This window comes from Hesperophylax consimilis, chromosome 9 (genome assembly GCF_061612785.1).
Source record: "Hesperophylax consimilis isolate HC1 chromosome 9, BYU_Hcon_1.0, whole genome shotgun sequence".
In the NCBI taxonomy this organism is placed as follows: Eukaryota; Metazoa; Arthropoda; class Insecta; order Trichoptera; family Limnephilidae; genus Hesperophylax; species Hesperophylax consimilis.
This window is the reverse complement of record NC_142844.1, coordinates 36,202,416-36,320,918: the sequence shown is the minus strand read 5'-3', so window position 1 is coordinate 36,320,918 and position 118,503 is coordinate 36,202,416. Positions and strand designations below refer to the sequence as shown.

The following is a 118,503-nucleotide window of genomic DNA, read 5'->3' as shown; positions in this document are numbered from 1 at the left end:
AGCAGTATAATGCACCCAAATAATTCACAGCAATAAAGTCATTAGTAAATAATTAAGAACTCATTACCATTTACTGAGGGGAAAACATAGATTGGTTTAACCAACAATAGATCATGTCATCGGTTTAACCAGTAATAAATCAATGTATGCACCTTCAAAATTTACATTTGAAATAGTATAAATACGTCGTCTCAATGTGGACTAACCACAGTTTGAAAATGGCCTTGTAAGCCGAAACAGCTGTCACAATAATAAAAAACTAAAACACTTGCAGAACTTAATAATAATATTATCAAATTTAATCTAAATTAAATTTATAAAAAAAAAGTATGTAAGGTGTTTGCCTGTAAATCATTTTTGAGGTGATGTACCAGAGTGTTTTTGGCATAGATTTTCTGTATACTTGGAACGTCAAACTGTTCTTTTTTTCTGTTGTTGAGGTCCTTATGAGAACTTTTAGTATGATCTTTATGATGCAGTTACCTTCAGTTGTTTAACGTGTTTTGATGCTGCTGAGCCCCATCCTATTATTCCATATTCAAATTAAGAGTGGCTTAAAGCAAAATATACCTAAAAATATCATTATGACAAAGTATATTATAATAAAAAATAATATTAAACTTTTTCCCACTTTAATTTTATTGACCGTAACCGGTTTCAGCTCGTTAAAGCCATCTTCAGACTGGTCAAAGGTGGTGAACTAACTAGGTATGAAAATAAGAAAATATCGATTTAAAAACAAAAAAGTGTTCTGTTCTTCCTCATTATGCCCATCACTAGCTCTGACACATGATTCTCTATGAATCCACAATCTTCGTGTTTGAGAATCTATGCACAATTATAAGACAGTTCGTGAATTTTACGGTAAAATTTTTCGCCAATGAATTTCGTCAGGAGACCGGTTATTGAGGTTATTGCATTTTGTGCGCCGAAGACAATCAGACGGTCGCTGTGCATTTCTGCTAACAAGATGGCTCCAATTAAGGTATTTATTACTGATTATGTAAATATACAGAAAATAGGGAGACGGTCAATTCACACCTTTAACCAAAACCACTGTGTATCAGTTAGATAACAATGAGAAGTAAGTATTTCAGTTTCCGAAAATGGGAAATAATATTAACAATTTCGTAAAAAAAAACGGGTAATTTGACGTCTTTTCTTCACGCCATGTTTTGATAAACTTGTCGAATTCGGCTGCATGAAAAAAAATACAAATAGCATTTAGTTTTAACTTAATTACTACAGTAAATAACTATATATGTGGTGGGAGATGGTAAAAATGTTTTAAAGTTCCATTTTTTCTAAATCAAATTCAAGTTGGAAGGTTAGGAAATACACCTAAATTATTAATATTATCCAAACTAAACCCTAAAAACCTATTTTGTCCATTTGCGACTAATACCCCCGATATAGTTTGTTTCCATTAGATATTTAAGTTAAAATCAAGTGTTGTTTTTATTAAAGAGCCTTTGCATGCAGCGGAATTCGACAAGTTTGCAATTGGTTTTTAGACTAGTTTAAAAAAAAAAATTTATGTTTTAATGAAAGTATTTTTAAAACAAAATGTGTACGTTACCCAAACAAGTTTACTTGTTAGCCTGAGTTTTGCAAAATGGAAAATTGCTTATCTTATTTTAGTTACTTCTAGTTGACCGTGAATGAATTATTGATTGATCTTTGGTATTATTGATTTTTCAACTTGCGTGATAAGTACTTAGCTAAAAATGTAATTTAGATTGTTCTAATATCCTCCTATTGTAAGTTACTAACTCCCCTTTCAACGCAGCTTTTCAATGCTTACTGCGATTTAAAGCCAATTAATTCACCTATATTTCATTGTTTATCCCATGTTTGTAGGTTTCATAAATTTAAAAAAAAAGTAAACAAATCATAACACATTAATGCGATGCACTACGTAGTAAAGCAAAATCATGTGTTTTTGGTTTGAAAATTTGGTCGCCTAGAAATGTTTCAGATGCTTTAAATAAATACCGCGAGTATAATACATCTTGACCTTTGAAATAATCGAGTGTTTTTTTACATAAGTCTTTTTATAAGCCCAGAAAAAAAAAATTTATAAGGCCCATGAAAACTGCTTTAAAGTTCAAAATTTCCTACTTACGAACCTATTTTTGGTTATGGTTTTATTGTATAATGTGGCAGATTAAGTTATTTATAAAATGATCGAAAAACATTTAAATATTTATGCCTGAACATCCACAAAATAAAATAAAAGGCACTTTTTGGCCATGTTTTTTTCTTGCCTAAATCAAAACAGCTGGATGGTGTGAAACGGGAATTTAAGCCTTATCGCCATCTACGTAAGGAGTGTTATTGATGGCGGCTCGATTCAAAATATTACACGACGTATGGCATCGCCTTAATTTTATATGTTTGATTACAAAATCATCAAAAATTGTATTTATTACTGGATACTTAGAACATATTATTAAATTAAGACATGTTCCCGTTATTATTCTCACTTATTAAATTTTAGAAAATACTTACCAAAACTGTTAAAATTCGTGCACAGTTTTTTTTTACAGTGATATTATATTTTTCAATTGAAAATAACAGACTGAAAATTGTCCCAGAATAATAAAAATTGTATCTGTTTCTTTGTTATGCATTACTCTAACTGAATTAGTATTTAATACTGCACAAATTATGTATTTATAGCTCATGTTGTACAAATATATAAATTAAAACACTCAGCACTCACAACACAAACCAAAATCTATCTGATATCTCCTAATAAAAACACATTTTCTCAATTTTTTAATTCCAGGGTTTTAAAATAAATTTTACTGAACAGAGCATTCAATAACAAATACATTGATATATAACATATCAATGAATTTTAGTAAAATAAACATCCACAGGATTTTCAAAGTCACCTACATCAACCAGCATGGAATAAATTATTCTACCTACACTGTCATTTGCAGGACAGGAGAATTACTGAATCAAGCTAGCGAGCTAAGATCTTAGTTTTTTTCGATAATTTCAAACTAAATTGGCAAAAACCGTCTACCTAAATTTAGGCAGCCATGGCTCAAGGCCTAGAGCGATGAGACCTAAATATAGGTAACCATCGTTTGAGTGGCTAAGGGTTTAAAGCTTATTTTAATAATACTACCTATACTTGCATCATTGAGAATGGTGCAATATACCAGTCAAACACAGCGATTATTCTCAAGTTGCAATCTACCTGGTCTTTCTTCATTGTACCTCCGGATTGCAGTGGGATGTTTTAGTATTTGGTGCTTCCGGTAATGTACTTAAAGTGGTGTAGTTTTCTTCTTTTTATGTTTAGTAAAATCATTAATACCCCAGGGCGGTTGCGCCTATAGGTATATTGAAAAAGCTTGTGGTTTGATTTGTGGGAATTTGAACAGTTTTCACTAATTTTGTTACTGTACAGAAAAATATCAAATCAAAAGAATGATTTGATTTTCATTTTGTATATTATCAAGTTTTCTGATTTGCACAATGTTTTTATTTTTCCCTCGTCTAACGAATGCATGTTGTGTGAAAGTATCTTTTATTTTCTTTAACCTCTGGAAAACCGTCCATGCACCACTGAAAAGTATTTTTTCCCCGCCGACAAACCGTTCATACTTTGCCGGCATTGGAATTTCGCCCTAGCTGGAATTTTTTGATATGCAATTTAAACCTATATGCTATGAGAAAGTGCATAAAATTTTTAACAGAATCGCTTACACTTGAAATAATTTAGAGTTCATTTTTGTTATTTCCCTCAAAAAGAGTCTGGTGTTCCAAAGGTTAAAAAATATTATTACAAATTACTTTCGTAAAGTTTCCAAATATCGTCCTATTTTAGGGGTTTACTTTTCTAATCCTTATTACTTGTTATAGTTACCACGAGCGTGTCAGTACTATTTTCTCTATTGACTTTATAGATTAACATTATTTACATATATACAATGAATTTTGTGGTACAGAATACCACATCCGTGGAACCATGTTTACATGTGATACCTAAACACTTAAATTGTTTAAATAAATTTTATGTTCATTCATTATCAGTTGATTATACATAGTATTTCATTTGATTATTTATTACGTGTCACCAATTCCAAAGTAAATGGAGAGGTTACTGACTATTTCAATAAAGGTCACATTATTGGAATTTAGAACAGAAAACAAATAGCTTTCGTGAATGATAATGTATGAGTATCATTGTAATCGGAATAATTTATTTATTACAAAATAATACGAGATTTCAAATTATAATATTATGCCAAGTAAATATATATATTTTTAATTGACTATTTTAAACAATTTAAGTAATTTGGCAGTTATTGTTGTTTTTTCACATACAAAAATATTTAGCCATGGAAGAATATTTATTTCCTCTTACAAAAATTCACCTTTTTTTTACCTAATCTTCATTAAAATTTTTAATTTTCGAAAAAAGTTATTTATCTTTTCTACTTCTAAATTCGTGTAAAATCAATCACTCCCGAAGTTAGTGCCTTTGCCCTCTAACACCCTGTATCGTAACGTCATTGATTATGCCCATCCTCTTGAATTCCTAATGCCAATTACACATCTGCAAAGTAATATCCACATCTGCTTTCGTTATCTCTGTTTCTTACTACCTCACTATAAAATAATCAAAACACTACAAAAAATATCTAATAAAATCATGATATTGAATCTTATTATGTAGATCATTGACTTATACATAAAAAAATTACATTTGTGTAGGTAGTTGGTAAAAAACAATAGTTGGATATCTTTGTTGATGTTGGTCAATATTTTAATGCTGCCTCATTGTTGGTGCCAAGTACCTGCGATAATGAACCTAAATACATAATATTATAGCTGCATGTAAAAAAAATATTACTTGTCCTTCAAACCAAACAACATGCCATTCACAGAATAATTAAAGTAAAGCTGATGCAATAATAACAACTAATTTTACATCATGTTTTGTTATTTAGGTGTAGGTCTATGTTTACATTTATTTACAACTTCTTTTTTTTTATTTTAATTTCTGTTATTTTTATCGACCTGGGGGCCTACTCTGTATCTTTCGGGTTAACCAACCAGTAAGTTTGTGGTTTAACCTTTCCTTGCCGGCGCTGAACTTGGTGAACATTGCCTCTAATTAATAAAATATCTCTCTAAGTATACTAAACACAGAGTTCAAATTTTAGGTATTCCTCCGCATTACATTTATGTATTGCATTAAGTACTTACAATATATAAATATTTACTGAGTGTATAGCGACAGAGGACGAGGAATTATTGAATACCGTAAGGGAAGGGTTAATACGGAATTGTGACGTGGCTAAACCGGCTGCAGGAAAGTTACAGAGTAGGCCCCCTGTATAAGATATTTAACCCCCACCATACGGGCAATAGCCTAGTCTCTTGTAAGTTTCAAATTTAGGTGTATATTACCTGTAATAAATTGTATGCTGATAACTCAATCAGAGTGAAAGACTTAAACACTCCCATGAGTAATTATTGTTATCAATCCTGTCGGCACCACTTGTGATGTTATCAACTATTGCTTGCTTTACATTACTAGATTAGTAAATACAAAAGCCGATCGTAAAATTAATTCATCAGGAACAAGTTTTAAGTTTAAATGAGAAAAATAACAAAGTAAAAAAACTTACTTACGAAACTTGGGTGGCTCCTTCATGGATGATGTTGCACTTCACGGACTCACACACATGTCTGCAGATGCCAATACATATATATGTAGCCAGTAAACTCTATTGCCGATTTCTGTTTTACCCTCACGCATTTAGCTTGTCGTCAAGTGATGACAAAGCTGTTGATTTTTTTCTAAAATCCTAGTGGCAAGAATTTAAACTTCATTGATCAATAAGAATGCTCTATTTAATTAGCCATATCTCTGAACCAATCATAAATTCAGAATGTAATTCCTGTTCCACAATTCTATTTAGTCCCATCACTGCTTGCATAAGAGGCAAATTCGAAGGAAAAACAAAACAGAGCAATTTTTCAAGTTGTTATGTTTAATAATACAGAAAAATTATCAGTGGCCTATACCCGACTCTTCGTAATTCTTGACTTTTTCTGTGCAAACATTTTTTTAGTTCTGCACAATATACTTTGTTTTAGGAAGGAGACAAAATCCCCAGCGTGGACCTGTACGAGGACTCACCAGCCAACAAGGTGAACATCGCAGATCTGTGCAGCGGAAAGAAGGTAGTGCTGTTCGCCGTGCCCGGAGCCTTCACGCCCGGCTGCTCTAAGACGCACGTCCCCGGCTATGTCAAGGACGCCGAAAAGCTCAAGAAGGAGGGAGTGGCCGAGATCCTCTGTATCTCCGTCAATGACCCCTACGTCATGGCTGCCTGGGGCAAGGACCAAAACTCTGTTGGAAAGGTAATGATTAATTATTCCCGTATCCTACTTGTCATCTTTTGCTATATTTCTGTAAACCTCCACAATTATTAAGACATTGACAGACACTTGCTGAAAAACGACGATGCAGGGCCGGCCCTGAAACCAAACCAGCGCCTGGCGCTAGTAAAAAGCTCAAGGGCACTGTATTAGGTTTTATCACTCCTTGGCAAGGCGGGAATTAATTGGAGTGCTCCAATTGTGTTTGTACAGGGCTGGCTCTGGTCACATGATATGAGTATTTTGTGAAATTGATCAAATCAGTAATAAAAAGAAAAGATATGTGTTCGCATTTTGACACAAATAGACAGGCTACATATGTATTACTACATACAATACATACATCACTTCCGTGCCTATTATGTCATGTAACATCTCCTCTAAAATGACATCAATAGATTTTTTGTTAGTGAATGTGTTAATATTAGATTCGTTAGCTTAGTTCAATTGTGGCTCCTACTTTTCTCTTGAAAAAGCACAAACAGGCGTGCCAGCTGGCATCCAAAATGAATTACTTAGTAATTTAATGCCACTAAAATAAATTGGTTATTTCTGTTTTCACCAGAAAAATGCTTAATTTCCACCCACCACTTTATTCTCAATTTATGATTAGTACTGTTTAAATTTACAGTTCAACAATAAAATGTAAAGAGAAACAAAAAAATTTCCTTACAATATCAACATGTATTTACTACGATTTTGGAATAATAATAATTTATATTATGTTCAGAAGTGAGGTTATTTTTGACTCCCGAACTTCACATTTTCGCATAATATGTTTGATTGGGGTGATTTTTCATAAAAACGGCGCTGTACAAATTATCCTATTATTATATATTTCAACAATACAAATGGGTTTAATTCCTCTGCTAGCTAAATCCTCCATGCACAAACAACGTTTTCCGTTAATAATGATGGTAATAGTAGTTTTGAAATGTTGTTGGGTTATTCGTAACCCGGGAATGTTTAACCTTTTACTGTGGTGACATCATTATTTATTCCAAAGCCATCAGAGAAGCTGCCTAGATCAAATAAAGTAATTAGTAATAAAATATTTTTGGGGCAATATTTAGTCCAAGCCATTCTGAACTCATTCTTCATACATTTCCTTTTACATAAGGATTAAAATGACTTAAAAAAATATCATCAATTTTTATATGGAGGTCACTGGTGTCCCATCCACACGTATAATATATTGACGGTTAAAAAAACATACTTTGGAACATGGTGTAGTATCATCTCCTTTCGGAAAGTACAACTAATTTCTGAACACTGTTAGAAAATGTGCCCCTGGACTATAGCCCGTTTTTAAAGCTACATTGTTTGAACACAATTACTCATTTACTATTAAACTTATTGTGAAATCAGATATGAGCACATCAGCAGAATGTTGCCTGCTCATTAAACAATAATAATAATTAAACAATTGCAGTACCCTCCTTTTTTTTCAACATTTTTTTGTATTTACATTTTTACTGTGGGGCAGTGGCGGCTCGTGACTTTTGGGTTACTAGAGTGCTAATATTACAAAAAATGGCTTAATTGATGTTGTTGTAGCTGAAAAAGATTTTTTATTTTTTTTAGAAAAATTGATTTTTTGTATGAAGATTTTGAGGAATTCCGTGAGGCGCACGGCTATACTGAAATTTCCTGAAAATATTCATACAAAAAATCGATTTTAGAAAAAAAATAAAAAATCGTTTTCAGCTGTAACAACATCAGAAATGCCATTTTTTATAATATTACCACTCTAGTACACCCAAAAGTCACGAGCCGCCACTGCTGTGGGGAAGAACATTTTTAATTCCTTCTAAGAATCTAGGCTTGTTAAAAGAAATTGCCACTTGACAATGAAGGTTGAAACGCACTAGAGTTTCACTTCACTTAGTAATCGCACTACAACTGCAGTGTGTGTGACTCATTAGCTAGCTCTGTTAGTGTTGAACAATTTGGACGACTCTGACCAAGATATTATCATTGTGCATTTCCTTTATGAGGAGGCCGAAAGAAAGGGCACTATTAATAAACGGGAAGCATGAAAGCTTGGAGGAACAAAGACCTTTTTTAATATGTCATAGAATCAATAATTACTTACTTAAGTCCCGCAGTTGCGGGAATATTTCCGACACATGTGTAAGGTATCAACGACTCGTCAATAACATTTTAGCTAATATAAATTCCTGCTGTCCAATGCACACACATCGGGACCCCAAATGCGAACTGTCTGGTGATGTATAGTGCACTATACCAAGCTAGCCCCAAATGCACTGCGCATCAAAATATTCTCCCAGAGGTAACTCTGCCACACAGCACTGCGCGGTTAAGCACCGCTCTGGTGGGCATTGTTTCGTACAAAAGAATGAAAATAATATTTCGTGTGGATGCGTCGTGCCGTGCAGTGCAACAGCGGTCTAGGGTGGCTCAACCGATGAATAAAAAGGTGCAGTAAACAATAATATCATGTTCTAATATGTTTGTGTTTTGGGAATTACAGATCCGCATGTTGGCTGATCCTCTGGGGAATTTCACCAAAGCTGTGGAGCTGTCCGTGGAGCTGCCCCCACTGGGAGGTCTCCGCTCCAAGAGGTACTCCATGATCCTGGAGAACGGAGTGGTCAAGACCTTAAACGTGGAGCCTGATGGCACAGGACTGTCCTGCTCTCTCGCTGACAAATTGAAGATCTAAATATCACTACTCTAGTTTTAGATTATATTGTTATGTATACGTTTAATTACTTTTAGTAACATTTGGTGCACATTTATCCAGTTACTGTAATAAGTTATATAGTTGATATAATATGTTTATTTAGAAGAAAAACGTAAACTCATTTTAAAGTTTTGCCTGTTTCTTACTCAGCTCTTGTAAACTAGAGAAAATATTACCCAACTGCCCAAAGTTTATAGCTAGCTTGCTCTACATTTTATTTACTGATAGCTGACGTGTACCCAGCGTTGCTCAGAGACTTTTCTCTACTTTATATTAATATAATATAGAAATTCTCTAAATGATGGCGAAAACCCTATAAAAGTCCGTTGCGTAGTTTAGAAGAACTAAGCGCATAGACAGATGGCTTTGTTTTATACATTTTAGAGATTTCTTAATTTTAAGATACTAAATAATTAAAGAAATATACTTAGTCATAGTAAATTTTTCTATTTCCTCACTATATTTTTTTAATAATATCGGGTATTCAGTGTATTATAAAATTATACTATTTGTTACAATCCACTTCTTGTTTTTACTCAAACCTTTACATTTATTAACCCATTGACCTCCGAATTGGCTCTCTGAATTAATTTTGTACCAAAAGTTTTTAATTTTCAGTGGTGGGTTAAATCTAATATTAAAAAAAAATTACTTTATTTGCGTTATGTAAAAATATATTTTGATTTTAAATAATAATAATATGAGTAAATATGGATATAAAATTTTTATTTATGTACAAAAAAAAGTTGACCATCCGTCAATCTTATTGGCTTAATTTTTTATAATCATTTCGAAAAGATTAAATTTTGTATGATATTTGGTTGTATTGGAGTCCAGAACCACTTGCCATTTTGAAAAATTATGATGGCGTTGATCGCTAAAAAAACTTTATTTTTAAATACCAGAGAAAATCTTTACCAATGTATTATTGCCAACACTATGAATTGAATGCTCCATTATCTACAGAGCGATTGGCATTGAAAATTTGAAACACAGATGTCCCTTGCACGTCTGTTTTTCATTTTTAAGTTGACATACTTTAGGCCTGCCACGCTTGGCATGGTTGAGTGACAGCGATACACCCCCACCAGGCCGGCGGGGTTGCGGGTCCAATGGGTTAAAAAGATAATATTAACCCTTCAGGCTAATTTGTTCACTTTTGGGAACAACTCATGTAGTCTCATAGAAATCGTTGTATCTCCCTTACTGGCATGGTGAGAAATATGATCTAAATGGTGTTAGAAAGAGAAAACAACACTCTAGAACAGTGATACTCAACCTTTTTCTTCTGGGGGCCACATTCATATGTTTGTAAAGCTACGCGGGCCGCAACACTATACTGGTCAGTGTTGCCAACGGTGTGAGCTTGATTCCCCCTTTTATCATTCGAAATCCATGGGGGGGGGGGGTTGTTAGAGAATTTCTGTACAACATAATAATTCCCCACAAAAAAAATTCAAAATGAGTGCTCCCCACGAAATATTTCAAATCCATGGGGGGGGGGTTGTTACAGAACTTCGCTGAAAAAAAAATCCGCACAGCCAAAAGCATCATATGTAATTCCCCACAACAATTTTTCGAAATCCATGGGGGGGGGGGGGGGTAGCTACGGAATTCCGTTTTCGAAAATTTCTGGCCGCAAAAAATATTATATCAAATAGAATAGATATGTAAAGATAGGTTTTTGTTATGTTTAGTAGCCTAGATGGCGATACATCGCCTTCGTTGGTAGTAACAAGTAACACTGGTAACCATTTAACTTTGGAACTGTCAAAAATTTATGTGTTGCCACGAGCAAAATTATTTGCGCGCATATTTGTCTGTCAAATCTTTGTTTTTTAGAGATAGATCCAAGCTTGTGCAGTTATGGTGTGCAGTAGCAACACTCTTATACCATATTATATTATATAGATAGTATATTATACTTATACTATCCTCTTCGGGTTTCAATGTCTGTACGTCAAAGTCGCAATTAATCTCAACTTAACGTGATATAGAATGCCAGATTTTGTAAATCATGTTCCTGATATTAAATGTATTGAGGGCCGCACAAAATAGTTCGGCGGGCCGCATGCGGCCCGCGGGCCGCAGGTTGAGTATGACTGCTCTAGAATATTTGTCACTCTAGAATATTATGCAATTCTAGAAGTTAACCACAGAAGAATTAAAATGTGCTTCTTTATGAAACCAAAGATTCCAAACTCATTTTGAAAAAAAAAATTATTAAACTTTGTGAATTTTTTATTTATTGTGAAAAAATAGCGCGTGTTGCTTTACGCTGTTTAAAAAAAAAAAAACTATAATGAGTAATAACAAAACAATATTTTTGTTCATCCTTATCTTCATATAATTGTTGACTGTTATAACGTAGTTGATTCACTGATATACCGAGAAAATAATTTTGTTAACACATCTTCTGAATACATGAATGGGTCGTTGGGTTTGAAAAAATAGTCATTCAAGAACAGATACATATTTTTATGGCACTCCCTGTGTAAGATTGTTGGCTATGTGAACCATTGCTGTCCATCGGGCACAATGTAAAATTGTCATAAAATCTGCGACAGTCGTGTGAAATTTGAGCTTTGCAAATTCGTTCCCTTTTTACGTCTTCTTTTGTATTACAACCAATTTTGTTTTTAAAACCAATAAATATGTTCATACATGTACCTAACTACGAGTACCTACAACCTTGTGGGGGTTAATTTATGATAGTGATGACTAGACATCGGATTATATGCACTAACAAAGTGCCAAAATATGCACTAAAAAAGGCCGAAATATGCACTAAAAACTCTTGATTTGCCCAAAATATGCACAATGCAAAATCAAAAAACCATTTATATTTTTATATATTTTAATTAAAGACCGTACAAAAACAGCGAAATATTCTTAAAATTATGCATAGTTTTTGTGACAATATACAACTAAGTATTTTTCTAAATTTTCGAGCTCAAATTTGTGACGTTTGTCACCCAGTATTAATTTGTACGCCGAAAACGACCTCTCTACGTCAACTGACGTCATTGGACAAAATTTAAAATTTGGCGCCATTTCTGGAGATATCTGTTTAGGCTGGGTATGACCTGTGCCGTTGATGTAGGCATTAATGTTCTTCATATCTTCAAGACTCGGGTTTTTAAGCAAAATAGAGTCTAACTTTTTACGAATCTTTTCTGATATTGAATTAGGAAGGGCGTTGGAGAGTTCGATCATTGTTTCCAGTATTTCTATTGCTTTAATTGGAGGATTTTTTTTGTTTCCAATTTTTTTATGGTATTTGGTAACTTGTGGAAATGTGTTGAGATGAGGGTGATATTCTGTTTAATGGATGCGTCTTCAAATGCTAGCTTGCTTGAATGAATTTCAATGGCCTCAGAACTGTCAAATTGCCCAACTACTTGTTTTACGGCCTCAAAATTTTCAGCATAGAATAATACTGCCTTTAGCCAAGTACCCCATCGAGTAATTATGGGTTCTGGCGGCAATGCTAGATTTGGCAATTGCTCTTTATACGACTGCTCACGCGACGGAGAGGAAATCAATTTATTAACATTCCCATACTCTTGCCGTATCTCTTCTGCAAGGCGATGAAACCCGTGAGCTAAGCAGGTAATGTGTAGTAAATTTGGATAAAAAGGCTTGGCCAGCTTTCACCATGTATGGTGCAGCATCAGAAACAAACATGCAGATTTTTTCATCAGATGATACCCCCCGCTATTAAACGAAATATGCACGATTTGGGAAAAAAGGCTGAAATATGCATTGACGTCGTAATTAGAGAGTTATATGCATTTGAATATGCAAATATGCAAATGCATATAATCCGATGTCTAGTGATGACCAACTTTTTCAGCCCGAGACCTACAAGCGGATTTTTTTTTGTTTTCGTTGAGGGGGAGGGCGAAGGGGTTGACAGAGATATTCAAGAATTAAGTTTTCTATTGATTTTTTTGAATTTTGCTATGCAAACCGGATCTTCAAATTTGGTTCTATTTAGGAAATGCGGCATAAATTAACCAATACCCTACAAATAAATGTTCTCAGCCAGGGTTTTTCCAAGAATTACCCCAAACATTTAGATTTTTCTCTATAGCCAAGTGGGCCATATGAAATTGACATGCGGGTTGTGCGTCACTGGTTTGTGATGAGAACATTTTACAGTATTAAACCGATACAATCTCACAAGCTTGTTATGTGTGACAAATGCGATTTTACAAGCGGTAGGTACAGTACGCACAAAGAGATAATAAGATAGACAATTTTGTGATATTTGTCTTGGAAGCCTAGAACCTTGGAAGTTGTAATGCGTTGATTGTTTTGAAGAAGAAATTGAGAAGCATGAAAGCGAAATCTTTAAAACAATCATTGGTAGTAAATTTGAGTAATGAAAAAGTACTTTTCTAATAATTTATATTTACAGTAATATCTACTCGTATTTTGAAAATATACTGTACGTTTGCGAATATATTGAGTAGAGGCAGGTAGGAAGGTACATACAACATATAAAAAACTTATTTTAGAAAAAATGATTAACGGCTATAAGGAAAAAATTTAGCGTTCGTTATAACCAAGTTTAACTGTAGATAAAAACACTTGCGTATTCGAATTCAAGGTTGTGTCAAAATTCAAAGCAGTCAGTGAAAAACTTTCGGAGATTCAATATTTTAAACAAACAAACATTTTTATGTAGGGTAAACCACCCTATCATTGGCACTCCACCAATTTATTGGCATGCTCTAGTTTTTTAAGATTTGTAGCCAGATCTTATATTTTTTAGTAGAAATTAAATAGTAGTATCATTTATTACTCAACTGGCAACACACGTTTTAATTTTTTTCAAACATGGCGGCGCATTTACCATCTGTTTGACAAGCCGGAACCTGTGCGACAAAAACATTCAAAATATTCGTTTTTTACTAAGGTAAGAGCTATCGTAATCTTTTAAAAATTGCAAATCTATTTTGTTTTTCTTATACCTAATCATTTTGTTTTATTATTGAATATATGAACTCCCTTTTTAAAACATTATTTTATAATTTAACCGCCAACTTTTAGTTATTTGTGGGGTGCCAACATTTGGTGTGCGTAAAATCGGTTTATCCATTTTATTGGCACACATGCCAATAAAAGGGCATTTAAAATAATTTGAGTTTATTAAAAATTATACCTTGTTTGTCTCAAAATTGAGTTTAAATTGCATTGAAAATATTTTCTAACGTTTTGGACACACCAATCCAAAAGTTGGCCCACTGCCAATAAAATCCATTTATTGGCACGGGTGTCAAACATTGGGTAAAAACGTGCCAATAAAAATATTGTCTTTTCAGCCACTTTCAAAATGAAGCCTAGTCAGAAGAAGTCTAGAGAAAAAAATAGTAAAAAATGTTTTAAACGGAAAATTTATACCTACAAAAAGCTCTCCACGAAATATCAAAAGGCATGAGCAAAAAACTTGCTGCAAAAACCTTCAGCGTACCACGGTCTACTATACAATTCAGATTGAAACATCCTGATCATCGCTCTAAGCCCGGTCCGTCCACAATTTTAACTGACGAAGAAGAACAGCTTTTTGTTGACTGGATAAAAATCAGTAGCAAAAAAGGGTTTCCAAAGAGGAAAGAAGATTTGATAAAGAGTGTTTCAGACTTTATCAATAAATCGGGGAGAGCCAGCAGTTTTAAGAATGGTTAGAAGTGGTATTGTTTTTAGCTAGACATCCAACAGTTACATTTCGAACACCAGAAGCCGTAACAGCTGCCAGCTCCACAGTCTCTGCATCTGATGTAAGAGGCCACAGAGAGATGGCCACAAATGGCACTTGACGTATGCTACCAGTGAATTATGTACTAATTTAGGTATAATTCTCATAGCGTTATACCCTAACTGCACTAGGCTTCTTCAACCTGCAGACGTCGCCGCATTTCAACCATTCAAAACACAATGGCAGAAAACTGTCCAAATCCATCTCAAGCGTTGACGAAAGATGTTTCACAAGATGTTGAGGAAATAGTCCAATGCTCTGAATTAAATTATTTTATAGAAGATACATCAACCCTACAAGAACCTATTCCAGAAACAGTTAGCCAACAACCATACAATCATCTTTCACCCACTCAACAAGCATTCAATCAGCCAGAATCCATAGAGCAAGTATCCTCCCAAAAAGCCTCTACTTCCTTACAGCATGCTTCGATCTTACAGCCATCATTCACTTACGTACCAAGCAACAAACAACCATCCACACAACAAACATTTGTTCAACAAACATCTATCTACGAAGCGTCCGTTAGCAGTCAGCAGCAATCATCAATATATTCAACTCCCCAAAAACCGTCTATCAGGGTAACTGGAGATGTCAAAATAGGTGCAGATCAAAATAATTTTATGCAACTGAAAGTACCACTGGTTAAGAAAGATAATATATTAAAATTACAAGATATTTTGGTACTTCCTAAAACGCCACAAAGAAAAGGGATAAAAAATACCAAGAAGACGCCTTTTGTACTAACATCTGCCGAATGGAAAGCTCAGAAAAATTAAAAAATTAAAATTAAAGAAGAGAAAGCAGAAGGTGTTAAAAAGAGAAAAGAAGAAAGAGAACAAAAGAAATTGGAAAAAGAGAAACAAATGGTAAAGAAAAACAAAAAACAAACTAAAGCCAAAGAGTGTCTAAAATTTTGTTTTCGGAAGATTTCTATAAACTTGGCAAATTGGAAGCTGCACTTAAAAATAATAACAAAGAAAACCAAAAAGCAAGTACTAGCAAAAATTGCAGTGCTGCTGAGATAGAAAAAATGTTGACTGAGGATTCAGATGACTAACGTGACTTAAGAATTACTTATGATCTTAATCAATTAGATTGTGATTTAATTAAATATAATTAAGGAAGTTAAATAGTCTTAAGCTAAAATTGTTCTATTTTTTGTTCAAGCCTAGGTAGAAGGCTTTTTTGGTTTTGTTTTAATACTTTATGGAAAGTTTATTTAACTATAAGCGTTTCAACTGATATGGTATGTTCCTATATAAATAAATGTTACTTTTCTTAACAAAGGATTTTATTTTGTTTATTTCTATTAAGAATTATCTTGAAATAGGTACCAACATAGACGATGTACAATACATTTTAAAACCCCTACATAAGACCTAGCAGCTATTTTTCAGTCTCGGGAGAACAGTGACAATAATAGGTAATAATCACTGCCAATGAAAGGTTTGGCTATGCCAGAAACTGGTATTTGAGGTATTTTTTTAAAAGGTACACTATATTGAAGAAAACGATATAATTTATTAATGATAAGTACTTTATAATATTCTGCAGAGATTAGAAGACCAATATAATGCTTTTCTCTTTGTTAAAACATATTTTTACATGCAAATTTTACCGGTTTTGTGAAGTAGCTGCTTAAAGTGCCAATAATTGGGTGGTTTACCCTATATTGATTTTTAAATGAAATGACAGAAAACTGAGGTGGCAATGACGTCTGTAATACCTCTGTCTAATAAAATGCGTGGGTTTTTAAATTTGTCATTATCAGTTATTTTAGTTACAAAAAACGTAAAATGAGCTCTTTTTTTTATGTTCACATTAGATGTTAATGGATTAAAAATTATATTATTTTTTATAACAATAAAAATTAAAGCATAATTTATCACCTTAAAAAAATAGTTTTTTGTTTTAGGATACGTTCAGAAATATTCCATTTATTTGGATTTTATTGCAAAGCGAAAATACTCCGACCTTCTGTCAAAATATGGCTGAGGTCGGAGAAGTTCAAATTATCGGACATGACAAATTATGCACCTGTGCCGAAGTCATACATGGCACTAGTACTTCTCGGCATCTTTCATTGAAATACCAGTTGAACAAGGACAGTATTCCCATCCGATGTCTGTACTCTAAATATTGCAATCCATTTGTTGAGACAGGGAAATCTATCAAATGGAGCCGTTTCTGCACATAGTCGTCACTAAGGGTTTTTTCAAGTATTTTGAGGCTCTAGACGAGAGGTGGCTGCCAAATTCATCAGTGGTTAAAATGGTGTGTAATGGTATGTATTCAAATTATGTAGTGGCATGTAAAAACCTGCATAAGTGTGTGAAAATAATATTTAATAGCTGATGTGTACCTGGTGTTGCTCGAGGTTATAAATGGTTTGGAGTAAAGTTTTGAGATTGTGAATTTGAGTAAACCTGAAAACTGGGTGTAGTTTTAAGATGGAAATAATAATAATTGAATAATTTATATAGAGCTGTTTTTGTGAAAAATCACCTCAAGGGTGCTGTAAATATTATTTTTATGAATTGAAAGGTTTACTTTTTTAAAGTATTTTTTTCACTTGATCGCGCCATCTTCCGGGCGTCCTCGGCGTCTTCTACCATTCACTTCCATGTGATACATTCTCCTTAGACCCCTTTATTCGTTCATATGCCACATTTTACCACACATAAGTATTTGATTCACTTGATTGTGCCATGTCCTCCTTGGGCGTCCCGACTTTTTCAATAATTTACTTCCACATCATACGTTATCTTTCCACCCCTTTCTTCGTTCATCACATGCGCCTAATTTTACCAGACTTTTGTTTCACTTGAACGCGTTATGTCTTTCTCTGGCGTACCCGACCTTTTCTATCAATCCCCCTCTGCATACAACATTATATCGTTTTTAATTCGACTCCGTATGTTTTCCAGTGGAGATATAATGCGTTAAGACTTCCTCGGGCATCTCCGACTTTTTCTACCATTCACTGCTGTATACCCAGGGCTGGCCCTGAACCATATCCAAACGGCGCCTGTCGCGTGTTGTTGACACCCCTTGACCCCTTACGCCAGTGGAAGCCTAGGTAGGTAATCAATAATATTCGGATGATTTGTATGTTTGTGTAGGTCCGTTTCTATAAAAAAATAATCTAAGGGCGATGTGTTTATCGCCTAATTCGGCGCCCGTAGCTTACTGCTTCAATTACGCCCGCATAGGGCCGGCCCTGTGTATACCACACTAAGCAACATTTTATCGACTCGTACGAACACAAGTGTGAGAAAATAAAATAAATAATATTGTATACCTAGTGAAAAGTGGAGGAATTCGTTCTATCGGACTCCAACTGGACTTCGAGCTACGTCACGCGCTTGCAAGCGGCTCGATATGTTTTTTTCCAAAGCGCCAGTGTAAGATTATTTTCTATGAACATTGGGCTAGAACAACTGTAAAAAGAGATTAAAAGAAGAAGAAGTCTATAGTTTACTGCACGACATGTAGCCTCTCGTTAAATGTCAAGTCCAAATTAACAACAATAGAGTTAATTTGATCGGTCGGTGACTTTAAATGGATTCATCTCATAAATACCCATAAAAACCTGTTAAATAATGTTTATTTACAATGCTCAAGGGCGTAAATTTACTTTTGGGCTTGATATTTTTAGTACTTATTTCATTTTCATTCACAAAACTCGTATCGTACCTCCGGGGATCTGCACTTTATACCGGCCGTACAGAAGCTGATGTTTGGCTGGATCAAAATGAATTGGGGGATTATAAACAACTTTTTAAGGAAAAAGGTTAGTCAAATTTTTACTATACAGTTGTAATTTTTGTGATTTCTCACTAAGAAATGCAAGTGGGATGGTCAAATGTTCAATACAACGTCAACGATAAATGTATGTATAATTTATTATTTACCTATAGATGTTTAGTGAAATGCGTAATGTGTTTTTATTATAATTTGTGAAATATGTTATGAACACCCCCAGTTTATTTTTTAGGTAATCTTTCAGAGTAGGACACGCTTTAGGAATATAAAAAAAAAGTTCGATTCAACTTCATTTCTATAAATGATATTAAAAAAGAACATCGGGGGAGATTGTAAAAGATGCATTAAAGTTACTTTTTTTGTCATTAAAGATTTTAAAATAGTACCTATTGGAACCTACTTGGGTTGCGAGATTGCGCTCTTAGTTGATGCAAAAATTCCCTCATCTGTAGGTCATACAATTCCTGCTATTTTTACTATCAAAATATACCCTTTTAGTTTTAATTATTGCCTAAGAATATAAATTCCATAAATAATATGGAATAAAAGCTTTTAGATTAATTTTGACTGTGGTGTAAATAATTTAGTTGAAAGAATAATTCTGCACATCTCGAATCCACTTTTTGAAATTAGAATGGCATTCAACTGTTTGTTTGCAGTAAACTGATATTGATGGTACTTTTTGTCTCGGCAGTGCATTGTGTTTCTCGAGCGTCAATTAATCATCACACCGTATGCAATGATCGCTTTCGTTCCAGGTAGAGATTCTAAATTTGGTTTGCTTGTTTTTCAATTTCTCATCGATAAACATCACAATTAATAAGAAAAAGTTTTTAAATGATTCAAAGAACTGTTTTAATGGAACAATTTAAAAATATTAATTAGTTGATCACGGAATTTCCACTGTTCAGAATGGAAGATACCTAAATCCCGGAGCATGCAGCACCACTCTGCACTATTGAAATGCTGCTTGAGAATTATATTTGGTGAATATCCATGTACGGGAAACTCTTTCTTTATAAAATCAGGATATGCGCAGGGTAGAAATGAACCAAAGAAATTAGTGCACTATTTAATTTGTATAAATTTAGTCACCAAGTGGATGAAGGTAGATACTGACCTTCATAAACCCAAATACTCAACAATATGTACATACTAAAAACTAACTAACTAACCATCAAGCCGGTTCCGAAGGGGTAGGCAGAGAGGACGGCACTTCTTGCCTCATTCATATTCATACATAGTCTCATACAATCTTTTCTATTATCTGACTCTTGACATGGCCCGACTCAAGTATCTGATTCACTTGATTGTGCCATGTCTTCCTCAGGCATCCCCGACTTCCGCTACCATTTGTATTTGCCTCATATATTCTCCTTACACTCCTTTGTTCGCTCATTTGCTCTACATGCCCAAACCATCTAAGCATCTTTCTTAATCTTACTCATTTCGCTTACATAAGCCTTGCATTCTTTGCGGATATCCACATTTCTCACACGATAATACATGGTTTTACCACATATACGGCCCAGGGATCTCATTTCTACAGCATTCAGTATACTTTCATCCTTTCTCTGCCAGTTCCATGCCTCACTTCCATACATAAGGGTAGGTACCAACACTCCACTGTGGACTGTTAACTTTGCTTCTTCGGACATTTTTTTGTGAGCACTAACTGCGTTCAGTCCTCCATTAATGGAGTTACCTGCATTTACCCTTTTTTCAATATCTCTGTAATTAACGGCAAATATTCAATAAATTTCTTTAATTCTATATGGTATACGTAGACAGTATCTATATAGACAGATTATCTGTGTGGAGAATCTTCTTCAGATTCATCGAGATTTTATGATTTCTTTGCTTAATATATTTGGCTTTGTTAATATTTGCCTTATCGTCTGTCGGCTTGAAAATACAACCGGCTCTCGTGGAGGAAGTGGTTCCGATCACACCCGTAATCCCAATACTCTGTCTTCTCAGTTTTCAAATCTGGAAGTGGGCGGCCGCTAGAGCTAAGCGCCAACTTGGGATGCTGGATCCCAACCAGTACCCGGAGCAACCAACCTAGCGCCAACTTTTCAATGCTTGTGGAAACTAAACTTTAGAATAATTCTATAATAAATATTGATTTTCTGCATATTCGCAGACATAATGTATGATTAAATTTAGAATAATTATATAATACAGATATTTATTTATTTTTTATAAAGCGGGGATGGTTTACCATAATTGCCGTGAGCACTCGTGGGTGCTATCTTCCATTTCACCTCATTAAGAGTAAATCGGTTCATTTGTCAAAGTTCACCGGGGTTGTCATTGGATATATGGCTATGCGTCCTGGTTCCACAATGTGTCTTCCTCAGGTAGCTGAGCCTTGTTCCCATGGGGGCGGGACATTGTCACCATTAATCTTAATTAAAATATATTAATCTTAATTATGATTAATTGTCATAATAATTATATAATTAATCATAATTAAGATTAATATCAATTAATTCTTAAATTAGGCCTATCAATTAATTCTGAGATGTAATCAATTATATAAAGTTGATTGTCTGTGACTGGCGGGCGGCGTGGATTTGATTTGTGTATAAATCTACAGTTTTAGTCCAAGGTTGATGAAAATTTGCACATTTCCCCTTTAAAACAAGAGGAAGGTCACTGTCTAATGCTGATTATGAAAAACTCTGTGTGAAGCCCGAGCAACGCCCGGGAGATCAGCTAGGTTGTAATAATTGAAACCACATTTTCCTTAATAATCCTTTTGTAATCATTTTTCTCAAATGGCAGTAAACGAATTTTAAACCATTTTAAACAATGGGATCCGAATTTTCCAACTTGATTTTTCATGGCGAACAACTATTTCTAACAAGAATCTAAAAAGATTTTTTGTTGCGCTTTGTTCTTCAAAAATATTGATACGGGGAAGTAAGGAAGAATCTATCTATACATTACGTATATAAAGAAGATTGTCTGTGGCGGGTGGGTGGCTTTGTTTTTATACAAAGCTTTGTTTTATTCTGAGATTCATGAAATTTTGCACACTTGTCCTTCAAAACGAGAGGAAGGTGACTGAGAATATGGCTTCCTAAAAACTACCCCTATCCCCTTTTTCCACCCCTTAAAACAATATTAATTAATTTCAAAATAAGAGGAAAATTACTGTCTACTTACGGCTAGTAATAAATAAAAAATCTTCAAGCAGTCAAAATTCATCGTATTACGAGTATTTGGGATCGATCAAAAATGGGAACCCTCGCTAACTAAATTATTATTATTATAACGTGTACATATTATTCCAGTATAAATAATATTTTAGCCGTAAGTAAATGTCATTACATTATCTTTGAGAAAGTCGCAACTCAGGAACCGAGGGTGACAAGATTACAAGCCCAAAAAGTTGTTATTCGATTTTTTTGGTAACTGTCCTCGTTACCACCGTTACCAGTAGGTTGCAGTAGGCTGACAAAGGGGATAATAAATCTGAAGGCGGCGATTATTTGCATGCAGCTTTAATAGTGCAGGATGCTTCCGAATGAATGTACTCTCTACGCTCTTGTTGTAGTAGTGTCAATGTTTGATGGATCTCTCTGGAGAAGTGAGTTGGTTGGTTGGGGCGGCGCGCGCACCCTCCCGGGCTTAGCCCCCCGCCCAACCCCCGCCCCGCCTCACCAGCACCACTGCCGCCTCTGACGTCGGCACCGCCGGACTCTTGGCCCGACCATCCAACCCACCCCTTCCCTTAACCTTTCTCCCAATTGTCCGGAATCTTTCACTTTTCCCTCAAAGCTAGTTACCTAAACCAAACCTCGACAAAACTTCCCTCCCTTCCGTCATCCGTCATCCGATTCCTACCCCAGTAACCCAGTACCCCACTAAATAATATTATAAAGGCTGCCCAGGAAGGCGAGAGAACTCCGACCGTTCACCTCACGTCACTTGAATCAGGACCTTCTCTCTGTGTTATGAGAAAACAATAAAGTTGTGACAAATGTTGTGCCGTTAAAGTGATATATTTTTATGTACTAGAAAATGTACACGCGTCAAATATTGCTCAAATCAATTATTGCAATTTCTTATTTTTACACTTTTTTAATAATGAATGTTGTTTTATCGAGTATAACCTAGAAACCGTTAAATTATACAAGTAATAGATTTATCGAAATGTGGTCCTTTGGAGATTCTGAGATTTATTCCATTGGAATGGTCCATCCGTCCAACAGCGCGTCTTCAGGTACCTGAACATGTTTTTATTATGCTAAACTACCCTCTGCCCTTATCACTCATTATCATATCAACCAACCCCTATTGCAAATATCTAAACAAAGCATGCTCTGACCTCTTGTAGGTGTTTACTGGTTGTACTATATTTCCGGATGATTATTGGATTGATCCACTGTTTTTACTGGGCCGAATATCTTTAGAATGTTGTTACGATTGGATAGATCATAATAATTTGACTCTTGCTACGATTGCTTTCATATGTTCGTGCTTCAGGATGTAAGTATCTATGTGATAATATGAACGGCTTTTCAGTTTGATGCGATATGCAGTTTGTTTGAACTAACTTCTTTAAATTGAGTAAGGCGATACCATTCTGAAATCATACCTCACTGCTTTGGTATTAACACAATGCATACCTAATGCTCGAATGCTTGACAGTAATAAATTTCTCACACGTGTCTGCTGATCAGTACATGTAAATGGTTGAATAATAATATTTTGATAAAATCACCATAATCACAGATTTTTTCTTTTGTATAAACATCAAACCTTTTTAAAAATTCTTATGCATAACAAATTGTAACTACTCCCATCAAATCAACATTCGAGAAGTATGAACTGTTATGCAATGTAGTAGATTAGATTAGATGTAATGATTAGTTGTGATATTATGAAACATTTAATATTATTAAAGTATGATATTATGTACAGATGGATTATAATACAACTCCACCAACACCATCTTATTTATTTTTTTATTTATTCATTTACGCCCGTCGGGCTTTTACATTTAACAAGTATAAATTAATTACATAAAACATTGCATTAAAATTAGCATAGTAATAATATTTGTATAGCTTCAAAAGAATATAAAAAATAAGACGGGAAAAAAGGTATTAATTCCTGCCTGGAGTAAATAACTAAAATCAACACAAAAGAAATGTAAATTATAAGTTAAATATTTACATAAAAAAGCAAGTTACAGATTAACTTAATGTATAAAAACACGTGTCACTGTGACACGTTAATCTCCGAAACCGCCCAACCGATTTCAATGAAATTTTGTGAATGCGTATGGTTGGTTCCAGCTTGAAATATAGGATAGTTTTGAACCCGACAGGTAGCGCTGTTGTCGAGATATAAAAAAATCAACGATTCTCATCCTAAAATTCATACAAGCACCTTTAACTTCCCAACGTAGAAGGCGCCCTTTGGCAGGACAACCCATTATATTATAAAATGGAATCCAAATAGCTAAATTAAATTCTAACTGGTTTCTAATCTTTTAATATATAAAAATTCATCCGGCCTATGTTTGTGCACACAAAACTCGAAAAGTAGTCGACCGATATCGCTGAAAATTTCAAAGTTTATTGTTATTGGTGCCAGGAGTGTTTAGATAAGTTCAAATAGTAGAAGAAGTCGGGGACGCCCGATGAATTGTTAGCGAAACAAAATGTTAGATAATTCTGATTTAAATTTAAGTATAGAACAAATAAAAATATCAACGGAATTGATTCCAAGCCTGTGTAGCATTTAAACCGGGGAATTAATATATATTTTTTCAATTTTTAGATGAATGAACAAAGAACAACTCGGGAAGTCTCGTGTTACGATTTGGTACTCGAAGCATTATTAGCTTAGTCAAGTCAGGTGCATCCATTAAGCCATTATCTAATTTGAATAAAAGTACCAAATAGATAATGGTTCTTGTGCAAGATAAGTCGGTTAAATCCATTAATATCATTAAACTAGCATTATCAATTTGGTCAATGGGTATGGATATTTTAAAATTGATAAACCTTAAAAAATTGTGTTGAACTCTCTCGATTTCAATTGGATGTGTAGTATGGGGACCGGATAATGAAATTGTATTCTAAATTAATTCTTACCAAGGAAATGAAGCCAATCTTAAAAGAATAAAGTAACGAAAAATCTTTTACTGTTCTTAAAATAAATCCCAAACTTATTTGTTACATCATTGATGTGTAGGACAAATATTTAATTTTCATCAATTAAGATACCTAGATCTTTGATTTGAGACATTCTTTTTAAGAACAACATTGTTGATGCTATAATGAGACATAATAGAAATTTAATTTAATTTTAAATATATTTTAACCCTAGATCTTTCATCTCTCGTTAGAAGTATTCTAGAATACAACTCTACAATTTGGTCACCTGTCTTTAATAGTCACATTAATACCATTGAAAGAGTCCAACGCAAATTTTTGAGGTGTATTAATTTTAGGCTTGGAATCGCTTTAGAAACAATAGATTGTGATTTTTTATTACATTCATTGACATTGCTTAAGTTAAGTGATAGAAGCAAATTTTTTGATATTATATTTGTATACAAAATTACAAATTATCAGTTGGATAGCCCTGATATATTAATGTTGATTCAATTTCATGTACCTACCATTAGATCAAGGTCCTCTAGTATGTATTATTGTGACAATTAAATAGGATATAACTCGGTAATAAATAGATTGCACAAACTTGGTAACTTTTATGCTAAAATCGCAGATACTAGATAAGTAAAAAGCTGCACCAATAACACATTTAAACGCCACTTATTTCAATGAGGTCTATGTTATTGCTTCTTTCTTTACTGTTATTTTATTTGTTATGTTTTAATTTAATTCTTTAATTTTTCACTCATCAAAATTTAATACTGTACTATGTATTTGTATAAAAAACTTATTTATGTAAATGGCACTAGTGCCGAAAATTCTAAATAAATAGTGGAACGAAATTGATGAATTTAGTAAACAGAAGGCATAACACTTATCGCGTACGTGTATGAAGATTACCATATCCTCGTAGTAATCCTACTTTATACATTTAAAGCTTCCAACGATATTGAATCTTTACTATTTTCTAGAAAACATTAAAGTACGTTACCGAAGATTTCTTGGTCTGTGCATTATCTCTAATCTCTAAATAGTATAAAATAAAGTGGATATCTGCGTCTGTCTGTTTGTGCGCTTATTTCTTCCAAACTACACAACGGATTTTGATAAGGTTTTGACCACCATTTAGACAATTTTTTTCGGAAGGTTTTGTATAATACATTCTTTTTTTAAATTATTTTAATATAGATCATATGGGTTACATTAATACATACATATTTTGCAAAATATAATATTAAGGTTCATAATTGGTCATGTATACCTTATCAGAAAAGAGGAGCTCTTGTGCCTGATAAGGGAGCCACGATTCTTACTTAGATTCAATGTTATAATATTATGTTATGTGTAAAATATATAATAATATATATTTATATATATATTTTTAAATATAAGTTTATATATTTAGAAAGTAGAGAAATGTCGGTGTTTTGTAATCAAATTGTAAAAAAATATTTTCGGGCGCTTTTATTGCTAACGCTGGCTAAACCATATGAGAAATAATATACTACGGCAGGGGTGCTCAAACTTGAACTGCTGGCGATCTACCTCAATATTATTAGATTCCAATCGATCGACTCTGAGAGGCTGCAAGTACAAATTAGTTCGCAATATGTATTTTTTTTAGTCAAGGTAGGTGGAGGTCCGCACTAAAAAGTCAATAAAAAACTTATATTTATTCAAAATTGCAAGTTTATTGGTTCTTACAAAAAACAAACGAGTTGTAGTTTCTAAACTTAACTAAATTACGACTTTGGATGTTGAAGCTTGGCACTGCATGTCCTCAGCATACTTTTCATACGATGGTACGTAATTACCGAGTGCTAATCGCAAGCACGATGACATATGTTCGTCAGTTAGTCGATTGCGATATTTTGACATAGTTATCTTCATTTCAGAAAATGCAGACTCGCACAAGTAAGTTGACCCAAAAATTGCCGTCAACTGAAGGGCGATTTGCCTTAGATTCGGATATTTATCTTCAGATATAAAATACCAGAATTTTGTGTCAGATGCTGTGGCTATGAGATGTATATCTGATATTATCTGCAATGTTCCAGAACACTCCGTTCAGTAACTCAGTCCGCTACAAGCTATAAATAAATAATAAAAAAGAAGGCATGAAAAATGGGAAATTTTTGTCGAGATCGACTCAAAAGGCACTCGCGATCGACCGGTCGATCGCGATCGACCGTTTGAGCACCCCTGTACTACGGAATTGTACATCTTACAAAGGCCTTCAGAAAAGTATATTTATTTATTGTTTCTTTACATTGTATCTTTTTTGCGTTAGAATTTTCAACAAGCCTGTGTTGAGGTTAATAATTTTACAAAATAATAAAAATAAAAGAATAGCACAAAGATTGTATATTAAGAGAACAATATTGTCCCATTAACGATTTTACGAATTTGGTACCTACATGGTACCTATTAATCTAATTCCAGTCAATTTAATACGGTATAATGTAGTAAATTAAAAATTAAATATATATATATTTTTTTTTTACTTTATTTATTTTCATTTCTTTACATATATTATACATATATACATAATAGATAGTATATAATAACATAATATATAATACCAAATAGTATACACAAGAAATGAAAACCCACTAAGGCACTGCCTGAGTGTGGGTAATATAAAACGATTACTATATTTCAAGTACCTAAAGTATAATATACATTAGTAGAAAAAGTTTTTTTTTTGTTTATAGTTATTATAAAAAGTAAAGAGAAAACATTATGTACAATAGTTTATAAAGTTTCAGCAAGTGAGTTGTAGAAAGGATCAATAAATTTATAGTAAAAGCGTTTCAATATCTGCGTCATTCAGCCATAATTTTACCTCTTTAATATATTCTATCTTTTTATTTATCGTTTGAGTTTTTAGTGGTAGAAGGTTAAATGTACGAGGACCAACGAAACTGCTATGTGAATTCATTAATTTAGTATTGGTTTGGGGGGTGTAAAATATATTATTTGTTCTTTTGCTCATTCTGTTTTCATTTATTTTGAAATTATTTTTGTTTTTAAATAAATATTTCATAGTTTGTAATATAAATAATTTACGAATGTTAAATAATTTAGATTCCTTGTATAATAGGTCGGTCGAGAATGTTTTATTTTTGTTATATATGACTTTAATTATGTGTTTTTGAATTATTTGTAGAGGCTTAATAAATGTATCACGTGCACCACCCCATCCTATTATGCCATAAGTGATTGCAGATTGCACCAGGGAGAAGTAGAACATTTTCAATTTTTCAGCGTTTAAAATTTCCTTGAGTCTATAAAATATGTAGGTAAGATATCTTAGTTTAGAAGTGGTTTGATTAATATGTGATTTCTAATTAAGATTAATATCTATTGATACTCCTAAATATTTTATATTTTTGACATTAGCGAGTTCGTTGCACTATTAATTGTGGTATTTGCCTATCTCCTAAGGACAGCCCTCAGCAACACCGGCTACACGTCAGCTAGTCGATTATAATTAATAATTAAATCAAGCCGTAAAATAAAGTTTTTTTTCTACATCTGTTTTAAAATGTCTTAACCCTTAAATGCATGATTTATTTATTTTTCTGGAAAAAAAAATATTTTGAAGATATTTACATGCATACGCAAGGAAATATAAAGATTTTATTTTTTTGTAAAGTTTTAATGATATTTGATAAAAAAAAATGTTGCAGGTTTACAACACCATGTATTTAATAAAAATTAATATGAACAATTTACGTATGAAAAAAAAAATAAAAAAACAAAAAAAAATCCTCAAAACTAATAAGTGTACCGGAAAAATACGAGTTATTACATATAAGTATTGTATTATTGTATCTACTTACCTAAGAAAATCAAAATAATAACAGCAAAACAAAACTGTAATTCTAACATCCAACCAATTCTCGAGAATCTTCACTTTGTTAAAGAAAAAGTGACATTTGACATTCGCGAAAGAAAAAAAAGGTGATGCCACTCGATAAAATATATGCCCGTGAACTTGATAATTCTAAAACGACATGCATTAAGTATACACCAAAGAGTTAAAGGTGGTTTGAACGGTATGTTGCAGTTTTGCAACAGTATGCATTTAAGGGTTAAAACTTGGAGGACTGTATCTTCCTTCCCAGGGACTGGAGTCAACCGCGCCAACAACCTCGCCAAATGCCGATTGGGTAGGACCGACATTTATTCCGTATATTAACCTACTGTAATGTCATCCGATTTCAGAGAAATGCGTGTTTGACCGCGTGCGTGTACGTGATTGCCACCAATTGATAGAATGCATTGTCATCGACAACGAGTCTATCTGTCAAGTTTCAGCTCGGTCGGATTTTTTTTTCTTTCATCTCCGAAAAATAAGTGAAATTCAAATAGATGTATTTTAAAAGCTTCCCGCTTTACATATTTTGCAAACAATTAAAACTCAGTAAGTATGTATCTTCCTGTTCCGAAATGGGTCTGTTTTTTGTCATATTGCCGCCGCGGCTGGTAACAGATTATTGTTGTATGATACCGCAATTATTATTGCAGCCGCATGAATTTCCCCTTGACTCGTATGCTCGTGTAAGCATCCGCATCCATTGTTGAACCGTAGCCATAAAACTGCAGTAGGTTATCTCGCCAAAAACTCTCAATATAGTTCAAATTCTCGTCTACGTCACGTTTTACTCATAACCTCGCATTTGCTATGATTATGTGGGTAATCTTATCATTAGCTAAGGGGGTATTTTGGTTTCTTTTGTAAAAAACAGAGTTTTTTTCTCCTATTATACATCTATTTTAATTAATAATACATATCCTTTTGATTTTTTCCTATAATGCATCTATTTTTATTAATACCTCATCTCTAATTACTTATAGTTATTACAGTGTTGTCACATAATTTGACCCGGAGTGACGTGCATTTTGTGTTAATTGAAATTTTAAAAAGTGACCTAAAAATATAACTAATGAAAGTGCGAAATAACCACGAATTAACCATAAACCTATTAGAAGAAACCTGGAAACAAGAGAGAAACAGTTTCCATGAACAAATAATTGATCCCATTCCTCTCTCATTCACTATAATACATCTATTCTTATTAATAGATTATTTAAAAATATACATTTATTTTTGGTTTGACTGAGGATTGAACCTTTCTTACCAGGGACTGGCTCTTGACTGTTGTAAACTTAAAAAATGTTTAAAAAAAAACTAAAATTTAAAAAAATTGGTTTGTCGGAGGTTTTAAATTTCTTTCCCGGGGACTAGAGTCAACCGCGCTAACAACTGATCCAAATCCCGATTGGGTAGGACCGACTACTGCAATATCATACAATTTAGTATATGTTCACGTGTGTATACGTGATTGCCACAAAAAGTTGATAGAATGTATTGTCGTCGACTACGAGTGTATCTGACGAGTTTCAGCTCGATCGAATGTCGGGAAGTGGGTTAATTTCCGCTTCCAAGAATTGTATTCATTCACGAAAACAAATGTTTAATTCAAACTATTATACGTTATAGCCTGGATATAAAATATCACAAACTCTTACTGGCGAGGTCTTGTAATAATGATTTGACCTGTCTTTGATCGTTGGGGTGAAATAGTGATGGAAGAGTGCTCGTCAATATCCGTCGATACCTCTTTATTTTTCTTTCAACATAGAGTACTAATAAATCTCTCTGTGCTAATAATAGACGCACTTAGGCCCCACTCCCTTCCCCCTTGTCAAGAAGTGACAAAGGCTTTGCCCACTGTAAATATGATATTGTACTGAGGCACAATACACAAATTATGATTTATTAACATGAAGAGCTCTTAGCTTTTCCTTTTCCTTGGATTATAATAAACACATTTCGCGGACAGTAGTAATTTATGTCAGTTCGTTTATTCCTTGGGAATAAGAATCTCGGAGTCCCTTTTTTATTTATTTTTTGCCTAACCTTACCTATCTTCTAACTGAAATACCATTTTTTTTATTTGTAGTTAGTTCTAATAGTTAAAATTATTTTCAAAGTTTTATTTTTTCTCCCAAAATCGCACAAAATCTATGGACGTGACGTGTGACGTCACCAGTCTCAAATATAAAACGTTTTTTTCAACCGGCGCTCTATTTTGTGTGGGAGTTGACGTTTGACATTTTTCATTCATAAGATTACCCGCTTTTAGCATTGAAAACACTAGGTAAAATGTTAGCATCTCGTCTCTATTGTTATTGTATTAAACTAAAGTGTAAAAATACAACCATGACCCCACCCGATAAACAATTTACCGGTGTTTAAAAGAGTGCATTACTACGAAAGAAAAATACATTGTAGACCATATACATATTACTCACGTAGACTGGTTGTGATGTCAGAATCAGCAGATTCGGTCGTACCAACAAAACGGTGTGTTTTAATGTGATGGTGTTTTATTCGTTTTTAAATGGCGATTTATAAATTCTACGTGTAATAATACATAATAAAAATTTATGTATTCAGAATCAGCGTTTATTGGTCTATATGAAAATATTTTTCAGTGGAGTTCCATATTTGGACACGCATGACTATTATTTAGCAATGCTGGTGTTTGCTTGGAACAGGTAAGAGTAACTCCATTGTTTTTCCACGTTGTTCCCGATACATTTTTTATTTTTGCTAATTCAATAACTGTGGATGGAGTTCTGCATGTTCGGTGACTTGGTGGTAGGTACCTACTGTTTCTGCGATTTAGTGCTTTTTGCAGGAATAATGACAAATGCTGATTGTAGGGACAAATGTAGAACTTGAACATGAATCGTCCACACGACCCCTATGTGAATGATCTCTTATGATTCCTTCTGAAAAATGCTAACATTCAATGTAATGACATAACGTTAAAATATTAGGATTTTCATGAACACCTATTCCGACATCGTGATAATATATTCATAATTTACTAAAAGTTTATCAGGAAACCTATTAATTCATTCATTAAAGCCTGCAATCCCGTTTTAACCGGATTACGAATAATTTGAAGAGATTTTCAATAAATTAGCAATTATTAGATATTGTTATAATGTGCCCGTGATGATTTCTAACAGAAACGGTTCTATACCAATTTTTATCGCCCACAAAGTACTTTCCTCTAAAAGTACCTTCTTCTAAAAGTACCTTAATGTATTTGAATATTGATTTTGAAAAAAATAATACGGAGAAACATGGCACTATTTCGTAGTTTCATCTTAGTTGATAAAATCAACTCACTTTTTCATTTTTGAAATACGCCATGTGAAGGTTTCCAATGACAATAAATTGATTCCCAAGATTGTACTTTCTGCGGTCTAGAAGTGGGAACCTTAGATCACATATATTTTGGTTGTCCCTCTCTAAACAAATATCCTCTCTTCCATCAAGCCTTATCTAAAATTGCCTCCTTCCATTCAACATCTCATCTCTTCTAAGCCTGAACTCGACTCCAATATTACAAATAATTATGAAATCAGCCCATTTATATAAAACTAATATATAAATTCACCTTCCCTCTCTCTATAATTTGAAATGATGCCCTAGAAACATGACATAAAGGTTAAATAAATTCATTTGTAGCCCTTCACCACAAAATAGGTAAATATTTGGTTGGTAGTTTGCATTATCCGTCTAATAAACTCCCCTATCTTAATGGAGAATTGAATAAGAATTGCGACCCAGCATGTATACACGTCAGGTCGGAATTCTGTGTTTTTCTGCCAGTATTTCAATGGAAGATGCTCCGAATAACTAGCCTTATTGATACCTTCGGCGTCGGGAGAGCGAGCCAATTTGTGCACAGTAGCTCGGCTATAAAATGATTTTTAACCTTTTTTTCTTACTCTTACTACAATAGTTCATTCCTTAATTTCCTTAACACATTGAACGCCATGTAGGTCACCGGTGACCTCATAACGAAAATCGTCATTTTTCTCCCATAGTGCCAAGACGGTCACCGGTGACCGCAGTTAATTTTCTTGATTTTCATGGAAAATTTTGATAAAAAAAAGGAATACATTTTGATGGTCGCCGAGTATTTTTTTCAAATTTAAAATGGTAATTTTTCTTCATTTCCACAATGGCGTTCAACGTGTTAACCTGTTAACCGGGCGGGACGTATAAATACGTCAAACGTAAACAGTATCGGGTACGGGTAGGACGTATAAATACGTCCTTGAAATATATGTTGCGCCCTGGAACAAGCGGGACGTATATTTCCGAACATATCACACGGAAATTGAGTTTTTAATTTTTACATATTTTAATTTGTTAAAATCAATGTTTCTCTTTTATCTGTGTGCTTTTATTTATTGTTCTGTAATTATAACCTTTTTTATATTTTTTGTAATCTTTATAATTGTTTGTAAATATTCTATTTTTTTAATTCGATGTTTTCACTTTTTTTGATGCATAAATAAAAAAAAATTAACGTCCACCGGGCGTGACGTATTGATACGTCCTAATGAAGGAGTTCGCGCCTGTTATATGCTGCGTAATTCAAAACTGAACTCCCCGGTTAACAGGTTAAATACCCTTCTCTCTGCAGAACCAAAGGAAACCGCAGTTCATCCTGTGTTTATAAATATAATAAGATACACGCATTAAAAGATAACATAAATAAGTATTAATATTTTAGTTTGACCCTGCGTCTCGCCATAATACGAGTATGTTGCCTATTACGTTAGTTTTATTTGAAAGGCACCTTGATGTACCTACCTGCGACCTAGCAGCACCCAGCCACCGGCCCTCTGCGTGTTAACTCATTCTTCCGCCTTATTCCGTATCATTACCGCCATTTAAAATTATTATAAACCAGGCACAGACCCGTGAATTATCACGATACTATAATTTAAGAAAATGAAATTTAATTATTTTTGGGAAAGTTGACATCAAATTTTAAAATATACATATCATAATAAAAAAATGTTAACAATGCCAACTATGGACACCGCTGATAGTGTATGGTATAATTGTGATTTTTTTAGTTACCTACAGTATGATATCTTGAAGGACATAGGAATAGGATAAAAGACGGGAGTAGGTTATTATTTATTTTTTCTATACATACATTACAGTGTCTACCAAATATTTACATTTGTATATAATAGATAAATTATGGTGTTTTTTTATGCTAGGTGTGAGGTAGGTTTGAGTAGGTGACACTGTGGTGGGTAATGTTATATGTTTCGTGAACACCTCACTGGGAGAACCTGTGCTGAGGTGTTTACGTGGTTATGATTAAATGGTACAATATGTATTTATGTGTATTGGTTTAATTTTCTTATATAAATGTAAGTTGGGTTTTTATTTTTTTTAATGGTACATTGTTATTTAAAGATAAGGAAAAAAATATTTATTTATATGCACATATATATATATATATATATACATACGCCCATGTATACACATACATACATAAATACACATATATGCATGCGTACACAAATATTTATCAGATCATTGATTGGAAGGTAGATGGAGTGATCTAGTTTTGAGTCCTGTTGCGTTGTGTAATTTCGTCCCGTATGGTCGAGTTAAAAATGTTAACGTGGTATAAGATAAAGGAGATCTGTACAGAACACATCAGAACAGGGACAATAAGGAATTCCAGTTAATTAAAACATAAATTAACCTTCTATCTTAAATAACGGTATTTTATTTGTTTCATTGATTTCATCGTCAAAATAATTTTCAAAGCACGCCTAAACGATCGGAATCACGCGGGGTACACGTGACGTCATACGTACCTCGGTTTTGTCGGTCAACAGTAAGGTCAATCCCACTCGGGTCTGTCAGAAACCACCGACCATCACAGGGCGTTTATGTCACTTACGGTTTTCATCGTTTTAAGTGACGTTATTAATTCTACGTATAATATATACATATTCAGAATCGGCGTTTGTTGATTATACACTTTTTTAAAGTATAGTATTTTTTATTCAAGTTCCCTATTGCTGCAGAATGATCAAGAAAAATAATATTCAGGAAAACATTTTACAGCAGTAAAATAATATTTTTCATGTTCGTGATCAGTTATGTAAGCTATCAAAAATAGTCTTGACAAAAACAGTTCCAATTTTGAAAACAACAATGAAGATTTTTTTACTTGTATTTTCGACTCGCACTAGGCGTCCGTATTACGGTAGTCGAAATTTGTTTACATTATTAAATTTAAAAGAGTACAAAGAGAAAAATTGGTATTGCTTATTTATTAAGAATTTCTTCAAATTATTGGTAATCCAGTTAAACACGGGATATCAGACAGTTTCCTGATAAACTTTTAGTAAATTCGTAATAATATCGGAACACGTGTTCATTCAATTGCGTTTGTCTTGATAATATACCGGGTGTTAAGGGCCGTTCACAACAAAATTTCATTTACATTTTTTACTCCAAATAATGTTTGGAATCACTGTTTAAAGTAACGTCCCTTAACACCCTGTATAATGACGATATGCGAATATGTTAGGATTTTTACAAACATGTGTTCAGACATCGTGACAATACATTATTAGGTATTTTTCTAAAAGTTTATCAGGAAACCTATCAATTCATTCGTTGAGGGCCTGCAATCCCGTTTTAACCGGTTTGAAGAGATTATTAATAAATTAGGAATATTTTTACCCGTAATTTTTCTCCGTGCATGAAAATAATTTTCTGTTATATTATACTATTATAGATTTGCACTTTATCGCTTGACTGAATTCTTGACACATCAGTTCCAATTTTAATGAAAATAATGACAATTAAATCCGAGTTCAATTATCCAGATTTACAATCACAAACAGACACACAACCGCAATTAGTATTTTTGACGATTACGTTCAAAGGTGTAGATGATATAATTTTGTATTAGAAATGTTTTTTTTTTACTAATTGATCTTCTGCCAATACGAATGAGGTTTGAATGTAGAATAGAGTTCATATTCATTTTGTATTAGGAATGTTGTTTTTTTTTACTAATTGATTTTCGGCCAGTACGAATGAGGTTTGAGAATGTAGAATAGAGTTCATATTCATTTTGTATTAGGAATGTTGTTTTTTTTTACTAATTGATTTTCGGCCAGTACGAATGAGGTTTGAGAATGTAGAATAGAGTTCATATTCATTTTGTATTAGGAATGTTGTTTTTTTTTACTAATTGATTTTCGGCCAGTACGAATGAGGTTTGAGAATGTAGAATAGAGTTCATATTCATTTTGTATTAGGAATGTTGTTTTTTTTTACTAATTGATTTTCGGCCAGTACGAATGAGGTTTGAGAATGTAGAATAGAGTTCATATTCATTTTGTATTAGGAATTTTGTTTTTTTTTACTAATTGATTTTCGGCCAGTACGAATGAGGTTTGAGAATGTAGAATAGAGTTCATATTCATTTTGTATTAGGAATGTTGTTTTTTTTTTACTAATTGTTTTTCGGCCAATACGAATGAGGTTTGAATGTAGAATAGAGTTCATATTAATTTTTGTATTAGGAATGTTGTTTTTTTTACTAATTGATTTTCGGCCAATACAAATGAGGTTTGAATTTAGAATAGACTTCATATTAATTTTGTATTAGAAATGTTGTTTTTTTTTACTAATTGTATTTCTGCCAATAGGAATGTAGAATAGAATCTTTTATGATAAATATAATAAGTACTTAGATATTAATTATTAATTCTTTACTGTTGAATATTATGTTTTCAAATATGTATATGGAAATCGAGAAACAACGTTTCCGTTTGATATTTTTTGATGTTAGGTCGTCAATAATTCCAAATTCAGATTTATTCCTTTCCTTTGAAAACGCAATCCCATTGACTTATCAATTAACGGAATTGGCCTCGCGCCAACATGTTGACGTTTTAGCAATTACGTCAATTACCCCGGCTTAAAGGTCTCACTTAATAACTTGACGGAGGAAAACTACAACACAGTGTTTTTGTGTATTTTTTTTCAGTACAGATTAGTGTTACGTAAAATACGATTTCAGAATGAATTTTTATGAGATACTCAAATGAGGTGTCGCAAGTCAAATGAGGTGAGGTGTGAAGTTAGAGGTGTGTAAGAGACAAAAAAGAGCTCATTTCCCCAGAATATTTTTGTATCCTGGTGGTGGCTTAAAACGCACACGAAATAAAATAATCTAGGGCCAAACATTTGTATTAATTAATACAAAGCATTTTGTGGTGATGCAATGAAAAAGAGTTGAGACAAATGTATTTTGTGAGGTGGTGGGACATTTCACGCTTTTGTATGGAACATTTGTGGTGCAACTTGTATGAGGTACCCAACTAAACCCAACACTAGTCGAAAAATCTTGTTTATTATTACTCGATCGATGTTAGTTCCTACCATTATAAAGTTAGACCTCGTTTTTTCGCAGAATTTAATATAGACAATACATCAATGAGACAAAGTCATCAAATGGCAATGCAGCGTAATTTTAGTTTTTTGGCAGTTGAGTGATCAGCAGAAGAGGAGAACAATAATGTTGTTAAGCTTGTCAGCTGATTACAATTTGATAGAAAGCTAAAACAGATCGGCGTTTATCGGAAAATGTTTAAAAAATAGCTCTGATTGGCCATTCGATGCAATGTTACATTTGAATTTCTGTGAAACAACTGGGTCTAAGTGTAAAAAGGGTCTACATTACGTCCCCGACCTTGTTACTCAATACGCCAACAGTACATATGTGATATTAATAATTGTTGTTAAAAATGCGATACATTTCTTTTTTATACACCAGCTTAGTTTAGTATTGAATGCAGTATTGATAAACCATCTTAAGTGGTTACGAACACACAATCAACCAATTGATCGTTCGGATTTAACCCCTCAGGTTAATTTGTTCGGTTTTGGGAACAGACAACTATTACCCGTAGAGTCAATTTGTTCGCTTTTCGGAACAGCTTATATGGTCTCATAGAAATCGATGTATCTCCCTTACCGGCATACTTAGAACTATGAACTAAACGGTGTTAGAAAGAGTAAACACCAAGCTTTATATTCAAATATTGATGTTAGTACACAAGATTTTGCTTATGATAGCCTGCGATAAGCGAGCCCTAAAGGTCTCAGACAGAGGTGTGAAATCGTCGGATCACGACAATAGAAAGAATTGTAATTTTTTTTGCTGGATTTTATTTAGATATTGGAGCCAGGAAAGAGTCTAAAAGGGTCGAGAGGATATACTAAGTGGCATGAATGGCTAGGAAGTGACTAGAGAGACTAAAATAGACTAGGATGAGGTGATTTTGCACAGCGGTGCTGCCAAGGTCTGTTATCTATGTGAGGATATTGTATCAGCGCTCTTTATCAGCAGCAGACACATACCTGAACGGATGACGAACCTCGTGCTGGCACTGTTGGTGGACGCTGTGGTCTCTCTCGCTGTAGCAGCTGGTACAGTTCCTTCGCCACCTAGGATTCTTGCAGCAGAGTCTCCATCTTCTGTCTTCGTCGAACGTCACAGCGGTGCTGCCAAGGTTTGTTATCTATGTGAAGATGTTGTGTCAGCGCTCTTTATTGGCAGCAGACACATGTCAGCGCTATATTAGCGGCAGACACATACCTGAACGGATGACGAACCTCGTGTTGGCACAGTTGATCTAAATAACAAATGTAGATCCTAGGAAATAAATTGTACAGCGCCCTTGAGGTGATTTTTCACAAAAACGGCGCTCTACAAATTATCCAATTATTATTATTATTATTATTATAATAATTAAAACGCAGTTAAACCTCTATGAAACCAAAGCGCAATTTGAGAAAAAATTATGAAACTGACGAATTTTTTTATTAATTATTAAACGACAAAGAAGTGAGGTGGCAGTAATGTTAATAATACATTTGTATTAATTATTAATAAAAATCCTAATCCTAGAAATATCTATTATTAAAAATCCTTAAAAATTATATATTTATTTCTAACAATACAATTTGAAAGCCATTCCATCACATTTCAAAGACAGTTTTTAGTTTTCTCATGCGTTCAGAAATATCTCATTTATTTTAATTTTTTTTAATACACACAAATTCTCGACAGCATCTTTAAGAAATATAACGGTAAATATACCAGAGGCCTTAAGGGTTAAAATGCATTACATTTGAGGGGATGGCGTGACCTCCTTAGTTCATGTAGGCCAGGCTTGCTGATAGCGTGACTTCCCGTTCCGTGGCACACGGCACTAGAAGTGGCAGGCAGCTGGTAGCAGTTGGCATTGTTAGCAAGCACCACTTTTACATAACCTACTCGTGTATCACGGTCACTAGTCGGCAAGAAACATTCCGTACTTTGGCTTCCAGTGGCGAGTTACCGTGCGAGATAAGGCTTTCAAAACTGACCTTTATTTTTTGTGCAATTATGTATGAGGTCATTTTCATGGCAAATCACACATAAGCAATATTAACCCCCGCGATAACACGTACCTACGTTATAATTTTAATTACGTAATAACTTTTTAAATCTTGGAAATGGCAACATTAATCAGTATGTTTCAGTCAAATGACATGTAAAATACTAGTGTACATAATTTTACTGTACAACCCCTAATCGAGAGTGGCGATAGCAATGTATGTTATGCAGGTACAACCGCCATCTAAAAGTACCTATGTAAAAATTCGTTATTTGCAAAAAGGTATTAGGACCCATTAGACCTAAAATGCTCACCCCTCCTCTCAAGAGATCTGACCTATTCTGGCAACCATATTTGAATACTTGCCAATTCTTCTCTTTAGCCTATGAGATAAATGCACGATATCAACGTCGTTTACATGAACCGTCTTACTCATAATAGTAGTATAAATATGAAACGGGCGTGTAAAGTCGGGTTAGTAGAAAACGTTACTTATAATCGTTGCGGATGCGTGTACCGGCTGTATTAGTAGCTGCCAGATTTATATCGGCTGGCCCCTCAGTAAAGCTTCAGCATAGCGGCGGTAATATAAAGAATGCTCGAATTTTTTCGCGAAGTTTGACAAATATCAATATGTCGCGTAATGAATATGTAAAAAGCAATAATACCCATTTGAAGTACTATCCGAGGGATATTTTAAATAAAAAAATACCGAAGCAAATATGGGACGCATAATTGAATTTGCAGGATTTCAATGCAAATAAAAACATTACAAATGTCATCTGAAGATATGTGAAGTTAGCAACGAAAAGCGAAATGCGAAAAGCCACGTTTTTTGAGATTCGTAACAAAGTGATGCCCGTCTAAAACAAATTTTAGCCTGAACATACGGCCCTCTTATTCGTATAGCTGGAGTTTTGCTGATTCCGAAAGCTTCTGCCCGCAAGTCTGGCTAATGGCTACGGGCTACGGCGCACCTCTAGATCTGACGAGCTACGCACTCTACGCGGCTACGACACCCTTCACTTTGCGTGCGCTGTATCTGTAACGAAATTACACAAAATACGACCCGCGATCTCTGCTTGCTGTTCTCTTATGAATTACACTAAATGATATTTGAAGCATGAATGAAGCTGTGTATTTTTCTGACATTTTATAAAAATAAAACAGGTTCGTAAATAATAATATCTCAAAATTGTGATTATGTTTTATGGAAACAACCTTATTTATACCTAAAAATACAAATATATTAACAATAAGTCAAGTTATAAAATTGCAGAAAACCTTAAAATAATCGCCCGTCCACTGATCTACTCCTTGCTATGCAATTAAACATGAAAAAAATACGATGATGGGTAGATCTCATTACAGTAATTACAATTACGTACCAACACAAAAAATCCGTTATTTATATATTTATTTGGGAAACATATTTAGTTGGGTATTGGAGTATTTACGTTGTTGCACAGAGAAATATGAGTATTGCTGATTTATTAAAATCCTGTTGAAAAGGCGATAGGTGCAGACCATTTCCTAATAAACTATTAAACACTATGGAACACGTGTTAATGCAGCTGCGTTTATCATGTTATTATATAATGGCGAAATGCGAAAATATTAGAATTTTTATGAACACGTGTTCCGACATCGCCATAAAACATTAATGTTTTGCTGATAGTTTATCAGGAAGTCTGTCAATTTATTTGTTAAAAGCTTCCAGTCCCGTTTTAACAGGAATACCAATAATTTGAAGATTTTTTAAAATAAATTTGCAATATTTTTTATCAGTAAGTTTTCTCCGTGTGGGTACATATTTTGCATTGACTGTTTATTTGATTGCATCAACCAGTGGAATATCCGCATATAATTTTTTTTTTTCAAAAATATGCAAAATGTAAAGGAAAAATAAATCAACCCGTAAAAACAAAGTTTTTAACTATAAATTTCAATTTTTGGCCTGGTTGTGATTGACTAGTGGCCAATATTAAAGATTTTTATTTGGTTTGACTAAGGCTTGAACCTTCCTCCCCAGGGGCTGACTAAAATAATTGAACACCGCTAACGGCGCTAACACCTAAGCCAAATCCCGATTGGATAAAACCCAGATTTATTTCGTATATTTACTGCTGTAAATTATTAAATATAATGTTATCCACCTCCGTGGTCGAGGGTTAAGACTCTCGCAATTAAATGCCTTACAACTCAACCGCTACAACCTTGAAAAATTGTTTTCCCCAGCACCTCAATAATAATAATTCTGCCCGCTTTGAGTTTTTAATTTTCAACAACAAACGCGCCGGTAAATAACATTAAGGAAATCATCCCTAATCTAACTTCCGGTTGTTTATGGCCTCTAACTCTAACCAAGGAGAAAATAGTCAATTAATCGTGGGCTCGACCTTCTTCCAGAACTTCTCGAATCTAGGTTCGTCTTTAACAAATAGCAATTCTGTGATTTCATATTCATTGAAAAATATAGCAAGCACCAAGACAAAAGATCTATGTTTTGTACGAATCTACGCTGGTACTTTCCTTATATTTCATTGCTGTTTTTCTCGGATGCTAGAAGGCGACACAAGACTAATGACGGGGGTTTGCTCTAAGCTCACATTTTAATTAACGTTACTAAAATGGCTTTTTTTCAGACCGATACTCACATATGTAAGTTATATATATATATTTAAGATTAATACAAACAGTACCTTACCATTAAAATGTTTTACGTAAAACGGTTTGAAAATTTTATAAAACGTTTTTGAAATATCAAATTTGCGATTAGCACCAGATTTTATTTTTCTGGACAATGAATTTCCCGAGGTATTCGTTTAGAACATCTCAGATTTTATTAATAAGTTAATCGGAACTAATTAAAATGTCGATTTTCTAGGTCCGTCTAATATGCCGGATCGCGCGCCGAATATTTTTTACACGACTTCTTCACTTACGTCGCACATAGGAGTATTTCGATGTGAAATCCGGTCAAAACTATTTTATGGTCGTTTTTATAATAAAACAACGTATTATTATATAATACAGTCTTTAATTAAATAAAAAAGTACAAATATTTACTATAAAGCAATTTTTGATTATTTTCTTCAGTTTCAAAAACTCTAATTAAAAATATTTAATCTTACTCGTCATCTTCATCCTCTTCCTCTATATTTTCTAGGCTAACATCATCTTCTACATCTTCATCCTCTTCCTCCATATTTTCTAGGCTAACGTCATCTTCTTCATCATTTAATGTAGAAGGCAAAGATGACGGTGCAATCGCGACCATCAGTTTAAGCGCTTCACTCGAAAATGCTTTTTTCTTGGTTTGACTCTTGGGTCTAATGGAGCTTAAATAAGGATCGGAGCTTAGCAACAATCTATTAATAATGTCTCTATAACAGGCTTCTCTAGAAAACTTTCTTGCAAAATTAAGCCTATATTGTATAAAATGTTTATTTCGGGCCTCAGCCGCCTCTTCTGATAATTGACCAATTGGTAAAATTGCATGGCTTATAACTTGGGACCCATGAACTAAAACTTTGTGAATTGTAGGTGACATAGGGTGCCATCCATATAATTCTACATACAATTTTGCAGTTTTGTTGGCATAGGTAGCAAACTTTTTGGTATCTATGCTAATTCCACTAGAAATCACTTCAAGGATTGTTCTGAATCGCTTGATAAGTTCTAAATTGATACTGGTTATTTGAGAAGATGTATCAGGGTCAGCAAAAAACCTTCGTGCTGTATTGCCATCATTAGTATTTCCAAATCCTGCTTTAGGCTCGTCTACGAGCAGTCCCATTCGTTCTCTGAAATCTTTTTGCACTCTTTCTTTCGTCTCTTTAACAGTTTTTTTTGTTCTGGTGTACGCGCCTGCCATTTCTTTAGGGAGATTTTATAGGCGAGGTGGAGAAGGGACTCAAAAAATCGTATTCTGGCGTGGAGAACAGATAGTCCAAACTGCAAGGCTTCGACATTTACTTCTTGTACTTCCTTTAGCTTATTAAAATATTTTGAAGTCTGTCCACAAATATAGCAGCGCATAATTGAAGATGTGTCAGTAGCAGCATTGCATACCTTGCCATCAACCATTTTAAATAGTAGCTTATGATTTATTTTCACCAATCCACTGGAAGGTATATATATTTCTGTTTGTGACAATTGGTGATTAACATAAGCTATCTCCTCTTTAGTGATATCTTTGGATTCACTTATAAATCTTATCCGAATCGGTCTACAGAATCGAACTGAAGATGGCGTCGGATTTTGCCAAATTAATTTCGTTTCGCCATTTACATTTACATTCAGTCGCAGAGGTACAAGGGAACTTTGAAATATAATAGCGTCACTATCTGAGCTATTTTGAAATCTCTGCTTAAACTGCGACTGCTGTGATCCATCACATCCCCATTTTGATATAAGTTCCAAGTTTTTTTTTCATCGTTTCTTAATAACTCTATTACCTCCGCAAGGTACTTATATAGGCGAGATGCCGTAAGATCCAGTAAACCTTGATCCTGAATTTCCATACAGGTTTCAGTCTCACGTATTGTTTCTTCCTTGGGGTAACTGTCCTTTTTTGCTTTTTGGATTAATGAGTAACATGGGTAGAGTCACGTGGGGTAACCGTGCGCAATTTTTACATTGGGATTTTTGTATTAAAAAGCTTTAGGTATTTTACTCAATTTTTTTGATTATTAATATGATCGATTATTAAGGCATCTCAAACAACCATAAAAACTTCATATGGTTCATAAATCAAACAGTTATATAAAAAAGTTTACATGCATGTCGATTGCGTACACTTACCCCGTGTGCGGGGTAAGTATACGCATACCGTAGGGTAAGTGTTCGCACCGCGAAGAGTTACCCCCCATTGCAATTATCACACTTAAATTGCTCCTTATCGTAGTCTGTGCAGTTCTCATGCCACCATGCTTTACACACAATACATTCTATCCAATCTTCTGTTGGTGGATCTCGATATTTCTCCTTGCATTGTGGGCAAAAATAGTCCTTAGAAGCCTGTTTTTGTTATGCACGCTGGAATCTCCCGCCTTACGCTTTGTGGTGATTCTTTGTGGTGTGACTTTCTTGAAAAGAGGTGGTCGTCCGATTTCCATAGTTTTAAATATTGGTTTTCGGACGATTTTTGCATCTGCATCTGTCTGCTTCTGCTGAAGTTTCTTTTTATAGGGACTTGAGGTAATTATTTCCGACTTGCAAGCATTTTTCAGTTTGCGTAAAACCGCCGAACTTGAACAACGTTAAACCCAATAGCTCTCGCAATACTTGTGGGAGTAGTCTGTCTTAAAGCTAAAACAGGGTTACGTTTTAGAAATCCATACACCCAATCCTTGCCAGCCGTTTTTGTAATGTTGTCAAATCTGTTCTCGATCTTGTTGATTTCAGCATACTCGTAAACAATTTTTCTCATTGTCCGCATAATCAGGCCGTAGAACATTTCGTCAGTTTTTTTACAATAATCAACGATTTCGGCCTGAAAATAAATGAATAATTATTAGATCAATAGTTTCACAAAAAAATGACATCTGAACGATAAATTGAGCATCTATTTATCTAAAAATCTACATCTTTATCTGATGTAAATGTCGGACGATATCTCCCCATTGAAGTTACTATTAATTTTAGTTTTAGGCGTTTACGCAGAGTGGCTTCACTGATCCCAACAATATCTGCAGCAGCCCGCTGGCTCTTTCCCTCTTTCCTAAGCCTTTTTGCAGTTTCAATCTGCTCTTGAGTGCAAACTGACCTATCCGGGTGCTTTCTCGCGTATACACGCGGCATATTTCACTGTAAAAAATAACGAGAGTTGAAATATTATGCTATAAAATCAATTTTATCTATTGGGGTAAGTGTTCGCACTCGTCCAACTGCGAACGCTTACCCCAGCACACTTACCCCATCACACCAAAATTCAATATACTTTAAAAATCAGATTAGTGGTTATCTTTATTAGAATTATCACTTTGCACCCGTCTAACTAACAATATTTCACTAAAAATTATCATAGACCACGTCGCTCTGACATAGCTGGTTACACAATAGCACACATCGGTAACAGAGATGAAAAATTTAAGAAAAGCACGAAAAAAAGTAATTTACCTACCAGTTTTTATTGACAAATCAGCATCCACTGTACACATGTCCTGCTTCGGCGCGATCCAGAAGGCTACTGAATTAAGGAACGCGCGGGCGCTTAACAGGCACAATCTTGTCGGAAACATCACTGCGAACACTTACACTCCGCGTACGGTTACCCCACGTGACTCTAGATACTCTTATTAGCATTATAAATTATTTCCCATTGCCTCCTCGTAAAGTCGCCTTCAACAAATATTGCCAATGCCTCTTGTGGTGTGTGATTTTTCACATTTATTTGATTTTGGGATAGAGAATAAGATTTGCGAATTTTTGATGCTCTTGTTGGCGTTGCTACAATCTCTTTTATCAATACTGAGGCATCAGTATTTCCAATAATGCGTTGACTGACTCCAGCTGCATAAACAAGTTCTTCAGGAGGTATTTGCTTCCGTATCTCACTGGTTTTACGTCGCTTACTACGCTCACTTAAGTTTTCAAAAGATTTTGTTGGCCGACCCGTTTTAGGTCTACTTTCCTCGTTGAACTTTTCCAAATGAATAGAAGATGTGAGCCATGTATCATTTTTACGTAAAAAGCGCTCTTTATTCCGACCTGCTGCTTCCCATCTTTGCTTAAATTCAGTCTTCAAATATCTCAGGCTGCGACTCAAAATAAATCTTTAATCCTCAGGGCACTGGGTTATTTCAACTAACTTTGTTTCCAAAAACACTAACATTTCTTTAATTTTATTTGCTTTGCAGGCACACATGATGTCATGTAGAGCTCTTCTACTAAAATTAATGGTTGATCCAATATTATCTGAAAATAAAAAATAAAATTCATTAAAGCAAAATTTACCCAAATTCTACTTTACCACTTTCAAATGATCGAAAACAAAAATGGTGCAAATATAAGCAGAATTTTTTTTTTGTATTCATTAGAAAATATCCTAGTAAACATATTAATCATAAAATAAAAGTTTGACAAGCCTCGACACATAATCAAAAACGTGATTATCTTAATATTTTTATACAATCCTTTTAATGTTTTCGGTTAATTTTGCTTAATTTTTTAAAACACTTTAATTCTACATAAAGTAGAAAATTGGCATGATAAAATATTCTACGTACCTTCTACTTCCATTTTCGTAATAATTTTTTTCCGCAATTTAGCACACCAAATCACAACTGCGACTACAAAATAATGAAAATAACGAATGCCGAGAACAAAGACGCGCGGTCTGCACAACGACTGGGTTCCGATTGCCTGCGCGAGAAAGGACGGCTAACTGAGTAACAAATGTATCACTCATTCATTGACCCGGTTATTAAGCTACAAAAAAGAGCGACTTTAATAGGTTTTTATTTAACTTCGTAAAATCGACTTTTGACCGGAGTTTTAATGAAAATACTCCTATGTGCGTCGTTTAAATTCCCAATTTATGAGTATTTGCTAGGGAAACTTCGACCGTAGGTTTGTTCAGTACACCAAGGCGGCCGCGGCGGGTCGCATGTTTTTGTACGCGGCTTCTTCACTTAAGTCGTTAGATAACGATTTTATTTTGGGGTATTGTGTCGTCTTAACAAGTTATATTTTAAAAGTTTTGTCATTAAAACTGCCTTCTACCGAGTTGTACGAATTTGGTTACACTGGTGGTCTGATAGAAACTAATATTTAGGCTTTTTAGTACGTTTAACTTTTTTAATTATTTATTTCTTGTCATTTTCAATAACTGATAATGTAGGGCAGTGGATAAAGCAACTTACCTTTGGGGAGTTAACATAATAATTATTAATCAATTAAACGTAAAGATTTAGATAAAATATCGACAATATTTTGGTAAAACCGTACTAGCCACAATTTGGGAATGTTACTTTTTAGTGGTTTCACGTAGTGAATATATATCTTATTAATGCATTTGTAATGCTATAAACTAAATTTACTCGTGTAATTTTGTTTGAGGTTAATTACTCAAACCTCAAATTTCTCATAAGTATAAATGGGATTGCAATATTTCACATCCAAATTATGAAAAACATATAACCGCTTGCGGGAAACGAGAAAACTCATACCCCTTTTTACAGTAAGACGCGGGAGATGAGTTTACTCGTTTTGTTGCGCAAAGCGGTAAGGAGCGGGAAACTTGTAAAAAAGGGGTTCTAAATGGGTGCGGGGTCATGTGTTTTCTATTGTCAGCGGTACCCGATCTATCTACCTGTCAATACAATGTGTTTGAAACACAACAAAAAAATAAAATAAATAAAATCGTTGTCGCATATGTTCCGCTCACAAACTACGCAGTGAAACGCGGTACATATGCAAGTTTTGCAATGTGCCCCTGCATAAAGGAAAGTGTTTCGAACGCTATCACACATTGAAGCACTATTAGGTCATAGTTTTTTTTATATGTATTGAAAATTTCTAAATAATCTTGTAATTTTGTATGAATAAATTTCGATATGTTATTTCGATTGTAAAATACTATAATTACACATACATTGCTAAGTAAATAAATAGAGACATATTTTTAAAGTAAAACACTGAAAGTTTCATCGAAAAATATCAAATAGATCATAAGATATGAATATTTTGCGGAAAGTTCTAATTTTGGCGCTAAAATTTAAAAAAACACCCGCGCTTCGCCCCCAATTTGGCGGTAAAATGCCCGACCATTTAGTGTTAACTTCGAGATTTTGAATTTATTTTTACGAATTTGTCAATATTCGTTTTTATCGTCTCCCGCAAAATTTTCATTTTGTGGCTTGAAGAATTTTACCAAACCACAGTCCATAGTATACTAGAGGCTACCATGAATGCTTTTTATCAAATTAATTATTTATCAAATCGATGTTATTGGATGTTATTGACGTTTACGCCAAGTTGATAACCTTTTCTTGATAATAATAATATTTTCCACCGGTTAGATTACATTTATCACGGCCAAGGCTACTATCGATTTATCTCGTTAAATATTTATTCGGTTTAGAAGTGTAGAGAATTAACATAAAATAATTCTTTTTTGCTATGTTGATATTTATAAGGATTTTTTATCTTGATTTTGTTTGGGTTATGCCGTGTTGCGCATCCTCCTTATTTAGCCGACGTTTCGGACAGCGTTACAGTGTTCATAAACCGAGGAAACGCAACACGGTATAATATCCCAAAAATAAATCACGATAATACTTTTGGCCGTGAATATCAAAAATTTTTGTATTAATTTGACGAACATGACTTTATTACTTAGAGCAAATTGTCAAAATAGAGAAAAGTACACGAATAAATGTGATGTACTAACTGCAGCATTGGACTGATTCGATATTTATTTATTTATTAACGGACATCGTCCAAATTACAAAATTATAACACGAATAAAGTAAAATTAAAAATACGGGAGTAGACAAAGGTACATGAAAGCAAAGACATATACATATATGGTAGATATAATATAAGAAAATAAAGTGACAAGTCGAATCAAGTCAAGAATACGCCGTGGGTCAGGACCACAGGACACTTATAATATTCCGTCACTTGTTTAGCGACTGGCAAAAATCATTCAGACTTATCCCAAAAAAGTTAAGGTTTTGACTTGAGTTGACCAGTCTACACATTCTGGACAATGGTGAATAATATCCATAATTTGTCGAATGATGGTTGAGGAAGAGCAGTTCATTATTTCTGAGTCTTTGCGAGGGGATATTGAAGGGAATGAGTTGCAGTTGATATTGTGCTTTTTTTAAAATAACATTTGAATTTCACTTCTGTTTTTGGAAACGAACGAATGCAAATCTTGGAAGTAGAAATTAACCCACTTCCCGACATTCTATCGATCTGAAACTCGCCAGTTAGACGCGTTGTCGATGACAATGCATTCTATTTGGTGGTAACCACGCGGATATATACGCATTTCTCTGAAATTGGATGATATTACAGAAGTTAAGACGAGACAATACCCTAAGATAAAGTCAGAATCTTAACGACGTAAGTGCAATGCATTCAAATATGCGATGCGTAGCCCTTAGTGTATTGCACAGACCTGCGATTGAATCAAACGTCTGAATGATGAACGTAGAAAGGGATGTAAGGGGAATGTATAACGTGGAAGAGAATGGTGGAAAAAGTCGAGGACCCCCTACCATAACTTTCGCGTGGTAAAATGGGGAGCATGTGATGAACGAAGTAAGGATAATGTATGACGTAGAAAAAATAAGAACCTTTTCAGTTCTTAGCCCTGATATTATTTTCACATTAAAACTACACCCAGTTTTCAGGTATACTAGATTTCACAACCTCAAAACTTTACTCCAAACCATTGATAACCTCAGGTAGGGTTGCCATATTCGGCCAGGGTCTCGTCGGGACGTTTCAGGATGGAACAAATAAAAAATTTGTAATACTTAAACAATTTCTTTATTTTAAAATAAGTAAGTAAATATGTTTGTTTTATAGGTTACTTTAATTGGTACTAGCAGAAGTACTTGGCTGGCCATACTTTTCAGAAGATTTCTCTTTTCTCAACAATTCTGGGTACCTTTTAACATAATTGTAGAACTCTGTACAAGTCATGTTATAATTGACTTGACACTGTAAAATCGACTCCACAGTCTCTGGGCTATGGGACGCACGGAAAATTAAAATTTGCATTGCGTAATTTCAATCGGGACATTTAAGGCTTTTGTCGGGACGTCGGGACAGATAGCTCAATAAAGGTGACAGTCCCGATATATCGGGACGGATGGCAACCCTAACCTCAGGCCACTTTTTACGAGCATTAATTTATTGAATATTAATATTATCTGGGGTTGTTTAATTGTTGTTGCCAGCCTTGGTTGTAAGGTGCGTTCATTTTCATTTACGTAATAGAATAATATTATTACCTTTGTTGTTCTGTCACGCACCTGTGTAGTGTATACAAAGGTGCGGATACCTACTCCACGCCCAAAACAAGTGAGAACTAATCGCGTTGAGTAGGTAATAGGCACGATGGACTTTTAAACATGCTGCTTGCCCAAATCGACCGACAGAGTAAGTTTTGGCTGCGCGGGAATCGAACCCACAACCTACAAGCTGAAGTAGCACAGTGGTTCCGTGCAACTGTCCGGAAATCAGAAGGTGCGGGTTCAATTCCCGCTGTCGAAATTTGTTTTTTCTCGGAAGATTTTTTCATATTATATTTTTATTTCAGGCTAATAATTATTGATTATAACAGTTATAACTAAAAAATTTATTTATATACAGGGTTTTCCAATAAGAGGTGTTATTTTGAATAGCCCGCTATTTCGGTAGATGTTACTTTTGAAGCTGTCATTTTTTAACATTTGACAAGTAGAAACTACGCCATTAATAAAAATGGAACGATACACGCTTCAACAACGCATTGAAATTATTAAAATTCACTTGAGTGAATCAAATGTAAATCATCTTGAGTGATGAGGCCCATTTCCACCTCGGTGGCTTCGTCAACAAGCAAAATTATCGCATCTGGGGCTCGGAAAACCTAAGAGTTATTGTTGAAAAGCCTCTCTATCCTCAACGTGTGACTGTTTGGTGCGGTTTGAGGTCCGGCGGAGTCATTGGACCTTACTTTTTCGAAAATGAGGCTGGAGCAACAGTTACGCTGAATGGATCGCTATTTTTTATGGCCGGTATTGGATGGTATTGATCTGGACAACGTTTGCTTTCAACAAGACGGCGCTACGTGCCATACAAGCAACGAAACCATTGATCTTTTACGATTGAATATCAAAATAACACCTCTTATTGGAAAACCTGTATTTAGATAGATTATTGCCTGCTGTGGGGAAAGCGAGGGTATAATTAAAATCAAGGACATAATTCCCTTCATTTATTCTGAACTTCAAATGTGTAAAAATGTTATGCTTTAGTCAGGTACATGTATATTCTACATAGGTACGAACCAGGTACGAATAATACGCTATGCTTAGCTGATAGCTATCAAAGGTTGAGGTGCTATTATAATAATAGGTTCGCCTTGATACGAGTAGATCTCTAACCTTTTTACCTCCCTAGCCACTGACGCAAGGAAGGGAAGGGAATGAAAGATTCTTCAGTATTCATCGTTACAAGTTCTACTGCGGATAGAATATAGAATAATTATAGTATATCAAAGAAGATAATAATATTAATAAATCTCAACGAAACATTAAACAAAACAAAACCCAGAAAAATTAAAAGATAACGGTTTTAACTGGGAATCGAACCCAGGATTTCTGTCTTACCGGGACAACGTCTCTAACCACTCGGCCATCAGGACCTAATTATTTTACTTCAATTAATTCATTTTTGTTGATCTCATATTTCAAATTCAGAATTAACTATTAAAACTATTTTTCCCATACTTTTGGCTGCTACCTTTTTGAATGATTGTTCTAAAGTATTTATTTGTAACCTAGATAGTGTCTTGGATAAACATATCATATTTTTTTTTTTAGTATATAGTATATATCTATATTTTATATAGTAGATATATTATCATTTAGTTTTATTCGAATATCTCATTTTTTTATAATTGTTTAAGGTTTATAACGTCCATCAATATAACATATCGCTGAAGAAGAAAATAATACTAATAAATCTATACGAAACATAAAACAGAACAAGACAAAGAAAAATAATAAAAATTGGTCTCAACTGGAATAATGTCTCACCTCTCATTGTAAATAAGGTTTGCAAATCCCGCAGCTTTTTCAAATCCCGCGGGATTGCGGAATAGAATTGAGAAATCCCGAGGGATTTGCGGGAATTTTATTAAGGGATACGAAATAATGCCAGTTTTTATTTTATTTATTCAGTAATATTATTAAAATTACAAAAAAAAAACTTTAAATCAAAGTAGAGTAATATTTTTGGATCCCAATAAGACTGAATTTTTCACGGAAGAAACAGTCTGGGAATTGAAGATGTTATCTTTATTTATATATTTTTTTCCAGTCATTCATTTGAATGAATCATCTTGGCAAAAACATTTCACGTTCCTAGTGTATGAACAGCAACATCATAAACACAAGCGTTTGCGCAAAACGTCACTGTTCATTGAAATATTGCGATAAGTTCCTTATTTTATTAATAAACTGCAAAGTTTTCTTTTACCGATAAGAATAATTGAAAAAAATAACTTTTCTGTAATTATTCTTGAGTATCTTTATTGGTAATACGGTCGTGATTAATGATTCAGTTGAAAATAGCCGAACAATGGTTATTTCCATTGAAAATTAGAATGTTAACTAAGGTGAATCAAACGGTTTTACTTAAAAATAATCGTATTTTGCTTGGCCAGCGATCCCGAATAATTACCTCTTTTTTAATCGTCTTTATAACTATATGTTTAAAAATGTACTCTGTTTCTTCTTCTTTTATATACTACTTCTCATCTTTAAATTTAACACAGCCTAATCTGTCCGTAACGGTGACCGGATAACTCATAAAATAACAATTCAACACACCTACAAAAAGTGATATAAAGTCATAAAAAGTGATGAAACAAAAACTAGGTGTGGATTCATTACTTTGACTCTATCACTTTTTGTAGGTATGTTGAATTCGCATTTTGATGAGATATCAGCAAACCGTCCGTAACATTGCACTGAAATATTTTTATTGTCTGTCACCTACCTCAGGTTATAGCGTTTTCCAATAGGGTGATTACTTTTGCCCCACCCTGTATATATTTATATATACCTGGTGAGATAGGTAATGTAAAGCATACAATTAAATTATGTAGAAAATTAATTACGGTACATGTTTTCTTTTGTGTGAAACTGTAAAAATAATATGTCATAAATGCCGATTTATCGGCACTGAAAATAAAATGTTTATACCAATACCAACTGCAAAAAAAACAAGGAAGTAAATATCCAACGTCGTCATTATTTCCTCGCCAACATCGCCATCGCATTGTCATTAGATATATTTAATTCATCTTTCCAGATGCTTCCGACACCCTGTAAAATTTTCAGAGTTTTGGCAAGAAGCAATCTTTTTTTTTTTTTTTTTTCTTAATTCAGTTTAGAAAGATAGCAGTGGTAATCCGTGATAATTCAGTGAGCTAGAATGGTAAGATTGAAAAATACGACATTATTGATGTTGTAACTGAAAATTTTTTTTTTTTTTCAAAAAAAATTTTTTGTATGAAAACTTTGTATGAGGATTATTTCAGTTTGGGAAATCGCAGCATCCCCAAACTGAAATCTTCATACAAAAAAATTATTTTTAAAAATAAATACATATTTTCATCTACAACGACATCATTAATGTCATATTTTTCAATCTTAACCACTCTAGCTCAATGAAATGTCACGGACCACCAGTGATAGGTAGGTCATTTTATAAATAACATTTTGAGTTTATGAACCTATAAATCATTAGTTAGCTAGATAGTTTTTACTATAAAATTATGAAAGGAATTAATTGAAAGGTAAAGATGTTCTTACTTGCTGCGCCAGCTAGGGCCGTGTTGTGGCAACTAGTCCACTTCAGTTGATATAAGATAATATAAAATAAGCTATTTTGTGTACACGTGTATATAATAATTGTTTGTAACTAGAGTTATAAAGGTCATTATTTGTTTGCAGGTATCTCCTCCCTGACGTCGTGTGGCACCCCCGAGGAATTGCCCGAGCTGCCGGCGCATGACGAGCAGCGGCTGCGTCGGGCCGCCCGCCTGCTGCAGCAGCGCCTCGTACTGCGCCAGTGGCTGCTTTCCCATCGCCTGCACCACATCTACACCAGGTTTGTCTATCTGTCTCGCTACTGTCCTGCTACATGTGTGGTAGGTATCTCCGGCTGACTTACGTATTCCATTTCAGACTGCTGAGTCTGGACGTGACGTCCCTGGAGGATGTGTACTGGCTGGAGGACTCGTCAGCGCGGCAGGTGCTGGGCCCCCGGGACTTGGAAAGCTGGGGCACGGCGCGCCAGGGGCTGCCCACTGATGAGGAAGGGCTGCGAACCCTCAAGGCCGAGCTCTGGAGCACCGTGGTCAAGAACAGCCGCCACCAGGACGCCTGGACTTGGGGTAACCGATCCTATTCTTGCATGCCCCATTATATAATCCATCCTATAATTAAACATACCGTTTCTCTTGCAATCCTTATCTGTCGGGACTGGGTTGGGATTTGCTCAGATCAACATAATCAGTTAGAACGTATTATAGATAAATGTTTATCTTTTAAAATTTAACTGCTTTTAAAATATTCTTGCCAATTTGTGCAAGTCTTCCTAGAAATTCACACAAAGATAAAACATTATCAATAACATAATGCAATAGAAACAGTGGTAGATTAGTTTTCTAATTCTCTTGTGAAATCAACGGTGAAAGAAATAGGGAAAGTGTAACTAGTTCAACCACTGCTAGCAAAGTCAGTATATATCACACTCTTTATTTTGAAAAGGTAGTAACATAGTACAGGTCTCTATCTACTTAAGATTGCATTGCAATGAAGTTATTTCATTAGGTTATCGGAGTTGTTTGACTTTCTTGTAAAAATAATAATATTATGTATGTTAAAAGTATAAAGTTTATTTGTTCTGTTACATTGCGTGGAATTCGTGTGTAGTGTTTGTGACAGCGGGTGTGTAATGTTGTTGTTGTTTGTGTAGGTGGAATGCTGGTGGTGTCTGTCTCGGTGGCGGGGCTGGTGACGCTGGCGGCCATGACGCAGCCCTCGCTTGCCCCCGAGGCCAAGCACTCCCTGCTGCAGTACGTCACCGGAAAGTACCTGCACCCTCCTAACTGCAAGGTACATTTCTTGCGATTGATCGATGTTATTCAGCTAATACAGTGCGTGGTGTAATAAGGTGTAATCGGATGGTGGGTGGTTGTTTGCAGGTGGAGTGGGAGTGGGTGGAGCCCCAGTCTGTGGGCAGTACAGTTTGCTTCACGGTGAAGTTCTTCCAGCGCAATGGACAGCCCTACCCCATCTGCGACACGGACCAGCTGTGCGTCACCGTTTCACACGGGGCCAGGAAGGTTATTGAATTGTGTTTCTTATATTCCATTCTTTAACGTTATGTATACGAAAATATTAAATCTTTAAAACTACTGAATCAGTTTGACAGAATGTGTACTGGACGGGAGTCCGCACAAGACTGTAGATTTAGGCGCCGGGTCCAAACCGTGTCTTCAACCGATGAGATGCTCCTTTACGGCCGATGATGATGATTGTAGTTGATATTGGTGATGAAATCTGCCTCCCGCACCCAGGCTTGGTGAATGGTGGGCACTGGGTGTGCTTTCGTCTCTGCTCGCTTCTGGTGTTGGCGGTTTTCCAAAGGAGGGCCGGCTGGTCTCGAAGAGGTAACACCAGAAGATCTTGGAGCAGAAGACTCGGCGAGGTGAGGCAGATGTTGAGCAGGAGTCACTTGTTGATAAATAAAACGCTTGGTTTTGGTGGTAAAGATGAACTGATTTATTTTGAATTATGGGGCTGCTTATATTTAATTAGCCTGACTCGCGCCCGACGTTGGGCTAGGAGCCCAAAAGTGGTGGGGGGTTGTACCCGCGCCAACAATGAGTTTATAGCCTCCGACAAACTGTTGCATATTCATTTTGTCGGTAGTACTGGTGATAGTAGTCGCTTAAATTTGAGAGTTAGAAAAGATTTTGAGCGCTTACATGAATGATAATTACATAGTTTAAATGCATAGTAGTTATAGGAATGTGTATCTTGACAACTAGATTTTTTGTTTGTCAAGATACGACAAAAAATAAGAAATGTTTGTAAAATAAATGTGTAAAAATGATCTCAAGCGATCAAATTTGTAAAACATGTTAAGTTAGTATTTTTCCGAGGTCCCCCGTAAAATAGCGCTCAGAAAGAGATAAGATTCACTATGCTACGAGGTTCCTGGATTTTTGTACACGTAAAAAAGGTAAAAAATATTGTTCAAAAATGGGTTTACATCTGGGTGAAAAACAGCTTTTTTAATATCTCCTCAGCGGTAGTATATCGAAAATAGTGTTTATTTGACTACCGCCGAGGGGATGAACAAGTAAAATACATACATTTGTAACATTTAAAAATTGATTTTTCCTAGTAATTTTTACATAGAAAAAATGCTGGACATTGATCCACGCGGCAGGTAAGCCGGCGACGCGGTATCGATGCCGTTCGTAGACAAAGTTTTCAAGCGGCCTGGGCCGAAAATTGGACAAAATGGCCAGTGGCGGGGAGTGGTGATTTTGCCAGTGGCGTGGGGTAGGCACATTTTATAAAAGTAAACAATTTTTATGAAATTAAATAATGTGGTCAACTACGTCCGTTACACTCCCCCCGTTTAGCTATGCTGAACTAAAAAATAGGACGTTTGTTGGTACGTTGCAGCCCGCGGCGGCCAGTCCCTCTGGGATGGTGCTGGGCTGGTGGTACTGTTGATGTTGCATCGGTAGGCGGGGCCGGCAGGATTACAGCGAGCTTCACATCGGGGTGGACGTAAAATCCGGTGCTCGTCTGGATCCGGGCGGTCCTCACTCGGCCGTCTGCAGCAGGGGTGAATGGAGGAACATGGTGGGCTAGCCTTGATGGCGGCAAGGGCCCCATCAGAGGGGGGGCTGGCTTGCTCCTGCGCATCTTGCAGGTGGGGCAGTTGTGGGCGATCTTGCGAATATTTGTTCGCAGTCGCAGCACATGGTAGCTGCCTCGCACCTCAGCCATTGTTCTCTCCTTATTCGGATGATCGGCTTCCTGGTGATGACGTCTCACCAGAAGTCGTGCATATGCATGATCACCATCCAAAATTATTGGTGTCCGCACTGCTTGGGGCACGTTACTGAGGGCTCGTATTCTTGAGTTCATCCTCAGTAGGCCGTCAGGTCCAAGGAAGGGGCTCAAGGCTTTGAGCCTACTGTCACTTGGTAGTGGATCTCCTTTCTGGAGCGCATTTATGTCATGATAAAATGTCTCTTCTTGACATTTTCTTGCCCATCGGGCCTCTGCTTCCTTGATTTCATCGGTTCTTAAATGATTATCAGGTTGTTCGTGGCTTTTTCCACGACACCTTTTAATAGAACGATGTATCCGGCAGGTAGTTTGAATAAGATGATTAAATGAGGAGAATTTCTTGATGTCGGGCAGTGTTTCTGCCACAGTTGAAGAAAGGCCAACGTTTTGGCGCCTTACTTCAATGTGCCTGGGAGACCCTTTCGCGGGGCCGACTGATTCTCTCGTACCATTTGCAGGCACAGATCCAGCTGGTACTCCTCGTACGGCCGCCTGTATCAGAGGTGCTCGCGGTACGGGGCCAGATGGTCCATGGGGCGTGGTAGAATGCCACCGGGCATGGTGCCTGGGTGGTCTTCTCTGCAAAGATGCTGGCACAGATCCAGCTGGTACTCCTCGTACGGCCGCCTGTATCAGAGGTGCTCGCGGTACGGGTCCAGATGGTCCATGGGGCATGGTAGAATGCCACCGGGCATGGTGCCTGGGTGGTCTTCTCTGCAAAGGTGCTGGCACAGATCCAGCTGGTACTCCTCGTACGGCCGCCTGTATCAGAGGTGCTCGCGGTACGGGTCCAGATGGTCCATGGGGCATGGTAGAATGCCACCGGGCAGTGCGCCTGGGTGACAGTGTGGCTCGTATGGCCAATGTGGTAGCTTCATTCACATGTCCAGAGGTCCCTCCGCCATGGGTGGTCCACCCCAACGCCGTTCGTGATAATATTCGCGTAGAATCACGAACGTCGCGCACTTCCCTCGAGACAATTAAGTTAGCATTGTCTTGCCCGATGAGAAGTGTGGGGGTGATGTAGCGACCGTGGTACCTCTGGACAGGAAGGCTGAGCTGCTGGATGGTATTTGCTTTGATCACGTACTCATCAGAGATTCCGGCGCCGCGTAGAGTGATTGGCACGCGGCGGGACGTCAAGTCTGTTGAGCACATGTTTTTTGCTCCGTGTAGTCGTAGCTCACGGGTAGGTCCGGTTGTGCCGAGTTTTTGTGCTGTGGTGGCGTCAATAAGGGTGACTGTTGAGCCCTCGTCCAGAAGCGCAAAGGTTTTAATCTGCCGCTTCGGGCCCGACAATATGACTCCCACCACTTTTAACACGGCACTTTCGGTGTGGCGTCACATATTGTGAACATCTGCCACAGTAATGTCATTATCACGATTGTTATTATAGTTGTGAAGAAGTCGGTGGTGGGGGGATCTGCACTCCCCCACGCCGCACCATTCACTAACTTTGCACTGTTTTGTATAATGTTTGCCATTGAGGCACAATCGGCACAAACCGGCGTCGTTCACTGTTTCAAAACGATATTTTAAGTCTTTCGCGGCAAAAGTGCGACATTCGCTAAGTTGGTGGCCATTTTCACCACACTGAACACACCCGGCGCGGTTGTCGAACTCGCGAACTTCATCGTAACTGTTTTGCACTTTTTCCCCGCTTCGATTATTTTCTCGATTATTACCAGACAAAATTTGGGGCATTCGATTATTACCAGACAAAATTTGGGGCTTTCGATTATTTTTCGCGAACTGTTGTTTTTCACTAGAATTGTTGTTGTAAACATTGTTTTCCCGCGATAAAAACCGTTCTGACGCGGCAGACGTGTTTAAACTGTTGTCACAAGTGTCACTTTTGTTCGAATTGTTTTTTCGCGAAAACTTTTCTGACGCGGCAGACATATTGATGAAACTTTCACAGGTATCACGTTTTTTAGCACCGTTTTTTCGCCAAAACTGTTCTGACGCGGCAGACGTGTTCTCTAAACGGTTTTCGTCACATGTTTCACGATTTTGAGCACTGTTTTTTCGCAAAAACTGTTCCGTTATTGAGAACGAATGTTCACGGCGTGGGCGGGACCTCGCGGGGTCAACCAAACCGGACTTTGGGATGGCGTTCGCGACGGTTTTCAGGAAGGCGGCAAACTGGCAGATGGTAGCGGAGGCCTCGTAGTGCCGCACTTCCATCAGCCACGCCAACCGCAAGGTGGGCGGCATCTTCCCCGCGATGTCACTGAGCAGCGCTGGATTCGTCAGGTAGCCATCATTGTTGAGGGAGCGGAGTGATGCCACCAGGTTTTGAACTGTGCCAGAGAAGTCTGCGATGTCCTCCAGAGAGGCCTCAATTGTGAGGTGGGGCAGCTTCTTCACTTTGTCCAGCATCAGAGCAGCGAGTGAAGTAGTCCCTCCAAATCTCTGCTCCAGGACTGCCAGGATCTCCGGAACCTGGGCAGGGTCCATCAGAAGGGGGCCGACGGCTTCTCGGGCTTTCCCCTTGAGGGCCCGCTGTAGGCGGATCAAGTTTTCGCTGGAGGTCATCCGACATGTGGAGGTAGACTGGTTAAACTGAGCCCTCCAGGTGGGCCACTCCAGTGGATCTCCAGAGAATGGGGGCAGGTCCTTGGCCATAGATTGTCTGGCAATAAGGGCCGCCATTCGTGGATCGTCCTCGATTGTGGGACGGGGGCTGTCCTGAGCCCTTGAAGCTCTGATGGCTTCTGTCAGGGCGGAGGCCAGCTGAGCCATGGGACTGCCATCATGCTGAACCCAGGCTCTGGTATGTTGGGCCGTCTCATCCGCCGTAGGTTGGGGCGGGAATCTCGGCATGGAGCTGGTACTGGCTGTGGGCGGGCCATCTGGCCGTGCCGGCACGCCATACTCCTGTTCGCGCAGTGGTACGGGCGGCACATGTCCAGATGGTCCAGAGGGTCCAGGTGGTCCAGGCCGTGTCCATGGCACGTCCCACTGCTCCAGCAGTCCGGCAGGTGATCCTGGCGTCGGCGCTGGGTACCCCGGGTGGGGCAGAGGTACGGGCAGCACAGGGCCATGAGGTCCAGGCTGCACCAGTACTGGGCATCCCTGAATGGTCCAGGGTGCTGGTTGCGCAGGGCCTGCTGGCTCTTGCTGCGCTCGTGATGCGTACCTCTGGTCCACCAGAGGTACAGGTCCGGCTGGCACTTCAGGTACGGCTTGCCTCTGTTCTATCAGAGGGGCGGGCGGTACGGGGCCAGAGGGTCCAGGCTGCATCATGTTTGGCCACCCTGCATTGGGCCAGGGTGACGAGGGCGGGGGACCGGCTGGCCTTGGCTGCGCCGCTGCTGAGTACCTCTGGTCCACCAGAGGCACCGGGCTCGGTTGGCCGGGCTGCACCCATCCAGGGCTGTACCCTTGGAAGCGCCAGGGTCCTCCTTGGGCAGGATACCCTTCCAGGAGTACGGGTCCAGATCGGGCAGGCACTGCTGCTGCTGGTTCCTCGTACCTCTGGTCCACCAGAGGCACCGGGCTCGATTGGCCGGGCTGCGTCCATGATGGTGGTGACCTCTCCAGGAGCTTCGAAGGTCCAGGAGGGGCAGGGGCTGCTGCTGTTGGAGCTGATTGAAGAGCTGCTTTAAGTCTCTCAATGTGCTCGGTTTGACTGCGAAGCTGTTGTCGCAATGACTCCATCGCATCCTCTTGAGATGTGGAGGGCGGTGAGTCATGATGTGCAGGTGGTGCCATGTCAGGAGTAGTGCTGGGCGTGGGCATGGGGGTTACGTCAGGCGTGACGTGAACCGCAGCCGTGGCCTGAGACCCAGCGTCCAGGGCATGTGCAGATGGTGTTGAGGATCCATCGTCTTGGATCCGGCTCGACCGTAAGGTTGGAGACATCCTGGTTGAAGGCGTGTGAGAATCCGGCTCGAAGGACCACTTGTACTGGACGGGAGTCCGCACAAGACTGTAGATTTAGGCGCCGGGTCCAAACCGTGTCTTCAACCGATGAGATGCTCCTTTACGGCCGATGATGATGATTGTAGTTGATATTGGTGATGAAATCTGCCTCCCGCACCCAGGCTTGGTGAATGGTGGGCACTGGGTGTGCTTTCGTCTCTGCTCGCTTCTGGTGTTGGCGGTTTTCCAAAGGAGGGCCGGCTGGTCTCGAAGAGGTAACACCAGAAGATCTTGGAGCAGAAGACTCGGCGAGGTGAGGCAGATGTTGAGCAGGAGTCACTTGTTGATAAATAAAACGCTTGGTTTTGGTGGTAAAGATGAACTGATTTATTTTGAATTATGGGGCTGCTTATATTTAATTAGCCTGACTCGCGCCCGACGTTGGGCTAGGAGCCCAAAAGTGGTGGGGGGTTGTACCCGCGCCAACAATGAGTTTATAGCCTCCGACAAACTGTTGCATATTCATTTTGTCGGTAGTACTGGTGATAGTAGTCGCTTAAATTTGAGAGTTAGAAAAGATTTTGAGCGCTTACATGAATGATAATTACATAGTTTAAATGCATAGTAGTTATAGGAATGTGTATCTTGACAACTAGATTTTTTGTTTGTCAAGATACGACAAAAAATAAGAAATGTTTGTAAAATAAATGTGTAAAAATGATCTCAAGCGATCAAATTTGTAAAACATGTTAAGTTAGTATTTTTCCGAGGTCCCCCGTAACATAGCGCTCAGAAAGAGATAAGATTCACTATGCTACGAGGTTCCTGGATTTTTGTACACGTAAAAAAGGTAAAAAATATTGTTCAAAAATGGGTTTACATCTGGGTGAAAAACAGCTTTTTTAATATCTCCTCAGCGGTAGTATATCGAAAATAGTGTTTATTTGACTACCGCCGAGGGGATGAACAAGTAAAATACATACATTTGTAACATTTAAAAATTGATTTTTCCTAGTAATTTTTACATAGAAAAAATGCTGGACATTGATCCACGCGGCAGGTAAGCCGGCGACGCGGTATCGATGCCGTTCGTAGACAAAGTTTTCAAGCGGCCTGGGCCGAAAATTGGACAAAATGGCCAGTGGCGGGGAGTGGTGATTTTGCCAGTGGCGTGGGGTAGGCACATTTTATAAAAGTAAACAATTTTTATGAAATTAAATAATGTGGTCAACTACGTCCGTTACAGAATGTGTAAAAATTTATTTGGACTCCTTAGATTTGAACAGTTAAATATTTTTGAATTTTTTCTCTAAAAAACTTGTATTTATAAAAATATAATAGTGACAGTTAACCCCTCGGGTGTTTTTGTGCCTTTTTAGTACACGGTACATAGATAGCAGTAGAGTATTTTATGTACTTTACGGCACAAACTGAGACGGACTCGTAAAAGTCATTCTGTCTCCTTTTTTACTACTGCGAGATATATGATTTAAGCAGTGTTAGAAAGTGGCAATAACACACTTTGTACTTGCATTTAAGACGTTTCCAAATAGTTGTAATATATTCCAAAAAGTCAACAACCGCCGTTGCTTGCATGTTTGTGAAAGATTTGTCAAAGTTTGTGAATTTTTTTTATTAATTATTTTTATATGAAACGTATAAAAGTGAGGTGATATTAACTTTATAATACATTTATGAGTTATTATGTTTTTATTAGTTTCTCATAAAGTGGAATATTTACAGTTTACAAGAAAAAATATATTTTGAGATGAAAGTTTTATTATTTTTAATTGCATATGTCCGTTTGTAATATTAAAATCTGAAAAAGTCTTTTTATCTGCTTTCAAAATAGTATATCACTATGGGATACATTCAAAATCAGCAAATCTAATGCAAAACTAATCACAATCGGGAATATTTCTAAATAAATTATGAATCTTACAGATCATTTAAAGTAACGTCTGGTACTGTTAGAATTTTCTTAGAAGTATGTTAGTACAAATGATTTATTATGATTTTGCTAGCGTGTAATTATTAAACTGTAAACTTTAAATATGATTTGTATTGCAGATAAGCACAGTTAGTGAATTAGGCTCCTCCACAGACCCCAACGGAGCCAATATTGCCAAAGTGAAGTTTACAGTCCGCACCTCGGGGACCTACAGCATTTCTGTCATGATTGGTAAGAAGAACACTTGTCTCAAAATGCATTGAGTTTATAGTACGAGTTGAGGCGTATGACGGTGTGTTGTGGTGTACTGGTGTACTGATGATATGTGTGTGTTCCAGGGAGTGTGGAAATCGCGGGCAGCCCCTTCCAGAAGTCGTTTGTGTCGGGTGCGGTAGACCCTCGCAAGAGCGTGGTGGTACGCCACACGGCAACGCTGGTCTGCACGCAGAACACTCCGCACAACATCCACGTGCAGCCGCGCGATGCCTACAACAACCCCTGCACCTTCCAGTCCACGGACAACCCCACCGAGGTAAGTAGCTCCACTATGAGACATGCTGCTATGTACACTGTATGTATGTAATGTGAGAGTTAAGACAGATGAATGTTTGTGTGGTTACAGGGATACTGCATCCAGATCTCGGCGCTTGGTTGCCCGGTGGATGAGAAGCTGTCTGCTGCGGCTGCCTACAACTACGACACGGTGAACCAGCGGCTGGTGGTGTCCGTTTGTTTTCCGCAGCATGGGATTTATCGTGCCTTATTAAATTTCAATAAAATTACTCTTCATAATGGAGAGTTCGATGTTATTGTACTTACAGGTAATCCTTTTATTTCTTTTTCCAAGAGTTTCAACATTGTTATTTTACCTATTTTAATACATATTGCCAACTAGTTTTATTTTTATTTTTTTAATTTAAATACACATCCACTTGAGCGATTTTTATGTTATGGCAAGTTTGCAAAACGTCATGAGCGATCTCTGAGCCAAATTTTTCTACCTTTCATAAAACTTTTTTTTTTTTCGTCCTTCCCGCGATCTACGGTTTGCGTTAGTAGAAAGCTGATCTTCTACTTTCTCATTTTATCAATATATGTCTCAAATCGACATCCTGTGGCCGATTCTATACGCATTCAATATTGTTTATTTTCAAGTTACAAAAGTTTGTTCTAGATTGCGCGCTTCTTAAAATGGCGCAAGTGTTTGTTTTTTTATTTATTTATTTTTATTTTATTATTTAATATTTGAAAAAATATATTTTTACATAGATAAGTATACAGGATAAAAAAAGATATAAAACAATAGAAATTAAAGTAGCTTTATTTTTTTTTTAAAGTAGTTTTATTTGATATTTATTACATATTTGAATACCAGTGTATTCAAAATAGTGGCTTTTTTTTCTAACAAATTGTGAATTCTCCACCTTACTTATCGCCTATTTCACATTGTGAAATAGGCGATAAAACGATTTATTGAACTAAATAAAGCAAGAATCTATATCAATATTCTTATTGATAATATAGACAGTGAACGTTTCTACTATATAATACCAGCTCTTTGTGGTAAATGTATTAAATATCTTAATTTAGTACATTCAATTTTGACAGCCTGTGAACCTAAGTTCCATAAAATATTTTTTCATACAAAAATTTCAATATTAACAGCTTTTTAACGATTAAAAATTTAGTTTTCTAGTATATATTTGTTACTGTGATTATCAAGTAGGCCATAGACAACATACAAAATAGAAAAATATTAAATTTTATCCTGAATAAGCACCTCTAGAATAGAACTTGCAGAATTTGCGCATTTATAAAGTTTATGATTTTTTTATAATTTTTTTGTAAAAGGTGAATTCATTGGCTATACAGCACTATGTATACATATTCAGTTTATGTCTCCATATTAAAATATAGGTGAATTCATTGGCTATACAGAACTATGTATACATATTCAGTTTATGTCTCCATGTTAAAATATAGGTGAATTCATTGGCTATTTATTTATTTATTTTATTGATACATGATTTAGAGGGTATGTACATGTGGTTTTTTGTGATATTTCACCCTCCATGCTAAGGATGACCCTGTGTTATGGCGGGTGAATATAATATATGCTATACAGCACTATATCCAGTTTATATGTCTCCTTATTAAAATATAGGTGAATTCATTGGCTATACAGCACTATATTCAGTTTAAATAACTCCATATAGGCTTTGATTTGTTTTTTTAAATCATTGCATTACGCCTTTTCTTTATAATTTAATCATTTTCTTAGTACATTGGATTCTGCTTAATTGATATGCCGGTTTATCGAGACAACCAGTTATTTGGGTAAGCATGCAAGCAACAGAAACCAAATAAAGAAATTGAAACTTATTTACTTCGGTTATCTGGGACACCATTCCGTTTAATTGGGACAAATTACTATCAGATGTCGATGCAAAACGTGTCCCTATCTATAAATTAATTTGAGATAAGAAATCGGGGAGGGTGCGAGGAGGGGATGCCCCACACTACGGGAGTTCCGAGTTCATTCGGCAATAATTCGGCAGACTTCGCCTACGCCGGCTGTGTGCCGTCCGCCGACATTCGTCAACATAAAGTTGTTCAGTTCTTAGAACACTGCAATTCGTTTAAGAAGGGCTTTTTTGGGTAATAGTTATATATGTATTAATGGGGTGTTTTCATTATTTTTTAACTCTTTAAAAAAATTAAGATAATGAAGATATTTTTATGTCGATGAATAAATTGTCTATAACGCGCCATTTTCGATTTTCTGCCAAAATGACATGTTCGTTTTTATTCGTAAATTCGGCAGCATTGATGTCACTCCGGGCGACATTGGTGACAGCCGACTTACCAGACATTAGCGTTTTCTATGTCATAATGATATTGTAGCCAGTTGGAACCTTTTCGGAATGTGCGGTTGTAGATCATTTTTTAAATCAATCATTTTTAATGGAAATATCAAAATTGCATATATTTAGTACTATAATCATAATCAGAAAAATATATTTTAAATTCTACAAATTTCGATTTTCGTAGTTTGTTTGTTCATTTTTTTAAATTATTTATACCTATCCTTGATTATTTTATTTTTTCATATTCATATATACCCACACTAAGGACGGGTTGTTTCAGAGAATCTGAACAATTCATCAAATTTCAACGTTCATTTTCAAGTTCTGTGAAAGATTTTTTCAAGTTCTGTTTTTATTTCAGTTTTGTCAAGCAACTAACCTACAATGATATAAAAACAGAACTTGAATAAGTCTTTCACAGAACTCGAAAATGAACGTTGAAATTTGATGAATTGTTCAGATTCTCCGAAACAACCCGTCCTAAGAACGGGTTATTTTGGAGAATTTGAATAATTCTTCAAATTTCAAAGTTTATTTTCAAGTTCTGTGAAAAAAAAATTCATCATCTGTTATTATTTCAGTTCTATCAAGCAACTAGCTTATAGTGATATAATAACAGCACTGGAATAGGACTTTTACAGAACCCGAAAATGAAAGTTGAAAATTGATGAATTGTTCAAATTCTCTGAAACAACCCGTCCTTAGTGCGTAATTATAATACTGTAATTAAATATATATGTTTTAATTTTAATCAACTTTAACAAAACATTCGAGAGAACTCGAATAAATGTAATATGTAGACATAAAAAAGCTCAATAAATATACTCTTATACCTACCTTAAACATGGCTTATTTGGGACAAAATGTTTGGGCCCGATGCATTGACCAACAAACCTTAGACAGGGCGGGTGGATGTTAAAAATGACACGAAAACGTTGATCAAAAGGAAAGTGGATTATTTCGCATTCAAAAGATCGCAAGAAGCATTGCTTATTTTGTTGGTCTGCTTGGACCAAAATTGTCTCCCAAGATATTATGCTTTCAAAACTAGGTGACGGAATCAGATGGCAGCAAATTATTTGACTGAATTTGTAAGACACGCTATATCTAGAGTTGATATCTCGATGGCCCGATGTATCCCAATTATGCGGAATCTACTCTATTTGCAACTATGTATGTATCAATTATTTTTATGTTCATTGTATTTTGCAGCTAGTGACGCGGCGATAGTTCAGAAGAATGTGTCGTCTAAAAGCCACAATATTTGCTACGAGGCTCGCTTGCTCTCGTCCCTCCAAGGAAGCTCCTCCGACAAGCCCCCCAAGCCCCGCAAGGTCCTGTGCCACGTCAGCCCCAAACAACTAACCCTCAAAGAAATGATTCTTAAGTTTATTCCCAAAAGACTCGCCACTTTCCGACTTTGCCCCTCCACCAAGGTAACTATGAAATATTTTCCATTAATTAATTTTATTCACTCTATGTGGATTTTAATCTTACTGCTCGACTGCTCTCAAATTTTAAATGTTATAAATATTCATGTCCCCTCGTTAAATCTCGACTCCACCATCTTTTCCATTGTGATAACTATAGCGTTAACTATTCATATCACTCCCCACTAGCACGATTTCACCGAACTGCCAATACATGTACAAACCTTTTTGACATATTCAAAACTTCTCCGTCCTGCATCAAAGTTAAAATAATTAGTTGTGAAAGAAACTGATTTTTTTTCTGTATTCTGTTTGTAACATGATAAGTGTTCATATATATTATATTACTGCATTTTGTAAAACTAGAAGACGTGTACCTGGCGTTGCTGGGAGTTATCCTTAGGAGACATACATATACCGTCATGGACTTTTCTGTAGATCTTTAAGTTATACAATTCCGTAGTACATTATTTTGATGTATCTCATAAGGTATAGCTAGCCTTTTCAATGTAAGCACCCGACAATATTTTTTTTACCACTTGATTTAAAATCATTGATTTTTCTTTACCTTACATAAATCTTACATGCGTGTTTTGTATATATAAACCTTCCAGAAGAAATTTTCTAAATGATAGTGAAAACCCTATCAAAATCCGCTGCATAGTTTAGAAGAACTAAGCGCACAAACAGACAGACGCTATTTAGAGATTTCTACTTGTATTATGTTTGTAAAAGCCCTATGGGGTGTTCAATAAATAAATAAATACTAAATGGGACGAATGTCCAAGATCATTAATTTTTTCATTTATCAGCTCCGCCCTGCACAAGTCTATTAAACAATTATTGAAAACACTATAATGGAATGACATTTGCGTGCTTTCACAAACAATGTAAATCTATTATGGAAAAGAAACATAATAAATCCCTAGAGACCTTACAAACAAAATAAAGTATTTTAAATTTTACGCACCTGATAAACAACCCTTTATGTATCATAGATGGTTTTTTATCAGTTGTGTAAAATTTAAAACATGTTTATTAGTAAGGGGGCAGATGTTTAAATAATTAGCGAGGTTCTCTTCTTTGTATTCTCAGTTGTTACATATCATAATAGTTTGTGTAGAGTATGTGTTGTGTTTGTTGCAGCTGATATTCTGTTCAGGAAGTGGGGTGGCCGGGGCCAGCGGTGTGTTCTTGGTGGATGACGGAACGCAACCGCCCATAGAACTCTCCTCTCCCGACCGCGATGTCATCGCCGCCACCTTTACTCAGTTCCTGCTCAAGAACATCGGGGGATCAGAAACTTTTAAGGTAAACATAAGGCAGACTGGTCATAAAAAATTCTGCAATTATTTCAAGATGAGATTTACAATATATTGTAAACATTCCAGGATAAGCAAGATTTCTTCTACTGCGAAGTTCGGAAGTTCCACAGCCGTCATCAGCATGAGAAATTATCAATGCGGGTTTGTAGAGAAAACTTAGTCCAGAGCAGCCTTAAAGCAACTAAACACTTCAGCGTTGCTGATTGGTGTCGCAACTTCGACATCACCTTTCAAGGAGAACAAGGTATAAAACATGCATAAATTTGGAATATTCTGTGCACTATATGTTAGATACTAGCTGTTGTGTACCGGGTTGCCTAAGAGAGGATATACATACCAATAAAAAATTCTGTACAAACAGTAGAACAAAAATGGATGCCGAGATGGTGTCAACACCAGATATTTTATTAACATTCGTGTGCAACAATAATTATTTCTTACTTATCATAACCTATTCCATTTAAATGAACCATATTTTTGTTTGTACAGTACTGTTTTTAAGTATAATATTTTTTCTGGCAAGCCTAGAACTCTATACATAGAAATGTCAAGGAAATAATCATTAATTTTCCAAATGTGGATACATAATTTTTTATTAAATCGAAATGGAAGGCACAAACCAAAACAAATTGTATAGCAACTTGCGTAGAAACTTTCAGCAACAGTTGGAATAGTGATTTCCTAATATTCCATTCTTAAAATGCAATAAAGAAAAGAAAATAATTTTCTTTGTCAAACACCATTTCACAGCGGTCTTAAATATTAATTGCCGTAAAATGATCAATCATTGAATAATAAATATGGTCATTGATATAATTAAACGAAAATATATTAGCCCCGGGCCGCGCCGCATTTTCTCTGAGCCTCTGTATTTTTATTGCGCCATGCAAATATGTGTATGACGCCTGCACGTTAAATTGATGAAATATAAAATTTGACCAGTTTTATTGTTGTAATGAATAAGCTCCTCGGTGAATACAATATTATCTAAAACGATTCCGTAATAACTCAACACAACTTCACTTTTCATTGTCACTTTTTAAAGGTGCATTGAATTGTCATTTTGATGAGTTATCTGATCACCACTAACAACATACTTTGTACGCTAAAACATGTCTAAACGATCAAATAAATTAGCTCGTTAGCTGAACACTTATGCGACATCTTGAATGTAGAAAAGAATGTGGGCAATGAAACCATTCTAGTTTCTGTCATGGCCAACAAAGGATGCGCAATGGCAAGAGAAGAGTGCAACTATGCGATGCTAATAAGTAATTTATGTATATTAATTTATTTATTTTCTCTCTGTATTGTTAGGGCACTTCATCAGTTTATTCTCTATTCAATGGTTTGGACTAATTGTTAATTTTAGTAAACTGGGTGTAATTGTAAGGCTTGACATATTCCACCATTCACTTCCGCGTCTATTACATTCTCTTTACACACCTTTCTTCGTTCATCCGCTCTAGATGCCTTATCTAGAGGACCTATTCTTCCCTTCTTAGGACGGTTTGTTTCACAGAATTTGAACAATTTTCAAAGTTAAGATACGAGTTCTGTGAAAGTTCTGTTATTATTTCATCATGGGCCGGTTGTTTCACTGTACTTGGAATATTATCTTTGAACTTCTGAACAACTGCCGTGGGCATTAATAACCATAAGTCGTATGGATATGTAAACACTCCTGTGAATAACTTATCAAAAACTTACAAAGTCGTAAATTTTACTTATGAGTGTAAAGCAGGCCTTATCCATTACGCCTTGTAAGAATTTTCCGGATCTTCACATTTTTAACACGGTTTATTCAGTCTACATTCATCCTTCCTCTGTCAGTTCCTTGCCTAACTGTCCTACATCATGGTTGGTAGTAGCATTCCATTCCAAGCTTCGCTTCTTTGAACATTTTTTTATTAGCTCTGACCCTGTTCAGTCTTCCATTAATGGAGTTTTTTTTATTAGCACTCTCCGTGTTCAGTCTTCCATTAATGGAGTTTTCTGTAGCTTACCCTTCTATCAAACGTGTAATAATATTTCTATCTTACATCTCTCATTCATTACATCATATCACTACATCTCTCGTTAACTTCCTTCTCAAAAAAAAACTCATGCACTTGCTCCATGTATTCATAAGTTGTACAAAAAAATTGATTTTTTAAGAAAATTAAATTTTTTACTTCATACAACATTTCAAAACAAAAGAGCATCAAGTCCAATGGTGGAAGTTATCACGATTGTACAATGGAACTCGAAACTTAATGAGCCCAATAAAATGGTGTTTCATTTTTTCCAGTATGTTTCGTTTTTTTTAGATAAATTTAAACTTTTGCCGCCCCTGGTGACCTCAGAGGTCAAGTTGAAGTATACCTCATTGTTATTGTTAGGAACTACTTTCTTTAACTATTAATTTGACCCCATATTGCTGAGATAATTGCGTAATAATGAAATATACAGACACCCAAATTTCTTTATAAGACGAGTGTAAAAGGTGTAAATGGTAATGATGGATTGATTGCAGCTGTGGACTGGGGAGGAGTGAGAAGAGAGTGGTTCTCCCTGCTGTGCGGGAAGCTGTTTGACTCTCAGTTTGGCCTTTTTGCTTCTCTCCACGACTCTCCCACCGGCCTGGTGCATCCCAGCCCTCTCCGCCCCCCACAACTGAAGGTTTGCTTCTCTACTATACAATATATCCTAGTGGCATTCCGTATATACAATCTGAAAAGCTGTGCACAATGTAACAAATACAAATCATAGAAGAAATTTAAAAAAATTCTAAGCGAAATTATTGTTTTCTTTGAATTTGGTAAGGTAAAAACTTAAAAATAAAACTTAAAATAAAAAACGTAAAACTTGTAATACGCTATTTTAATTAGTTGGCCCACCGCCATCTTTATTTCTCAGGCCATTTTTTTGCGGAAAAAAAAATTCAAAGCAAAGAGACCTATTTATTTACCCAAGAAGTAAAAACAACATTCTAACCTCGATTTTATAGATTTCAATAGAAAATCTTGGTGAATATAATTGGGAAGGCAGTAAATATACATATGTAACTATTTTATTTTCAATACACAATATAACAAATAAATTATAATTCAATATTAACTTCAAGTGACAGATAAATATTATTTAAACTATGTTAAATTGGTAAATACATTCAAAATATCTCACCTTAATATTTCTACATCATTACCAATGTATTTTTAACAGTATAGAATACAAAATATTAAGAAACGTTGTGAAAAACGTAAAATAAATGTTTTCATTCATTTGTATGAACTCTGGCCACTTGCAAAATTTATTTTAAACCCATAGAAAAACGGTCCAACGAAATTAAATGTCAGTGCATTTCCACAGCACAGCTTGAGAAATATAAATGGCGGTGGTTGGCCACAGCAATCAGCGACTAGTGTTAATACAATGTTCATTTTTAAATTTTTTATTCACAATTAATACTGGAACTTGAAAACTACACCCAGCTTACCTTTGGATATAAAGCAATGGACGCCACTGCCTTTACACACAGGTGGAGAGTCATCTCCGGGTTGACAATGTGTATCGATGATTTCAGCTGAAGCACTTTGAGTTGGCGGGCAAGATAGTGGGCAAGTGTCTGTACGAGAGTGCGTTGGGCGGGACATACCGCCAGTTGGTGCGAGCGCGCTTCACTCGCAGCTTCCTGGCACAGATCATCGGCCTGCGCGTCCATTACAAGGTCACTATTCTTTTTTCAGTTTGGTAGAGATGGTAGAACCGGCTAAGTCCAACACCAACATATGATTTCTGCTTCTTATTTTACTGTATTAACTATTTCACCACAGATTAACGGGAGTACACTCTTTTTGAAACTGTACTTTGTGTTATAAATGAGAACCACTTTTAGTTATTGTTATCACAAAGTTATTTATTAGACAGTACATATTTTTACAAGTGACAAGAAGAGGTTATGAGGCATTGACAAGTACCTAAACAATGTTGATTAATCAACTGCAGTTATACCAGCATAGTAATATTAATAGACAATATTGAGTAATCAACTGTAGTTATACCAGCGTAGTAATGTTGATAGAAAATATTGAGTTATCAACTGCAGTTATACCAGCATAGTAATATTGATAGACAAGAGTTATCAACTGGCAGTTACACCAGCTTAGTAATATTGACTAACAGTAACTGAGTAATTATTATGTACAGTTATACCAACAACACACCAAAATTTTCTTTTGAAATATGTACTTATATAAAAACATTCATTTAGGTTAAAAACCAAATTAGTGGTGTTTGCATTTTTCATACATTACTAACATAATGAATTTACAATAAAATTTTGTATAATTTTTTTGCAGTATTTTGAACAAGACGACCCGGAATTATATTTATCAAAAGTGAAATATATTTTGGATAATGACTTAGACCAGCAATCCTGCGGTGCAGAATTATATTTTGTGGAAGAGGAGTATGATAAAACCGGCCACCTAGTCTGTAGTGTAGATCTTATTCCTAATGGAAACCATATCAAGGTACCTTCTTTATCTCCTTTCTTTCACTAGCATGACGTGTCTATTTCTACACCAATGTCCATTGTCTAATGTCTGGTGTTTGAATGTTTCCAGGTGTGTAATAGCACAAAGCATCGTTACCTGGATGCTTTAGCCCAGTACAAACTAGCTACAAGATGCAAGGAAGAAGTAGATTCTTTTCTTAGAGGACTCAATCAACTGATTCCTGATAATCTTCTTAGTATATTTGATGAAAACGAATTGGAGGTTTGTGACATTTGATTGGTTTGTTTATCGAGTCTTTGCATTATGTGCAGAATGTGTTATAAATAATCTGTGCGTTGATATATGGCAGCTGCTGGTCTGCGGCACGGGCGAGGTGTCGGTGACGGACTGGAAGACGCACGCGATAATAAACGGAAGCGGGCGAGACTTTGAGCGAGTGCTGGGCTGGTTCTGGGCGGCCGTCACCAACTTCTCCACAGAGGAGCGCGCCCGGCTGCTGCAGTTCACCACGGGCTGCTCGCAGCTGCCTCCGGGAGGCTTCCAGGAGCTGAGCCCTCGCTTCCAGCTGACGGCAGCGCACACATTTGGTGCGCTGCCCACTGCACACACCTGCTTCAACCAGCTCTGCCTGCCCGACTACGACTGCTACGAGCAGTTCGTCAACGCCCTTCTGTGGGCTATCAACGAGGGCAGCGAGGGCTTTGGGATGATTTAATGTTGTTTATCTAATTATGGAGTAGCTGCGTTGCGGTTGACCACCATTACCCATATAAGCCATTACCGAATAACTGGGCCCATTGCCGTCATAATGTTATATTGTTGTTAACAGACAGGACACATTCCATAGTCTCTCCGACTTTTGGTAAGGAACCAATATGCATGGAATGCTACATTCCCAGCCCGACGCGCACACTTGTCCTACGCATGCAACACTAAATCATAGTATTGCGATATTCAACAGATTTTACGTTTTTAATCACTTCATAACATCTTACTAAATCAAAACGAGCAATAAATGTCAATAAACGCCAAACGTTAAAACAATCATAACCTTAAGCATCAAATCAAGTAGTTAGCGCCGATCTGGATTGCGTTGTGTGTGTGACAAGTGTGTTTCGTAAGCACCTATTTTCATATAAAATGTATGAATTGTAAGTTGTTCAGATGTCTTAATGCATTGCGTACGTGGGCCCAGTGTATCCTTACCTTTAACAATGTAATCCTTGACCTTCATTATTGCTTGCATACTTTTTCCTTTAGTCTGGTAACTTCATATATTTATGAAGTACATTTTTATTATTTTGTCTGTATTGTATGTGAAAGGTCAAAATATCAATTATTGATACAAATCCTTTTAAACTTGTTGACTCAACGCCGCTACTCAGATAATACGATTATGTACTCTGCGATACAATAATTTGATTTTCCAAATAATTTTTTTATTTATTCTGTATTTTGAATGTGATATTTTTTGTTGTTGTTTTTATTTTGAAATTTATTTATACTGTTTTTTTTTTTAAATGATATTACCTAATATTATTATTAAGCTCACACCTGTAAAATTTATTCAACTCACATAATTCATTTGAATTTTGCATTTTTTATTACCATTAACAACTGAAATTGCCAAATTTAATTTTCTTAGTCAATCTCTAGTCAATGTTGATTCTTGTAAAATCTGTACTTACAAAGAAACTTTTGGACATTGTCTCATTTTGTCATTATATTATTCTGATTATTATTGTGTAATAATAATATCTTCTATATGTTATCTTTCCTCTTTGAACAGGTTTTTCATATTTCATATCAAAGATATAATATAGATCTTTCATTTCCTGCAGCGAATGTATTGCACGCCAAATCCAAACAACATATTTTTACTATGAATTTTAAAAGGTTTTCTAAAAAAGAGAACCGATGTTTGAATTTATATTATTATGTATTCTGGGAGTTAATGTTAGAAGTGGCCATGTCAGTTTTTGGTAATTTAATTTAGGTACAAAAAGTCTCTTAAACATTCCTTATTTGAATGCAATGAATACCATGTCTGGTCAAGCACGGTGAAATCGATAACTTTACAAAATCGGATCGATAGGCGTAAATACCAATGATTTTATATCGATTTCCCGAGCACGATAGCACTGTTGAGATAGTCAGTCCGATATTGATTATGCAACAAATGAGAATTCAATAATCGCTGGCAACACTAGAGGTATTGTCTCTGAATTGACATTCCGAAATGACAGCTAGATAAAAATGTTAATAAATTGTCAATGTTGAATTGAAATACTAACCTAAATATGAATTGGCAGTCTGCATTTACTTTTTTACACTAAAAGGGATTTAATTAGTTAATAAGATCTTTATTCACAACTTTTTATGTAAGCATATTTTGTTTCTCCAAGCCTGAACCAATATAGCGTCATCGACCTGTATGGATTGAACTCGCCGCGTATACGACTTCTTTCAATTCTAAGAGCTTCGTTAGTTCAATTCCATTCGTTAATTAACCAGTAATTTTTCCTAACGAATGAAATTGACAGTTAACCGAAACTTATCTGATACTATTTAAAATTTGTCTCGGCCGTCAGAACATTTCTTATCAATCGTTGACCGTGCTTGCAAATATAGATGAAGAATTTAGTTAACATCGTAATAACATAGGGCTTATCGATTTTCCGTGCTAGACCTCCAGGTCCTGTACATTGATGTAATTGTGTCCTGTTTAATATAGAAGTCAAATATTCCTGAGAAATTTACAAATTTGACATAGGCACATCTAGCATTATGTCACAGATAATTTTTTTGTTTTGTGAAGTGAACTTTGTCCCTATTTTTAATTTTGCTTCTATTCTAATGACTGTAATGCTGCACTTGATAAATTCCCGGTTGTTTGAAATAATAAGCAATATGTAAGTCATTCACAAATAGGTTCTATTGTGTAGGTTATATTTGTTTATAATAAAATAATATAGACTGCGTATTCTAGTGAAATATTTAACTAACTACTTATTATAAGTGACACAATAACTTATTATTTTAATTTGTTAAACCAAAGTTAATTTTCAGGTCACGATGCACACAATAATAAGCATGCGTGTTAAACCTGTCTAATTAGTGGTAACGAGTATTGTTTCTGTTCTTTCCATTGACATTGTATCGAGAGAACTTTTCAATTTCATCACAGTAACAGTCATCATCAATCATGATGGATGTTTCAGGCACCTTCCGAATTAATAGAAAAGTGGGTTTTATTTCAGTGCCTGTTGAAATTCATTGGTCAGGATATATATGTACATAGAAGTGTGTTTAGGAAAATGAGTTACATTCAGAAGCAGAGGGGCTATTGAGCTATTAAAGGTGATATTGAGCCACAGTAACAAACATAGCTCTGGTGTCAGTACTGACCAACCATTTATATGCTTATTAATAAATAATTAAGCTTTTTTGTTTCTTAAACCTACCAGAAGATTTAAAAGACAATTTTAATAAATTATACTAATATTTCTTATAGCAGATTGTTATTAATTATAGGAATTCTATGCAAATAATGATTTTAATTCTTAGATCCATTTAAATATCACGAGATTATATCCCACGGCTGGAAGATTATTTATAATAATACGTTCAGATTTCTCATATGTATGTAAGCGATTAAATATTAATTTATTAGTGTTAACAGAAAACTGTTACTTATAAAATGATCTTTTCTGCTATTGATGTATCAAATGCTTTATTTTTCCGGTATTGATAACACAAATACATTAATTACCAAAAATACTGTTTTATTGAACAGAAATGAGGACACGTATGTTTCAACTTGTGGGTATTTGTAGGTTACCTTTGAAACTAGGAGAAAACATGGCGTAAGCACCCACACTCATTGTGTTTAATTTAGTCTAGAATTTGTAATTAAATATGATATGTCGTTGCTACCAATTTAAATTTTAAATACAAAGTTGCACTTTAACTGACATGTTCATGTAGGACACTAAAGTAGAAGTGTTTTTGAGACTTGAAATGTTGATGCACGAGGGATCAACTATATTTATGTAAAAAGATAAACATTATATCAAATAAAAATTCTTGTTTTAAGAGTAAACTAGGATATGTATATTTTTAATTCACCGTGTTCTTGGAGACATTGAATTGTTTGAAGAAGCTTACAGGCGTTTGTTATCATTTGGTCGACAAATAAACCAACTGTCCAAGCGACGTGGCACTTCGGTCGATCAATAAATAAGCCACCCGTTGATCGAAATAATTATTCTGACTGAAAATTAGAGGTGAATTTTTAGAAATGCATTACTTAACCATTATAGACAATAAAAAAATTATGTTTTATTTTGCATAGTTAAAAAACTTTGTACATACTGTCTGTCATCCAAGTGATGTTTCTTGTAATAATTAAAAACAAGATTAACCTGTGCGGGCCGACAAGAAACATTAATAAAATGATATTTTCATTAAAGCCAACACTTGGGACGGGTTGTTTCGGAGAATTTAAGAATTCATCAAATTTTAGCATTCATTTTCAAGTTCTGCGTAAGATTATTTTAAGTTCTGTTATTATTTTAGTTCTGTCAAGCAACTAGCCTACAATGATATGGTAACAGAACTTGAATAGGACTTTCACAGAACCCGAAAATTAATGTTCAAATTCTACGAAACAACCCGTCCTTAGACAAGACCATACTTGATAAAGTGACATTTTGATCTTTAACTAACTAGTAAAGGTATCCAAATGTAAAATTAATATACACGGTCAATACTGCAATTGCAGTACTTCGTACCACGCATGGGTACAATTCTTCAACACTGCAAATGCAGGGGTCCGGCCCCTGGGGCTTAAATTACAAATTTGTCGAAAACATGAATATATTATAATATATCACTTATTTATCTCCTTTACACAATTAGATTTTGGCGTTTGGACGGTTCTGTTGTTCGTCGACCATACATTATTCTTTGTCAATGTTTTGAGATTTGAGAAAACACAATGTGTAATGATAATATCGTTTAAGTTGAAGATAGTACTAACAAATCTAAAGGAAACATGAAACAGAACAAGACACAGAAAATAAAAAAAAATAACTGTCACAATTATGAATTTAACCCAAGAACTTTGCCTTACTGGGACAGCGTCTTTTGGCACTCGACCGTATTTCAAATTAACAATATTATCTCGCAACTAATTTGGCAGCTACCTGTTTAACGATCAACAAATATGACATTTAATAATTAGGTCCTAATGGTTGAGTGGCCAAAGACGCTGTCCCGGAAGACAGATCCTGGGTTCGATTCCTAGTTGTGACTGTTATCTTTTTATTTTCTGTGTCTTGTTCTGTTTCATGTTTAGATTTGTTGAATTATCTTCTTTAATGATATATTACATTGATAAGTATAACCTTAAAAAAAAAGTTTAATAAAAATTGTAATGATAATGTTCAGCTTTCTAGTCATATGCTGATTTAACCTCACTTGGACATTATTGCAAACTTGTTAAAGCTGATCCTATCCCCCTCTGGACAAGGCAAGATGGTATTTATTGAATCAAATATTTGGCCTTAACATAACTCTGTGATCATAATATTTTAATTAATTATTAGAAAGATTACATATTCATCTACAACTATCAGTCGAGTGGTCCTAGAAACAAATATACGTACTTAAAAATATCATACTTCTGCTGGAAAATGTTAAGTTATTTGCTGCAAATGTTTTATTGCACTTTTCATATTGCGCGTGTTGACCTCCTCAGCAGGCCGCAAGCCCCACCAGTCCCAGGTTTGGTCACTGGAGATTACTAACTAAATCAGGCCGGCAGTAATTGCACGGCACTAAAAGACTCCCGATGTGAATGGAGAATCGCTTAGAATTAAACTATTTATTTCTCTATGAAATTGGATAGCCTTTTGACTCATAAAAACATTGTAATTTTCTTATCCCCTTCCACATGTAAACAACTAAGCCAAAGATTGTATTTATGATTTTTCTTTAAAAAATCTTTTATTTACTGAAATATGTACATATTTATTATTATTATGTAATGAGCAGGCAGCATTCTGCTGATGCGCTCATATCTGATTTCACAACCAGTTTGACAGTAAAAACCATCCTTTACATAATGTTTTAATTTTAGGTTTTATGCCGAGATAGCCTGGTTGTTATTTTCCTTGGATACTGAGGTTATTTCACAGAATTTGAACAATTCATCAAATTGAAACATTCTTTTTTGGGTTCTGTGAAAGTCAAATTCAGGTTCTGTTATTATATCATTATAGGTTGCTTGACGGAACTGAAATAATATCAGAACTTGAAAAAATCTTTCACAGAACTTAAAAATTAACTTTGAAATTTGAAGAATTCTTCAAATAATCTGAAACAACCCGTCCCTATGAGATCCCAGAATTTGAACAATTCATCAAATTCAATATTTCAATTTCTGTTACTATATCATTATGGGCCAGTTGCTTCATAGAACTGAAATAATAAAAGAAATTAATAAAACTTTCACAGAACTTGATTATTTTCTTTTAAATTTGAAGAATTGTTCAAATGTTGTGAAGCAACCCATCCTTACTCATACTCTCATAGTGTGAGGACTACTTAAGGATTAAATATTGAATTAATACTAATGCATCCGGTCAACAAACCATCTACAAGTCCATAAGTACATCAGTGTAGTCTGAACACACGGCAAGCCTACTTCAAAAACATTAGATTTGCTCATCAGAATAAAAAAATTTTTAAATGTCTCGAAATCATAATTTTTTTCGCATTTTGAAGATGTCGGGAATTGATTATTTTTATTTCTGATTTTAATTAGTTGACTAGAAGCTCTTTTCAGATGTGAGTAAGAAAGGGCCCAGCTCCTTTTTCTAGAAGATTTCAGCCACTTTATACATTTACGGATATCATTATTACAACCTCCACCAATAGCGGCATTTTGATGAATTAGCTGACTGTTATTTTACTCTCTCTGAAACGGGCTTTACTTTTAGTATTTTTAAAATCAAGGTTTTAAAATGATTAAATAAAATTTATAATTTAATATAACCAATGTGGTGTAATATTATTTGTAAAGTACAAAAATTGTACTATATAATGGACATGCTGCTATGTAGTGTGTATTATGTTATTTATGAAGATGTACTATACTAAAAAGTATATATGTTTACTTATTTGATTCACCATGTCTCGAAATAAAACTAGTCAAAACGAATACTTCTGTTTTAATTATAAATTGTTGGCCACCTGGATATGCTATAGCTTTTATAGCTTTTCAACATTATTTTGGATTAACTGAAATCATATTACAGATTTTCCATCATTTTCCGTTTCAGAGAATTTGAAAAATTCTTCAAATTTTAACATTAACTTTCAAGTTCCACGAAAGTTCTATTCAACTTCTGTTATTATTTCAGTTCTGTGAAGCAACTGGCCCATAAAGATATAATAACAGAACTTGAACAGGACTTTTAGAGAATTAGAAAATTAACCTTGAAATTTGAAGAATTTTTCAAATTCTCTCAAACAAGTCCTTTTTGAAATAAATCTATTTGAATTCGGTATCGATATATTCGGTATATATATATTTTGTTATCAGTATCGAATGAATGCAAATCTTGGAAGCGGAACTAACCCACTTCCTGACATTCGATCGAGCTGAATCTCAACAGATAGACTCGTTGTCGATGACAATGCATTCTGTCAACTTTTTATGGCAATCACATGCATACACGCAGGCATATACACATTTCTCTGAAATCGGATGACATTACAGCAGTTAACACATGATATAAATTTCAGTCCTGCCCGATCGGCATTCGACTCCGTTGTTAGTGCAGTTGACTCCAGTCCCCAGGAAAGAAGGTACAAACTTCAGACAACCAAAATTTATTTATTTTTAATTTTTAAGGAATTTTAAAATAGATGTACCTACCTACTGTAAAAAAAATATATTTTCTCTACTTTTTTCCCATGGAATTTACAAAAAGTAATATTTTATGTACATCACTCATCAATTATTATTTTTTTACCTAAATAGTAAAAATTTTAATCATGATGGTAAAGTAATGGAAACCCACATAATGTAATACAAAGTAAATTTAGTATCAAATCCGGTTACAACAACTTAAAAATAAATGCATTAACGCCTGAAAATACTTTTTAGCCACATGATTCACCTTGTGAACGAGGGAGGAGTGAAAAGTTCATAATTCATAAAATTTCAAAATTTCAAAACCATTTATTAATTATTTTCAAGAAAAATGTTGTATTGTAAAATAAATAATATCATTCTATTTATGTCTATAATCACCTACCACATATAAACACACATTTCCTAATATTATAAATGCATTACAGTCTTTTTTTTTTACTAAAACAAAGAACACAAAATATTTTCAAAAGACTTTCACAAAACAATCAAGAAACTAACAGATTAATACACCTACTTCACAATTATGTAAAAATTATATTATTGTTATTTACCTCCTTTCAGTTTGAAAGTAATGTTATAAATACATGTATAAATAAATAATAAAATTAGTCACACCTAAGCATAACTAAATATGTATCAAAATAAATTAATAAAATTGCATAAAAGTAAAGGATATAATGAGGCTCAGCGGGTTGCAAAGATCATAGCCATGCTGAGCAGGCGCTGCGTGAGGTGTCCCCACCACGAGGAGGGGGAGGGGGTGGCGGAAGCTGTGGGCCACCAGGAGGCGGGGGGCGCCAGGTAGAAAGGCCATCGCTGAAGCTTCTCGTGCGCGGCCAGCAACTGACACTTCAACTCCTCCATCTGGGAAGTCAGCTCTTTTGTTTTCAAACTTTCCCTCTGCAATTCGTTGTCCTTGCTTTTAGTATCCATGTCCTTCAACTTCAGAGTCCTGTCACAAATTAATTAAAGTTAAGTAAGAAAGTTACTCACAGGTATGTCATAACTGGTTCCATGATAAACTAGGTTAAATATGTAACTAATTTTTGTTTCATCACTTTTCATAACTTTATAACACTTTTTATAGCTGTGTTGAATTTTCATTTTGATGAGTTATCCGGTCACTGTCATAACTATAAAATCAAATATGTACATTTATATCGGAATTTAGAGTATTTCTGTAATTTAATGTAACTTTGGGGACATACCTGTTGAGACAGATTATTTCAGTTTCTAGAGCTTGTAAATGCTCCTCCTTTGTGTTTACTAATTCCTTCAATTGCAATATTTCCGAATTAGCTTCTTGCAGGTCACTTTGCAAGCACTTCTTCTCTTCTTCATTTTGAGTGATCTAGAAAAAATTATATCTACATATAATATAAATAGGTACATATGTATTTCCGAAAAATGTTCTATAAAGGTTTTTTTGTGCATAACAGATTGTGTCCATTGGTTCCATGATATTTCATCAAAATGAAAATCAAACACACCTTTAAAAAGTGAAATAGAGTCATTAAAAGTGATAAAACAAAAACTAGGTTTAATAGTTACCTTTACTTTAATTAATTACTTTTCATGACTTTATGTAAGTTTTATTTTTTTATTTAATATAGATATTTTTTTTTTTTTTTTTTTATTTATTGAAACATATAAACAAGGTTAGAATTTTTTTAACAATATAAACAAAAATATATCAATCACTCTCCTAATAAAGCAGCTGCTTGTGTTTAGGAGAGGACAACAAAAATATTTTTACATTTGTTTAAATTAAACAAAAAATATTAGTAATAAAACAAAAAATAACACAAAAAATAACAATAAAAGTAATAAAAATATAGGTTAGTTAATAAATTATTCAAAGAATTTAAAAGGCAAAAACATATTTCTAAACAATAAGTAAAGTTATGAGGTGGTACAAGAGTATTTTAATTTAATTTTTTTTTTATATTTTTCGTAGTTTTCTTCCGATCGTATATCAAGGGGTAATTTATTAAATAATTTTACACCCTTGAATATATAGTGATGTTGTGCTGTTGTGGTTCGTGGTGTTACATAGTTTACTTATGGGTACAAAATATATTAACAATCGCAATCTCACCAAAGATGAAACTGGTTCCTGTGCTTGGTGAGCGAGTTACACTAATTATAAGGAAAATAGAATAACATTATGCAATAGGTATATATAAAGAGGAGCGTTTAAAACTTCTGGATCATCTATATGTGTAGGTGTAGGATAGTAGGATAGTAGGATTCTGTTACATACTAAATACTGAGCAATTAAGAGAGTAATTAGAAACATTTAAATAAAGTAGAGATGAATATAGACTAATAATAAATATAAAGAAAGGGAAAAACAGGCAATTATTTAGTCAATTATTCCTGACAAGTATAACTTCAGTTTGTTGATATCTTTTAATTTCTTTATTTCAATAGGAAGGTTGTTGAAATATTCCTAAATGGATATAGTTGTTTTGCATTAGCTTGGTATTAAATTTTGGTATTTTGATGTTGTATTTATATATTTTTGACAGGTGGGTTTCAAAGTTTTTGATGATATTATATTTGTAAATTTGGATAATTGCATTTTTCTGGAAGATATCCCCTACTCGAGGCACCCCGAAATCTGCGAATAGCGTTTCTGTTGGATATTGGAGGGTTTCTTTAAAATTACTTTGATGATTAGCTTCTGGACCACTTTGATCGGGGTTAGAATATTGTTGTATGACCGCCCCATCCAATAATTCCGTGTTGGTGTGTTGAATTGTCATTTTGATGACATACCCAGTCACCGTGTCCATTTACTATACTCATGTAACATGAAGTACATATTTAAAAAAAAATATATATATAAATATGTGTCATTTACATGCCCGTCGAATCCTTCAAGGCTAAAAATGTCAACAGTCATGGAAACGTTATTTAACAGCCCAATACCTCTTGTCATGCTATGCCAAGCCAGTACGTCCGTTCTGCTATGCGGGATACATAGCAGATCATGGTGCCGCACGGCTGTAGTTGTTCGAAACGAACAACTTATAGCATTCCAGGAGGTATGGGCTATCTATCTAATTATTATCTAAATTTTGTATAATAATTAGAATAAAATAACTTTGTTTTTAATACCACTTTATGTATAGATATATTTTCAATACATAAAACCAACCGGTTTCGGTTCAACCTTAACCTTCATCATGCTTATATAAAAACATATTGTTTAACATAAATATGTTACCCTAATGAAGGTTCAGGGTGACCCAAAATGGGTTGGTTTTATGTATTGAAAATATATACATAAAGTGGTATTAAAAACAAAGTTATTTTATTATAATTAAACCACTTCCCGACATCCAATCGAGCTGAAACTCGGCAGATAGACTTGTTGATGACAATGCACTCTGTCAACATAGTCCAAACATTTATTTTTAAGTTTTAAAAGTTCGTAGCAGTTAAGAGCCAGTTCCTGGGGAGGAAAGTTCATTCCTCAGTCAAACCCAAAAAAAAAATTTAAACACATCTATTAATAAATGGGTAAGTACTATAATAAAAAAACCTTGTTTCAATAATATTTCAAAATAGTTGTTATTTAATTAAGCTTTTTTATTAAATACTTTCACAGATGTATTAGGTACGCACTACTTTCAATTTTTTGGGGAAGGAGACGCGCGATTACGAAATATTTTCGTATAAATTCCAAATATATTGTTCTGGAATTTACTCCCCTTGCTTGGAATCGTGCTTGCATAATCCACAGGGGTAATTTTTACACGAAAGAACAAGGAGGGTAATCGGCAATCGCCCCAATACTCAACCGTGCACAGGGGCGGCTGCATCACGGGACTTCCTGGAGGACCAACTAAAATATTGTAACTAACTGACCATCACAAAGTCTCAGTCAACTCTGTTCTGGCACACACTCCTTGCCTCATTCATATTCACAATAAAATATTGCTATTTTTTTAATACTCTCATTTCCACATTATTAGGTAGGTATATCTAATTTTTTTTTACAATAACTCCACACAGGAAGCCACGAGGAAAATAGTTTCCCATGTCATCTTTGAGGATGCTGTGTGGAGGATTTTTAAGGTGTGGGAGAAAAGAACACATTTGACTATATTAGAAGAAATAAAATCTTTATTGCGTAGAAAAAAATTCTTTACGTCACGAAAATTATGAAGGAAATGAGCGATTGTCACATTGTCGTTCCGCCCCTGCCCCAATTCCCTATATATTTGTCGGGACACGCGAGGTTCAGCTAGGCCGAGTCCCCCAGTTGCATTACGACAGCGGGCAGACTGGCGGGCTGCGGGCACTGGCAGACTTCAGACTATAGCATGGGCAGGCAGGTCTGCAGGCGCCAAGGACGCTCGTGACGGAGGGCGGCAAACGGCAAACATGGCCACGGCAACTTGGCGCCCAAAAGCCAGCGATACAAATCGAAAACTCAACCTACCTACGTTTACTGCGTCCATACGTTTCTCTGAATTTATTAGTAGTAGATTGAGATATAAAATTACTCTATAACTATAAACACCCTGCTCCTTGAAAACACCTTCCTTAGAATCTTCAATCTTGATACACAGTAGATTATAATGAAATAACATTGCCTTTACCAAAAAAAATTCCACGAAAACATTATTGTTGGAAATTCGACAGTTTCTATCTATTAAAAGAAAATAAACCGATGGACACTTATAGTGCTTACTTAAACTGTTCGCAATAAGTTCCTGTAGCCGAAAACCAAGCTAAAAGTACCTAAATAAACATAATATTGTATTACCCAACTATTTATCATAAGAAGGTTTCCCGCCAAGATGTATATAACCTTCGCTCCCGATACTCCCAATGAAGTATATTGAAACATTTCACTTGTCGTGGATATATGAAACTTTCAAAAGGACAAACGTAGTTAAAATGTTGACACAAATAGAAAAATACAATAAACAATGTTACCTAATAATTATTATTGGTATAATAAACATAATATTTAATAGGTAGCTAGGCAAATAAAGTATGCTTATGATGTGTGGCCGGCTTGGCTCCAGATTGATTTATGTTAGTCATTTGTTATTCCAGTAATAACAGTTCAAACAGGTGAGTATTTAGTGGCGCCAAAGCTGGGTTAGCTGGGCGGGAAAGCCGGTGGCGCCGGCGTCCTGCGCCCTGCCGGTGTTTCACCGCCTCCTACCCACGCTTTACGATTTCCGCCCTACATCCTACACATACAAACAGCCACAACAGTATGGAGTGTAGTATTATAACGCACACAGTCACAGACAGAAAGAGAGGAAGGGGGTGGTGAGAGTAGAATGCGAAATATCCATGACTTGACTGAGTCAGAGCTCGGAGCGCGGAGTTCGGTGCGTAGGCGGCCGATTCCACCGGCAACCGTCACGTTGTCTTCTTCGCGCAAACTCCGATACTCTTACACCCTTACAAACAAACTCACAACAAACTTTCTTCCTACCTACGGAATGTTACCTCGCTGGGGTAATAATCCTGCAGAGCCCAGACCCAGTGAACTTCTGGCTAATTTTCAACAAGACACATATTATCATCAGTTCTCTCAACTTTTAAATTTAACACAACAAAATATTGTTTTCCAAGATCTCTCAAGGAAAATCTGATACCTAATAAATAATCTCTTATTATGTTGGATATTTCTCGAGTTACGATGACGCATTTCCCCGGTTGAGTTTTTCTGCATTTCACCATCTATGACACTCGAGATTACGACGTTATGACACCAAAAGTGATTTAAAACTTTCTCTCGTGGTTTGTTGTGCCTTCGTGTCTTGTCACGGACAGAGATTTTCTCACGTCGGTCACGTCGTTGATGACTCATGGCGAAAACAATCTGAGATGCTGCGAGTTTTCCGGGAATAGGGATCAATATTGTTTGTAGTGACGAATATGCCACTGGGAATGGGAGATGTGGTCCCGGCAAGTGAGTCACGTGTTTCCAGGAATAAGGCTCCCCTCGCCCCCTACAGTGACTCACCGCCCTAGCCGGCCGCCCACCGCCGCTAGAGGCCGCCCACCTCCAGCCGCCCAACTCCAGCCCGCCCGCCTGCCCGAGGCAGCGGCCCGATTACTTCCGAATTTAATTAAAGGAAATCTATTAAGAAAATAATTTTCACACCTCTATAAAACAACATTGGTAGTAGGTAGGTACGTAACCTCATAGCCCATCTGAAAATTTATTTCATACTACGGAAATAGTCTACAAACTTGATTTATTTAGGTAAATAAGTACCTAAGTATAATGAATATCCACGAACTCTCATAAGAATTTAGCGAGCACGAGAGCACATCAGAGCTATAACCTACATTACCAAACTAACGTAATGACCGTTGACATGTTTTAACCGATAACCTTGAAACGCACTGATTATCAGCTTTGTACCTTACGCACATCCGTTCCAAAACAAAATGTTCTCTAAACGAGCAAAAGCATAATTTTAAATAGACCCTCGCTTGTGTGGTGGGTGTACTGGATGGAACAAAAAAAAAATTTAATTTAATATCTAATAATATGTTCATATGAACCTGAAAAATGAAACAAAAAAAAACATAAAAAAATCAAACATTTTCGAATTGAATCGCGGGTCTAAATTTAAACGGAATCAAACGTCGCTATGCGCTTAGTGTCTTTGGATGTGGGGTAAGATGAACGGCTGGCGGTTATTTCTGGTAACTAGTTCGAAAAACATTATACACCCAAAATATTCATTCATCAAAAATACCAAACTACAACGGGATGGTACATTCTTCCGCTAGGTTAATAAATAAATAAGTGTCCTTCTGTAAAATTAATGAAACAAATTGATGGAACCCACCCTCTCCAGTAGCTCAGCATTCTGCTCTCTAATGACGCGATGCTTGGTCCTCTCGGCTGTGAGCAAGGCGTGTGCCTGAGCAGCCTGCAGTCTCGCAGCCGCTAGGTCCGCCTTGCAGCTTCTCCACAACTCCTGGAGTCCGCTGGCTCGCTGCTCCGCGAGGTTCACGGACTTCTGCAGCGCGGACTTCTCCTGGTGAGCAGAAAGCGTTCTATAGTCCCTGACCGTGAGTGCATTATGTAGGATGTAGGTAGATGATAAGATGATGTAGGTAGATGTTATTCCTATATCTTGTGCTCTGGCTGGAGATGTGTTCCGACTATGCCGAGGCATACGAGAGGAAGAATCGTCGTTCATATTCCAAACAGTTGGATAAATGCCAGATGCCATACCATTAGGTCGAGATAAGCAGCAAGTAATAGACACACGCGATGCGAGAACATAATTTATTCCACGTGCTCTTTCTGCGATATTTTTTAACCGAGCATCATAGACATATGAATGCCGAGCATATATTATTGTGCATTTTACATAGCACCGCTAACTTCCAATTAAGTAATATCTTTACTTAATGATATTTTAAACAAGTAAGGTCAGCTTATCAGATTACCAGGAGAATTTTCTAAACACTAAATGGATAGAAATTTTTTATTATCCTCGGGCGTAAATTGACTTATAATTTAGTCACAAAAGCAAGAACGTTACCCCCATCACTAAACGATGTCTGTTCTGAGAGTGGTAGAGACAATAGACATAAACATTAAACAAGACAATAGACATTCTTGTCCTAGATGAAAAGACAAGTTTTTATCCAAAACCGAGTATCCGAGGATTCCAAGATCGCTGACTGTGTGCTGGTCACTGGTCAGAGTGAGGTCTAGGCAGTGATCAGTGGTCCCCGAGGGGTGCCACTTCTAGATCTACCCTCCAGCCACTCATCTACTTATCCAGTTATCCAGTCATTCGGTGAGGTAATGGATTAACTCCTTCTTCATTCAATTCAATGTATTATTTTTAAATCATTAAAAAAAGTTAATTCGAATGCATTTTTAAGGAAGGAAGATTATATAAATATAAAAAAGTGGGTATCAACTATACTGCCTTTTAAAGGCAGCTTCATTGATGCTAGATATGTCGATATCCGAATTGATTCTATTGCAACAGCATTCAACAGCATGATTGGTCTCACCAACAACATGAACATTCGCAAGTTAGTCCTGCAGGGGGAGATGGTCAATGCTGTCGGTAACGGAGATAACCATCGGGAACATAGAAATGAGTGCTTTCTATGATAGCCGAGTTTTCAAACCATCCAGGAATCAGACTGAAGAAATGTGTAGCAATGTTTTCTAGATGGTTCATTCCGAGCATACCCGAGAGAAAGTCAGTAGGATAGCCACGGGTAGTAGCCATACTCCTCCAGGCAGACAAATCTCAGAAATTGAAAAAGTACTACATATGTATTCAATATATGCGAAAAAGTATTTTTATTGACTTCACTTCTTCGGGTTTTGAACCTGCAACCTCTGGATCAAGAGCCAAGAGCTAGCCACTCTGCCACGGAGATTGAAATATAAGATTCATCAGAAATCAAAACCCGACAGTTGTAATTCTGTCGGCTTTTGTAAGTACGGCTGTCTAAATTGAACGAAATCGTCATATCTGGATGTTTGATAGCAGAATATGAGTGTATGGCATCATTATTATATTATCATATTAAATATTTTATTGGAATGTAGGACCCGGCGTCCAGGCGCTGTTACTCTCTAACTACATATCCATCTTCCTATACTTCTGTAGTCTCTACTCTCCAGTCTCTAGCCACTAGCCACTTCTAGCTCAGTATCTCTAGCTTGCTCTAGCTCAGTAGCTCTAGAGATCTCCGCACTCGGCTGACGAACTCACCATAAATAAAGTTACAAAAATAAACGGATCGCGGTGATGTTAACGCTGTCAGTTGTAAGAAGCTAACCGTCCTAACCGTTAAAGCGGAGAAGTCAGCACTAGAACTAGAAGACAGTAACCAGCAAACAGTCACCAGCAACCAAGCAGAGGCAGGCGCTTCACACTCTTTACAGCTTACAGACGTACAGACACTGACTTTGTGTACACTAATACAACTTGCTACCATTGTGGCGAGTTAGGTACCTATTTCCGTTGGTACCTATCTGCAAAAACAATTCCACGGGCGAATTCGATAAAAATTTCGGTGTCTCGATATCTCAATAATTATCTCACAAACCATGCATCTAACACTTGAAAGAGATAAATAATATACGAATAATTTAAAAACCCCGCTTTCGCTCTGCGTATATTTTTGTTCATTCGCATTGGGTTGCTCTGATATGATGTTTTTCCATGGCACCGATCAATTTGTAATCCTATTAGAAATAGAAAATTTGGTAATCTTTGGGATATACAAACACAGACACACAGTAACTATACCTTGTACTACTACACCTATCTATACAATAACCATGTATTAATACAATACGGATATGGCGGGAACCAGGCACATTTCCATTTTAAAATAAGCCTAGGAACAAACTGACTTGCGCATCGTTGTATTTTGAAATGATAACAATGCAAGTACCGCACAGATAGTTAAGTAAGTAATTAAATAAAAAGCAACGTTACATTTTCAAAGTCTTTAGAGTCGTGGTTCGCCTGGCGGACGCTGGCCATGGCGGCGATGATCCTGGAGCGGTCTGCCCACAGTAGCAGCTTCAGACAACGGACCTGGAGCGCGAGCCTCTCTTCACTGGACGTCCGCGCTGCCAAGGTCTCTCGAAGCGACTTCACTTGGAGCCTCTTGACTCGCCAAGAGTTGACGACGACAGAGAGCGTCATATTTTTAGCAGCCTCCTTTTTGTTCCTGTTTTGGTTTATTTTAAAATCTGTGTTATTGGACGAAGCCGCAGCTGACTGCGTAATACTTGTAGTGCTGCAACGGAATAATTGGTGCATTTTGTGGAACCGTTGGCATTCTTCAGCTTTACTGGTACTAACAATGTAAACAAACGTAATTCCTTTACATAACATTATCAAATATAATAATACAGGGTGTCCGGGGGTAAAGTGTAAACTTCAGAAAGTAATGATAACATGAAAATATAAATAAATTTTCCTAATTCCATTGTTTTTTTTTCATACAAAAATATGTTTCAGTATATTATTTTATCCACGCAAACCATTCAATTTCTTTGCCTGAAAACTACATTAAAACGTTGGAATTTCGAAAAAAGTTATTCACCTTTACTTGTACCGTCATGTAGAATCACCTCCCGAAGTTTGTGCAATTTACCCCCGGACACCTTGTATATTATGTCAGATCCGGTCATTCTTTATCTCACTTTTGTGCAAGATTATCACACTAGAGTCCCAATTACCCGGAGGTCACAGGACTATGGCATCCCCAATTTGGGTATGTTGTGAGACTGATGGAAGTGCCATTTAAAGTGTATACGTTGTATATAAGTACATAGGTTCTAAGTTTACAAGCCAACGAGAATTCTTACTTAATACCTAAAATATTTTTTGATAAATTAATACGAAAAAAATATAAATATCACTTCGTTTCAACTTCATTACTACAAAAACAAATATTGGTAATTTTTGGATAGGGCCTGACACGCTTATTACGAATATTTTTTGGAAAAAAACTTTATATTCGCCTTAATTACTATAAAAGAAAACTTTTTGCATTTCGGGCGGCGGAAAATTATGAATTTAAATTTTCAATTGCGTTACCCAAAATTCACTTCGCGAATCGATGCGGCGGCAATCAGCTGCCATTAGGTACGTCACTGTTATGTTGGTATCCCTGATACATTGCGTAGATACGACTATGGCTAACTTCGTGGAATACAAATGGATTGGCGCAAATTTATGAAAACACAACAGAATTATAATGTTAACAAACTTTAATTTTTCTAAAATTGAGGGAGATACAGCCCTTTCTTTTGTATCACAAACCATGTTACACAAACCTAGCGTAGCCGGTAAACTACTTGAAAACTGGGATGTTTTTCTTGCCTTGACGCGAGCAGGCGTTATAAACGGGCACTTTCTTTTGTATCACAAACCATGTTACACAAACCTCGCGTAGCCGCTAAATTACTTGAAAACTGGGATGTTTTTCTTGCCTTGACTAATTAAGCGCCTTTCATGTGTATCGCACGAAGATAGCAACGGTCGTATTTAGCTCTTGTTAATGTATCAGTGATACCAACATAACAGTGCGTTCCTAATGGCGGCGCATTGTCGCCACATCGATTCGCGAAGTGAATTTTGGTTTTACGCAATTGAAAATCAAAATGCATAATTTTCCGCCGCCCGAAATGCAAAAAAATTTCTTTAATAGTAATTAAGGCGAATATAAAGTTTTTTTCTAAAAAATATTCGTAATAAGCGTGTCAGGACCTATCCAAAATTTACCCAAATATTTATGTCGGAGGAAATGGTAAAAAATGTAATAAAGTTCAATTTTTCTCTAAGTTTAGTTTGAAGGTTAGGAAATACGCGTAAATATTTAAAATAGTCCAAACTAACAACCTAAAAATGTATTTTGTACATGTTCACTTGAATCAAGACTTAAATAATTGTCCCCATTAGATATTTAAGTTGAATCCAAGTATGTTTTTTTAAAGATCATTTGCATGCAGCAGAATTCAACCTTTCCCCTCGGATCTATGCCAGTGTCCATAAATGTCTATATTGCATTTAGATAGTTCAACATTAAAATATGTCTAAGCATTAGTATGTATTACAATCATCAAATGTGTAGCAAAATAAATAGGGGTAATCGATCAAACCTCATTATTCTACTCGTGGTTTTCCGATAAATATGTTTTAAATTACCAACAAAGCTAAAACCAAAAGCTTATAAAAAAATCACAGATTCGTTCCCGGTTCACTTGTTTGACAGATTAAATGATGTTTTCGAACTTTCTTCATGAAGTAGGTACCTATTTATATATTTTTGGTGCTTACCCAACTTACGTCTCCCTGTACATCGTAACCAAAGGTTCGTTGAAAATTATTGTTAAGTACCTATGTATTTTCTACGAACCTTAATTGTAACTTGTAAGTTCTGCTATATGTAGGGGTACTTACTCCTTACTACTGCTGTTTTACTCCTTACTACTGCTGCTAATACTGTTGTGTGCTGATGCACGCCATTGTGTATGTGAGATCTTCAAAAACGAGAAAGCAATTCAATAACGTAAACGAAGTCTCGGAAGCTGGGCGTACTGTAGGTACCTATAGGGACCCTGTACAAATCGCAACTGCACGCCACGGTTGAATTTGGCAGCCACCTCTAGTCTGGAGCCCCAAAACACTTGAAAAATATCCTTGACTGTGTGCAGAACGGGTTCCCCTATCTGCAATCTTTACAGAACAGGCGGCAGGTGGGAATGCTATCCTTATTCTTACAGTGATACAGGATGCATACGTCACATTTTCTATCGCTTACACATATGTATTTACTTTACTACACGAATTCCGAAGGCGACCCGAAAGTAATGCAAGGGCGACGTAGATAGGCACCTACTCGCAAGCATAATGAAAACGGTGATGGGGGGGAAAGTGTCGGGATAAAGCGCGGGTGGATGGTAGAAGAAGCCTAATGAAGGCATGACACAATCAAGTAAATCAAATGATTGAGTCAGGTCATGTCAGAAGAGTGTGTATATATGAATGTGGAGTGAGGCCAGGATTGTAAATCTAGTTCTTTAACGTTTGGCCCTCTCTGATGCCGAGAAATAGGGTGACGGTTTTGTTAGTTGAGTGCTAATTATCGATGAAATCTTGGTGATCCTGGGTCCTAACTTCTAATAGTTATACCTTATACCTACTCAAAATAATATACCGCTAGCCAATCATTTTTCGATAATTCAGAGACAATTATATAACACTAGTTATATTATAACATAAGAACCTAATGAACCTACACTACGTATACGTGATAAGTATGATGGTTAACAATAAGAATTACCTAGGTATTTGCGGGAGGTAGGTACGTGACAATGCAGTAAATGGCAACGCGGAGGTCGCGGAATCAACGCTCGTCAAATGTAATAAGGATAACCGTTGTGCTTTTAATGTATTTTATTTAATACCTTTTAGGTTAATACCGGGAAAAATCGGCCAAAATGACAAAAAAGGAAATTTGTGAATATCCTAAATGCTAAGCTCTGCAGAGAGCGCAGCGTTTCATCAAGGTCTCGAGTTCTGACCGGTGACCAAGCTTCCTGATTATTGATGTAAGTACCTACCAACTAGAATTAATTCGGAATTTTAAAAAGTATAGGAAAGATGAAGAAGTAATAATGTTTATTGGGTATTGATATCACGTATTATGTGGAAGTAGGTAATCGTGATTATTTATAAGTACCTTCTTACTGATTATTCTATTTCTTGTGGATGCAGTAAGTACCTATTAGTAATATTTATACTGTGCAATTTCCTCATTCCACTGATACTCAATAGAATCTATATAAAAATAATATTTGTCGCTAATTATGGTTTACAAAAAAATAAATAATAATTCTATTTATATTGATACTCCCACAAGAAATCGCCTCGACAGAGCGTCTCATTTAGCATTTAGTTGGTGCGGTAGAGATATTTTGGTTGGTTAGGTAAGTACTTAATCTGTTTATTTTGAGGCTTCCTTATCCGATAAGTTCGCGAGCAGACGGTAAGTACCTAGATATAATATAATAATATATTATTATAGAGGACAAGTTAGTAATGGTGTTATTGAAGTCTGTCACAAATGTGGGCAAGTGGGATGCATTTGGATGCACTATGCGCTTGCAGTCCATGTCCAGCTAAAGGCGAGGCTGATAGCGCGGCAGCATTATTTCAGTAAGTAGGCAGATAATGCTGTGCTGCTGCTGTACCCAGTTAAACACTAGGCAGTCTAGGCAGTGGCACTAGAGGTGAGCGCGAAACACGGAACGGAACAGTAGCCGAGTAGCGGTAGACGGTAGACATGTATATTGCGTCCGCACTCCGCATGCGCACAGCCGTCAGATACGTCACCGAGAGCCATGTGACTCGGCCTGGCCAATAGCAAGTTGTAAAGTTACGTACAAGTATCATATCGCTCGAAAGTTGTGGTCACTGTTCCTAAAATAATTGAGTACACATCGCTCCTTCGACCTACCGGTTTGGGACGTGCGGATCTTTTCGAGCATTGCCTATTTGTTTATTTCATTACTTCTATAAAAGTGTATTTGTCTCCGAGTTTCAGTAATATTCTTAAACAAAATAGTGTATTCAAAACGCGATAACTGCCCGCTGTTCGCTGCCCGCCTGGCGAGCAAAGTGATCGAGACGAGACCTTGATAACTTGTTTCTTCGAACGAGTGAATTACGACTATAAATATTATAGGATCATGTTGATAGAGGTATGTGTATTGTTATGTTCATTTAGTTCTGTTGAAACAGGAATAAAGTTTTAAAAGTGACGTGGTTGTGACTATTTGAATGTGTCAACTGTCTGTATTATTTCTGGATGTCCGAAAATACACCTTCCTTAACTTTTAAACTTTTGTTAAGGGCTCTCGGCTATAATCGGAACGTCAGAACGCCTCCCCACAAACTGTTCTTATAACAATCCAGTAGATGGCAATGGAAAACGGTAGTATAGGTGTGTAAACAACAACTCAAACAAAACATTGCATGACACTACCAAATATTATATTACCTATAGTTATAAACGCCTCTGCGTGCATGTTTAACTTTATTTCAAAACTTTATTTTCTTTCAAATGTGCATGTTTAAAAGTTTTACATTAATCACTGATACTATTCAACATAAATATATATTATTTAAGTAGTACCTACCTAGCACACGAGTAATACATAATTCAAAACAACGCAGTACATATGTAAGTTAGTAGGTAACTTATAATTCCACGAATCCACTTGGAATCGAACTAGAATGCATGTTTATTGTCTTGCCTTTACTTTATCTTTTATAATATTATATTTTATTATGTTTTACAAATATTAGCAGCCACTTCTGTAAGAACACTAAATTCTGCATTCATTCAATTTTATAATTTGATACAATTAGGAACTCACTTGAAGAATGGGGTAATCATTGGAAAAGTGAATTTATTATACCAATGCAATGATAATAAAGTCAAATTAGAAAATTATTGATAGCAATCGCCGAAGAATTAGGAAATGTCCGAGTAGCGAGTAGGTACCGAAAATAAATATGAAAACAATAAAAAGTATAATTTTTGCAAATTAGTTATGTATTCCGAAAATATGTGTAAGATTCATGTGTGAAAAAAATATAAATTATGTTGAGTCGCAGAATTCAGCTTCACGTAATTTTTATCTTTATTACTACAAGAAACAACTTATTATTTACGTCGGGTGAGATGGAAAAACATACACGAAATAGATTCTTAGTTTGGGTTATTTAAAAAAATTATGCGTATTTCCTAACCTTCAAACTTCACTTATAAACGTCAGATCATACTAACAAGAAAAATAGCTCCGACACCTTGCGAAACACGTGAAATTTTGAACTTTGCAAAAAAAAAACTTTTGCAAATTTTACCATCTCCCCTGACATAAATAGTCATCTCTTGTAGTAATGAAGCTGAAACCAAATTTTCAAAAATAACACAAAAGTGTTATTTTTGAAAATTTGCATGAGGCCGAATTCTGTAACTTTACCCAATTATATTTTGAAATACTTTTACATAACAACAATTTCTAATATCACTGTAAAAATGTCAAATCAACCATTGTATTTTTTATTTTTTTATAATTTCATTGGCAATTTAATAAAATAATGTCTAATAATTTTATATTGTTATATTGAGGAATTAACTTTAATCATTTTCACAAACATGATCAAATCAGCACAGTAAATTTATCATTAAAGTTTTCATGTATTTGTAAATATTGTGGTATGCATAAATATGCTACATCCCACTGACAGAAGATAGTAAACTATTTTTTTTTTTAAACACTTTAGAAGAAGTTTGATAATGGCCTGCATTGTGTTTTCCTACCTATTCATATAACCGTAAAAAATTATCTATTTCTTTAATATGTATATATTTCTAAAGAGTCTTAACTTTTATAATATGGATTTTGGAACTGATATATTGTACTGACACCAATAATATTATAACTGTACATATAATTTTCTTCTGCCTTTTTAAACTGTTGTTGACGTCATCCATTCTTATATTTCCTGATCGTCATGTTTTAAACTAAGGTACGGTTATTCGGTACACAAAGTCAAAATCCTCATTTCTAATCAAATCTATAATGAAATAAATCTGTTAACTATAAACATGGAATTCCAGTAATTTTATTAGAATTTTCACATTCTAACTTCAATACCAGTTTTTATTTTTTTATTTTACATATTTATGTCGATTTCATGATTTTCAAAATGTGCATATTTCAAAGCCCGCCAAAACGATCGAAATCTGGCAAGGTACGCGTGGCGTCATATGTACTTCCAATTAAGTAAGGCCAATCCCACTCCGGTCGATACGAAATCAATTAATCTGAATTTAAATATTTCTTAAAAAACATGAATTCTTTTGAAATAATTTGTTTACCGCAGTGGTGAACCGTTTGCGAGACTACGCAGCGCAACTTGACACAAAATTATTCGCATTTTTATTGCACGCGGCTGGCCGCATGAGGAAACGATGTAAGTTCTGTCAGAACCCGCTGACCAATCACAGAACGTTTAAGTCTCTTACGGTTTTAATCGTTTTTAAATGACGATTTATAAATTCTCATATAATAAATGTATATTCAGAATCAGCGTTAGTTGATCTATATGAATAATTTTATTTTTAAGCCATAATATTTTTCACTCAAGTTCCTTATTGTTGTTAATTGTTTTTAAAAAATTGACCTCCAGCTCTAATATATATAATTATAACATAGAAAATATATCTAGTTTTATTTAGAAAGACGGTATGATCAAAAAATGTTGTATTGAAACTGGTGTTTTAAATGAAAGTGTTATTATTTTAGCTGTATATGTGGTTTGCAATTGTATACTTAGCCCGTCGTCCCGTTGGGTCAGTAAGGGTGATGAATCTGTACATACCGAAGACCTTGCTCAGGAAAGTCCCAGGGTCTTCGGTTTATATCGATTCTTTACCCTTACTGACCCAATAGGACAACGAGCTTAAGAGGAAGCTACAAGCCAAAAATGTGTATATTCTTGGTATACCTTATATCGTAGGTAATAGGCATTGAAATCGCTTGACAAACGGAGTCTAAAAACATTCGATTTCAAGCACAAAACTGGTTTTTATTTATTTTGTAAATAATTTTATAAGAAAGCAAAAAAGTTAATCTAGTGAAACTGTCACAGATAATCTTATTTATATTTTTTATTGAGTAATTTAATTTTTTATTTATATTTTACTCAATCGAAACGATAGGAAAACCTTCAATTTATCTAAAGCATATTTTTTGGTATTCATAATGTACACCAATTTGTTATAAAGATTAATCAAAATAGTGATTTGGCACTAAGCTTCGCCTTAAATGAAAATATATTTGGTTTTATACCACTTTATTAGAATTTATACATTAATTTTGTCAACTAGTTTCGGTTATGTCAAGTTTCTTCGGGACAGTTTTACTGTAGACAGTTTATAATAATACTCTTATCGGAGACAACCCGGAAGACAACCGCGGACAACCTCAGTCCCGAAGACTTCTTCTGGGCAGTTTACAAATAAACTGTCCTGAAGAAGGTTGAGTTGATTGACAAAATGTATAAATTCTAAAAAAGCTTACAAAACAAAATATCTTTTCATTAAAAATAATATATTCTTTTATGAGTTAGATTTTAACAATCCAATTCACGGAGCTAACGATTTGTATCTAATAGTTTGTTATAGTTAGTAACTAACTGATAGCTCCGTGATTCCAATGTCTGATTGTAGTCCCACCCCGTAGTGTGTTGCACAGAATGCTTACTTCACTTTCGCCAGCAACAGAATTCAAACCGCTTGCATTTACATTAAAAATTATGCATTTTCTTGAAAAAATCCTGCAACCAACTTTTCCTCTATTTATGTACAAAGCACCTGTACATTCTTAATACGTGGAGGTGGTTGGTTGTCACAGCAGGTCAAAAGGCAGTTCTAACAGCAGAAGTTGCTACGGTTGATCAGTTGGACAGTTGGTAGTCCTGTCCATCAATATCAGTATTGAATTTGTGTGATATTTAGTTCTACTTCAAGAAGTTTTGCAGTAGTTAGTTATTCATTGAAATAATAATCTATTGTCATTCATATTAGACAAGTTGATTTACTGTCATTTGCTAAATTAGTTTGGGAAAAGGATCCAAAGTTATCATAAAAGATTACCATTTGTATTGGAGCTCAGCATGAGTCTAATGAGGTTTCAATCATTGGAATAAGAATATTATCAGTGCCTCAGACGTTCCGAGGTGCTGAAGTAACTTTGTCAGTAATCTTTTCCTCCCCTTACCAGAGGTAGACCTAACTCGTCACACGGCAGGAGTTGGGACGTCGCTTTGCCAGACGTTGCGGACCAGCGCTGCATTATGTATACCCCATTTATGTGCCACCAAAAACTTTATTATCATACGTCAATGTTTTATGCTGGCACTTCATTAAGAGACATTCTATTCCTTTATTCACATAAAACTATGTTCATATCGCTTATATGTAGTAAGACAACAAAAGCAGAAATAAAGGTGGCATTTGTGAATCTTAAACGATTGTGCTGTAAATAGCATAAGGTTTGCAGCTAGTGTGTTAAGGTATTTTAAATAACATTTTGAATTTTTGAAATTAATCTCCATAGTAGTTATTTTGATGCTTGTAACTTTCATTAATATTTTTTACTAGTAGATGTATGTTGAATTTTGTTTTGGGTTCTTCTTCCAACTTGTAAGGTTTTCCTACATATATCTTTAAAAGTGCCGTGATGACAAAATTCGTAAACCTAATGACCATCCATATATTACTGTGGATAGTATATATACTGTGTACTCCACAGGAGTACACAGTATCTGTTTTTCTTAAGGACGCAAACAGTCAATAGCTGTACATGGCTTCACTTTTTCCCTTATCACAGTGCATATTTTAAGAAGTGTGTAGGCAAACCTTTATGTGTGTGAGACCAAGTGAAAATAAACACATGTATTGTTGAAATTGCAGAGGGAGATCTTTCGAGTTGTGAGATAGATAATGAGGACAACTGTCAGCAATCCAACATCAATATTAGTGATGTCAGTAAGTAACATTTCTTGTTTATTCATTTTTCATACCTAATGTTAAAGCAATATTAAAATATACAATATCATTTTTTTATGTTAAACTAATGTTTTATAAGAAAAGGTTTTTATGCATATCACAAAGGATAACAAATTATTGCTTATATTAAATTGATATTCGTAATCATTTATCACGGAAAAGTGTGTGTCAGACGCGCTTGCTTTGGTGTCCTCGCTTCAACGTATCCTGGTGTGTGTGTCAGAGTGTGTCGCTTGCTTTGGTGTCCTCACTTCAACGTATCCTGGTCTTTATGGGGCATATTAGACCTTTTTTATACGGAGATACTTACAAGCTACGTGACTGTGATGCAACCACAAGTCGCCCACTGATATGCTACTCATTAAAGTTGCTTTCCGTACATGGCGCTACCCGAATTACACTGAAATTGAACATTTTTTCACATACAGCCGTGCAGTAAATGTGTTGTCAAGTGACTCTAACAATGAAGACAATATTGTTTTTCTCCTTTCTTTTCTCTCTAAATAAAATTAAACAAAGTCGCTATCCGCGTCTGTCTAGTTCTTCTAAACTACCCAACGAATTTTTATAGGGTTTTTGCTATCATTTAGAGAATTTCTTCTGGAAGGGTTATGTATATAATACATGCATATTATATTTATAGAATGTAAAGAAAAGTCGAGCAACGCCGGGTTCACGTCATCTAAAAGAAGATTTTCAGTTCATACAACAAAATAAACATTAATTGTAGGGCATTCATCGCCACGAAGGAAATACACGAGACCTTCTCCGCTAACTCCTTTCTTGTGTATTCCGGTAAATTGTAGTTATATAAACATAAATGTTTTGACACCTACAGAACAATTTTAACATTCAAATCATGCTCTAACACCATTTCTGTCAAACGAGTAGTAGATGCGTATGCAACTGGCATAGCGTGCCACCAACAACTTCAGCAGCGTGCAACTGACATCAAACCCGTTGTCGTCTCGTTGCGTTATGTATTAACAATAGCAAAATGGTATACTCATGAGAGAGGCGTATGCTACGTGCACAAATCTCGAGTCGCTTTAAATATCTCCACATACGAATGGCCTTAGTCACAGAGAAGAAAGCCAGCCGCAGACGTAAGCTAGTATTGTTTTAAATTAATAAATTTGAATAGTAAAAATCACATATTCCAGAAAGAGAAAGATATGCCAATAAGCTACTACCTCTTGGCATGGAATCATCTGTGCTTATACGTCTGGTTGTGGTAACCTTGATTACAGGCTTATGGTTCGGCTCACTTTTACAGGAGGTTATGTTCCAGACCATTGATATAATGTAATAAAGGGAAACATTTTTTCTTGCCAAAGGATACAAAAGCTTAAATCTAAAAGACTTATGAAAATTTTATTCAATTGATAAACAACCGTGTTGGTGAAAACCTTACTATTTAAGGGTACGTATACATTTGCGAACCGAAGCGCGAACCGTACCACGAATTACGGGAAAGGAACGAAACTGACATAAATTGGTACATGGAAAGATACATAAGATGTATACATTGCTTATCCAGTCAAAGAGGGTTGTTTATCTGTTGTTTAAACTTGAAATAATAATAATTTTGCATCTAATTTCGGAATTTTTCAAAGGTATTTTAAATGTTCTATATATTTCTTCATTTTGAGATGTCGTAAAAACAAAAACCAATTTGAATACTAGATAAAATTACCTTTTAGATTTAGTATTTGAAATATAATTTGTAACATTTTAATTTTAAACAATGAAAAGTTGAATAAAAAAAGGTTAACACAAACATTTTGAATCAAAACGTCCAAAAATTTCAACGAATTAAAAAATCAACAAAACACAGTCCTTTTTTTAAATTTGTATATACCTACATTTACATAAGGCATATGCATATGTTTTTAAAAAACATCACTTTCACTGAAGTTTTATTAAATTCACGCAGTATAAGTCACTGTGCCATTAGTGATTATTTGTGTACAAGGAGTGGTACCTTAATATAAAAGTTGATATAATGTTCCAGTTGAAGTCATTCAGACAACAGATCCAAGTTTCGAAGCAGCGGTTCAGCACTGCGAGCCCGAGATGTTCAGCGGTGGTGGCCCCCTTCCCGGGCCTTCCCAGCCAGGGTCTGGTACCGGGACAGCCGGGCCTGCCCAGCCTGGGTCGGCCCAGCCCGCCACGCACCACCGCCGGAGAAATGCCTTTGTGAAGATCATCGAGCAACCTGCCTCCAAGGCCCTTCGGTAAATGCTCTCTTCAAATGTTTATTTAGTTATACACATCAAGGGTGTAGGCGGTGTTGTATCTCACAGTTTGGTGTTGTTTACAGATTTCGATACGAATGTGAAGGAAGATCAGCGGGCTCCATCCCCGGGGTGCACAGCACTCCCGAGAATAAGACATACCCCACCATCGAGATCGTGGGCTACCGGGGCCGCGCCGTGGTTGTGGTCTCCTGTGTCACCAAGGACGCCCCCTACCGACCCCACCCGCACAATCTGGTGGGCAAGGATGGATGCAAGAAGGGCGTCTGTACTGTAGAAATCAATTCTGACAGCATGTGCGTTTCCTTTAGCAATTTAGGAATCCAATGTGTCAAGAAGAAAGATATTGAAGAAGCTCTGAGAGTTCGTGAAGAAATCAGAGTAGATCCATATAAGAGTGAGTACTGTTTACTATTTTATATTTGTTTACAGTTACATAATTGTTTAATAGCCCTGTTGTTATTCCTCTCTCTTTTTGGATGTGATAGGGGAAATATGGGGTTCTGTTGTTCACTGTAAACAGCACGGTCAGTGTTATATCTGAATTATTGCCTTCCAGCTGGATTTTCACATCGTTCACAACCCACCAGCATAGATCTGAATGCAGTCCGCCTTTGCTTCCAAGTGTTCTTAGAGGGAACGGATAGAGGGAGGTTCACCCTGCCTCTAGTGCCCGTGGTGTCGGATACCATTTTCGATAAGAAGGCCATGAGCGATCTCGTCATATGCAAGATGAGCCACTGCTCAGCGCCTGTGGCTGGCGGCAGAGAGATTATTCTGCTCTGCGAGAAGGTAACTACTAGTGTACTCTTCATTCTCTATCTTAGCCCTGTGGATACTGTGTACTATAGCAGTAACAATGACGCCCTCTATGGTCGAGGGGTAAGACTCTCGACTAGCAAGCTGGAGCGTGTTATTTCACAAATTACTTATTTAAAATAATATGTAGTATATTTGCGGCACGTTCCAGATTGGAAGCTACTCTCAGTATTGCCCTGGTGTAAGACTACCATTCAGAATTGAAACGTTGCTTGAAATGGCTTTGGCCGTGTTTGGTGACCAGATCTCAGTAGCCAGGTACTTCCCCACCATCCTCCTCCTCATCTCCTTCCCCTCTGCACTACCTTCCCCTCCCCACTACCTTTGGCCTCACAACATACCCCAATTGGAGATGTCATTGTCTCTCTGGCTCCAGACGGTTGGGAGCAGTTGGGACTTGAAAACTCGTGTGGTTACACGAAAAAAAAATTTTAAATTATGATTTACTGTTTCTGACTTAACAGTCGGCCAATCGCCAGTCAATTTGCAATGTTATTCAATGGTAAAGAATAGACAACACCTTGTTATTAGATACCTCATGATTTATAAACTGATTTGCAGGTTGCCAAAGAAGACATCAGCATCAGGTTCTACGAGGAGCAGGATGGGCAGGTGCTGTGGGAGGGATGGGGAGACTTCCAGCACGCCAATGTCCATAAGCAAGTTGCTATCGCTTTCCGGGCACCACGCTACAAAACACTAGATGTTGATCAACCTATCAAGGTGAATTAAATATCTTACAAGAAACTCGTATCAAACTCCATTGCAAATTCATTATGCACTATTATATTCACTTAACCACTTGAACGATTTTTGACTATGGCCAGTTTGCAAAAACATTTTGAACAATCGCTTGTCATAATGTTCCAAATTTATAGAACCTAAAATATGGGATACACAGAAAAATCTAGGTGGGTTCATTGACCTTACGGCAGTAAGCAGTTCATACATTTCCAGTTCAAACCCTTTAAGCCACAAAATGAAAACTTTCCAGGAGACAACAAAAACTAATGCATAAAACAAATTGAAAAATTTGAAGTTTATATAAAAAGGTTACTTATTTTCAAAATTATGATTTAACATATTGCGATTCTATTTATAATTATGAGAGATTATGAGGATTGAGTAATTTCGTCTACGGTTTTCTCGAAATAACCTAAAATGTTTTTCGCATTAATTTAGTTTTTAGTATTAATAATGCCGTAATATTACCTTACCATATTGTACTTTGAAGACTATTTTATATGACACCACTGTAACATTCCAAAAAAATGTGGTTGAAGGGTTGTCATACAACTAATCGCTTCTGTGGTAATCTATAAAAGGTAATTTATATAATCTACTCCTTGTCTTTTTTATTTGCCACAGAAACAAGACATTTATAACACATGCTTGTAGGTAATTCAAAAATTATTAGTATTCAAATAAATAAATAAAAAATAAATAATGTCCCTAGACTAATGTGTCTGCAGCAAGTAACTGTGTGCAATCAAACGAAACATTTGTTTGCAGGTTTGTATCCAACTGCGAAGACCTTCAGATGGAGCCATCAGTGAGCCGCTACCCTTCGAGCTGCTGCCGCTGGACTCAGGTAGGACCGGCCTCTTGTCACGGCGCCGCAAGACGGACTTCCACCTCCTGACTCAGATATTGGCGACGGACAGTCAGCATAAGCACAAACAAACGTCGCAAAACTCATTTGATTCAGATAATACTGTCTGTATGGCCACCGGCATAGACGGCAATAATAATAGTAACCATCACAACCCTAACTTCGAGCCTAACCCTGTTTCTGCATCAGAGCCTTCCACTGTCAATAATTCTAATAATGACTTGACAGTGGATCTCACCACTCCTTGTGATGAAGTCCATAAAATTGAAGACCAAATGCATTCCCACGAAAACGGCATTGATCTGAATCACTCCAATTCATCTGACAATCATGATAAAAACCTTAATGAACTTTTAGACCAAGTAGCGGAACTAGACGAGATATATTCCGAAAATCAAACTCGTTTAAGCAACATGGCTGCCATCGACAACTATAACAATTCAAATAATATGAGCATGGATATAGATGACTTTGATGACAGAAAAACTTACAGCAGTCTTCAATTAGCGTTTAAAAATCCCGTATCCATAGTCGAGCCGGATATATCGTACGAAGATGTTATCACCCACAAGGGACCTATAATCGATCTCGCTCCGCTGAAACGCGACACGACGGATGAAAAGCTTCCTCCACTACCCCCCAAGCGTATTCGTAAGACTCCCTCTGTGGAAGCTCTTCACCTCCGTCCGCGAGCTGCCACCTTGTCAGTGGAGCAAGTTCTCAAGCCCGGGCAGCCTATCCCTCTCTCTCACTCCCCCACCCAGTCCCAGCAGGCACTCAACAAACGTCCCCAGCAGATAACTATCACGAGGTCTGCCGACTGCTTGCCATCCAACTTGCCTTCCGTCCCACCTAAGAAGCGCTCCTTTCTGTCTCGCATCTTCAACAGAAAGTCTAAAGACAAATCTCCCCCTCGCCCTTCCTCGGACAGGAAGCCCGGCAAGCTCGTGGGTAGGAGCGCAAGCAGCGTGTCTGGGCAGCGCCCGTCCAAGTTCAAGCAAGACGTTTCCCACACTTCCCTAAAGGGTTCCTCTGGTAACTTGTCTCTGGGGACCTCGCTGCGTTACACCGACAGCATAACCCATATTTCCTTGCACGGAGACAATAATGATTCTACCGTGTCTCTCTCTAACAACAGTACCGTCAATAACCGAGCCGTGTTGCCTCCAACCGACGGAGATACGATTCTCGTGGCTGAGAACGTATTGGCAATCGATGCCTCCGCCCTCAGGAAGATACAGGATAACCTGGACCTGACGGATGCCGAGCATTACGCCTTGTACATGGCCCTGGCACCCCACGCGACTGTGTCTGAGTTCGATGAGTTGAGTTGTTACTATTCTCCGGTAGATGGCGGGAAGTTCCCCCTCATGGCGCCGTCCAATCAAGACTCCAAAAATTAGTCAAATAGATCACTTTATTTACCAAAATATAGTATTATAAAATGCGTAATATGTACAGTGTACCTCGCTCATACGGCGGGTCACGTCTCAGCCAGCGCTGTGCAGAGCTGTTATCAGCACACCACTGACGTAAAGCACATAAAGTAAAAAGAGTTGGAATCACTGCGGCAAATTGTGCTCCAGAAGCAACGCTGTGTAAAACATTTACATAAGTGAATTAATGCAAATTCTAAAAACGCCGTAAAGCGAGGTATGCCTGTATCATGTTCAGTAAACAATATCATTTAGCACATTATTATTGTCTAAAAGTTGTGTTGTCATAATCCCGTGTACTTATAACATTGTTAAATATTATTTAGGTTATAAGGACATAATATTTATTTAATTTCATGTGACCTATTATGTATGTTGTAGACCCGGTAGTGTTGAAACGAAAGAGACAGAAATTTGCCGGAGATCCAAACGCGCACCTTCTTAGACACTTACAGGCCCCAATGCAAGACATTGCCAGTAAGTTCTTCCTCACATCTTCTTGGGTGGTTGGGTCTATACTATATTGTGTACATCGTTTGATGCATTTCTCTAATATTTACGGATCGGTAATGTCATGATGTAATGTCAAGTAATTCAGGTAAGGAAGACATTTCATCCAACTAAATACTTCAATAAATCAATAGTCAGTTTAATCCTAAAATCTAAAGTGAGTTACTCCTAAAATTGATAACCTTTTATTTATATAATTTTATTGAAAAAACCCCTAGATATTGTTAATTTTATATTTATAGTTATTTCAAACTCTCTTGTAAGAAGTTAAGAAGAAAATGGAGTTAAGTTTGTTGGTTTATTTTTATTTTTTACTAATTAGTTGAGGTTATAATAAGACATTAAAATTTGTTGGCATTTTTCATGTTTATGTATATTATAAAGAAAACATATCATAAAAATTCACTTGTACTCTTATTTGGGAGTGATTCTGCAGTGAGCTCTGTTAAAAATTCATTAAAGCAGATATGTAATTAGGGCCGGCCCTGTGCGGGCGCAATTGGAGCAGTCCGCTCCAGGTGCCAACTTGCCAAAGAGCCTGATAATACCTAATACAGCGAGCTTAAGAGTTTTAGTAGCGCCAGGTGCTGTTCAGCTCAGGGCGGGCCCTGTATGTAATGCATGAAGTCAACCAACAGAAAGCCAAATAATGTACACAGTGCTCCCTGGTTATGGCTGTTGGCTGAATCGCCCACGGGATATTGTTTCCTTGTTTGTATTGTTATAAGTCCACCCAATATTTAATCATGCCAATCAAAATCATTATTTCATATAATAATATGTTTCTCATTATAATTATTGTATTTTTTTATATTTATTATACTATGTATTTTCACCGTACACATTTTAATGGGTGCAACATTTTAAGGTGCTGGCATTTTTATCTTACTGTAATATTTTGTACAGATGAATAATAATCGTTTTCTTGATGTATTAAATACTCTAATAGTCAAATAAAAACTAGTCAATGTTACCTTTTGTAATGGATTATTGTTTGTGACGGGTGTGTTTGAAAGTTTATGATTCTGCCGATGAGGATGGATCCAAATTAATTCTTTAAGTATCAAAGCTTGAGTGAATAAATATTAAATAAATAGACGGATGCTTCCTTCTTTTCCTAAACATTTACAGAGCATACCAAGTGAAGTTTGAGGGATGTTATATAAAAGGTATGCCAATTTGTTCTGTAGCATGGTTTGTTGTTCTGCATGTACTGTTGTGGCTTTCTTTTGTTTAGTTTTTTTTATATGTACTGTATCTATCTTACAGAAGAACCCTAGATTAAGTTCACATTGCCCAATGTGGAGTCTCACCCAACATTATGTACCATTACTGTAAGGACGCCATCACTAGGCCGGAGTGAATATTTTTGTTTTTAGAAAATCAAAACCCCTATAAGTTTAATTATTGAACTTATACAATATGAGAAAAAACACAAAATTTAAATAACCTGCGAAGACATTTTCTGGTGGGGTGGTTAACCAAAGTTTGCAAAAAAGGATATTTTTTTACATGTTACTAGAGTTCCTCCCAAAGTGCAATTCAAGTAACTTTTATTATTATTATTATTTACGGTGACACTTTCTAGTGACTTCCGTTAAAACAAACAGCAGTAAATTTTCAAACATTTTCGCGCATCAATTTTTTGATGCCACACTTGTTTACTAAAAAATGCCCACAACACAAGAAAAGATTTTTCGTTACTTTTTTTGTAATTTTCAGTTTAACCGCGCCACGTGAAGAAGTCATCATCGCAGGCCAATAAATTTTTGTGTTTTTCTTGTATGATAAAAGGTCAATGATTAAATATATAGAGATTTTGAATATTAAAATTCACTCCAGCCGAAACATCACCCCATCATTACGTAGATAATAATCTGTCAAAGTGTCTACGTCTCTATGCTTATTTCCAATGGTTCTTGAGACTCAAGCACTTTAATAAATTAATAATTATCAAATCATTATGTATTGTATTAGAAAAACACACAAGAACAAAGGATATTAATGCCATTGAGACTTGTACTTGGAACTTTGCACTAGCCGGGCATCTGCTCTCATCGCTGAGCTATCGCACCAAACTTCTGATCTGCCGTGTCACTCCACCACAAGCTGTTGTTTTTTTTTACAAGTTTTCAACATATTTATAAGTTGTCCGCTAGAGGTGTTACTTAGTTTTCATGTATTTAGCTTATTTTTTTGTTTGGTTGTTTATGGTGTTGTTTGATGTTGTTTTTAGAAATGAATGATTGTGTCTAGTAGCGGCTGAAACAAACACTAATGGCTTTTGTATAATTGCAGGTTTGGACCCGTTGGCGCAGGCGCCAGTTTACAATGTTTACGGCATGTCTCCGGAGCAGACCATCAAGATGGAGCCCAGAGGTTGCTATTCAATTCTATTTTATTAAATACCCATAATTAAGTTTTGTCGTTAAAGTTATTTTGTTTATCAGCATTTCTGATGACGACTGTAGGAAGCAATGGGAATAACTTTAAGTATAATATTTTCAGATCAAACCCCCTCACCATATGCGGGACAGAGTGCGATGCAGTTTGGAGGGGTCTACCGCACTATCCAGAGTAGCCCCTCCCCCAATCACCACGCCACTCCGTCCCCCCCCCTGGAGTACGGGGCCGTGGGAGGCTGGGCCCCCCCCTCCATGCTGGCGGGCCCCTCGGCCCCAGTTCCCCCCACCGTCATGCAGCCCCCTGACCACACCACTCTGAGCAGCCTGCTGGACATGGACAGCCAGCAGCTGACGCAGCTCAACTCTGCCGAGCTCTCGGGCTTATCATCGCTGCTGGAGGGTACCTACCAGCCCAACCCGTACCAGCCCTCTTTCCGCCAGGACACCAAGATGAATGTGGACCAGGAGAACATGACGGATAGTTTCACCAGACTGACCACCAATGCCATAAATGAACTCACCGGAGGGAACGGCTTGACTGATCATTACGGCAGACAGAATTAATAAAGCTTGTCGTGTGGTGAATAACCAATAACGCATGAGTGTGTTATGTTGTGATGTGTATGACTTTAACTGTATGTAAATGAATTGTGTATGTATATAAATATTTTTACAAAATTACTACCTATGTAAATAATATTTCCCAGTAAATTAAGTAAAACTCCCGTGTTAGTAATTTGTCACAAACTCGCGAGATTTACATTTACTTAGTGAAAAGGAGTTATCCTATATACAAGTATACTTGTTGTCAAGTTCATATATTATTATAGATCTAAGTCGCGCTATGTATTGATACATATAACACTTTTGTTGAGAACAATATTTGATCTCACTCTGGTAACTAAACAACAAAAGTGTGAAGAAGTAGAATTATTTTATCTTATTAACTGAAATGGATTGAGTATGATGGCCAGCTGAGCAGGGAGCAGTGAAGGAACCACGCTCCGCAGTAAGTACTGCCTTTTTTTGCTATACTTGTTGATGAGTAAGGAAACTAAAGTAAACCAGTGACTCTTGGACCGATACTTCGGGTGTCTTCGATTGACTTCGGGACGGAAACTAAAAATTTTACTTAACATATTGATCATAGAGATTTCGTTAAAGATATATATATAAAAATGCGGAAATAATTCTACTGAATTTAAGAGATGTGGTAAAGATATGAAATTTTTCAAAGTAAATTCTGGCTCTCTAATCTGCTTGTACACAATACAGCGAAGACTGAGAACACTACTCCGACTGCTGCATCTGAGGCCTCTCCTATTGTGGAACAAGCCATCAGAATTAGCAATTAATCTGTTGAAAAATATGCATCTCCACTCACTGATAAATTTGTTTAATTAAAAAGAAAGTATAACTGATTATTTTTAACGTAGTTTAATTGTTTTAAAACTAAAATATTTTCTGTCATACGCAGCATGCATGTAAACTGAACATGGTATATTCATTTCTTGTATAGTATAAATATATTGTTTTCAAATTAACATAACATTGAGTCATACATCTTCTTTAAGCTGCTGGAAATCTAGTTTTAGAAAAGGTAAATCCGACCGGATTATGTATCTGCCCATGTCTAGTCTGCATGCACAGCTGTATCGACATCCATGACACGGCAGTCAGACTGCGTTTGAGATGTCCAAAAGTTACTTTTCTTCCTGAGTTTAATATGATATTGGAGGTAGTGAAGCACGGGCACGGAGACATGGTATTACACACAGGTTAAAATTGAACCAGTCTAGAGAATTAAACAAAGTATTTGTTTGAGCCATACATAATAAAATGATAACTGCTTTTACACTAGCATGATGAGTTACTAGTTTCCATTGAGTTTAGAGTTGAGGATTTCGTTCCGCCAGAGCACAAAAATATACAGAAATTAATATTTTTGCATTTAATAATTTATATTATTTTATTTTTAAAAAGAAAGACAAACATTTCCGGATTACGAATAACGTGACAATATTTGAAAATCTTCTACTACCACCACAGAAGCGGAAAATGTTGCTTGTGTTGTGATGGAGGACTTATCCGGCCGAGGAATTTAACACACTAAGCCTGGGTGGGGCCCAAACGCGATGCCAACTCAGCCATTGACCGGTCTATATACTATAAGCGTATTGTGATATTGATTTTTAGATTTATTTAATTTTAGCTTTACAGCTGTTGCAAGGAATATTTATATAGCTTTAAAATAAGATACCTCCTCGCAGAAAATATGTATGTGCGGTATAGTTTATTTTTTAAAAATCTACACTGTTACTGTTTTCAAGAGTTTAAGTTTGCATGTCTTTTCTCATGCCCCCTTTCAATTTTATTTTGCATTTAAACCGTCGTAACGGTGTCTCCCCGGTGATATTTTCGACCAATTAAAAAAGAAGTAATGAACATTTGGATTTGTGGAATGTATCTGAAGATAGAATGGTATAAAGCATAGGTAAGATGTAGATGAGCAACCACGAGTATGTACAATATACAATAGCTCAGAATTGCCGTTAATCTATTTAGACGGGCAACCTAATGAGACAATATTTATTTAACACATTAACGGACACTTGCCGGCAAACAGAGGTTTACAACACATTGTTGTATTTTGTATAAGAGGAACAAATTTGTTTGTGTCAATGAAAATCAGCAAATAATAAAATAAAAATTGCCGCATATCAAATTTGTGTATTTGCGAACACTATCAAGTATAGAAGTGTTCACATTGTGAGATAGGTGGGCTACATATTACTACAATACAAAACGTGACTTCCCTATCTGCTGTGTCGTATCGCATTCCTGACTATACATAATATATATATATATACATATGTATAAGTTATGTCATATCACATCTCTAAAACAACATCTGTAGATGTTGTTTCTGTGATTTTGTTATGAACTTTTTTCACCCACAGTTGAATTGGTAAACTTCACAGTAGTTAGGCCTGTTTGTATTTGTTTCAAATGCGCTGTTTAGTAGATAGCAGGAAACTGTGATGGTGGTTTATAATATAAGTTTGGTCAATTATTGTAAAAAATGTATGCTCTGGTACCGATGTCTGCTTGAAAGTATGGCAAATAATAATAGATTTACGTAATTTCGTATGTTATTTGGCCATGTTCAGACGTTTTATAACTACTTAATAAATCAGCATGTAAAAGCTGATTCAATATTTTTGACCTCATTAATTTGTACTTATCCAAAACGCTTGGGGAAACAGCATTTGCATCGTGTGTTTTTTTTAATAAGAAATCTACTTTTGAGTGAGATGTGTTCTCAATATTCAGGGACAATATTTTTTATTGTTCTCCAATATTTAGCGATTCCCCTTGGCCGGTAGACCTGTCGGTCTTCGACCCCTTATGTAGCGGCATGATGTATTTGGATGCGTTAGTCAACCCTACCTACACACGCAGTAACATTAAACGTGCTGGCGACATCGCGAAGAGCATTGCAGACACAAACTTTGCGTGCGGTATTTAACATTGTCATTTGGAACCAGGCAATATTCATTAATTATTACATCATTTTAATTTAGATTTAACCAGTAAAAGTGAGAATGGTAATGAAATAAACAACTGCACCAACATTCTAGAGCCAAATTCTTTAACTCGGTGGTCTATAAAGAATTGGGAGCTGTAGATGACCAACCACCCACTAATGTACACAGGGACTGGATTAATGAAAGAATGTAGTTACATTGGTAGCCCAATTGGATTAATAGTCCCTTTTTGACAGGGTTGGAATCATTTTTCCCGACTTGAAAAAACCTTGTGGGTTTTTAGGGGTAAATTAAAATTTTTACCAAAGTGAGTTTTTTCAACAAATTTAATAAGAAAACTATGTGATATAAGTAATGTAGTAAATATCGCTGTAATTTTAGCTAACAAAATGTAAAATATATCCCTAAAGTAGAATAAGAACACGTGGAAATATTTATGAGATAATTGAAGATACAACAATGAAAATGTAATTATCCGGGTTACACAAACAAAAATCTATCTGGAAAATTACTTAAAATTTTTATAACTTAAAATTGTACCCTCACTAACAACTTCTTCTAATCGAACCAAAAAAAAACCATTTTTGAAAAAAATTGGGTTTTTCCAACTGATGTCACCCTGATGTCCGGGCACAAAATGCAATCATTGTCTCAATTATTGATATTACTCGAAAAAGAATATCGATGTCTGGGTTATAAAGCTGTTGAATTATTGTTAGTCATTTTTTCGACTTTCCAATTCGTGCGAAAAAACTTTTTCATCTGTTAGTAATAAAAACCAAACAGAGATTAATAGTAAATAATGCAACACTTTATCTCAGAAACAGCTCTGCAGCCGTGTACATACACTTTTGCTAACAAAGAAACAGCAACAGCTAACTGAGTTTAAAGAGTGTAATTTTTATAACATTGCATTTTAATAAATAAAATAATAAGTAAATGCATTGGATTTTTTCTGTTCGATTTTAAGTCAGGAGAATGGCTGTTCCAGTACTGAAAAGCTTTCTGCTGTATAACTAATAAATAAGAGATCTTTTTTATTATTTTCTTAGGTACCTACATAGCAATATTAATAAAAATTCAAAATAAACTTTAAAACAAAAATTTAAATATTACAATTCTAAGTTTTTCTTTTATATGTTTGTATTTAAAACAAACAACTTTAAATTAAAATGGAGTTCTACTAATTAGACTTGATAACTATAAATTTACAATCAATTTTTGCCAACCGGGCACCTCAGACAATGGCAATTCAAGACGCTCTTGAAAAGTGATAAAAAAATTAGGTTACTTTAAGGTTTATATGCCCTTTTATATCACTTTTAATGACTATATTACTTTTCAAAAGTGTGTTTGAATTGCCACTGTCCCGAGTTGCCATGGAACCCTAATATTTATGGAAAATGTTTGTGTTTTAGGTGGGTAATGCATCTTAGAATTCTCCTCGTTTTGGATTAGCCCCTGTAGCTGAGGGCCTGTAAGGACAGGTCTTGGTTTTACAACGAATGAATGAATGATGGTCTCGTTTGAAAACGTCACGTTTCCCGCCATATCGAGTAAGGGTTGCCAATTAAAATTACTTCTCGTCAGTTTTAAAAGGCGGAAGAAACCACACAGGAGTTTCGAAAATTTCTTTTGACAAATTATTTGAATAAAGAAAACGTATGGAAAATAATGTAATCGATGCAGTAGAATATCGATCCACCACATAAAACTTGCAGGTAAGTACCTACGTCGGTCTTCTTTCGCGAGTTATATATATTCTGACTAGACAAATTAAAAATATTATCGAGCTCCCTTTCTATCACATGCCTTTCTTTATGCGCGTCGCATTCTTGTGTTCCTGATCGCTGGTCACACGACTTGAGAAAACACTGCGCAGTAATCTATCAGGGCTGCCAAAAGAACAAAATATTATCTTGTGTAAAAATGTATACTTCCTGTAAAGTTTTAAAATAATAAAATACCTTGGTGATGCCACTTTGACTAAATCAACTAAATATATTATTTCAAATTAAAAATTCCCGGCTACATAATGAATCTCTCCTGGTGCGTGGTAGATAATTATGCATCTATTATTTGTTAAAGTCCATTTCCTTCCCTGTAGACGGCGACTTGCCAAACTAGATAATATGTATATTTATGTTCACTTTCTTTAGGTGAGCAATGTATTTTTCTTACTAACTGCACGCTCGCCGCCAATGGCTTTACAGCGTTGGCCAGTACTAATTAAATTTAATTTCAAAAATGCAGTTCGAAATCATGTCTTTGTAAATTTGGGTCTAAAATGGGAGATCGTAAAACTAGGGCATTCGTCGTCAGTGGAGGTTCGCCTTCATATCGAACATAATTTTTCTATGCATGGCAATTATTTCCCATCACCGTCCCATCCTGCTCTAGGATATAATGTTACTGGCTGGTTCCCGGCGTTGTCCGGGCTTTACGCAGAGTTTTTCGGAATCAGACGTGGACATTTAGACAATTTTCCTCTTATTTTTTAATAAGGTGTATTACAAGATTTGTGTAATCCAAATGAACAGTGTAATCCTTTTACAATACACATGAAACAATTTCCATAACTTAAAGATAAATACATGAATGCAATACGTTAATAATAATACAATCCAGCTGGACATCGCTTCGGGCTTGGAATGGCTTTTGATCATACATTGCAGCTGAACATCGATGTCATCGCTTCGGGTTTGGAATGGGTTTGATCATAGTGCAGTTGAGGTTCGGGCTTGGAATGGCTTTTGATCGTACAATGTAGCTGAACATCGATATCATTGCTTCGGGCTTGGAATGGCTTTTGATCATAAAATACAGTTGAACATCGATGCCATCGCTTCAGGCTTGAAAAATTGTGTACATCTTATCACAAATCCCAGAAGTTTAACACGCGATAATGCCAACTCCACCGTGTGATCTGAAAGGGTAAGTTTGAGTTCAAATGAGAACCCTAGATCCCTTATGGATTTCATTGAAGACAACATTTCATCATTCAGTTTATAATCGAATTTAATTTAGTTTTTGGAACGATTTATTATAGTGACACATTTTTTTACACTGAAGAAAAGTTTATTATCGTCTAAATCAAGTTGTAGTTCAATACAATCTTGAATGTCGCATGTAATCCTTAGCAGTTTCGTCATCATAAAGCGAGCATTCTTGAATCAAGTGTGCTAAATATCTGAATTCTGCTTTAAGGGTGGGAAAAGGGGATGCGGGTGGTTTTTAGAAATCTCATGTAGACAGTCACCTTCCTCTCGTTAAATCTCGGAATAAAACTGTAAATTTGTCTATAAAATAAAACGTAACGCCTGCCACAGAATTTGATACTATCCCTCAATGGAATTCAAAAATATAAACAAACCAGAGATTTAAAATGCAAACTTTTGAGTTCTGTTTTTGTTATTTTTTTTAATTCTGTCGTTCACTTCCCAATCTCCCATTTCCTTTCCCTCACTTCAAACATCACCCTAATTATTGGGGATGCCGTACGTACTTAGTCGAACTGACTGGCTTCGGACAGCTTTATAACATAATTAAACTACACCACAAAACTATAACATAACGAGAATGGTTTATTTATGAACATAACTATCGTCTCATCGGTGATGTAAACCTAGTCGATTTTTATTTGATTTTCGCCCTTTTCTGCTCGCTCTGTTTGTTGATGGAGTGTTTTTTTTTATAAGCAAGTACCTACCTGTGTTTACTGCGTTAAAAACAATTAAATATAGATACTATCCCATATAGTATTTTGCACATACGTACCAATTATACCTAACTTCACTATTATTAATTTGTATACATGCAAACATCATCATGAGCGTCAGTGTGGTTTCCGCCATCCGTCATTCCGAAAATTGCCGCAGGGATCAACGCAACTTGAGTTTGTGCATTGACGTGTCTACACACAGGGAGCAAGAAAGCTCAAGGCGTCAGTCTACAGCCGATGCTAAACTAAAGTTAACCATGTCAAGCTTCAAGTAACAATAGTTCAACGTGTAGATACCGTGATCAAATCCTTTTTCGTGCCCGAGTATAATTATGAATTGCAGTGTATTGTATCTGGCGACAACGGGAATGAATAAAAATTAAAAAAAACACTGTCTTGTTGATATTAAATTAATGGTACATCATGGTACTTATAATTATTAATCTTAAACGGACGTTTTTTTTTCAACTATACTCAATAAATGGGCTGTCAGGAGTCCAATAGCAACTTGACAAACGTAAATACCTCTTAAGCCGAGCTTGAAAATCGACTGAAATACCGGCTATAAGAAAAATTACGAATTCGTAAACCGCAACAAATTACGATTAACGTCGGTAACCGAACAACTCGAAACAATATAAAAAGTGATAAAACAATGCTTTTGCGCCGGCCCTGATGACGATATATTATTATGAATGTGAAACTAAGCAAGCAAGGAGTGCGTGCCGAAACAGAATTATGTGGTGGTGTATCCTCTTCGTTACGTTATCTACCTAGCGGTCTATCCTCTACATTACGTGTCCGCCACGCGCGGTACCGGTGTATCTGTGCCTGTGCCGTGTTTGCCACGCGCGGTATTATAAATATGTGAACCGACCTTCATTTTCAGGCGGAATTTTAAACTTGGAATTGGAAACTATTTGCCGAAATTTAATCACGCACAATAAGTGCCATTGTGTTAAATTTTATCACCCATGTAAATAACTGACAATTGTTTAAATTGAATTAGCCTAGTTTTTTCTTTAATTTCCGCACGCCACTGCACAACAAACGCAGCATGTTTCAAGCGAGGGGAGATTGGCCCGTGCCGTGCTAGCAGTTCGAAGGTCGCTGTAGGATAGATCCGTCCGCGTATAATCCCCCCGCGAGTCAAAAAGGACAGGACAAGTCTCTACGTTTGTCCAATGCGTGAACACGTCAAATATTCCCCGACGGTGTGAGCCATCATCTTCACGTCACAAACCAACGGATATCGAAATTAGAATATTTATAAGTAACTATTATATTTATGTAACAATTTCTAGGTAAATTGTTGTCGGATTAAGCATACCTGATCAATTAAGTTAGGTATCTACTACTTTTACAAAGCGCCCGAAGGGACTAGGACTATTAATATAATAGTATTGTTCAATGGAAAACCATAATTTCCACCATTAATGGCAACGTTCATTATTGTGTTTACTTGGTGGGGGGGGGTGGTAGGTAGTTATCTGTGTGTGATAATTGATCACAGTAATAGCAAGCAACAATAGTTATAGATATGAAAGTGCCGTAACGCACCAAGCATGGCACTAAGTAAACAGCTAATTTCTCATCAAAGAAAATAGAAAGTAACTTGAAAGGTTACATAATTTACTTAACGCTATATAATTATTATTCTATCGAAATTAGCTACCTACATACCTGGCGCTCTAAATTTCAGACATATTGTTTAAAAATAATATTAACCTGTATGTAACAATGGCAGTCAATAATCATTGGCGAATTACCGTGACCCACATTATTTTTTGATAAACACGTAGGTACTCGTCTCAAGAAATCGACAGCACGCGATCAAGTCAAAATGCGACCAATTACCTACGGCTGCAGTGCCCTCAGTTCTAGTACGTACGCACTTCCGTTTTACAAACAATAACGAAAACTTCTCGCTTTTCTCTTGCGCTGATACAAATTACACAATTAGATATAGATAGGTACCTACTACACACGTATAAAAACCATGTTGACAGAATACGTGGGTACCTAAACCCTTCTAAAAGACAAATTAAAGTTCGTTATTCCGTGTATCTTCAATCTGATAAAAGCTTCCAGTCGCTGTCCTTATCTAATTCATTGGAAAGGTTTGTACAGTAAATTGGCAATGAGCAAAAAAGACGATTTAAAACAGCCGTTTTAATTATTGGTAAACTATCGTTGGTAACCCATGACTACTGACACTGGTATT

At 35.9% G+C, this 118,503-nt stretch overlaps 4 protein-coding genes across 9 annotated transcripts; 3 read left to right on the top strand and 1 right to left on the bottom strand.

Moving 5' to 3' along the window:
* Positions 1-818: 818 nt before the first annotated feature.
* On the top strand, positions 819-9,641 carry Prx5 (Peroxiredoxin 5). The gene is made up of 3 exons (XM_089635460.1): positions 819-985; positions 6,130-6,396; positions 8,909-9,641. The coding sequence occupies exons 1-3, from the start codon at positions 881-883 to the stop codon at positions 9,098-9,100; spliced, it is 564 nt and encodes a 187-aa protein (XP_089491586.1). The 5' UTR covers positions 819-880; the 3' UTR covers positions 9,101-9,641.
* Positions 9,642-18,446: 8,805 nt separating this feature from the next.
* On the top strand, positions 18,447-77,384 carry LOC149421292 (apoptosis-resistant E3 ubiquitin protein ligase 1). 2 transcript variants are annotated; one of them, XM_089635934.1, is made up of 16 exons: positions 18,447-18,681; positions 53,800-53,956; positions 54,034-54,242; positions 54,827-54,966; positions 55,056-55,196; positions 62,884-62,995; positions 63,103-63,296; positions 63,387-63,585; positions 66,844-67,067; positions 68,208-68,372; positions 68,453-68,630; positions 70,902-71,047; positions 71,952-72,095; positions 72,727-72,900; positions 72,994-73,146; positions 73,235-77,384. In XM_089635934.1, the coding sequence occupies exons 1-16, from the start codon at positions 18,504-18,506 to the stop codon at positions 73,598-73,600; spliced, it is 2,880 nt and encodes a 959-aa protein (XP_089492060.1). In that variant the 5' UTR covers positions 18,447-18,503; the 3' UTR covers positions 73,601-77,384. The 2 variants fall into 2 exon arrangements, with proteins under 2 accessions (XP_089492060.1, XP_089492061.1); XM_089635935.1 differs by lacking the exon at positions 18,447-18,681 and adding an exon at positions 22,403-22,887.
* Positions 77,385-81,509: 4,125 nt separating this feature from the next.
* On the bottom strand, positions 81,510-90,519 carry LOC149421291 (uncharacterized). The gene is made up of 4 exons (XM_089635486.1): positions 90,307-90,519; positions 87,670-87,861; positions 82,039-82,181; positions 81,510-81,782 (listed from the first exon to the last, which is right to left on the bottom strand). Exons 1-4 carry the CDS (start codon positions 90,517-90,519, stop codon positions 81,515-81,517), a joined length of 816 nt encoding a protein of 271 aa, XP_089491612.1. The 3' UTR covers positions 81,510-81,514.
* A 4,158-nt stretch (positions 90,520-94,677) lies between these two features.
* Positions 94,678-109,827, top strand: LOC149421290 (embryonic polarity protein dorsal-like). Of its 5 annotated transcripts, XM_089635933.1 has the most exons (10): positions 95,095-95,329; positions 99,875-99,949; positions 101,985-102,207; positions 102,294-102,625; positions 102,788-103,020; positions 103,609-103,770; positions 104,560-104,638; positions 106,477-106,572; positions 108,904-108,984; positions 109,114-109,827. In XM_089635933.1, the coding sequence occupies exons 1-10, from the start codon at positions 95,305-95,307 to the stop codon at positions 109,572-109,574; spliced, it is 1,767 nt and encodes a 588-aa protein (XP_089492059.1). In that variant the 5' UTR covers positions 95,095-95,304; the 3' UTR covers positions 109,575-109,827. The 5 variants fall into 5 exon arrangements, 4 of the variants coding, with proteins under 4 accessions (XP_089492058.1, XP_089492057.1, XP_089492059.1 ...); XM_089635931.1 differs by lacking the exons at positions 108,904-108,984; positions 109,114-109,827 and adding an exon at positions 94,679-95,087 and having other exon boundaries at positions 95,239-95,329; positions 104,560-106,618; XR_016302641.1 differs by lacking the exon at positions 109,114-109,827 and having other exon boundaries at positions 104,560-106,572; positions 108,904-108,956.
* Positions 109,828-118,503: the final 8,676 nt, after the last annotated feature.

Bases quoted from the DNA above. Each gene is read 5' to 3' on its own strand.
- LOC149421291 (XM_089635486.1), bottom strand. From the start codon at position 90,519: ATGACGCTCTCTGTCGTCGTCAACTCTTGGCGAGTCAAGAGGCTCCAA. The intron at 82,182-87,669 runs GTGGGTTCCATC...AATTTTTTCTAG, and splicing joins ATGCTGAGCTACTGGAGAGG to ATCACTCAAAATGAAGAAGA. The intron at 81,783-82,038 runs GTATGTCCCCAA...AATTTGTGACAG, and splicing joins GAAATAATCTGTCTCAACAG to GACTCTGAAGTTGAAGGACA.
- LOC149421292 (XM_089635934.1), top strand. From the start codon at position 18,504: ATGCTCAAGGGCGTAAATTTACTTTTGGGCTTGATATTTTTAGTACTT. The intron at 62,996-63,102 runs GTAAGAAGAACA...TGTGTGTTCCAG, and splicing joins CAGCATTTCTGTCATGATTG to GGAGTGTGGAAATCGCGGGC. The intron at 73,147-73,234 runs GTTTGTGACATT...GATATATGGCAG, and splicing joins TTGATGAAAACGAATTGGAG to CTGCTGGTCTGCGGCACGGG.
- LOC149421290 (XM_089635931.1), top strand. From the start codon at position 95,305: ATGGCAATGGAAAACGGTAGTATAG. The intron at 102,208-102,293 runs GTAAATGCTCTC...TGTTGTTTACAG, and splicing joins CCTGCCTCCAAGGCCCTTCG to ATTTCGATACGAATGTGAAG. The intron at 103,021-103,608 runs GTAACTACTAGT...ACTGATTTGCAG, and splicing joins TTATTCTGCTCTGCGAGAAG to GTTGCCAAAGAAGACATCAG.
- Prx5 (XM_089635460.1), top strand. From the start codon at position 881: ATGAATTTCGTCAGGAGACCGGTTATTGAGGTTATTGCATTTTGTGCG. The intron at 986-6,129 runs GTATTTATTACT...ACTTTGTTTTAG, and splicing joins ACAAGATGGCTCCAATTAAG to GAAGGAGACAAAATCCCCAG. The intron at 6,397-8,908 runs GTAATGATTAAT...TGGGAATTACAG, and splicing joins ACCAAAACTCTGTTGGAAAG to ATCCGCATGTTGGCTGATCC.